General features: G+C 41.8%; 12 protein-coding genes and 1 long non-coding RNA gene across 18 annotated transcripts; 6 read left to right on the forward strand and 7 right to left on the reverse strand.

The window, feature by feature from the left end:
* Positions 1 to 16926: 16926 nt before the first annotated feature.
* LOC129586077 (serine protease inhibitor 2.1-like) lies at positions 16927 to 18704 on the reverse strand. Its single transcript, XM_055479078.1, has 2 exons — positions 17452 to 18704; positions 16927 to 17361 (listed from the first exon to the last, which is right to left on the reverse strand). The coding sequence occupies exons 1-2, from the start codon at positions 18437 to 18439 to the stop codon at positions 17177 to 17179; spliced, it is 1173 nt and encodes a 390-aa protein (XP_055335053.1). The 5' UTR covers positions 18440 to 18704; the 3' UTR covers positions 16927 to 17176.
* Positions 18705 to 24099: 5395 nt separating this feature from the next.
* On the forward strand, positions 24100 to 26019 carry LOC129586097 (granzyme G-like). The gene is made up of 4 exons (XM_055479105.1): positions 24100 to 24389; positions 24605 to 24820; positions 25025 to 25323; positions 25647 to 26019. The coding sequence occupies exons 1-4, from the start codon at positions 24192 to 24194 to the stop codon at positions 25789 to 25791; spliced, it is 858 nt and encodes a 285-aa protein (XP_055335080.1). The 5' UTR covers positions 24100 to 24191; the 3' UTR covers positions 25792 to 26019.
* Positions 26020 to 28275: 2256 nt separating this feature from the next.
* LOC129586091 (GTPase-activating protein skywalker-like) lies at positions 28276 to 40255 on the forward strand. Its single transcript, XM_055479098.1, has 8 exons — positions 28276 to 29904; positions 31525 to 31640; positions 34101 to 34307; positions 35063 to 35170; positions 37305 to 37395; positions 37458 to 37774; positions 38483 to 38689; positions 39012 to 40255. The coding sequence occupies exons 1-8, from the start codon at positions 29526 to 29528 to the stop codon at positions 39318 to 39320; spliced, it is 1734 nt and encodes a 577-aa protein (XP_055335073.1). The 5' UTR covers positions 28276 to 29525; the 3' UTR covers positions 39321 to 40255.
* A 2267-nt stretch (positions 40256 to 42522) lies between these two features.
* LOC129586092 (uncharacterized) lies at positions 42523 to 47285 on the reverse strand. Of its 2 annotated transcripts, XM_055479099.1 has the most exons (8): positions 47146 to 47285; positions 46947 to 47065; positions 46327 to 46417; positions 46136 to 46261; positions 45315 to 45493; positions 44841 to 45077; positions 44622 to 44732; positions 42523 to 43677 (listed from the first exon to the last, which is right to left on the reverse strand). In XM_055479099.1, the coding sequence occupies exons 4-8, from the start codon at positions 46225 to 46227 to the stop codon at positions 42671 to 42673; spliced, it is 1626 nt and encodes a 541-aa protein (XP_055335074.1). In that variant the 5' UTR covers positions 46228 to 46261; positions 46327 to 46417; positions 46947 to 47065; positions 47146 to 47285; the 3' UTR covers positions 42523 to 42670. The 2 variants fall into 2 exon arrangements, with proteins under 2 accessions (XP_055335074.1, XP_055335075.1); XM_055479100.1 differs by lacking the exon at positions 46327 to 46417.
* A 4267-nt stretch (positions 47286 to 51552) lies between these two features.
* Positions 51553 to 58594, reverse strand: LOC129586034 (uncharacterized). Its single transcript, XM_055479015.1, has 2 exons — positions 57182 to 58594; positions 51553 to 51579 (listed from the first exon to the last, which is right to left on the reverse strand). Exons 1-2 carry the CDS (start codon positions 58592 to 58594, stop codon positions 51553 to 51555), a joined length of 1440 nt encoding a protein of 479 aa, XP_055334990.1.
* A 7964-nt stretch (positions 58595 to 66558) lies between these two features.
* LOC129586090 (zinc metalloproteinase nas-14-like) lies at positions 66559 to 70092 on the forward strand. Of its 2 annotated transcripts, XM_055479096.1 has the most exons (5): positions 66559 to 66837; positions 66910 to 67062; positions 67405 to 67543; positions 67608 to 68071; positions 68357 to 70092. In XM_055479096.1, the coding sequence occupies exons 1-5, from the start codon at positions 66768 to 66770 to the stop codon at positions 69358 to 69360; spliced, it is 1830 nt and encodes a 609-aa protein (XP_055335071.1). In that variant the 5' UTR covers positions 66559 to 66767; the 3' UTR covers positions 69361 to 70092. The 2 variants fall into 2 exon arrangements, with proteins under 2 accessions (XP_055335071.1, XP_055335072.1); XM_055479097.1 differs by lacking the exon at positions 68357 to 70092 and having other exon boundaries at positions 67608 to 68338.
* A 12339-nt stretch (positions 70093 to 82431) lies between these two features.
* LOC129586094 (uncharacterized) lies at positions 82432 to 85775 on the forward strand. Its single transcript, XR_008690101.1, has 3 exons — positions 82432 to 83309; positions 83517 to 83582; positions 85142 to 85775. It is a non-coding gene; the product is annotated as an uncharacterized LOC129586094 (long non-coding RNA).
* LOC129586093 (astacin-like metalloendopeptidase) lies at positions 83842 to 84543 on the reverse strand. The gene has a single exon (XM_055479101.1). It carries the CDS (start codon positions 84522 to 84524, stop codon positions 84102 to 84104), a length of 423 nt encoding a protein of 140 aa, XP_055335076.1. The 5' UTR covers positions 84525 to 84543; the 3' UTR covers positions 83842 to 84101.
* An 8945-nt stretch (positions 85776 to 94720) lies between the features above and the next one.
* Positions 94721 to 96191, reverse strand: LOC129586103 (uncharacterized). The gene is made up of 3 exons (XM_055479109.1): positions 96064 to 96191; positions 95353 to 96002; positions 94721 to 95002 (listed from the first exon to the last, which is right to left on the reverse strand). The coding sequence occupies exons 2-3, from the start codon at positions 95801 to 95803 to the stop codon at positions 94893 to 94895; spliced, it is 561 nt and encodes a 186-aa protein (XP_055335084.1). The 5' UTR covers positions 95804 to 96002; positions 96064 to 96191; the 3' UTR covers positions 94721 to 94892.
* Positions 96192 to 96544: 353 nt separating this feature from the next.
* On the forward strand, positions 96545 to 97480 carry LOC129586108 (uncharacterized). The gene is made up of 2 exons (XM_055479116.1): positions 96545 to 97053; positions 97247 to 97480. The coding sequence occupies exons 1-2, from the start codon at positions 96789 to 96791 to the stop codon at positions 97357 to 97359; spliced, it is 378 nt and encodes a 125-aa protein (XP_055335091.1). The 5' UTR covers positions 96545 to 96788; the 3' UTR covers positions 97360 to 97480.
* Positions 97481 to 100707: 3227 nt separating this feature from the next.
* On the forward strand, positions 100708 to 103924 carry LOC129586063 (uncharacterized). 3 transcript variants are annotated; one of them, XM_055479056.1, is made up of 3 exons: positions 100708 to 101308; positions 102009 to 102734; positions 103246 to 103924. In XM_055479056.1, exons 1-2 carry the CDS (start codon positions 100963 to 100965, stop codon positions 102341 to 102343), a joined length of 681 nt encoding a protein of 226 aa, XP_055335031.1. In that variant the 5' UTR covers positions 100708 to 100962; the 3' UTR covers positions 102344 to 102734; positions 103246 to 103924. The 3 variants fall into 3 exon arrangements, with proteins under 3 accessions (XP_055335031.1, XP_055335033.1, XP_055335034.1); XM_055479058.1 differs by having other exon boundaries at positions 102009 to 102696; XM_055479059.1 differs by having other exon boundaries at positions 102009 to 102579.
* A 4309-nt stretch (positions 103925 to 108233) lies between these two features.
* Positions 108234 to 110554, reverse strand: LOC129586048 (uncharacterized). The gene is made up of 2 exons (XM_055479035.1): positions 110429 to 110554; positions 108234 to 109390 (listed from the first exon to the last, which is right to left on the reverse strand). Exons 1-2 carry the CDS (start codon positions 110487 to 110489, stop codon positions 108381 to 108383), a joined length of 1071 nt encoding a protein of 356 aa, XP_055335010.1. The 5' UTR covers positions 110490 to 110554; the 3' UTR covers positions 108234 to 108380.
* A 23675-nt stretch (positions 110555 to 134229) lies between these two features.
* On the reverse strand, positions 134230 to 137159 carry LOC129586046 (leukocyte elastase inhibitor-like). Of its 2 annotated transcripts, XM_055479033.1 has the most exons (4): positions 137064 to 137159; positions 136572 to 137005; positions 134782 to 135495; positions 134230 to 134661 (listed from the first exon to the last, which is right to left on the reverse strand). In XM_055479033.1, exons 2-4 carry the CDS (start codon positions 136864 to 136866, stop codon positions 134468 to 134470), a joined length of 1203 nt encoding a protein of 400 aa, XP_055335008.1. In that variant the 5' UTR covers positions 136867 to 137005; positions 137064 to 137159; the 3' UTR covers positions 134230 to 134467. The 2 variants fall into 2 exon arrangements, with proteins under 2 accessions (XP_055335008.1, XP_055335007.1); XM_055479032.1 differs by having other exon boundaries at positions 136572 to 137137.
* Positions 137160 to 142142: the final 4983 nt, after the last annotated feature.

Raw genomic sequence — 142142 nt, forward strand, 5'->3', positions numbered from 1 at the left:
TTGACAAACACAATTCGGACTTTTGAAAAAAATGACGGCATTTTCTTCTAGCCAGTGATTTTCAAGATTCAATTGGTGTTTCATTAACGTTTGACAGCAAAATCAGTTCAGCAGGCTTTCGAGATCATACAACTATAGGAAACATAGCTAAAAATCACATGCTGGATTTCGCAAAAAAATCACGGCATTTTTTTCTAGCAAGTGAATTTCAAAATTCAAGTGTTGTTTCATTAACTTTCGACAGCAAAATCAGTCCAGCAAGCTTCCGAGATCATACAACAATAGGAAACATAGTTAAAAATCACATGCTGGAGTTCTCAAAAAATGACGGCATTTTTTCTCCGACCTGACAGTTTAAGACTATGGCTAGTAGACGATAGTTGTTCAATTCCTTTTTTCATATCCAGGAATGAATCGTTTTCCATCACTTTCCGGTTGCGAAGGAACCGCTGATAATTTCTAAAATCAATAACAAAAGCAAACAACGTTATCGAAGATATCACATCCTTCTTTAAAAAATGACGGCATTTTTTGTATCACATAACTTTCTAGTTCTGCATGGTTTTTTGTTGACGATTGTGTGCAAATGGAAACCCTGTGAGCTTCGGAGACCATTCAACTGCAGGTAAAACCGTTGACAAACACAATTCGGACTTTTGAAAAAAATGACGGCATTTTCTTCTAGTCAGTGATTTTCAAGATTCAATTGGTGTTTCATTGACGTTTGACAGCAAAATCAGTTCAGCAAGCTTTCGAGATCATACAACAACAGGCAACATAGTTAAAACTCACATGCTGGAGTTCTCAAAACAATGACGGCATTTTTTTCTAGCAAGTGAATTTCAAAATTCAAGTGTTGTTTCATTAATTTTCGACAGCAAAAACAGTCCAGCAAGCTTCTGAGATCATACAACAATAGGAAACATAGCTAAAAATCACATGCTGGAGTTCTCAAAAAAATGACGGCATTTTTTTCTCCGACCTGACAGTTTAAGACTATGGCTAGTAGACGATAGTTGTTCAATTCCTTTTTTCATATCCAGGAATGAATCGTTTTCCATCACTTTCCGGTTGCGAGGGAACCGCTGATAATTTCTAAAATCAATAACAAAAGCAAACAACGTTATCGAAGATATCACATGCTTCTTTGAAAAATGACGGCATTTTTTGTATCACATAACTTTCTAGTTCCGCATGGTTTTTTGTTGACGATTGTGTGCAAATGGAAACCCTGTGAGCTTCCGAGACCATTCAACTGCAGGTAACAACGTTGACAAACACAATTCGGACTTTTGAAAAAAATAACGGCATTTTCGTCTAGCCAGTGATTTTCAAGATTGAATTGGTGTTTCATTGACGTTTGACAGCAAAATCAGTTTAGCAAGCTTTCGAGATCATACAACAACAGGCAACATAGTTAAAACTCACATGCTGGAGTTCTCAAAACAATGACGGCATTTTTTTCTAGCAAGTGAATATCAAAATTCAAGTGTTGTTTCACTAACTTTCGACAGCAAAATCAGTCCAGCAAGCTTCCAAGATCATACAACAATAGGAAACATAGTTAAAAATCACATGCTGGAGTTCTCAAAAAAATGACGGCATTTTATTCTCCGACCTGACATTTTAAGACTATGGCTAGTAGACGATAGTTGTTCAATTCCTTTTTTCATATCCAAGTATAAATCGTTCTCCATCACTTTCCGTTTGCGAGGGAACCGCTGATAATTTCTAAAATCAATAACAAAAGCAAACAACGTTATCGAAGATATCACATGCTTATTTAAAAAATGACGGCATTTTTTGTATCACATAACTTTCTAGTTCCGCATGGGTTTTGTTGACGATTGTGTGCAAAAGCAACCCTGTGAGCTTCCGAGACCATTCAACTGCAGGTAACAACGTTGACAAACACAATTCGGACTTTTGAATAAAAACACGGCATTTTTTCTAGCCAGTGATTTTCAAGATTCAAATGGTGTTTCATTGACGTTTGACAGCAAAATCAGTTTAGCAAGCTTTCGAGATCATACAACAATAGAAAACATAGTTAGAAATCACATGCTGGAGTTTTCAAAAAAATGACGGCATTTTTTTCTCCGACCTGACAGTTTAAGACTATGGCAAGTAGATGATAGTTGTTCAATTCCTTTTTTCATATCCAGGTATGAATCGTTTTCCATCACTTTCCGTTTGCGAGGGAACCGCTGATAATTTCTAAAATCAATAACAAAAGCAAGCAACGTTATCGAAGATATGACATGCTTCTTTAAAAAATGACGGCATTTTTTTGTATTACATAACTTTCTAGTTCTTTATGGTTTTTTGTTGACGATTGTGTGCGAATGGAAACCCTACGAGCTTCGGAGACCATTCAACTGCAGGTAAAACCGTTGACAAACACAATTCGGACTTTTGAAAAAAATGACGGCATTTTCTTCTAGCCAGTGATTTTCAAGATTCAATTGGTGTTTCATTGACGTTTGATAGCAAAATCAGTTCAGTAAGCTTTCGAGATCATACAACTATAGGAAACATAGGTAAAAATCACATGCTGGATTTCGCAAAAAAATCACGGCATTTTTTTCTAGCAAGTGAATTTCAAAATTAAAGTGTTGTTTCATTAACTTTCGACAGCAAAATCAGTCCAGCAAGCTTCTGAGATCATACAACAATAGGAAACATAGCTAAAAATCACATGCTGGATTTCGCAAAAAAATCACGGCATTTTTTTCTAGCAAGTGAATTTCAAAATTCAAGTGTTGTTTCATTAATTTTCGACAGCAAAAACAGTCCAGCAAGCTTCTGAGATCATACAACAATAGGAAACATAGCTAAAAATCACATGCTGGAGTTCTCAAAAAAATGACGGAATTTTTTTCTCCGACCTGACAGTTTAAGACTATGGCTAGTAGACGATAGTTGTTCAATTCCTTTTTTCATATCCAATAATGAATCGTTTTCCATCACTTTCCGGTTGCGAGGGAACCGCTGATAATTTCTAAAATCAATAACAAAAGCAAACAACGTTATCGAAGATATCACATGCTTCTTTAAAAAATGACGGCATTTTTTGTATCACATAACTTTCTAGTTCCGCATGGTTTTTTGTTGACGATTGTGTGCAAATGGAAACCCTGTGAGCTTCGGAGACCATTCAACTGCAGGTAAAACCGTTGACAAACACAATTCGGACTTTTGAAAAAAATGACGACATTTTCTTCTAGCCAGTGATTTTCAAGATTCAATTGGTGTTTCATTGACGTTTGACAGCAAAATCAGTTCAGCAAGCTTTCGAGATCATACAACAATAGAAAACATAGTTAGAAATCACATGCTGGAGTTCTCAAAAAAATGACGGCATTTTTTTCTCCGACCTGACATTTTAAGACTATGGCTAGTAGACGATAGTTGTTCAATTCCTTTTTTCATATCCAGGAATGAATCGTTTTCCATCACTTTCCGGTTGCGAGGGAACCGCTTATAATTTTTAAAATCAATAACAAAAGCAAACAACGTTATCGAAGATATCACATGCTTCTTTGAAAAATGACGGCATTTTTTGTATCACATAACTTTCTAGTTCACCATGGTTTTTTGTTGACGATTGTGTGCAAATGGAAACCCTGTGAGCCTCCGAGACCATTCAACTGCAGGTAACAACGTTGACAAACACAATTCGAACTTTTGAAAAAAATGACGGCATTTTCTTCTAGCCAGTGATTTTCAAGATTCAATTGGTGTTTCATTAACGTTTGACAGCAAAATCAGTTCAGCAGGCTTTCGAGATCATACAACTATAGGAAACATAGCTAAAAATCACATGCTGGATTTCGCAAAAAAATCACGGCATTTTTTTCTAGCAAGTGAATTTCAAAATTCAAGTGTTGTTTCATTAACTTTCGACAGCAAAATCAGTCCAGCAAGCTTCCGAGATCATACAACAATAGGAAACATAGTTAAAAATCACATGCTGGAGTTCTCAAAAAAATGACGGCATTTTTTTCTCCGACCTGACAGTTTATGACTATGGCTAGTAGACGATAGTTGTTCAATTCCTTTTTTCATATCCAGGAATGAATCGTTTTCCATCACTTTCCGGTTGCGAAGGAACCGCTGATAATTTCTAAAATCAATAACAAAAGCAAACAACGTTATCGAAGATATCACATGCTTCTTTAAAAAATGACGGCATTTTTTGTATCACATAATTTTCTAGTTCTGCATGGTTTTTTGTTGACGATTGTGTGCAAATGGAAACCCTGTGAGCTTCGGAGACCATTCAACTGCAGGTAAAACCGTTGACAAACACAATTCGGACTTTTGAAAAAAATGACAGCATTTTCTTCTAGCCAGTGATTTTCAAGATTCAATTGGTGTTTCATTGACGTTTGATAGCAAAATCAGTTCAGCAAGCTTTCGAGATCATACAACTATAGGAAACATAGGTAAAAATCACATGCTGGATTTCGCAAAAAAATCACGGCATTTTTTTCTAGCAAGTGAATTTCAAAATTAAAGTGTTGTTTCATTAACTTTCGACAGCAAAATCAGTCCAGCAAGCTTCTGAGATCATACAACAATAGGAAACATAGCTAAAAATCACATGCTGGATTTCGCAAAAAAATCACGGCATTTTTTTCTAGCAAGTGAATTTCAAAATTCAAGTGTTGTTTCATTAACTTTCGACAGCAAAATCAGTCCAGCAAGCTTCCGAGATCATACAACAATAGGAAACATAGTTAAAAATCACATGCTGGAGTTCTCAAAAAAATGACGGCATTTTTTTCTCCGACCTGACAGTTTAAGACTATGGCTAGTAGACGATAGTTGTTCAATTCCTTTTTTCATATCCAGGAATGAATCGTTTTCCATCACTTTCCGGTTGCGAGGGAACCGCTGATAATTTCTAAAATCAATAACAAATGCAAACAGCGTTATCGAAGATATCACATGCTTCTTTAAAAAATGACGGAATTTTTTGTATCACATAATTTTCTAGTTCTGCATGGTTTTTTGTTGACGATTGTGTGCAAATGGAAACCCTGTGAGCTTCGGAGACCATTCAACTGCAGGTAAAACCGTTGACAAACACAATTCGGACTTTTGAAAAAAATGACAGCATTTTCTTCTAGCCAGTGATTTCAAGATTGAATTGGTGTTTCATTGACGTTTGATAGCAAAATCAGTTCAGCAAGCTTTCGAGATCATACAACTATAGGAAACATAGGTAAAAATCACATGCTGGATTTCGCAAAAAAATCACGGCATTTTTTTCTAGCAAGTGAATTTAAAAATTAAGTGTTGTTTCATTAACTTTCGACAGCAAAATCAGTCCAGCAAGCTTCTGAGATCATACAACAATAGGAAACATAGCTAAAAAATCACATGCTGGATTTCGCAAAAAATCACGGCATTTTTTCTAGCAAGTGAATTTCAAAATTCAAGTGTTGTTTCATTAACTTTCGACAGCAAAATCAGTCCAGCAAGCTTCTGAGATCATACAACAATAGGAAACATAGCTAAAAATCACATGCTGGAGTTCTCAAAAAAATGACGGAATTTTTTTCTCCGACCTGACATTTTAAGACTATGGCTAGTAGACGATAGTTGGTCAATTCCTTTTTTCATATCCAGGTATGAATCGTTTTCCATCACTTTCCGTTTGCGAGGGAACCGCTGATAATTTCTAAAATCAATTACAAAAGCAAATAACATTGTCGAAGATATCACATGCTTCTTTAAAAAATGACGGCATTTTTTGTATCACATAACTTTCTAGTTCTGCATGGTTTTTTGTTGACGATTGTGTGCAAATGGAAACCCTGTGAGCTTCGGAGACCATTCAACTGCAGGTAAAACCGTTGACAAACACAATTCGGACTTTTGAAAAAAATGACGGCATTTTCTTCTAGTCAGTGATTTTCAAGATTCAATTGGAGTTTCATTGACGTTTGACAGCAAAATCAGTTCAGCAAGCTTTCGAGATCATACAACAACAGGCAACATAGTTAAAACTCACATGCTGGACTTCTCAAAACAATGACGGCATTTTTTTCTAGCAAGTGAATTTCAAAATTCAAGTGTTGTGTCATTAACTTTCGACAGCAAAATCAGTTCAGCAAGCTTTCGAGATCATACAACTATAGGAAACATAGTTAGAAATCACATGCTGGAGTTCTCAAAAAAATGACGGCATTTTTTTCTCCGACCTGACAGTTTAAGACTATGGCTAGTAGACGATAGTTGTTCAATTCCTTTTTTCATATCCAGGAATGAATCGTTTACCATCACTTTCCGGTTGCGAGGGAACCGCTGATAATTTCTAAAATCAATAACAAAAGCAAACAGCGTTATCGCAGATATCACATGCTTCTTTGAAAAATGATGGCATTTTTTGTATCACATAAATTTCTAGTTTCGCATGGTTTTTTGTTGACGATTGTGTGCAAAAGCAACCCTGTGAGCTTCCGAGACCATTCAACTGCAGGTAACAACGTTGACAAACACAATTCGGACTTTTGAAAAAAATGACGGCATTTTTTCTAGCCAGTGATTTTCAAGATTCAAATGGTGTTTCATTGACGTTTGACAGCAAAATCAGTTCAGCAAGCTTTCGAGATCATACAACTATAGGAAACATAGTTAGAAATCACATGCTGGAGTTCTCAAAAAAATGACGGCATTTTTTTCTCCGACCTGACAGTTTAAGACTATGGCTAGTAGACGATAGTTGTTCAATTCCTTTTTCATATCCAGGAATGAATCGTTTTCCATCACTTTCCGGTTGCGAAGGAACCGCTGATAATTTCTAAAATCAATAACAAAAGCAAACAACGTTATCGAAGATATCACATCCTTCTTTAAAAAATGACGGCATTTTTTGTATCACATAACTTTCTAGTTCTGCATGGTTTGTTGTTGACGATTGTGTGCAAATGGAAACCCTGTGAGCTTCGGAGACCATTCAACTGCAGGTAAAACCGTTGACAAACACAATTCGGACTTTTGAAAAAAATGACGGCATTTTCTTCTAGTCAGTGATTTTCAAGATTCAATTGGAGTTTCATTGACGTTTGACAGCAAAATCAGTTCAGCAAGCTTTCGAGATCATACAACAACAGGCAACATACTTAAAACTCACATGCTGGACTTCTCAAAACAATGACGGCATTTTTTTCTAGCAAGTGAATGTCAAAATTCAAGTGTTGTTTCACTAACTTTCGACAGCAAAATCAGTCCATCAAGCTTCCGAGATCATACAACAATAGGAAACATAGTTAAAAATCACATGCTGGAGTTCTCAAAAAAATGACGGCATTTTTTTCTCCGACCTGACAGTTTAAGACTATGGCTAGTAGACGATAGTTGTTCAATTCCTTTTTTCATATCCAGGAATGAATCGTTTACCATCACTTTCCGGTTGCGAGGGAACCGCTGATAATTTCTAAAATCAATAACAAAAGCAAACAACGTTATCGCAGATATCACATGCTTCTTTGAAAAATGATGGCATTTTTTGTATCACATAACTTTCAAGTTCCGCATGGTTTTTTATTGACGATTGTGTGCAAATGGAAACCCTGTGAACTTCCGAGACCATTCAACTGCAGGAAACAACGTTGACAAACACAATTCGGACTTTTGAAAAAAATAACGGCATTTTCGTCTAGCCAGTGATTTTCAAGATTCAATTGGTGTTCCATTGACGTTTGACAGCAAAATCAGTTTAGCAAGCTTTCGAGATCATACAACAACAGGCAACATAGTTAAAACTCACATGCTGGAGTTCTCAAAACAATGACGGCATTTTTTTCTAGCAAGTGAATATCAAAATTCAAGTGTTGTTTCACTAACTTTCGAATGCAAAATCAGTCCAGCAAGCTTCCGAGATCATACAACAATAGGAAACATAGTTAAAAATCACATGCTGGAGTTCTCAAAAAAATGACGGCATTTTATTCTCCGACCTGACATTTTAAGACTATGGCTAGTAGACGATAGTTGTTCAATTCCTTTTTTCATATCCAAGTATAAATCGTTCTCCATCACTTTCCGTTTGCGAGGGAACCGCTGATAATTTCTAAAATCAATAACAAAAGCAAACAACGTTATCGAAGATATCACATGCTTATTTAAAAAATGACGGCATTTTTTGTATCACATAACTTTCTAGTTCCGCATGGGTTTTGTTGACGATTGTGTGCAAAAGCAACCCTGTGAGCTTCCGAGACCATTCAACTGCAGGTAAAACCGTTGACAAACACAATTCGGACTTTTGAAAAAAATGACGGCATTTACTTCTAGCCAGTGATTTTCAAGATTCAATTGGTGTTTCATTGACGTTTGACAGCAAAATCAGTTCAGCAAGCTTTCGAGATCATACAACAATAGGTAACATAGTTAAAAATCACATGCTGGAGTTCTCAAAAAAATGACGGCATTTTTTTCTAGCAAGTGAATATCAAAATTCAAGTGTTGTTTCACTAACTTTCGACAGCAAAATCAGTTCAGCAAGCTTCCGAGATCATACAACAATAGGAAACATAGTTAAAAATCACATGCTGGAGATCTCAAAAAAATGACGGCATTTTTTTCTCCGACCTGACATTTTAAGACTATGGCTAGTAGATGATAGTTGTTCAATTCCTTTTTTCATATCCAGGTATGAATCGTTTTCCATCACTTTCCGTTTGCGAGGGAACCGCTGATAATTTCTAAAATCAATAACACAAGCAAGCAACGTTATCGAAGATATGACATGCTTCTTTAAAAAATGACGGCATTTTTTTGTATTACATAACTTTCTAGTTCTTTATGGTTTTTTGTTGACGATTGTGTGCAAATGGAAACCCTGTGAGCTTCGGAGACCATTCAACTGCAGGTAAAACCGTTGACAAACACAATTCGGACTTTTGAAAAAAATGACGGCATTTACTTCTAGCCAGTGATTTTCAAGATTCAAATGGTGTTTCATTGACGTTTGACAGCAAAATCAGTTCAGCAAGCTTCCGAGATCATACAACAATAGGAAAAATCACATGTTGGATAACGTTGTTTGCTTTTGTTACTGACTTTAGAATTTCTCAGCGGTTCCCTCGCAAACGGAAAGTGATGGAAAACGATTCATCCTGGATATGAAAAAAGGAATTAAAATAACTAACGTCTACTAGCCATAGTTTGAAAATGTCAAGTCGTAGAAAAAAATGCCACAACTTCCAGCATGTGATTTTTAATTATGTTTCCTATAGTTGTATGATCTCGGACGCTTGCTGGACTGATTTTGCTGTCAAACGTCAATGAAACACCATTTGAATTTTGAAATTTATTTGCTAGAAAAAAAGACGTCATTTTTTTGATTAAGCGAAACTAGAACTGTATGTGATACAAAAAAATGCCGTGATTTATTAAAGAAGCATGAGATATCTTCGATAACGTTGTTTGCATTTGTTACAGATTTTAGAAATTATCAGCGGTTCCCTCGCAAACGGAAAGTGAAGGAAAACGACCCATCCTGGATTTGAAAAAAGGAATTAAAATAACTAACGTCTACTAGCCATAGTTTGAAAATGTCAAGTCGTAGAAAAAAACGCCATGACCTTTTTGGGATTTCCTGCATGTGATTTTTAATTATGTTTCCTATGGTTGTATGATCTCGGAAGCTTGCTAGACTGATTTTGCTGTCAAACTTCAATGAAACGCCGTTTGAATTTTGAAATTCATTGGCTAGAAAAAATGCATTCATTTTTTCAAAAGACCGAATTGTGTTTGTCAACGTTGTCACCTGCAGTTGAATGGTCTCGGAAGCTCACAGGGTTGCTTTTGCACACATTCGTCAACAAAGAACCATGCGAAACTGGGAATTTATGTGATACAATAATGCCGTCATTTTTTAAAGATGCATGTGATATCTTCGACAATGTTATTTGCTTTTGTAATTGATTTTAGAAATTATCAGCGGTTCCCTCGCAAACGGAAAGTGATGGAAAACGATTCATACCTGGATATGAAAAAAGGAATTGAAAAACTATCGTCTACTAGCCATATTCTTAAAATGTCAGGTCGGAGAAAAAAAAATGCCGTCATTTTTTTGATTTAGCGAAACTAATTTTGCATGTGATACAAAAAATGCCGTCATTTATTAAAGAAGCATTCGTTTGCGAAAAAACAGATGATAATTTCTAAAATCATTAACAAAAGCAAACAACGTTACCGAAGATATCAAATGCTTCTTTAAAAAATGACGGCATTTTTTGTACCACAATAATTTCTAGTTTCGCATGGTTTTTCGTTGACGATTGGGTGCAAAACCAGCCCTGTGAGCTTCCGAGACCATTCAACTGCATGTTACAACGTTGACAAACACAATTCGGACTTTTGAAAAAAATGACGGCATTTTTTTCTAGCCAGAGATTTTCAAGATTCAAATGTTGTTTCATTGACGTTTGACAGCAAAATCAGTTCCGAAAGCTTCCGAGATCACACAACAATGGGAAACATAGTTATAACTCACATGCTGGAGTTCTCAAAAAAACGACGGCAATTTTTTCTACGACCTGAAATTTTAAGACTATGGCTAGTAGACGATAGTTGTTCAATTCCTTTTTTCATATCCAGGAATGAATCGTTTTCCATCACTTTCCGGTTGCGAGGGAACCGCTGATAATTTCTAAAATCAATAACAAAAGCAAGCAACGTTATCGAAGATATCACATGCTTCTTTAAAAAATGACGGCATTTTTTTGTATCACATAACTTTCTAGTTCCGCATGGTTTTTTGTTGACGATTGTGTGCAAATGGAAACCCTGTGAGCTTCCGAGACCATTCAACTGCAGGTAACAACGTTGACAAACACAATTCGGACATTGAAAAAAATAACGGCATTTTTTCTAGCCAGTGATTTTCAAGATTCAAATGGTGTTTCATTGACGTTTGACAGCAAAATCAGTTCAGCAAGCTTCCGAGATCATACAACAATAGGAAAAATCACATGTTGGATAACTTTGTTTGCTTTTGTTACTGACTTTAGAATTTCTCAGCGGTTCCCTCGCAAACGGAAAGTGATGGAAAACGATTCATCCTGGATATGAAAAAAATTAAAACATAATAACGTCTACTAGCCATGGTCGAAAATGTCAAGTCGTGAAAAAAAATACACAACTTCCAGCATGTGATTTTTAATTATGTTTCCCTATGGTTGTATGATCTCGGAAGCTTGCTAGACTGATTTTGCTGTCAAACTTCAACAAAACATATTTGAATTTTGAAATTCATTGGCTAGAAAAATGCATCCATTTTCAAAAGACCGAATTATGTTGTCAACGATTTTCTGCAAACTCTGAGACACTTGCACACATTCGTCAACAAACCATGCGAAAACTGGGAATTTATGATACAATAATAAAGCCATTTTTTAAAGAAGCATGTGATATCTTCGACAATGTTATTGCTTTTTTGTAATTGATTTAGAAATTATCAGCGGTTCCTGGAAACGGAAAGTGATGGAAAACGATTCATACCTGGATATGAAAATTGAACAACTATCGTCTACTAACATATTCTTAAAATGTCAGGTGGAGAAAAAAATGCCGTCATTTTTTTTATGGCTAGTAGACGAACTAATTTTTTATATCCAGGAATGAATCGTTTTCCATCACTTTCCGGTTGCGAGGGAACCGCTGATAATTTCTAAAATCAATAACAAAAGCAAACAACGTTACCGAAGATATCACATGCTTCTTTAAAAAATGACGGCATTTTTTGTACCACAATAATTTCTAGTTTCGCATGGATTTTCGTTGACAATTGTGTGCAAAAGCAACCCTGTGAGCTTCCGATACCATTCAACTGCAGGAAGCAACGTTGACAAACACAACCCGGACTTTTGCAAAAAATGACGGCATTTTTTTCTAGCCAGTGAATTTCAAAATTCAAACGGTGTTTCATTGAAGTTTGAGAGTGAAATCAGTCCAGCGAGCTTTCGAGATTATATTACAATAGGAAACATAGTTAAAAATCACATGCCGGAAATCTCGAAAAAGTTATGGCATTTTTTTCTACGATTTGACATTTTAAAACTATAGCTAGTAGACGATAGTCGTTCAATTCCTTTTGTAATATCCAGGTATGAATCGATTTCCAACACCTTTCGTTTGCGAGGGAACCGCTGATAATTTCTAAAATAGATAACAAAAGCAAACAACGTTATATAATATATCACAAGCTTCTTTAAAAACTGACGGCCTTTTTTTGTATCACATACAGTCCTAGTTTCGCTTAATCAAAAAAATGCCGGCATTTTTTCCGCGACTTGACATTTTAAGACTATGTCTGCCATACGATAGGTGTTTGATTCCCCTTCTCATATCCAAGTTTGATTTTTTTTCCATCACTTTCCGTTTGCGAGGGCACCGCTGATAATTGGACGACTTGACATATTAAGACTATGGCTAGTAGACGTTAGTTGTTCAGTTCCTTTCTTCATATCCAAGTTTGAATCGTTTTCCAACACATTCCGTTTGCGAGGGCAACGCTGATTATTTCTAAAATCATTAACAAAAGTAACTAACGTTATCGAAGGTATCACACGCTTCTAAAAAACGACGGCACTTTTTTCATTAACATGAATATCTAAATTCGAATGGTGTTTCATTGACGTTTGAGAGCAAAATCAGTCCAGCAAACTTCCGAGATCATATTACTATAGGAAACATAGTTAAAAATCACATGCTGGAGTTCTCAAAAAAATGACGGCATTTTTTTCTTCGACCTGACATTTTCAAACTATGGCTAGCAGACGCTAGTTGTTTTAATTCCTATTTTCATATCCAGGGATGAATCGTTTTCCATCACTTTCCGTTTGCGAGGGAACCGCTGATAATTTCTAAAATCGTTAACAAAAGCAAACAACGTTAGCGAAGATATCACATGCTTCTTTTAAAAAAGACGACATTTTTTGTATCACATAAATTTCTAGTTTCGCATGGTCTTTCATTGACGGTTGTGTGCAAATGCAATCCTGTAAGCTTCCGAGATCATTCAACTGAAGGTAACATCGTTGACAAACACAACCCGGACTTTTGGAAAAAATGACAGCATTTTTTTCTAGCAAGTAAATTTCAAAATTCAAATGCATTTTTATTGACGTCTGAGAGCAACATTTGTCCAGTAAGCTTCCAAAATCATACAACTATAAGAAACATAGTTAAAAATCACATGCTGGTGTTCTCAAAAAAATGACGGCATTTTTTCCGCGACTTGAAATTTTAAGACTATGTCTGCCATACGATAGGTGTTTGATTCCTCTTCTCATATCCAAGTTTGATTTTTTTTCCATCACTTTTCGTTTGCGAGGGCAAGGCTGATAATTGGACGTCTTGACATATTAAGACTATGGCTAGTAGACGTTAGTTGTTCAGTTTCTTTCTTCATATCCAAGTTTGAATCGTTTTCCAAAACAATCCGTTTGCGAGGGCAACGCTGATAATTTCTAAAATCATTAACAAAAGTAACTAACGCTATCGAAGGTATCGCACGCTTCTAAAAAACGACGGCACTTTTTTCATTAACATGAATATCTAAATTCGAATGGTGTTTCATTGACGTTTGAGAGCAAAATCAGTCCAGCAAGCTTCCGAGATCATACAACTATAGGAAACATAGTTAAAAATCCACATGCTGGAGTTCTTAAAAACATAACGGCATTTTTTTCTTCGACCTGACATTTTAAGACTATGGCTAGTAGACGATAGTTGTTCAATTCCTTTTTTCATATCCAGGTATGAATCGAGTTCCATCACTTTTCGTTTGCGAGGGAACCGCTGATAATTTCTAAAATAGATAACAAAAGCAAACAACGTTATCGAAGATATCGCATGCTTCTTTAAAAAATGACGGCACTTTTCTGTATCACTTACAGTTCTAGTTTCGCTTAATCAAAAAAATCACGGCATTTTTTTTAGCAGATGAATTTCAATATTCAAGTGTTGTTTCATTGACGTTTGACAGCAAATCAGTCCAGCAAGCTTCCGAAATCATACAACAATAGGAAACATAGTTAAAAATCACATGCTGGAGTTCTCAAAAAAATGACCGCATTTTTTTCTACGACTTGACATTTTCAAACTATGGCTAGTAGACGCTAGTTGTTTTAATTCCTTTTTTCATATCCAGGGATGAATCGTTTTCCATCACTTTCCGTTTGCGAGGGCACCGCTGATAATTTCTAAAATCATTAACAAAGGGAAATAACGTTATCGAAGGTTTCACACGCTTCTCTAAAAAATGACGGCATTTTTTTCTTTAACGTGAGTATCTAAATTGGAATGGTTTTTCGTTTACGGTTAAGAGCAAAATCAGTCCAGGGAGCTTTCGAGTCAAACAACAAAAGGAAACATAGTTAACAAGCGCATTCTGCACTTCTTTAACAGATGACGGCATTTGTTTCTACAACTTGACACTTTAAGACTATGCCTGCCAGAGCTATGTTTTCAGTTCCTTTTTTATTATATAAGCTTGAATCGTTTCTCATAAATTTTTGTTTGCGATGGCACCACTAAATCGCTAGGTTTTTCCGCCTTCTTGGCATCGGCGTACTCAGTTGTGTCTTTGGTTTCTGGCAATCACCAAATCGCGAAAGTAGCGCTCCTTGATCCGGTGATAGACCAGTGGCCAAGGGCCCAAGATGAACTAAGTTCGAGCCTTCACGCGAAGAAAATAGGTAGCTTCAGTGGCCTTGGGATAAATTCTGTCGTGTCTTCGCTGAAGTCGGGCGCAACGAGTAAAACTAAAGAGGCAGTTTTACTGGCTGCTTTTCATCATGTCTCCAGCGCATGGTAAAGCACTCTTCCAGCACTAAACCTGCGTACATTTCTCCGCGATGAGGAGGTCAGAATCGGCGTCGCTCTTCGATTTGGCCTTCCCGTAATGGAGGAGCACGAGTGAGTGAATTGCGGAAGCCGAGTGGAAATAGAAGGTCATCACGTTTGTCCAGCGTAAGCACCAAGGGGAAGCGTTCGCGACATGTACAGATCTAAACAGTGAAGTAAAGCGGTGCTTCGAGATTACGGGCTATTCCTGCCAAGCCGAACTGTCAGGTCTTTCAGACAAGGTCAGTAAACGCCCGGATGGTATGACCTTGATTCCCGTGCGGGACGGCGGAGCAGTTGTGTGGGACGCAACGTGGTGGGACACGGTTGGCGTGTCGCACGAGCGCGGTAGCTCGATGAAAGGTGGAAGAGTAACACAATCGGCCGAAGACAATAAACGCCGTAGTATCCGTACGCTTTCTTCGGAAGTTTGGGTTATCTTTTCTACCCCTTGGTGGTAGAAACGCTGGGGACTTTTGTAACGGCTTTTGGTGGTCTGATTTGGCCAGAAGATCCGAGAAGTTTCTGGGGAGTCTCGGTCTTCAACCTTTTTGAGACAAAGTTTAAGTTTAGCGACAGTCAAAGACTCAGAGGAACAGCAGCGGCTGTTTTAGGCACACTGAACGCACGTTCGAATACTACAAAAAGATTCGGTTGTTTTTTTAAAGTTTAAAATTTCATCATTTTAATGTTTGTAAGTCTGCGCTGGCGTACTGATACGTGTGATGGCTGATGTCGAATACAAACACCAGTGCACTAGAATCGATCGACAGAAGTACTGTACAAATAATTTTTGGCTATTTTAAAAGCTGTTGCATATAATCATCAATTTGAAATTGTTTATTATTTTATCACTTTAAAAATGGATTTTTATTGGGTTACACAAATGAACAATGGTTAAACGCTACATCACGCAGTACATTATTTCAGCATATATACTGTATTTAAAAAATTAGCTTTATTGTTGAATTACAGTATTTAGACTGATTTTTACGAGGACGAATAATCGATTATCATCATGTTGACATTGCAACAAATTATATTGCTTACTGTAGTACTTTTTATAAAAATGTTTCACGATCGAGCGCTGCGCAATCTTTGCAACAATTCTCTGCTTTAACGCAAAATGTGCTTTAGCGTACGTTATCGCCTATTGAAAATTATTTCTGGTACCTTTAAGTGAAAATTATTTCTAGTGCCTGTTTTATTTTTATGCCTCCGTGCTGTATTGCCATTATAATGTCGGAGTTGTATATCATTAGAATGCATGCCAAATTACAGTTTGCAATATTTGTATACTGTATGCCCGGCATACAGTTAGTGTATGGATACCTGCATGCAGTGAGTCACCAAGCTCTTGTTTTGAAATAATTATTCGCCATAATTAAGATACACTGTGCACACGGACCGGTACGACTGTGTACTTGACTAGTTGTATCAGTATGCGAGAATAGTTAAATACACAACTAAAGTAATCAGATATCGGCGGTAGAAAACACTTGCCATGTTTCACATGTTTCCTTTCCCTCGTTTGTACGTATTGTACATGTGTTATGCACTTGCTGAAAAACACAGACGGTATAATAATATTATTATTATATAAATAATAGCAATACGTACGAGTGAACGATCGAGTTGATAAAGCACAGCACAAAATAATATAAGTATATACAGTAATAAAACCATGAAATTTATTGTATGCGCTAATGCGCCTGACGAAGAAATTTTTCAAAGAGATGTCTAGAAAGATTGTCGATCGTTCTGGAGAATTATCTTCTGCTCCAGAGAATGACTATTGAGATGCAACGGGGGAATGTGGTTTTCGTTTTTGGAACATTTCGTAATTTGGTCGAGAACGAAGATGTGAATCATGCTTTTAAACAAGCTGGACGGGAATATTGATATGTATCTGTTTTTCTTGTAGCTACCTTCAGCAATGTACTTACTGTAAGTGTGACCACCGTAGGCAGTTCATATCTGTTTTTTTTTGTTGTAGATACGTAATTGAACCCAAGAACAGGAATCGTATCTACATACAGTAAATGAAAGAACAGGACAGGAAGTTGCTATGAATAGCAGGAACTGAAAAACAGGAGAAACACAAAGGCAATATTATTGTATCGTACACCGTGTTGTGCGTACAATTACATACGTACGAACGTACGTTACAAAATAGTAAATTAGACAACAAAACACTAATAATTTTATAGTCATTAACTGCTTAACATAACCAGTTTGTTTTTGCTAAACGTACGTATTACTTCATCTAAAAACCTACGTTTATTTTGTTAATTGAGCAATCAGTCAGTCAGTCATTCGACACTGTCGGACTGGGATTAGTAATTCTTGCGATGAACAAAGGAAAGTCAGCGTTATTGTCCCAGATGATCAGCATAAAGGGCCGATTTGCTTCAAACTCGGGTGAGAAGTTGGATGTATACATTGGTCGCATCATTGTGACAGTTGATGCCGTAATTCCGTGTTCGTCGACATCTACGATGTTAAATTTCGTATAAGTTACGGACATTATGGTATCCGTAAGTCATAAGCTAAATATTTTTTTGCAAAAACTACAGCACGCACCAAGCATAGTGTTTTGCGCAAAATCAGCAACCTTTGTTCGCGCTCTGTTTCCGAACATTTTCGACATACTGCTCGAGGGTTGGTACATTTCCGTTAGACCCAAAGCTTTCGTACACGGTATTAAATCAGTATTGGTGGAAATCCGAAATTTCGGCAATGCCACCTTAATTTCGGAAATGAGGCTTCTCTTCCGCCACTCTACCAGCACACTGGCAGTGGCCGCTAAGCGCCTTTCCAGCTGTCCAAGACTGCCGGGAGTGTCTTCCGGCAATAAGAACATGACACTGTATTTTTTCCCGCGAATGTCCAGTATCAACACTTTGGGATCGTGTGGAGATAACTCGTTCTTCTCGGCATCCACATTGTACGAGCGGAATTCATCAAGCTCCTCTGAATTAAGAAAAGGGATGAACAGTTCGGTGCCATCCGCACAATGAAACACCCTGTTGAATGTGGAGAGCGGCTGAAACGGAAGGTCCCACGCTCCAGAAAAGTTGATCGTCGATAGCACAATTAAAGCGCTTTCCTGAACTTCGTCTGAATGTAAATGCGGCAAAACATCATGAACAGTCCATGGCGAATGACGATGCAAAAAGCTGTTGACAGCATCGATGGCTTGTTGCGGACCTGTTGCGAAAGCTACGCTGACAAAGTGAATATCCTGGCAGCTCTTCAATGCATCGCGGTATGCTTCCGTCAATGCTGCATTCTGGTCGTAGAACACTGCGTTCGCTTGGGCAAAACCGTTAGCTTTTTTGGATAACAGCGTCTCACATAATTTCTTTACTGATCGGCCATTCGGGCATAATAGTCGCAGCAGGTTCGCATGAATTTCGCCCTCCGTGCCAGGTAAGAAGCATGCCAAAACGCTTTCGACGGAATACGGGCAAATGATCAAATTGGAAGTCGATGGTAACGTATCAGCAGTGGCTTTGTACAGCGCAACAGCGAACGCCAATTCACAATTCAAACTACATTTCTTATTCATTTCTAATGGCAGGTAAGACGCAGTGCGAGTCGATTTTAAAACTGCGTTACCAAAAAATAACTTCGAAGACAAATAATACAGGGTAAGTGCGTCGGTGAAGGATGCGGAATTAGCCCTTTACAATATTGTACAGATAGAAATATGCATTTTATTCGGCAATGGCCACCTCTTGGATTAAAAAGCTAGCGCTGGTACACACTAATTAAAATTATAGAAATCAGTATTATTCATTCATGATATTCATTCATGATAGAAATATTATTCATTAATTTTATTGCTGACTGAAAAGCGAAAAGCGCAGACCCGCATCGTATGCTGTCTATCGCCTGAAGGTCTCAGTGCGTAGCTGCGTGCTGAGTGTGTACAGTAGATTCGATCGATATAAATAATTTTGGACTTGCAGTACGTAAAGCGGCAGACGTGTTTACCAGACCGAAGCAAAGCATGCCATGCTGCAAGTGCAGACTGCAGCAGCATTCAGTTGATGCAGCTTCTATGACACTGCGTTTCGTATATTAAATTATTAATAAGCCCTTTGCGTTGCTACATGTATGTATACAAATGGCTGAAAGATACAGAGTACAAGCAGGCTGAAGCAGCTGCTCCGCTTACTCGTGCGGTCGTTCAAAGTACTGTATGATATGCGTGATGGTCGTTCAAAGTGGCCATCATTATTTTTCATCTATAAAAAGTGGCCACCACCGTGGCCATTCATTTAAATTCCACAAACCAGTTTCCTTCCTGTTCTTTTCTTTATCCAATTCAACACAGTGTACCCTATGCCTGAAATACAATACCTGCAATTTTTACAAAATCTTGAACCGATTTCTTGCAGGTGCGTTTCGGAAAAAAACGGTGACGAAACACTTTAGCTACGACATCCGAGCCACTGCACCAAGGGCACTACAGTTAACACCACGCAAATACGTAAATTATGAAAACGTAAATTATAAAATTCAACCTTTTATCAGAACGAAAAATGTACCTTAGCGGTATCGGAGGTTTAGCCGTTAAGAAATGACCTCGCGAAAACAATTGTATTAAGTTGTATAATAATATGCATGTAGGGAAGTGGTTACGAAATGCTTATATCCACGTATAAAAGAATCTGGGAATGCACTTTTGACACCGGCGTCACACACTCCCACAGTACCAACGCACTTCCCGAAAGTTCCCGTAAGAGTGTATTCCGGTAACAGGCATGTCGCGTGTGTGCGATGGCGTACGCCTTGTACGAGTACTATTATTATTATTATTTTAATGTTTACCATCGTACGGTATGTACGGCTCATACAGATTCGGTATACATAATATGGCTCGATAGCACTCTATAATAATAACGGCTGCGAATGCATGGATACAAGGTATGCCGCAAACAGGTCCGGACCGGTTTGCGGCATATCTTATTGCTGTAAGTATTCGTCCACCACTGCAGTATATCTATGGAAAAGTTCCTCTAGTGGGAAAATTTATTAACTGGAGAAAGTTGAATTCTTTCAAAGAATCAAGCAACAACTGAGATGCAGTGTAAGTATTATCAATAATCTTACGCGGCTGTTTATCTCAAAACATTTTAATTTATTGGGAAGTCATCTGTTCTGAACATGAAGCGCGCTGCGTCAGCGTCAATCCGGATCCTATTCAAGTGCTCCGGACGTTTTGGCCTATGAATTTAACGCGTAACGCGTTCGGCCTATGTAGATTTAATTCATATATAGTTAAGAAAATTTAATAACATTGCTTCCATGTTCATTTCCAACTATCCAACTACATTTTTAATGGTTTTCGATTGTGTTGACTATCGAATCTGCCTTCCGTACTTCCATAATTTAAATTGCTTTCCGCACTTCCATAATTTAAACTTGCCTTCCATCACTTAATTTTGTCTAATATTTAATGATGGCAGATCTTATTTTCACTAATATGTTCCGGTGCAGGGTCGCGAAGTGCCCATGGCCAGATAAGGTTACCACTTACCAGACAGTTCCTCGAGTTTCAGGAGTTTGTTACGTTATAAGTACTAGATAATCGTTTTATAATTATGTTAGAAGTAGCAGATTAATATAAACTTGTTACGAAATGTGATTAGGCCGAATCCCCCGTGCTACACCATAGGCCGAATCCCCCATGTTCCATTGCAGGCCAAAACGTCCGGTGGAACAATAGGTTATTGTACGACAAATACAATGGTAGGCCGAAACCCCCTCTGAACCGGTAGGCCGAATCCCCCATGATACCTTTTCGCACGTTATCAGCAATTTCAAATAAATCTGGCACCAAATATGATTAACGCAGACATGTTCAGAACAGATGATCTTTCCAATAAATTAAAATGTTATGAGATAAACAGTCGCACTACAACTAAATTAATCTAAAACAACAAGATACTGGAAATAAACAAATATGTGCGAGTACTCGTACTCGCACTGGTACTCGCACTGGATGCTGTGCGTTTTAAACCTGGATTTAATTTTAAAATTTCGACCGTGATGCCAGTAGCGTTGCGAGCTGCAGAGCAGTCGGGTGTTCATCGCACCCTAATCGTGAAGGGTATGTTCACAGCACCCAAATGTCCTCGTATACTATAAAGAGATTCATTTTTGTTGACTTATCGCAAGTCAGACTTACCAAAAGCCATGTGGCAGTGAGTAACAACAAATGACGCGTAAAAAACTACCCAATAATGCGATAACATACCAACTGTTACTGCCGCGATAAGTGAATGACCGAACTTACACTAAGTCAGCCTGTTGATAAACAACCGAGTACATGCACTTTATGCATCTTTACATCGCACATGCAAAAAAAGAGCGCGCAAATGTTACTCTTAATGTCCAATTATTTTCAATACATCGCAACATCGGTAAAGCTAATTACTGCCGTCTTGAATGACTATCTAGTTAGCCTTAATATTGCTTAATTAATAATTATTGCCCGAAATTACCACTGATTAGTAATGAATGCCATCTCGAAGTCATTAAATTAATTGTAGCATATGCTTCTCTCTGCGTTCGTAATTATGTTAAATCTATAACTTGTTAATACCAAATTTGTTAATAACAGAATTATTAGCGTCGATAACACAGTATTAACAGCATTAACGTGCAATGCAGTGCAGTTGCACTGCAGACTGCACTCACCGTGTACTGTACACCGGTAACGTGTACCACGCACAGTGCATGGATAAGTCAACGATGCCCAACGCAAAATCTAGTCGAGACTAGATTTTCCGTTTGGCAATGTTGCCTTAAAGTGGGCATGTGTTGACTGTTGCAACAAACCAATGCACAACGCTTGCGTTATCTCTGAATGAGACATAGCAGCATGACGCACTGTCCGTTGGGCAGCATTATCATAAGTCAGTCACTGCTGAAGGTACCTTATGTCAGGCCCACAAGCCTGTACTTGTCTCGTATCTATAAGAGGGCAAAGTAAACGTGCTCCGCTGTTCCCCTGTACTGCTGCCGTCACCCGCCTGGAGTGTGACGTTATGGCTGAACATGGCGCTTACGTACTGCGCCAGATTTAACCATATGTATTGCCGTAACGTCACACTCCAGCCGGGTGACGGAAGCATTACACGGGAACGGTGGAACACGTCTACTTTTTCCCCCTACATACAGTACTCCGTAGACAGCTTGCAAAAACCCAAAGAGAATACCAAAGCCGATCAAAAGCGACAAAGCAAGATGTAATCAATGGCACTTCGGCAATCACCTAAAACTGACACTTTCGCTTATTTTTACTAGCTGTGCACATCCATTCATGATGGAGATATTACGCTACATATTGATCACTAAAAATTAATCTTGTTGATGCTATAAATTGCAATAATTTTCTAGCTTTGGCACACTGGTACAGAGAGCGAGCCCCGTACCCAGCTAGGTTGTTACACTTTAGCCGAAAATAATTTTTTTGTTTTTCGGCTGCACTTAGCAGAATCTCCCTGATGCAGTTTTGTAACTCATCTGTGCCCCGTGTTATTTTACGCCATTCTTTGAGTGCGGCAGCTGCGCTCCCCACTTTCCCGAAAAAAAAACCTTTTATAAAAAATTTTCCCAAAGAAAATTCCGCCGACGTTTTGACCGCAAGAATTCAGTCGGCGCTTTGACCATACTCCGCCAGCAGAAAAATCCGCCGGCGTTTTAACACAAAAAATTCTGTCTACGTTCTGACATGGCGTTTTTCTGCCGGCCGATTTTTTCTGTGGCCAAATGGCGGCAGAATTTCCTGCTCGTAAATTTTTTTACGAAAACGCAAAAATACCCGTACTCAGAATTGGTCCTTTCTAACGGGTATTCAAGCCGAGCGCATTTGCATATAAGCTTTTGTGCTATTTTGCTTAATATCTTTATGATATACATAATTTTGTAGATATAGTACATAACATTTTTAGTTTTGGAGCACTTAAGTAAATCATACAGTACAGTATAATTATGACATAAATACATAGTTCGATCCGTCGACCATATATCCTTGTCATACAACTGCGCGTATCGAATAAGCTTTAAAACGTTAACAGTGCTTTATTTTGCCGTTTGGAGCATAGTTAGACTTTTTATACGTGCATTTCCACGTCTGCGAGACTGGCCACTGGATCAAACTATACGGTGCCGTGTTCGTAGATGAAAACAACTGAAAAAAATAGATGAAAACTAACATGTAATATGTTATGACGATATGTATTTCGGCCGAACGCGGCTTGTGGAAATCATGAGCTACCGCTTTCTCGCGAAGAGTATAAGCACAGATAGTTGAAGTTCTATACTCATATCATGTATGTAATCAATTTCGTATGGGGTGTTTTCGTTCTTTTGAAAACTAGGGTACATATTTCCTTATTAGCTCTCCTGGGCCCCCGGCAACAGATAAGCCTCAGATCTTGAATAAACGGTCACCAATCACCATGATATCGAACAAACCTGCAACAATGTCTGCGATAGTAAAAAGGCTAGAAATACAGTAATTGTATACAGTTAATATTACAGTTCGTGGTATAGAGCTGCGGGCCGATGAAGATACTTACGGAAGTGTAGAATGTCCACTCTATATAATACATAGCGTGGCAGGTATAGGTACCTTGAGGCAGGCAATATTCTTTTATTATTTTTTATTACGATTTTATTTAAAATTTAAATCAGTTAAACAATCTTGCTGGCATTTAGACTACCGGAAATTCTACCGGCGTTTTGACCACACGAAAATTTGGTCGGCAGAAAATCCTGCCGGCGTTTTGACTTTGGTCATTTGGCCAAAACACGTCAGTTGCACTGACTGAACATAACAACCTGACCAAATTCCCAAGAATTTCATAACAATGTCATATGCAAAGCATAAATCTAGCGTAGTACTAGCAACTACATACTGAATCAACGCTTTTTCATGGGTTCTGTCCCCTTTCTTTCTTATTTATGCCGATTATCAGTTAGGTAATGCTCTTTTTTATTCAATAGGACAAAAAGCAGCGCTGTCATGAATGAAATGGCATAGGAAACGCTTCGCACCACAAAGCAAATCCAGAAGCGTTACTCAATAAACATGTTACATGCCGATCAGTAGTTACATCATATTTTATTTTCTAACGTTGCGTAAGCCCTCTGCCCAGCCTAAATATCAAACAACTACCATTGTAGCTAACAACATATTAAAAGTTACTTTGCAGGACTTAGATTTCGCTTTTACCATATTCGTACTTCGTAATACCTTATTACCATAGTGCGAGTTATTTCCTTTTGTATTGTTGGGAACAATCATGGACGTTATTGCAACCAGTTTTTCCATGGCATTTTTAGTTACTTTCGTCCATCCCATTACTGTATTACCGGATCATCCAAACTCTCTGCAGATTCGGAACGGTCATGAAGCGACACCTCATCACTATACGTGGATGGTCACCATCCAGGCAGAGTACTCGCCTAATGATTTTGAGCACGTGTCCGGTGGCACTTTGGTAAGCTAGTACGAGTAATATGTCAAACAAATTACCTAGAGTAGACTTTTTGCGTAATTGATCCACTAATTTGTAAATCTTTGACTCGGTTTAGAATTACACAGTCATAATAATTGTAAACTTACGTACAATCAATTAGTAATTTTTCGTAACAACGTGCTTTTTTGCGGTTTCTAAATTTTCGTCGCCTAACCTGACCTTCAGCATTGCTCTAGCTTAACGCACACCAGGTGCTTACTGCGGCACACGTGTGCCGGAAATTCAAATTCCTGAAAACGAAATCCAGGAGAATGCGGTGTGTGTTTGGTAAACACGACGTTTCGCAGCAGGAGGTTGGTCAAGTGGCCATTAGAGTCAAAGATGTTTCCTGTTTTCCACAAGTGCACTACAAAAAACACCTTCATGACATATGTATAATGGAGCTGGAGTCCGTACGTACTAAAATAATAATTAATTAATTAATTAATTAATTAATTTATTTATTTATTTATTTATTTATTTATTTATTTATTTATTTATTTATTTATTTATTTATTTATTTATTTATTTGTTTATTTATGTATTTATATTTATTTAATTATTATCTTTGTTCATTCATTTTAATACATTATTATAAAAAAATGATCTCTCTCCAGGGTGTGCCCTTTACGATGCAGATAACTCCGGCCATTCTGGCGGCACCAGGATCGTCTATGGCAGGCCCCTGTTTGCTGATTGGCTGGGGATCCGATGGCTACTTGAGGGTGAAACCGAGACTCCAGCAGATGACCGTAACGCCGCAAGAAATATCCCTGTGCCAGGAACTGGAGCCCAAGTTCTCGTTGAAGAATATTTGCAGCCAGGATGCCGCCAGTCCAGACCATGGAGACAGTGGCGGCCCCGTGATGTGTGATGTTAATGGCGAGTTGCGGGTATTTGGTGTACACTCTTATAAGTAAGTACCAGTAGGCGGGAAACAGCTAAGCCGCTTACAGATTGGGGTGAAAAGATAAATAGTTTTGCAACAGTCAGGTGTCATGTTGTAAGAGCAGATACCAGTAGAGCTGGTGATATAATTATGATGTTTATGTCTGGACGCTTTGAGCTACATACGGTGACTACAGAAAATGTAAAAGTTGGGCAGGTACCGGCACGAGCAACCGCCCTGACCAGTGTACAGTATATTGTGCTAGTGTTGGAATGTTTAATGCGTTTTATTATTTCTTTAATGTGATCAATATAAACGTTTGTAAAACATATGCCAATATTAATTTTTAGTGTTGGATTAAGGAACAACCAGGTGGTAGCTGCGCATGTCGACGTTAGAGAGTACGCTGAATTTATTGCTGATCCACTGAGAAATCCAAACTCTTGCTCAATCACCATGTGCACCGGATTCAACTGCCTTTATAACAGCTTTTAAGCAACCTTCCTGTTGCTGCAAAACTTACAGATTTTGAACCAAATATTAAAGCAACGCAATCACTTATTTTCTTATTTTCGTATTATAAAGTTCATGTAGTTTTGCACGCACTCATTCGTAGCTTTACTATGCAATATTGAAATTTGCCGTTTCAGCTATCAGAATACGTAATTTTATCTGTTGTCTGCGTGCGCTGCGAAAAAAGCTTAAAGAACGAATGCAACTCTGTACGTCGAAGAGTTCGTTACTGTACTGTACGTAAAGCAAACTGAAATGGCATAAACTCTGGAATATGATTGAGCGCTTAATTGCGTTGGTTGTTCCTCCTCGCGTTGTTAGCATTCGGATTCCTTCGGTGCTTTTCAGTATGTAGTATGTACTTTTAACTGGGTACGCTACAGGTGCCATTGCGCAACACTATCATGTATAAATTCGCTTCGTTTACTCCCTTGCAAATTATTCCACCATTGACTCTGTGCGCTACGTTTTTCCTGTTTTCTTCAAAACCGGAAAAAATTTCCAGGAGCTTTTTGCAGTACATATAACTCTGCAAACAAAACGGCTGAATAATATTATTGTCAACATACCCTAGTTTTTCGAGTCTATATCCGCGGAAATTAATAATTTCGAAGGCAATCTATAATTGCGTTATGCGGACTATAGAAGTGAAAGCACTAATAATTAAAATTATTTGCAGAAATTTAGATAGGAGTTTTAACCAAGTCGGTGTGGCTTAACGAGTCGCCGTAATCGAAGTTATAATACTTAGTAAAAAAGCATACTCGACTACGGCTAGCTGGAGCAGCAATGTAGCGATAGGAACGAAAAGTAGTGCCGGGAAAAGTCGTGCACAGGACGTATGGTAGTGCCAAAATGTAACGCACTGAATGCTGCTTATACCGTTTATGGCCTTATACAGTAATTGTCAATCTGAATTAATAATTTTTTACCCCTTTAGAAATTAGCTTTTATCGGTAAGCAATTAAGATTGAATTTTACGAGCACATTCATCAAATTATCATTATTTTAATTTTGCGACAACTTATTGATTCCTGTAGTACTTTGTGTTTAAAATTGTTTTCATAATCGAGCGATGTGCAATCCTTGCAACACATAAACATTTATTATATGACATACTCTCTAATTTACGTCTCTAATTTACACGGCCGGGACGTATATAACGTATACACAATCGACGTGTGCAATATATACGAGTGCTGGTAAATAGGTGACCACCTACACTTTCTTAATGAAGAACGTGCACGTACTACGTACCCTACGGTAGCGAAAGGGACGATCGAAGGCCGTCTTCCACGACATGATCGGCAACAGTCACGTGGCGGCCGAGAGCTACCGACAGGCGGCCGACGCCTGCCAACGCGTAGCGCCCTCTTTCCAGGACATCTTCGTCAACTAGCACAAGACCCCCATCCCCGTCCAGCCGCCCACCCAGCCCAGACCCGCCTGGGAAGCCCACTAGTCGACCATATGCAGCCAATCAATACCGTCGTGCTTCCTTTTTTGCTTAATAAAATATGTACTAGATGTCTGCTTTAGCGTACGTTATAGCCTATTGGAAATTATTTCCACTACCTTTAAGGTCACGGTATTTTATCAAGCTTTCCGTTCAGTACCGCCATCATAATGTCGGAGTTGTATATCACGCAGAAGGTGCCGCATTAAAATTTAGAATGCATGCCACATTACAATGTAAACGGATACGTGCACGCAGTTAATGAATCTTGTTATCCACTAATTGTTCCCGGCCCATATTAATGATACAGTATTATGATACTGTACACTCACGACCGTGTAATTGTATTTTAATACGTGAAAGGGTTAACATTCACAAATCACTTAATTAGAATGGCGGTACAAAACATTCACAAAGTTTTCTTTTTCTCGGCCGGTTGTACATGTATTATGCACGCGCTGAAAAACACGAACGGTTTATGAGCACTAGCAATACGTACGAGTATACGATCGAATTGCAATTGATCTTTATCATGATAAAGCAGCAAATATCGTAATTATGTAATAAAGCCAGGAAATTTAATTGTTGCAGGCGCTATAATGCGCGTTAGGCATATTTAATAACGTTGAAAGCTGTTTTGAATATAAAACATCATACTTTATAAAAAATCGTAACATATTTTAATTTGTTTACTACTTAAGACATTCTTAACGATATGGTACGTACCTAACATCTAATCGTATATTTGTAAGACTGTATGTACGTATCTGAAGCAATGACCTTTGCCCGCGGTCAAGTATTTCTACGTAACTTCTAAATACGGACGATAACTGCGAGTTTACTCTCAAATGCTTCCATACAAATTTTAGGCACAAAACGATAAGATAATTCAAACTGCACTTCCAAAATAAATAGCTAAGTTTTTGGGGAAACCGTAGTAAGCACTAAGCACTCCATGGCTTATCTTCGAACGAACAACAATAGCGTTATTACTGCATTTATTTCACTGCAGCTGATCACTGCATCGCATGATAATAAATCCCAAATTCATAACCACAGACGGAAAAGCGTCAGCATACTCCAGCAATTCGTCATGCAGCAATAATTACCAAGTAGCATCCGCAGCAAAAATAAGTAAATCATCATCCCGCTCCTGTTTTTCCACGGAGGATTAAAAGCGGAGGAAATGCGCAGATGCCGGTACGCAGTAAAATAAAAAGACCAGCATCGCGGATCCGCAAGACGCTGAGTAATCCGCTCCCGCCCATCTCTGACGCATCCGTTAATTATGCATCCGCCGCTGTAGTACTTTAATACTTGTGTATTTACCCATGCAGCGCGCGTCACGCTCCACTTGCTACAGTGAAAACCAGAGCACAAGCCCATTAAGCCCCTATTTATAGCCGATATCCTGCAAACACTCCAGTCTCCTCCACGACTCTCGACAAGCCGATTTATTTGGACACAATCCAAAGTACCTGACTCCGCAAAAACACAATAATCTCGCCTCGCTCAGCAACCGCAAAACCGGGGCGGTGTTTCACAGCGCAAGTGTACAACTTCCCTGTAGCTGCTCGTCCATCACATGCTGTGCAATTGCCCGTTTTCGACGCGTCAGTTATTGATCAATTTTTGGCGCTTGTCGCGTCTTAGAAATCCCTTCATCGTTTTTTTCCACCCTGTTTTTTTCTGTTGATCTGTTTCTGGAATTTTCTCCAGTGTTGGGTTGATATTTTCACCTGAGCGGTTGATACGCGACAGGTTCGGTGTGTTGTGGTTTTGGCGTTTTAGTGGCGTTGATCATAATGCGGAATTATTCCCGCCGCGGGCGATATTTACTACAGGCGTTTAATCGTCGCGGTTAACGTCGGTTTCTCTTCACGCTTGAGGAGAACAAAATGTTTCTGTGTAGTATGACGCGATAATGACCGTTTCTGTCAAGAAAACCTCGGTGACCAGGCGCTGGCCGCGCGGGGTGCATTGTCCCCCCTGACAAGACACCCCTCTCTGGGGGCGACGCTGTACGCGCCGGTGCAACACTTATCCCGGATTATTTTTCTGAATCTTATTCATCCTTCATCACTCTAATTTTCTGGATAAAAACTCTCCCATTGATCGTCAACACCGGTGCAAAAATCCTCGCCCCAAATTGGGGGACTGAATTTTCCTTTGATTTTTGTTGGAATTTTGCTGATTTATTTTCCATTTTATTCCCCACCGAATTTCTCGGGGTTTATTTTTTGTTATAATTTTTTTTCCGATGCCGGAATCACCGTTGGACGGGGCGGCGGCCCGCGCGCTCTTCAGTAACGGGGAGGTGCCGAATAAATCGACGTTATCGCTGGGGTACGGGACGGTGGAGAAGGATTACCAGCGGAAATTCCTGCAGGGTAATGGCGCGGTCGCCGGGGGCGGGGGCGGCGGCGACACGGACAAGGGGCAGTTGGAGCGCCTGCTGAAGAACAGCAACGTCAATCCGGCCAAGAAGTTCATTCGCGACGCTAATTGGGGCCCGAATCATATTATCCGCGCGCATCTGTGGATGCAGTTGGCTAAGCGGCTGACGTCGGACAGTGACTGGCAGCATTCGGTGCAGTTTTATCGGGATAATCTCCCCGATGCCTACCGTAAACAGGAAGGTGAGTCAGAGTGGAAATTTATTTTAAAATTTTCCTGTAAATTTTTTTGTGGATCTATCCACCTTTTTCCCATATTTAAAGTCGTAAGGTTTATTAAAAAAAAATGTATTTTAAAATTGTCATGTTTTAAAATGATTTGTCCAGTAATTTTGTGAAAATTGTAGCTATGACTGCTGTTTTCTTACGTAGAATGTTTAAATTTTTATTTATTTTTTTTCCACTTTTTTTAAAATTCTTTTTCGACTTTTCGAATTTTTTAAAGTTAATTTTTTTTTAAAAGTCGTGAAATAATTCGGAATTGTATCGTCGAATTTTGGATATGCTTTCGGTTTTTTAGAAATTGGTTTCCGACCATTTTAGAAGGATTTGTTTTTAAAGGGTATTTCTGAATTAATTTTCGAGGAATTGTTATTTTTATTTTTTTCTCGAATGTTTGAGGTATTTTTCGAATTTATTTTTTTAAAGAGACAGTGAGATTATTTAGAATTGTGTCGTCAGAATTTTTTGACCGTCTAGACGGTTCGGAAAATTGACATACGGCAACGAAGCGTGTAAAAAATTATTTAACTTAGAGTTTGCGGCGGCATCTCGGTGTTTGCACTGAAATTTCCGGTTTTCCGACTCACGCTAACACACTGACCAGTCGATTGAATTTCCGCTGTTGGGCGCGCGCAACCGCAGGTGAAAGTGTTGTTGGCGCGCGGAATTACGGTGTCAGTGTCATCATCGCCGATTTCATCCTACTTCGATAACACACATAAAGAGCCTTTTTACAGTGTCAGCGCGATAACGCGCGATGTGTGTCCACATCAATAAAAACAATCAGCGACCATCGTATTTACCGTTGACTGTCGAGTGTGTATGTGTGTAAATGTAAAATGTGCCACCTTGAACGCATCCGTGCAATCATGACACACTGTTACAAGGACAATTAAATTTTTATTTCCCCGCTGATACACTTGCCGATGGTTTATTTAGCGGGGTATGATCAATATTTACGCGCGTTAAAAACGGATTTTTCACGATTCATCGATCGTGAAATTTTTATGATTTTCTTTTCGAGTTTCCAATAGAAATTTGGGGGAATAAAAATATAAATATGCAGAACAAATTGAGGACAATAAAATTAAAAACGCCGTTTTCAGAAGAAATTTTTTTAAAATAAACAAATTAATTAAACCGTAACAATTCTGAATTCATGAATTTTTAAATGTCAATAAAGGCACGTCGAGATGTGCTTGCCTAGTTGCCAGTAGATTTTATGATTTTTGCAAGAATTAAAGATTGAACTGCGAAGTAAAATTGTAAAAAAAATAATATGTAAACATTTAAAATAAATCGACAAATCAAACAGTAAAAACTGATCGTAAAAAGTAACTGAATTTTTTTGCTATAATTTGTGTTCGAATAATTCTGTCGATCGACACTTATAAAAAATTTATTTTTACAAATTAGATTAAAGACTTACATTTTTTAAATTAAAAAAAAAATATGGATATAATTGGAAGACTGTTGCATTATTTCATTTAGTGCACTGAATTATTATTAAAATAGAAATTTATTTTTAATTTTTGTTTATTGAATAGATAATTGTAATAAAATGTGTGAGTGGTTGTGCAGGTAGTGGACAGCGCACCATTCCGCTGCCGGTGTTCTGCGACGCGGCCATGACCAACACGTACCACCTGAACGACGAAGGACGCTACCGCTGCCAGAAAGTGCTGACAATGATCGAGGTAAGTGCTCCCGCTGAATGCCAGCGGAGTCTGACCGCGTCGGCATTTTTTGCCGCTGACGCTGCGCCGTGGCGCACTTGACAATTCATTTACATTGCTAATCGTACCTAAACATTTGCCATTCACACCTCATTCACCGACTCCGCCATAAATCCACTGCTTTTTCTTGGAATTCCGTAAATAGTTCTTAAGTTTTTACTCTCAATATTTTTTGAAATCAAATTGCAGAAAATAGCTGGAATTAATAAATTTGTATTAGCGAATAAAAGTGCTGAAATATTTTGCTGTTAATTTTTAAAATAGCTAAAACTATTTAGAAATTTAATGCCAGTTTAAATAGGTTCATCAAATATTTTTCAGTCAATAAAAATAAAATACCGTCTTGCTGCAATTTATTTTTCAATAATCGAAAAAAAATATGCCTTAAACAATTATTATACAGAAATTATTTGGACAATAATCAATTAAAATGCTGGCTAGCGGGATTTATTTTCTTTAATGGGACACTTTTATTTGAACCAGAACAATTTATGTCATTTAATTTAATAATTGTTAAATATTCTTGTTGGAAATGACCTACATATTAAATACGGTAGAACGAGCAGCGAATTTTCTCTTGCATTCACCCGTAATGCACGCGTAATTGTTTGTGAATCTGCCAAACCGGATGAAAATGATGAACCGTTAAAATCCGCTCTTTTAATTCTCCTTTTTGCGCCTATTATTAATTTTCGTGCGGCTGGAAAAACGGCACAGAAAAATGATAGCCGGCAGAAAAAAGCCGCCAAAAATACACCTTTAATTGCTGGCCGTCCCATATTTTTCCCGTCAACAGGATGACAGAGCATTTCTCCTTTTCTAACCATTGTTGAGGGATAAGGTTTATGTCCTGGCCTTATTTGGCGTTTAAGACAGCCGGCGTTGAGTGCGTCAGGAGAGCGGTTTGGTTGAATTTCTTCACTTTGACATTCAGAGCACTGGTTAATCCGACTGCGAGCGGCCGGAAACGATGCTGGCGCCCGAAAAACACTGCGTTTATTTTGGGCGCCTATTGATTTACGCGTGCGCGCTCGTTGAATACATTGGGGTCGGTAACGATTGCTCTCCAGTGGCGCCCGGGCGCTCCGGGGGGAGACGTTGCAGATGTGTGGCTGACAAGTGTAAATAATCCCCGAGAAAAATGTGGGTGCGGAGAAGAGAGTGCGCGATTGAATGGGACGGGATGAAAACGGAATAATGCTTCCTTCGCGTGTTGCTCCGATTCCGCGGGATGTGTGCAAATAATAGCGTAGAAGGACAAAAGGCGCACCGGTTGAGGAATAACGGTTTCGGGAAGAAAAGTGGGTTATCTTGAGCTGTTCCACGCCACCTGAACGATTTTAGAAAATGCTTTTTGTAAATCGAAAAAATAAAATCGCGGGACGTCTGATAATTCCTTTGAATAGGTGGAAATGTTTTTAAATGGTGAATAAAAAAGAAATCGAATAATACAAATGTAAATTAATTTCAAATAAAAAGTAAATAAAAATATTAAATATATAGTGTGGGGAATGTGTGAGTTATATGTAATACATTGCTGTAATTAATAATTTAAGGATAAGGTCATTTAAAACCTAAAAAAAAATGCGGGGAAAAATTCGAATACATTAGAGCGATCGAAGATGACCGAATAATGCTTCTTCTGCGTGTTGCTCCGATTTCGCCGGTAATGTAAATAATATCGTAAAGGACAAAAATAGCACCGTTGGGGAATATCAGTTTCTGGGAAGAAAACGGGTTATTTTCACTTGTCCACGTCACCTGAACGATTTTGAAAACACGTCACCTGAACGATTTTGAAAAATATCCTTTTAAACATCGAAAATAAATCAACGAATTGTCAGCGCAAAAAAAGAAAACCGATTATCTTAAAATTCAAAATAAATTTCTGTGAATTTTTAATTTGTTTTTTAACTGGTCATTTTAATTTATGAAGCCAGCGATTTCTTGATTTCTTTTGCTTTTTTATTTACTGCTATCAAGATTTTATTGTTTTTTCCTTGCCACATTTGTTAGGTTTCTTCGGTTTCTAAGAAACCTGAGAATAATAACCTTCTAAATATTTCGAGATTCCTGAGCAAACGTAGTGCGATGGCGCAGTGCGGTGACAGATATCATTAGTATTTCTAAGCGGCGACTACTAAATGAGCGTAACAAATATTCATTAATCTATCCGTTTTTATTAATAATCATCGCATAGTTATGGTAATAAAGAAAGGAACACGCTATATTAATCACAACAGCAAAACTTCATTTAAACTATCCACTCCGTTAAACAAATATTTGATTTCCTCGAGACATGGTTTTTTATACGTTAAAGGTATTGTTGAACAGAATTTTGTATAGAATTATTAATTAATAGAATTATTAATGTGTTCTTATTAATATGTTGCTTAATAGAATTAATATTTAATTTGACAGGCTAACCAGCCGGCGATCACGTTCGCCCCGGTGCTGTACCCGGTGACGGCGCTTCTCCTGCACTTTATCGAGGACGAGGCGCAGGTGTTCGCCTGCGTGGACGCCCTGCTGCGGCCGCGCACTGTCCCGCGCCGCTTCACCGGCGAATCATTACACGCCAGCCGCTCCGCCTCCCACACCGTCGCCGAGCTGGTGCGCCGTCGCATGGTGAGTTTTCAGTAACCCGGGCGGTTGCCCTTCACGCAGCCACTCCAGAGTTGACCTTGCGCTTTTAATCTTTTGTAAACGGCTGTTGGTTTAACACTCTGGCTGGCTTTGGAGTAAAATGGAATTGGCACAATGTTAGTATTTTTTTGAATTGGTAATTTCAGGGTTTAACCTAAATTTTTTTGTGGTTACGAATTCGCTTAAAATTGAGATAAAATATAAAATGATTCAGATTGGATTTATTTACAAATTAGAATAAATATTTATGGAAGATCGTGACATTTTGTATTGGGAATTTTGCTGTAACAAGCAGTATCTATAACGTTAATTTATTTTTTATGCATTTATGGGGGAAATATTTTCATCAGTTTAATAAAAATTATTCCCGTTGGAAATTAATTTCCGTCATCAGTTTTGTCGACTTTTAACGATTAAAGTTAAAAAACTTTTTTTAATAAAATATTTTATTTGCGTATCAGATTAAATAGAATATTCTAAATTCTAAACATTTGTACCGGAAATGCGTGCCTGTTATTAAATCAGCGGTGGTTGTTTTTAATTTTTATTTTAATATTTTAATTAATTAATATGCTAACAATTTCGGTGATTGTTTTGATCACAACGATCACAGACAACTTGCTATGTTTTGTGACCGTAGAGGACGGTCACATTGAACGGGGATGTAATTAACGGAAATTTTATCGGCAGCATAAATCAACGATAAATCTATAAAAATATGGGTGTGTGCTTTGCAGAAAAAAGTGTACAATTTCATCCTGCATTCCATCGGATCCACACCCATCGATGATTTCTTCGATAACTGGCTCAGATGGATATTCGTCGATCTCCCCTTCGAAGTCGTGGTAAGCCGGTCTCTTGCAGCATTTTTTGAGCGAAATAAATTATTGTCTTTTTTAATTTTCTGTTTCTTTTTGATTTTATATTCTCTGAAAGTCTTTTCTTTAATGTAAATTATTTAATTCCTTTATTTCAGTAATATTTGCCTTTATTTTTAATTTTAAGTTCCTATTTATCTGTATTTATTTGTGCAATTAATTGGATTTATTTTGATTTTTGGAATTTTTCTGTAGATTTCGGTGATTGTTTACACAGCTAAATTTCTGCGTGCCTGTTCGATTTTCTGTTCGTTGATTTGTGTTGTGCTTCGTTGAGGAATGCGGCAGCCTTTAAGTGAAGCTGATTATTAATTCATGACGTGAGTACTTGACTGGCTAATGAGCACCGGCATCGTGGCATCACTGGCATGTAAAATGCGGTTAGAGATTCCGGCTGCCAAGATGTCAGTCACGTCGTTCGGCTTTAAGCTCTTGTCATGTTCCACATCACGCGCGTTTTTCCCTTTTTAATTAATCATTATCAGCAGACAAACCGCCATTTTTTTCCCCTTTAAATGATCTTGGCATTACTACAAAATCGTGCCGGAATTTCCACATTGAAAATCTTCTGGAAGTCGTGATAAATTAACTGATTGCTTTTTTTCTGGCAGATATTTTTGCTTGATTTATCTTGACAAATTTTTATTGAAATAAAATTTGTTACTTAATCAATATTACTAATCTAATAAACAATAAGCATTTATGTAATGCATTAATAATATTTTTGCTATACATAAATGATTTTTTCCTGAGATGATAATATTTTCTAAAATTAAATTAATTTTATTTATTAGTTTTGTTCATTTCTTTATATATAAACTGCATCGGCATCTCCTAAAATAATATTTTAATGCTTTTATTCCTGATAAAATATCTTTTGTAATTAATATTATAAAATTCTTCGGCTTCGTTTATAATGGCTTTTTTTTACAAGTTAGAAAAGCTTCAATAAAATCTGCAAAATAAAATTGAGTGCTATATAATAATTTTCGGAAAGATTTTACAGTTTTCGGAAATTTTCACTCTCGGTTGGGGAAATTCAGTTGACATTTATGCATCAGCGTTCGTTGTGTTGTTGATTCGTGGGAAAATTTGAAAACGCGATTTATCGGCAAATATTATACGAAATTCCATTGACGCCGCAGTACTATGCTATCGATGACGGATTTGTCACATGTCGGCGCGATATTCAGCGCTTTGCATTATAATAAAACGCTGGCGTCAGTAGAAAAACAGATACTTTTGCTTGGATTAAATCCATTATTTGGCCGAAATACAAAATGTAAATTGAGCGCAAATGTTTGGCTTATGTTTGCCAAAGCGGATGTGATGCTGTTCTCCATTGCACAAATGTTGCCATAAATTAAAGCGGACTGGTGCGGCAACATTGTGTTCCCGCGTGCCGCTTGGTTTAACGGCGTGTGTAATGTATTGATCCTAAACGCTTAATTGATCACGTTTTTTTATGTTTAATTAATTCAGCACGTCAAGTCTTCCTCGCGTTCAGTGACACAGCAGTGTCGAATTTTTTTTCAATAAGCATTCGCTTCAATATTGTGGCTGCCAAATTTAACAGAAAATGAAGAAAAAAATTCTTGTGAAAATTTGTATCAATAAAAGCATAGAAAATCTTTGGTAGCCAAAATGGCAAAATTAACAGAAAATTATCGGCAGATTATGTAAAAATGTTTAGAAAATAATCGCACGGAAGACAATTAAAATTTAGAAGGATGGAATAATGAGAAGAGTTTTTGAAAAAATATTACTCGAATCGCTAGCATTGCTGGTGGAACAGTATGCACAAACAGGAGTTGAATTATTTTTGTGACCAGATGCGTGTGTTTTCACAAGCCAGAATGTAGTTCAAGGGCTTTAAAGATTCGACTTCTGATGGGTTTGTCTGCTCTGGTCTTAAAAACTTTCGTGTCTAATAATAATTCGTTGCAATACTATTTTCTGGCCGCATCGTTTTTTTTCACTCTTACTTGATCTTGTTTTAATTTTATACATTTATTTATCGGTGATTTTTGTAAATTTTATTTTTGTAAATTTATTTATACATATGTGTGGCATAAATTATTAAAGAATTTATCTTCTGTAGATTCGGATCGTGGACTGTTACCTATACGAAGGCATGAAAGTGCTCTTCCGCAGCGCCTTGGCAATACTGAAAATATTCCACCGAAACTCGGGTAAATAATTGTCGGTTTTAATTTCATCCGGATTTTTTCTAACAGCTTGGAAATTTTTTTAGGCCAACCGGCATCGCTGCCGAATCTGTCGGCGTCTATCTCCCGTTACTGCCGCGAATGGCCGTCGCACAGCAGCAGCACGGAGCTGTTGAAAGTCGGCTTCGCCTTCTCGCGGCTGTCGCAGGAACAGATCCTGCTGATGATCCGCGACTACGAGCAGGTTATTAAATCTGCACCGGCCGCCGATCTCCTCAACCAGAACAGCGCCACCGACCTCCGTCCGCGGGGGCTGGAGCACCACCGGCGCAGTCTCAGCGTCCCGCTGCCTTTCGTCCCCGCCGAATTATTACAGCGCAGCCGTATCCTCAATCAAGACCAGGTAACGCGCTAAAAAATGTTGTTTTTCACTTTTTGAATAATAATTATATTGTATAAAGTTTTCCGGATTTTCTATCAGTTTTTAAAATACATTTTGCGGGAAATAGAAATTGGGATAGATTTTTTTGTATGTAAAATAAATTCGGTTAATCATTTTTAAATTAGGTGAGCTCAAGAACAGTTGATATTGTTGGTTTGATCTAATAAAATTGATAAAATAATATATGTCTCTAAGGACAATTTTTTGTGGTCATTTTTTAATATGATTTTGTCAGTAATTTTCTGAATAATACTGGTAAAAAGAACACGTTTATAATAATAATTTTCTGAATTCATATTTTGCGTCTTATTATGTTTGTCATAGATTATTATGTACTCAGAACTGTTCTTATTTAAGTTTTATGTCTTTGTAGCCACTGTACTGCGATTTACTGTGTAGAATACCGATAATAAGTTTTCTTCATGAAGTTGTTTTTTGATTATTTTTCACAATGATTTGCAAAGATGCACGCATGCTGGATAACAAATAAACCGGGAAATTCTTCGATTATTATTACTGCCTGTTTTGCAGTTATTTTTGAATTTTTTCTTCACATACTCGCTAAAGTTTGCGGTGAGTTTTAGCGGGTATTCTGAACGGTAAAAAATTGTAAAATGTATTAAGGTATTGAATGCGGGTATTGACATGCGGCATGCCTATGATTTGCAGCTGTACTGTCTGTGGCAGTGGTTGCCGTTGCGGCACCGCATCTGCCAGCCGACACTGCTGTACACGTCGGAGGAACACGGCGTCAGTCTGGTGACCTTTTTCCAGCAATGCGGGAATAACGAGCCGACCCTCCTCATCGTTAAGACCAAAACCGGCGACGTCTTCGGGGCCTTCTGCAGTCACAGCTGGGAGAACCGCCACCTGGGGGTCAGTCTGCTATCTGCAGCAGCAGTTTGTTTCCTTCCGAAAATTTATAATTAAAAATTATGGATAGATATAATCAGCAAACGAGCATAATAAATATTATAATTATGTTACTTGTAAAATTCATAATTATGCGCACATGAAGCTTGTTGATTGCAGTTGGTAATTGCAGTGTAAAATGGTTAAATATAAATGACACAGACTAGAACACACACTGCAATATCGTAGTGCATTGGCTAAAATCTTGCGGGTGTCATTTCGTTTTGATATCGTTTAATAAGATAAGAATTTTCATGCTTTGAGTGAAAACCGTGTATTTTTTCAGGGTAAAAATCTGAGTTATTTTGGAACGGGTGAATCATTTTTATTCGCGCTATTCCCCGAGCAGAAGATTTACCAGTGGGTGGGGCTCGGAAAGGAGGTGACGCCCAGTCCGAGTAGCTGCCTGTTCATGGCGGCCGATTCGAATTGTCTGATTATCGGCGGCGGCGGCGGATTCGGCATCCGCTTCGACTCCACGTTGGCCATGGGCCGCACCGAGACCTGCACCACCTTCGCCAGTCCGCCGCTGTCCGATGCGCCGTCGGGCGATTTCCAGTGCACCGTCGTCGAGGTCTTCGGATTCGCCAATTAATTCCCCGAATTTATCCTGAATTTAATCCGAAAAATCACAGAAGTTATCCAAGTAATTTCTGAATTTATCAGGATTTATTCGGAAAATTGGCCAATAATTGGCGAATTTATCAGGAATTGTCTGGCAAATATCGGAAGAAATTGTTCAGTAACTTTGGGATTGATCGGGCTCGCGGGAAAATTTACAGAAATCATCCAAATAATTTCGGATTTTGTTTTTCAAAAAAAAAATCCGGAATAATCCAGCATATATTCTGCATCAGAATTACGACTGCGGAGAAACTGAAAGAAATTTCGAAGCTTTGAAATTGTTCTTTATTTTGAATGTCTGGAGATCTCTCTTCATTTGTGGCAGACAGCTTTCCCGGAATTTATGATTATTTTTGGGTGGAAAAATCGCTACGAAATGTTGGAAAAATTCCGGGAAAACATATGATTACTATTTTTCTCTTGGATTTGGGAGAAATTGGAGAAGTCGACATGTGATTCGTCTGTGCAGATTTTTGATTAATCTACCGTTGAAACCAAAGCCGTTTCCCTCATTTATGCACACACAATTCAAGACAGTTCCTATTTCACAAAAATGCGATTGATGAATTTGACGCTGCGCTTTCGTGTTGCCGTTGGTGGATTGTCGTTGGCCCGATTTTGCTTCTTGTGTGCGTTCACTAACATTCCACGGTGGTTGTTGAATTTTGTTTTGTACATAAACCATAGTCAAAGTGTGTCGCCACAATAACGGTTGAAATGTGATGATTTAATTACTTTGTCTATTCGTGCGCTCCGCATTGGCCGCTTACAGGATCCCGCCGGTTCCTGTTGTACCGTTTCTCTTCGTTTGTGCCAATGTTTTCCTAATGGTTTCTAGTCATTTTGTGCGATACGTTATGGTGCCCATGTAATAAGCGGACTGCGATGTGGAATAAACAACTCTCTTATGAAGAATACATTTTTTTAAAATGTGCAATAAATTATGCCGATACTTCAAAAGATATAAGATGTACGAACAGCTCTTATTGAAACGATATAATGATAATAATAACGGAAAATAAAAATGTCGATCACGCTTACCAATAAAGACTAAGTAAAACTTCCAGCGGGTTGTTGCCGTTAAACTATAAAAAACCTTTGTCACGAACCATCAAACGAATACGTACTGTACACATTCTCCGCTGTGTATTTCATCGGCACACAAGTGAAGAAACGCTTGCATGCGCCTTTCAGCTGTTTGCTATTAAGTACATTTTGCCAAAATCTATCATCCGGATTGACCGGGTCCATCACAATACGCTTTCATAATGATATTATAACATTGTACATGTATTGTACATCAGCGGCGTCAATAGCAAACACAGGCACCGATGCGGCTGTACCATGCACGATATCAGACACTATAATACGAGTAAAAATGAGGTTACCGGTAAGCGCAGAAGGACTGAGGTTTGGCTCAGTTGTTGTAGTGTTCTGTCGTAATTTCGTTGATTGTCGTTAGATTTACTCCGTTAAACTCCTGGGCGTTCCACGTGTTGCCCATACGATTAGGGACATATTCAGATTCGTACCGCGATACGTTCGACAACCGAGTGGGAATTGGCCATGTCCCAGCTTTAGACACCTTTGCGGTCATTCCATCGGTACACGCTGATACGGTACGTGCCGGGCAGTTGCTTCTTGATGAGGGTACTGTCGGCCCACGCTGAAGCGTAGTCGTTATGAATCAGATTATCAGCACTCAGTCTCGCTCCCTAACATTCCACACGAGTACGCTGTTGGCTATATTGCAGTGGTCCTTCGACCACCAGCACCATAAGGGAATATCTGATATTGAAGAGAAATATACGAATGGCATCGTAAGACACGTCCGGCATCAGTGACTGGGCGGTGCCTAAACCGTCTCCACTGAAAACGACCACTGGGAAAGATTTCGGTATGTATCCTACCGCGCTGACAGTTGCCGTATCCTGCGGGTAGACTTTGCACCCACATACCATATTGAACCGATGTCGTTGTCGCGAGAATAGGCCCGGAAACATTGTTCAGGCCGTTACGAATGTTAATATTTACCGAGATGGCATGCACACCATGCAGATGGCCGTCACAGCCATCAGGTGTCATATATCGGAGCTGGCCAAAGCCAGTCCCGTTTCCGGCCAAGGTTTCGTTGATCCACAACAAGGGGTCCATTGACACCTTGGCGTCCAGGCTGAGATCGCGATGGAGGTCTTGTAGACGAATCGGAAAGAAGCCAGGCATCTCGAATGTTATGGTGTAGGTGCTCGTCACTGGTAAGGACAACGTCAGTTCACCGATAGCATTTGTTGTTGCAGTTTGACTGTCGAACAGCAGATCGTTTGCATCTCTCAGAGTGGCATACACCGTTGAACCGTTCCGTTATTGATTGACTCAAAAGTCTTTGCATTCCTGGAGTGCCAAACGGCTGTTACTCTTCGCTCTGCAAACAGCCAGTTGGTTTATGCTCAAGAACCAACCCGGAACGTCACAGCATTGTGTCATAGCACCAGTATGCTTTGCCAAAACTGCTGAACATCCATTGATAAATCTTTCTTACGCTCTTAACTGTCTCGGAGAATGGAATTTGTGACACTTTCGTCACCAGTTGTTGCACCGTGTCCCAAAAATTTTTTATCCCTAAAGTTCCCGTGCATGTAAATACATCCGACATCAATTTGGTTCCATGTAGCGGCACACTTCTCCTCTTCCGGGCGATAAAACTTTGCGAAATTTAATGCTTTCGCTACTACACACAATCATTGAAAAGGTCGGTGTACAACAAATTAAATATCTTCAGTTTTTCGTTTCTGTTAATAACAGTTTTTGGAGCTAGTCGAACGATTTTCTTCATTTTGATAGTGTTTTGTAAGAAAAGACAAAGTAATCTTTTTGTCGAAGTCTGCGTTAAAAAATTTGGTTTTCTTACACAGTTGCACTACACTATTTTCGAATATTAACTGCTCCACGTAACAGTTTTAAAGGATCTTTCAAGGTCACCTTGAACTCATGCCTGTACCGGTACGGCATTCGAGCGATGGTCCCAGGGTAGATATTTTCGAAAACAAAATGCATATGGGACCCTTTCGCAACATGCTGAGTTTAGTGGTGAAATCGGTTTTTTAATCTGTTTAGTGGTTTTTTCAAGCCACGTTCCACGGGGCGGCCGAGCATAAAACAGATCTATTTCCTTGATAATTTTATACTCGTAACATTCCTATTTGCTTTTTTCAGTCGTTACCCGCGTCCGTTGCAAACATAGGCCCGAATGTGTGAAGCAGTAGCAGGCAAGATAGAGGACAACACAATGCAAATTATGGTTAAACATAGAAGCAACTCTGGTTAGCCATAAATGTTGTGCTCCAATGTCGTAATTTCATTTATTGTTGTAATATTTAGCCCGTTAAACTCCGCCACGTTCCACGTGTCGCCAGGACGATTGGGGACATAATACCTTGCCCATAGATTTTTACCACGATGGAGTTCGACAACAGAAAGGGAGTTAGCCAAACGCCAGCTCGTTACTCCGTAGCGGTCATAATAGTATACGCTGATCCGGTACGTGCCTGGCAGCTGCTTCGAGATGACGGTGCTGTCGGCCCACTGCCCACAATAGTCGTTACGAATCAGCTTATCAGCGCTCGATTTCGTTCCCTGACATTCAACACGTGTACGCTGTTGGCTGTCTTGCAGAGGCCCTTCGACCACCAGTTGCATATAGTTATGCCGAGCACTGAAGAGGATTATCCGAATGTCATCGTAAGACACGTCAGGCATCAGTGACTGAAGGGTGCCTAAGCCGCCTCCACCCCAAACGACGACCGGGAAAACTTTCGGCATGTGTCCTGTCGCGCTGACACTTGCCGTGTAATACCCCGATGGTAGATCCTGACTCCAGTGACCAATCGAATCCGTTCTGGCTGTCGCGAGAATGGGCCCGGAAACATTGTTCAGGCCGTTGCGAATGTTAACAATTACCGAAGGGGCGTATGTGAAATCATCGTAGCTATCAGACTGCATGTATCTGAGATTTCCTTGGGCTGTCCCATTTCCGGCAAATGTGTTGTTGATCCACAACAATGGCTCCATTGTGCTCTTACCGTCCAGCTGGAGATCGCTTTGGAAACCTTGTAGGAAAATCGGAAAAAACCCATGCATCTCGAATGTTATAGTGTAGGAGCCGCCTACTGGTAAGGACAGCGTGAATTCTCCGAAAGAATTTGTAATTGCAGTTTGACTGTCAAATGGGAGATGGCTTGCATCTCTCAGAGTAGCATACACCGTTGCGCTGTTGATTGGCTTCCAAGTCCGTGCATTCCTGGATAGCCAGACGGCTGCTATTCTGCGCTCTGCAACCAATCAGTTACTTTTTGCTCGCTAACGATGCTGGGCACCACCATCTGCACGCTTAGAATAAGCCATTTCCCAAATTCATAATACAGCCATACCGGGCGAACATGCATATTTTCCATGTTCGGTACCGTACTTCGATTGTAACTTGTAGGCAGCGCTCGGCCCTTGCTACTGACAACCCGACGCTGTTCAATGTTTAGCAAGGGGCAGACCCATTATACAGCTGTAAGATGCCAGGTTTCACTACTTTAACATCCGCAGCCTCCTGTGGAAAAAGTTCCCGGCGTTTTTGCTCATTGCGAATGTTAAAAAGCTGCTAAGAGGCGCGAGTACAACTTAGAAAAAGATATATTCCTAACCATGGCATGGGCACCGCCTTTTCCGTCAGAAAACTTTCGTTTTTTTGTATGAAGACAGTTATCGAGCTTTGGATTACGTACCTGAGGCTGGAGTTAGCGCACAAAACAGCATTAAACAGCAGCAACCGAATCAATTCTGAATAATAAGCTAATAAGTAACAACATGAAATAAAAATATTTCAAACTGCTAAGGGAGTTACACAAAACGAAAAAAGTGAGGAGGCAAATCTTATTGGGTAACATCATGCTAAAAAAGATTTTTAACGGCGAGACTAGAACAATATGGCAAGCAATGCAATGCCAATGCATAGGATACCGGTATCCTCAAAACTGCTTTTTCGCCACGCCCACTAGATCATTGTCGATGAAGCTATTTTTTTAAGTATTACCATCGCCCTACTCAAGGGGCTTCACTGTATTGCATACAGTGAAGATTGTATGAAATACAATACAGCCCCTAGAGAACCGCGTTGATATTCCGTAACATATAGTGTTTTCAAACAAAAAACGACATTTTTCTGAGGGAGAAGGTGATGACTATGCCCCGGTGAGTGAAATATTTAAGAGGGCAGGTACATTACCAGATCTCTCTGTCGCTGTGTAGGTCAATGTGGTTATGCTTGAATCTGTTGACGATGTTTCTGTTGTAGCAGGCAGCGGGCTAACTGATGGAATCTGAATGTTGAGTAGCCCTAGAAATTAAAGAATGAAAATCGATGTTTTATTTTACGTAGGCGCAGTTATGAGGTTGCCAAAAAAGCACAATGCTGCTGTACCGCACAATGCTGCTGTATGCTCACCTGTGAAACTGCTTGCTGCGGCAGCCCGGCACCCGAAACGTCGATGGATTCTCGCCACATCAAGCGGACTCAGGTTGTCATGCTGGCCTGTTCGGGATCGGCGGGCTTTCGGCACCACCGTTGGCATTTCATTGTTTTTGGCGAACGCGTTGAAAGGGTAATGCATGATGGATTCATAGTCATAAGGAAGTCCGTACGTGTTACCCGCTTCGTACTTTGCGAACTGGTTCTTAGCGCCTGGACAACCGACACCATTAGGGAAAAACCGCAGCACCAGCGGAGTAGTGATTACATGCAGTACTGGTTACATGCAGTTATTATATGCAGTGATTATATGCAGTGATTATATGCAGTGATTATTAGTATGTACTATGTAGTGATTATATGCAGTACTGGTTAGTAGAGTTACGGTAAGCAATGAAGTAACAGAACTGCAACTGCTGTTGCGGTCGCCGTAACATAGTGATTCCATACCTTCCGCTATATTTTCGTCGATAATAATGACATAATTATCTCTATCCGCTCGCGACTGTTCGTGAAGAAATCCCAAAGCGTGCATTATTTCATGCTGGACATCGCCGTGATGCTTTAAGCAACTGGGCGCCAAGGCTATTTCCTGCCGTTTCCCAATGCGTCCGATACTAGACATACATCTAAAAGAAAAATTTTGAAAGTTTAACTGCTAAACCATTTTATCAGAAGACCACAGGCCCGTAGCGAGTTCCGACGGATGGGGGGTGCGCAAATTGGCTGCGCCAGCTGCGCCCGTTTTGAAGTTCGGCCAGCGCCCACTGCGCTCTTGGGTTTGAAAGCCTGCGCCCGTTGCGCACCCCCTATTCCTCGGGTTTCGCTTCAACCCTGCTCCCTTTGGACAGCAGGTCAAAGTCTACTGTGTGCCTAATTCCCAAATTTACAAAAATTTCTACTTTTTAAGGACATTTTAGTCTGTCATACAATGTGAATTCTCTGACAGCGGCGATAAAAGTGCTATTTTAGCTTCTGTATACCCTTATTGTAGCGTTGAAGTTTGTTTCTTTTTGTAAAATTGTAAATAAAATTTACAAAAATTTTATTCAAATTTGACACGGCATTGCGCATGCGCCACGGGCGCACTTGTACCGGCGCCCGTTGCGCCCTTAAAAAATCTCTTGAATTTTGCGCCATCGCGCCCGTGCACAAGTTTCGGGCGCAAAATAAATTCACAAGTTAGCCGATGAGGGGGGTGCGTGCGCCCGTGCGCACCCCCCCTCGCTACGGCCCTGGAAGACCATGAATCAATCTTAATTTTTACTTACTGAATGCCTCTCACAAACATAATATAATCGTCTTCGGTAGTCCGCGGAACAAATTTCACACACTTTCCAGTCATGAGACTGATAATGCTCATGGATTCCAAAATAATGAATCTCTCTCTGCAGGAGCTAGCAAATTTGGCATTAAATAAGCACTTTAGTTATTGCCAATCAAGCAGTCAACAAAAGCCTACTAAATGAGGCAAACTGCTTCCGGGTAAATTCGTAGGGGACGGTGTTATTCGGCCATAAAAGACCAACATCATTCATAGCGTTGGCAGCACCCTACAGAACAAGCACACGCACGCTACGTTGTACGGCACGAGTTCGGTACGGCCCGCGCTCAAGCTCTGACTCAGACTCTGACTCTGACTACTCAAAGTCTGACTCTGACTGTTCAAACTCTGACTCTGACTGAATTACTGTACCTAAGAAACCTAAGAAACCCAGGAATCATAAGAAACCTAAGAAAGCTAAGAAACCTAAGAAACCTAAGAAACCTAAAAAACCTAAAAAACCTAAGAAACCTAAGAAACCTATTAAGAAACCTAACAAACTTTCAGAGTCAGAGTCAGACTTTGAGCGGTCAGAGTCAACTTTGAGTAGTCAGAGTCAGAGTTTGAGTGGTCAGAATCAGAGTCAGAGTCAGAGTTGGAGTCTGGCCGTTCGGTGGGTATTGCACAAGCTGTTCTGGTGAAAAACATGGTTCAGTATGCGGATTCGATCACCCTGACTGGATTAATACACAAAAATAAGGATATTCTTAACAATTAGAAAATGAGCATGTGACAGAAACTGGCGCTATTCGTCGTACTTGCGTCTGGATTGTCTCGATCCCTACAATGTCTCCTTCCGCTAAGTCAATGTGAAAACGATCAGGGTTTGCGTCGCCATTTGCTGATATCATCTCGGGATGGATAAAATCGCGCCAGTCTAAAAAGAACAACTTTAGAAATAGCGTTATAAAGGGCTCCAAGAGGACAAATTTATGGCAACCGAGCTGAGGATCGTACTTGGGGGCAACGTGCTGGCCGTTGCCAGCGTCCAGACAATAGAAATTGCAGCCGTAATCAACCGTATCATGTTGCTAAGACTAATGAGTTTGACTGCATTTGCCTAGAAAAGCGCTGCTTTGTTTCGTAGTAGTTCGCGTTTGGAATATACTTGGTTATTAAATGCACAGCCTATGCTCAAGCTTCTTGCGAGACCCTAGCGCCTGGGGCCGTGTTGCAAAGCAGGTTTGGTCTTTTGCTGCGGGCCACACAACCGGTATTTTATGCGTTAAGCGCCAATGCGTTACTATATGACCGTGCATAAACTTGCGTCTGTGAGGCCGATATAAACGATATTTCGTTATTTCCCCGCGAAATATTGAAACTTGTTTCCAGCATTTTTTCAGATGTCTGACGAAGATTTTTTGACGATGTAACATGATATGGTCAGGCATTCACACGAAAAGGTGTACTATGTATTCCATCCGACAATGAGCCGGTTTTGCTGATTGGCCAGCATTGATGGAATGCCTTCCCCGCGCACGACAATATCGCCCTTCCGGGTAGTTTGCTCGTTCGCTGGTCTGCGTCCGGTGCATTTTGGGCATCTGAACTAGATTTCAGTTGCTACAACCTTTTTCTATGTTGCCAGCCAGGCACATTGGGTGGGAGCTTGGGCGAATATTGCGTTTTCTGGCGTGTACCCTTGCACAATTTCTCACTGCCAAGCGCAGACCATCGACCTGCATCGATTCCATTGATTCCTGCCAGGTAACTGTCCCTGCACAACCGGAAACCTAGAGCATGGATAACCGAAGGAGGATGTGCTCCGGATGCGTGTGTATTGGTGACCAGATGTGTATCTGCACCTAAAACGTAGTGCAACGGCTCTGGGCGCCAAAATTCGGACCACTGCCAGTCTGTCCGTGATGAGTCTGGCTGTCTGCTCTAGTGTTTAATGATTATAACATTTTCCGGTTGATTCTTTTTTTTTATATTTTCACTCTGACTTGTTTTATTTTTTTTATCTATTTCTTAAAACATACTTTGTATATATTTCTTATAAACTTTATTTAATGTAGGTTCGAATCGTGGACTGGTATTTAGACGAAAGTTTGAAAATGCCGAAATCTAAAACGCGCACCGAGGCGCAGCAAACACCAGACTGACAAGTAAGGATTCTGCAGCCAGTGCAACTGTGCTGCAGATCCGTAAAAAAACCGAAGAAATAATATATGGGGTGGAAATTCCCAGAACAGCAAAACACAACGGCAAATGGCCTATCAAGAGGGCGGAGCTATCGACCCTCACATTCGGGTAATTCTAATTTTATCATAATGTTTTACAGAAGCCCGATATTGTTTTTCCCAGGCCAACCGGCATCCCTGGCGAATTTATCAGTGGCCATCTCGCGTTACTGCCGCGAATGGCCATCGCACAGCCGCAGCATCGAACTGTTGAGAGTGGGCTTCGCGCTCTAGCGGCTGTCGCACAAGCCGATCCTGCTGTTGATCCGCGACTACCTGCAGGTCATTAAATCCGCGTCCGCCGCCGATCTCCTAAACCAGCACAGCGCCACCGCCCTCCGCCCGCGAGGGCTAGAGCACCACCGGCGCAGTCAAAGCGTCCCGCTGCCTTTCGTCCCCGCCGAATTGTTACAGCGCAGTTGCATCCTCAATCAAGACCAGGTAACGCGCTAAAAATATAATATACCTAACCTACAGATAGTTCGTAATTTTGGGGGTGAGAATTTTTAATTTGATAAAGTTTCCTGAATTTTCGGGAAATTTTTAATATACATTTTGTGGGATAAATGAGGGAGGGAATTTTTTTATGTTTAGGCAAAGAATGCATAAAATTTAAGTAAGTTAAATCAGCTCAGAACAATCTTGAGGTCATTGTTTTGATTTAATAAAATTCATAAAATAATTTTATTCGACTAAAATTTTGCGCCCATTTTTAATGTGATTCTATCAATAATTTTCTGATAGTACTTGCAAAAATTATCCATTTCTCAATTCACTTTTCGTCTTTTCTGTACTTCTGAGCATACTGCGTATCCAGCACGTACTGGCTCATTTGTGTAGCCACTGTACTGCGATTTTCTATGCGTGTAAATATAACAGCTTTTGATCTTGAAGCTTTTTTAAGGGTTTTTGTCACAAAAATGCAGGATTGCTGAATAATAGTTTTTAGGCTGGAAAATTCTTCGATTACTATTACTGTATTTTCACAAGTTTAAGGAACATGGTGGGGTCGTGGCCAGTGTGGCCGGACCGTCGGTTACTTTGATTTCAAAGGGGCCGACAACCCGTGCGCACGGCCCGGCCCCTGGAGCGTTCCTTAAACTTGTGAAAATACAGTAGTTCCTTGCTGCGTGTTTACAATTATTTGTGAAATTTTTCCCAACGTTTCCAACAATTTTTCGGTGAGTTTTATCGGGTGTTCTGAGTCAGAACTAAATTTGCTAATATGCCAGCGGAGTCCATGGTTCTGACCATTAAAAATTTGTACAGCTATGGAAATTGATAAAAATAAGTAAGTCATTAATATGGAAATTAGCAGGCTTTATGTTGCAGTTGTACTTTCTGTGGCAATTGCAGCAGAAAGTGCATTTTCGAAATATTTTTGAAATTCCTCAGACCTGACCTTTCACGGTTCAGGTATCAGAACGGTTGATTTTTCAATTTTTTGCCTTGCGGCACCGCATCTGCCAGCCGACTCTGCTGTACACTTCGGAGGAGCACGGCGTCAGTCTGGTGATTTTTTTTTCAGCAGTGCGCCAACAACGAGCCGACGCGCCTCATCTTCAAGACCAAGCAGGGCGACGTCTTCGGGGCCTTCTGCAACCACAGCTTGGAGAAGCGCCACCTGGGGATCAGTTACTTGTCTTCATCAGCAGTTTGTTCTTCTGGAAAAATCCGTCACGCAGCAGTGTATAAATCATAGGTAATAATGGTCAAAATCTCCGCTTTTATGTACGATGAGCAATTTTGTAGTGGACTGGCTAAAAACTTCCGTGCCTTCGCTTTCCGTACTCTGTGGTCATGACGTAATCAGTCGTTCATTCTAAATGATGAAATCCGCGTTACAATTTTTTATGTTAAAATTGTCAGCTTTCTTAGATTTCTTTATTCTGTGGTCCCAATATTTAGGGTAGATAATTAAAATAAACACTTTTGATATTTTTTCAGGGTAAAAATCCTAGTTATTTCGGAACCGGTGAATCCTTTTTATTTCCGTTGTTCCCCGAGCAGAACATCTACAAGTGGGTGGGGCTGGGAAAGGAGGTGACGCCCTGCCTGTTCATGGCGGCCAATTCAAATTGGCAAATTATCGGCGGCGGCGGTTGATTCGGCATCCGCTTCGATTCCACGCCGGCCATGGGCCGCACCGAGGCCTGCACCACGTTCGCCAGTCCGCCGCTGAGCGACGCCCCGTCGGACGATTTCCAGTGCACCGTCTTCGAGGTCTTCGGGTTTGCCAAATAATTCCCCGAGTTTATCCAGAATTTATTCGGAAATTGTCGGGTAAACAGTCTGTCAGTCAGCAAAATGTCGTCAGCAAATCGTCAGCGAACTGTCGTTCAGCAAAATGTCCTTCAGCGATTTGTTGTTTCAACAAACAAACTGTCGGGTCAACTTTTTGTCGGTCAGCAAATAGTCGTCAGCAAGTTGTCGGTCAGCTAGATGACCGTCAGCGAGCTGTCGGTGTGTCCCTTCGGGCACCCTTCGACCACCCACTCCATATAGTAATAAAGGTGCCTAACGTTAAAGAGATTATCCGAATGTCATCGTAAGACTGTCTTACTAAGACACATCAGGCATCAGTGATTCAACTGTGTACAAGCCGTCTCCACGCCAAGCGATAACCGGGAACGATTTCCGTATGTAGCCTGTCGTGCTGACAGAGTGACAATTGCCGTGTAATATCCCAGTGGTAGACTTTGGCTCCAGTGACCATCTTCATTCGTTGTGGTTGTCGCGAGAATGGGCCCGTAAACATTGTTCAGCCTTTTCGAATGTTAACAGTTAACGAAGGGGCACGTGTGTCGTCGCCATAACTACCAAGTCTCATATAAAGGAGATATTCGTTGGCTGTCCCATTTCCGGCCATGTTGATCCACAACAAGGGTTCCATTGTGACCTTGCCGTCCAGCCTAAGATCGGAACGAAAGTCTTGAAAGAAGAATCGGAAAGAACCCGGGCATCTCGAATGTTATGGTGGAGTTGTTGCTCATTGGTAAGGACAGAGCCAATTCCCCGAAAGCATTGGTTGTTGCAGTTTGGCTGTCCAACATCAAACCGTTTGTATCTCTCAGAGTAGCATAGAGTCATAGACTGGTGCATTAGGTGATCGAATCCCATGTCTGAGCATTCCTGGATAACCAGACAGCTCTTACTCCTCGCTCTGCAAGCAATCAATTGATTACGGATCGGGGAAGAAACCGGATGCCTACAACGGCACCACAGCACGTTTATTTCAACGCTAAAACAGCTGTAAAATTTGGGCACTGCTTCGCTATAGGAGGATACTTGAAAGTACACACCAAAACCTGGCAATACCATGGGCGACGTCGTAGCAGTAACCTTTCTGATCTCCCTAACATGATATCTCTTCAACCATAGATTGACCATTTCTCCCGGAATTTACAGTAAAGCACTCACCTTCGTTACAAGTGTCAGGGCAGACTAGCCTCGGGCAATGCTGTGGCACAACAGAGACATCTTTTTGATTGCATTTGTAAGCAGCCTTCACCCTGGCGACATCCAACAGACAGAGGCCATATTGTTGGCCCATCCAACGAGGCGGTGTATTGACTCTTGGCGCAATGGCCGGTTTGTCGGGGCTTTTGGATAATTCCTCACCGTAATGCAGCAGCGACTCTAAATCATAAGTAAGGCCGAAGCCCGAAGGTGGCCATTCGAGGCAAGTTTGTGGAAGTTCCTTTCGTGGATATCGGTCACCATGTTACCGGGCACTATGTTGACGTAATCGTCCCGATCCGGTCGCCTGTGTTCATGGAGGAATCCCAGCGCGTGCATAATCTCGTGCTGGATGGTTCCGAGTGATAAACAGTGGGCATGTAGTTTCATTTTGGTGGGATGGCCGACAATGCGGCGGCATTGCGGGCAGTGTTTGCCTTACATCTGGTAACAACGGTTACTCGAGGAGGTTCCAAAGGAAGCTGCGATTACAGAGACGCAACGTGAACAGGTTGCACTGGCGTGAATCCCGTGTGAAGCTCGATTAGGATGTACTGTTTCTGGGTTGCGGCGCGTTTCTTGAATGTTACGCAGCCGCTGACCCGCCATTCCAGGATTCGCACTGCACTTTCGATTAGAGTTCTTGGTTCGTCGTCTGGAAGTTTAAACAAGGATAGCACCTCAATCGTAATGCGGAAATAAGAAAATGTTCGCGAAAAGTTTAAACTGATTCGCCACGATTTTTTTGTTTATATGGAAACAGTACCGTAACGGGAACGATGGGCTTTGGCAAATATATGACACTCCAGTAAAGTATGCAACAAAACCTATTCACACACAAGAACTGTTTAATATTTACTACCTTGTAAAACGGGCGCAGTTGGGGTAGCAGTATCACGCTTACATCTGTTTTGCGTCCCAACAAGTTGTGACCGACATATTGCTGATTAGCAACCCAAGCCGCTAGCCTTGTATCCTACCAGGCAGCAACGGCAAACGGGATCGCCGTCAACGAGGAACCTCTTCCCGCCGGCTTCAGGAAACTATTTAAGAGGTAAGCGCACCCGCTTTACAATTAGTCTAGCAATAAAGGACCGAAGTAAAACCAGAAGCGTAGTGTACTGCATAAGACTCAAAATTAATAAAACCTCATTCAGCTGCAGCACGGAAAACAGTTTCCTGAACGTGTAAATAAAAGGTGAGCATAGTGCAACATAGTCAGCAGACCAAAGGGCATGATTTGGAATCGGTCTGCCTGAATCAGCCTCCACGTTTCCTTTTAAAGCGATTACATTCCTAAACATTACTTACTGAAGGCTGATGGGGAGTGAAGCAAAGAGACGAGAATTTTGTCAGAAATTTGAAATCAAAGGAGCCTTGTAAAACTCCAAGTTCGAAGACTTTATTGACACATGGACATATAGATTCAGCAGCGAATTCCATTATAAGCGATTGCAATAAACAATAAAGCTTGTCTAAAACGTTACTAGAAGTCAAATCTTTTTTCCCTGTTTTTCTGTGGACCCGACTTTCAAGCAAGTACATAATTATTAAAAGTTAACCTTAATAGTTCTTCATTTGTCGTATTCTTCTAAATTTTCGGTACCAGCAGGGTAAATATTATAGTTTTTCTGTTAACGGTTTTCAACAAAAATATTTTTACGTGTGCTGATGTTTTATTGGGTGAGTCTACAGGTACAGTACCCCCTTTTGCGCCCTGTTCTGCTATAGGCACCCCTTATCTATCAGATAATTCTTGCACCCCGGTTTTTTTCCGCGGACTATTTACACCTGTTTCTAGTTTTTTCCCAGATGGCTGACGAAGACTTGACATGGGCAAACATTCACACAAAAAGGTATACTATGCATTCCATCCGACAATGGGCCGGTTTTTGCTGATTGGCCGGCACTGATGGAATGCGTACGGTATCTTCCACGCGTACGACAATATCGCCCTTCCGTGTAGTTTACTGCATCTGGTGCGTTTTGGGAATCTGAACTAAATTTCAGTTTCTAAAACCTCTGCCAGCCAGGCACGTTGGGTGCAAGCTTGGGCGAATATTGCGTTTTCTGCCATGTACCCTTCCTGGGCCTTCCACAATTTAACACTGCCAAGCGCAGACCATCGACCTGCATTGATTCGTGCCGAGCAACTACCTCTGCACAACCGGAAACGTAGAGCATGGATAACTGAAGGAGGATGTGCTCCGGTAATAAATTATTTGACTTCTTTAAAATTCTCTAAAGTCATGAAAATTTGCCCTTAAAATATAGCAACGGTGAACAGGGAATGCCTGTAGCTTTCCCACGCGACAAATTGCAAAGATTAACTAATTGAAAAGGGGTGCTAATCCGTGTTATAGCCTAACTTGGTGCAAAAGGGGGAGCCTATAGCGATGGAACTATACACATATGACTGTAATTGTAGCTCTCCTGCCTGTGGCAATGGCTGCCGCTGCGGCACCACATCTGCCAGCCGACGCTGCTGTACAGCGCGGCGTCAGTCTGGTGACCTTTTTCCAGCAGTGCGCCAACCACGAGCCCACCTCCTCATCGTCAAGACCAAGCAAGGAGACGTTTTCGGGGCTTCTTGCAGTCACTGCTGGAAGAACCTCCTCCTGTTGGTCAGTTACGCATATTCATCATCCATTTTTTTTTCTTACAAATTCACATTTAGCAACGAGTCAACCATAATTTTTAATAGTGGTCAATAAATTTTGAAGTGTATTGGCTAAATGTCATGCAGGAGGATATTCACCGAAATTTAGTAGTGGAACGGCTAAAAATTCTTATGGATTTCCCTGCAAGTTAAGACGTAATCCTAACACATTTAACGTCTCTTTGGCTATGAATCTATGATCAATAAAGTTCGTGTTACATGTTTTTTCTCTTTAGGTTACATATTAGCGTAAAATGTCTTGATGTTATGCAGTTTTTAATTTCGAAGTTTTATAGGTATACGAACTGTAACTTAAAACTGGGTATAAAACTTTGCTTTGCAGATGTTTATACTGGCCAGATTTTTTAAGGAAGCAGCACTTCAGTTAAATCTGAAAATTAAAACGGAGTGCGAGAAATTTTGGAAAAATTGTGCAATTTTCGGAATTTTTTATTCTCGTTTGGTGAACTTTAATCGCAATTTGTGCACCAGTGTTTGTTGTGTTTCTGATTCGTGGGAAAAATTAAAACGCGATTTCCCGGCAAATACATATAAATGATATAATACGAAATTCCATTGACGCCGCAGTATTATGCTATCAATGACGAATTCAGCTATCGATGATGTCACATTTGTCGGCGCGATATTCAGCGCTTTGCATTATAATCAAACGCTGGCGTCAGAAAAAAAAACAGATACTTTTGCTTGGATTAACTCCATTATTCGACCGAAATACAAAATGTTAATTGAGCGCACATGTTTGGCTTATGTTTGCCAAAGCGGATGTGATGCTATTCTCCATTGCAAAAATGTTGCCATAAATTAAAGCGGACTGGTGCGGCAACATTGTTGTCCCGTTTAACGGCGTGTGTAATATATTGATCCTGAACGCTTAATTAATCACGTTTTTCCATGTTTTATTAATTCGTCACATCACTTCTCCATTCGCGATCAGTGACACAGCAGTGCTGATGCAGTGCTGATTCCGATTAAAATTCGCTAGAATATTTAACTGTTATTTTGAAAAACAAACAGAAAAATAAATAAGTAATAATTTCGAACAAAAATCTAAAATATCCTTGGAATCCTATAAATGGCAAAATTAGCAGGAAATTATGAAAAATGGCTTGTATGAATCAGAATTAATTAAAGCACAGAAAACCTTTGAAATCCAGAACAGCAAAGTTTACCAGAAAATTATGTAAAGCAAAGTTTATCAGTAAATTATGTAAAAATCATTTAGGTAAGTATAAATAATAGCACAAAGTGAAAACCTTTAGAACTCAGAAATGTACGTTTATTACCTGTGGTACAACGGTTATGCAACAGCTTAAAACAACATAATTTTACAACATGAAAATTTCATTTAACTTTTCTGCTCCTTCCATCGTTCCCAAAACTGATGCAGCGTTTCCTCGTTGTATCACTAGTGACAGTCTTTGACGTAGAAATTCATGGGAACGTCTTTCGCCTGTGTGTTGCTCCAGTCGTTTGCCCAATTCTTTAATGATGGCAATGGCTGACGGTCCCCATGGGCCCATTGTTTCGAAAGCAATTGGAGAAAAGTGTATCTGCCGTTTAAGTACGAGTACAACTGAGACTTCTTCTGTTCTGCTTCCACCGCAGCCGCACTTGCGTGAGTTGCTGTTTTCTTGATGTGAGAAGGGGCAACAGTGTCTACGCAAGTGACATCCCACGCTAAACACAACCCTCTCTGCCAGGCAAAAGTTGTGCATCCGTCAGGGCGTCGTTCAGACGTATGCGACGTGCCACGTGGCTCCAGTTTTGCCGGAATCCCAGCTGAAACACACGCGCGACAAACGATGTCGTTTAATCCACCATGTCGTGGGAGTCTACCAGCAGAGAACGCGCAAGACAGACCATGGTGTCCGTATTTGTCTACATGCTTTTGGCACTTCATGCATTCGTGGGGTTCACATATTGCAACTCCAAGTCTCAGACCGACGGAGATTTTCAGAGTATCGTCATCAAGGAGGTTGCCAATATGGGCAGAAGGCAATGCATTTAACCAGATGCCGGCTTCCGGTGTTGACTGGGCAAGAAGGCGGGCTTTATTAATTTCGTCGTCGCGGTAAATCTCCAGCAGCGTGGACAAAGATATGTTACACATTGGGATGTCCCAGGTCCTCTGTTGCTTACGGAAATTAGGTTCAGGCAGTTCAGGTTGTCGGGCGTTTTTCTTCCACAACTCGAGAGCGCCTGTGAGGTCGACGGCCGCATGTCCAGGTAGTAATAAGGATACCATATCGGATACGGAGAAAATCGAAGCCAGAAAGGCTGGAAGTGCTAATTCCTCCGACCGACGTATCCCAATACCGCCTCTGCAAACGGGAAGGCTAGCCTGTCGCCAACACGGGTAGTCATCATGAGCGGTTCTTACGTTGCACAGCGTCTGGAAACAGGAGCGTAACTTTTCATCTATCTCGTACAGTTTCTCTGGATACTTCCACGCATTACAACATCGTAACATGTATATGACTTTTGGCGCGCCAAGACAAAACCTGAGAAGGTACAACGCATGGTGACGTGGAAGCAGTTGAAGTCGCTCGCACATTCTTGTCAGTGTTGCAGCTTTTTCAATGAGCGATGGCCCAATCGCGTCATCCAACACGGGGGCTCCGAGCAGCGTCAAAGTGGAGCTTGATACAACACGCAGCTGGGGGTGTCGTACATTAAACTCAGCAGTCACATGCTGTTGGTTGCTTTCTGTCCCTCCGCAGACAAATAATTCACACTTGGCAATGTTGACATCCAGCCCGATGGAGTGTGCCTCTGCAATAATCCGATCAAAGTTGGCCAGCACACTAGCAGGAGAACCGCCTAACGTCCCGTCATCCAAAAACCATGCGTTGAGCTCCGTGGTAAGAGTGATCACTAAAAGGTGCAGAACTAGACAAAATAGTAATGGTCCCAATGGATCTCCCTGCTGTACACCGGATTCAGATGACAAATTATACTGGTCCAGGAACAGAGACGAATGATATCCGTATGCTGACTGTAGGAATGCACTGTATTCCGGGAAATGTGCATGAGCGGCGTTCAGCACGGCTTCTCTGGAAACTGTGTTAAACGCATTCCTAAAATCTATCTTCAAAATAGCTTTTACAGTCTCAGGATCAGACTCGGCGAATTTTCGGGTTCCGTGGACAATGGCCTCTGCTCCACCACGAATGTTGAATCCTAGCTGCAGTGGACAGAGGGTGGCGGTTACACGGTCGGCCACTTTAGTGCACACAATTTTTGCAACTATACGGCGCAGCGTCAATCCAACCGCAATGGGACGTAGGCCACCGTCTTTCTTGCGCAGGGCAATCAGTTTTCCCCCAAAAAAGGTCGGACGGATATCGGACGGTATCTTCCCGTTAACAACTATATTTAGCACAGATGCCAGAGCTTCACAGAATTGACTGCTGTGGACATCCATTTTTGGGCCTACAATGTCCAGAAGATGTTGCGGCCGCAGACCGTCTGGCCCAGCGGCAGAACCTCGTGGGAAGCTGTGAATTGCTGCAAAAACGTCTGCGGCAGATATAGGTGGCGCTGCAGATCCAGGGTCGAGCGGAGCCATAATGGGGGGCGTACATTTAGGGTGTTTCGTCCTGAGCTCATCGAGAACATCCGCATTAACAGCTGCGACCGAATCCGTAGACGAAATAACACGCATTGCGCCAGAGACAGATCCGTCGTCAATTTTGAGACCGACTTGACGAACGAGATCATCCTGACTGTTCCGCTTCTTCTTGGGGTTCAGGGGTGGCGGGGGTGGTGAAGCAGGGATCTCGATGTCGCGGTCGAAAAGATCCAGATTTTTCTTCACTGCTGTTGCCAAGGAAACAGCGCGCTCGGATTTCGTTTTAGCAGGAAGCCGAAGAGCGTTAGGGGCAAACGCTAGCAACTTTAGCCAGGAACTGCTGTCGTTCTGGCTCGCCACTCGTAAAAGGGTCCTCTGCAGTGAAGCTCTGGCGGTCGGTCTTGCGCCGTGTGGGATACGCCGCATGATTCTCTCTTTGGTGGGACGAAAATCTGGAGCTGCTTTGGGCGGTGCAGGCGGCGTAGGCGCAGCTCCGTTAGAGTTGTTACCCATGGCGGAGGGAGCAGATCCAGTTGGTCGTGATTTGCAGGCACGCATGTGGCTTGCAAGGCCAGCTCCCCTACAATACAATTTCTGACAAAAGGGGCAAGGTTCCTTGTCGGCGGCCATGAGGAATCAAGGATCTAAAGGAAAGCGACTGACCTGGAGTGATTGTATGGACGCTGGATACCTAGGAGGATCAGGCCCGCCGGACCCGTAATGAGGCACGGTCTCGCCAGTGAGAATCCGCACCACGTTTAGATCCTCCTGGCCACCCTTTCAACCAAGAGGGATCTATCCCCGATTTGGTGAACTGGGAAATTTAGTCACTTGCAAGTTAATCCACAGAAGGGGAACGCGACACAACACTGGTTGATATCAGCGCGTATAATCGATAGGAAAACAGGCTTTGCCGATTTTATAAAAATTTTATATAAAATCAGAATGAAGAAATAACGAGAAAATGTTTTGAATAAAATGGTGTCCCAAATCACCAGCATTACTGCTGGAAAAAAACATTGAACGAACCGAAGTTGAATTATTGCTGACCAGTGGCTGCTATTTGTACATGCTGGAATGTAGTGCAAGGGCTCTAATAAATGAACAAGGTTGTCGCTCGATGTCACTTACGGGTTTCTTCTTAGTTTGCCTGCTGTTGTCTCTAATAATAATATTATTTTCTGACTGGTTTGTTTTTTTTTGTAATTTTACTAGATTTTATTTTAATTTTGTAGATTTATTTTAAATTGTTTTATATAAATTGTGTCTATTATAGATTCGCATCGTGGACTGTTATTTATACGTAGGCATGAAAGTGCTCTTCCGCAGCGCCTTGGCAATTATCAAGATATTCCACCGCAATTCGGGTAAATTAATTTAAACTTTTCCAAAATTTATCAGAATTTTATTCAACAGCCGGCAAATTTTTATAGGCCAACCGGCATCACCTCCGAATTTATCGGCGGCCATCTCCTGTTTACTGCCGCGAATGGCCGCCGCACAGCAACAGCACGGAGCTGTTGAAAGTCGGCTTCGCGCTCTCGCGGCTGTCGCAGGAGCAGATCCTGCTGATTATTATTATTATTATTATTATTATTATTATTATTATTATTATGTATTGTTATTATTATTGTATTATTATTATTGTTATTGTTATTATTATTATTATTATTATTGGCTATTATTATTATTATTATTATTATTATTATTGTTATTGTTTTATTATTATTATTGTATTATTATTATTATTATTATTATTATTATTATTATTTATTGTTATTATTATTATTATTATTGTATTATTATTATTATTGTTATTATTGTTATTATTATTATTATTATTATTATTATTATTATTATTATTATTATTATTATTATTGTTATTATTATTGGTATTATTATTATTGTATTATTATTGTTATTATTATTATTATTATTGTATTATTATTATTATTATTGTATTATTGTATTATTATTATTATTATTATTATTATTATTATTATTATTATTATTATTATTATTATTATTATTATTATTATTATTATTATTATTATTATTATTATTATTATTATTATTATTATTATTATTATTATTATTATTATTATTATTATTATTATTACATCAAGAGCAGACAGCCCGTTTAACGGGACTTCAACATCTGGTCGGTAAAAGTAAAAACAGCATTAAGGCTACGACAGATCAACCATTCGGAGAGCAAACTTAAAAAAACCCACACCATCAACACTGAGTATCTGCATGTTAAATTTTTGTATGCGCTCAAAAATTTCCTTTAAACGCATGGCCAACGTCCCTTCTCCGATCTTCTTCTTCGCTTTGGCTTCGATTCTCTTTGGCTTCCGTAGATTGTACCGCGCTGTGATATCCGTGAAGTCAATCATGTCGACCAAGTAGTGCGGCGGACGGAACGCTTCGTGGTTGTAGATCTTGTACAACCATACTGCCTCGGACTGCTTCCAACGGTCGTACACCGGCAGGACGCGCAGTTTCTGGTACAGCTCGGGTGTTACCCGCTCTTTGTAATCAGAAATCGCCCGCAATGCTTTCCGCTGTGCTTTAGCCAGTTTGCCGCGCAAAGCCAAAGATGCCGGTGACCACGTGTCCGACCCGTAGTCGAAGTGTGGCTGCACACAGGCATGGTAAAGGCTCCTACGCTGGAACAGATCCAGGCCGTTTTTTGCGCAGTTAATCAATGCGATGCCGTAGTTAACTTTTCGCAGCACGTGATCGATATGCGTTCCCCATTTCAGGTTGCGGTCTATGTAGATCCCCAGGTATTTCACGTGCTTTTCTTCTTCTATCTGGTGGCCGTTGATTGTCACCACCGGAGAAGGCTGGCTGGATGATCCGCGACTACGAGCAGGTCATCAAATCTGCACCGGCCGCTGATCTCCTCAGTCAGAACAGCGCCACCGACCACCGCCCGCGGTGGCTAAAGCACCACCGGCGCAGTCTCAGTGTCCCGCTGCCTTTCGTCCCCGCCGAGTTGTTGCAGCGCAGCCGCATACTCAATCAAGACCAGGTAAAACGCGAAAAATGATTTAACCTAGTTTCTTTAATATTGGAATGATAATTATAATATTATTCAGTCGGAGGAGCACGGCGTCACGGCGTCAGTGGTGACCTTTTTCCAGCAGTGCGGGAATAACGAGCCGACCATCCTCATCGTTAAGACCAAAACCGACGACGTCTTCGGCGCCTTCTGCAGTCACAGTTGGGAGAACCGCCACCTGGGGGTCAGTCACCTGTGCTGAGCAGAAATTTATTCCTCTGAAAAAATCCTTAATTATCAGCGATCCTTCAGTAGTAGCTATAGATCGTAAATCATGAAAAATAATCGTTACAATTAACATTTAATCAGATATACGAGTAGCAGTTTTGTAGTGGACTGGCTTAAAAACTTCCATGCGTATGCCTTTGCTTTCCAGACTATGTGGTCATTGCGTAATTGCGTAATGAGTCGTTCAATGTAAATGATAAAATCCGCGTTACACTTTTTTTTTATTTTAAAATTGTCCATTTTCATTAGATTTCCTCATTCTGTGGTCCCCATATTTAGATAGTTTAAATAAACACTTTTGATATTTTTTCAAGGTAAAAATCTTAGTAACTTCGGAACCGGAGAATCCTTTTTATTCACGCTCGCTGTTCTCCGAGCAGAAGATCTACCAATGGGTGGGGCTCGGCATGGAGGTTACGCCCAGTCCCAGTAGCTGCCTGTTCATGGCGGCCGACTCCAACTGTCTGATTGTCGGCGGCGGCGGCGGATTCGGCATCCGCTTCGACTCCACGCTGGCCATGGGCCGCACCGAGGCCTGCACCACCTTCGGCAGTCCCGCGTTGTGCGACGCGCCCTCGGGCGACTTCCATGCACCGTCGTCGAGGTCTTCGGATTCGCCAATTAAATTCCCGAATTTGTCTGGAATTTATTTGGAAGTTACCCAATTAAATTTCCGAATTCATAAGGAATTTATCCGGAAAATTGTCCAATAATTTTGGGGGTTATCCGGAATTGTCTGGCCAATATCGAAAGAAATTGTCCAGTAAACTGGGGATTTGTCAGGATCGCGGAAAAATTCACAGCAATCGTCCAATTAATTTCGGATTTTTTTACAAAAAGATCCGGTATAATTCATAAATTATTCTGCATCAGAATGGCGACTGCGGAGAAATTGAAATAATTGGAATTGTTCTTTATTTCGAAGCGATGGAATTGTTCTTTATTTCGAATGTCAGGAGAACTCTCTCAGTTATGACAGACAGTTTTCCCGGAATTTATGATTATTTTTGGGTGGAAAAATCGCTGCGGAAATTTTTTCTGGAAAAATTCCGGGAAAAAAATTACTATTTTTCTCTTGGATTCGGGAGAAATTGGAAAAGTCGACATGTGATTAATATGTGCAGATTTTTGATTAATCTACCGTTGAAACCAAAGCAGTGTCCCTCATTCATACACACACAATTCAAGACAGTTCCTATTTCACAAAAACGAGACTGATGAATTTGACGCTGCGCTTTCGTGTTTCCGTTGGTGGATTGTCATTGGCCCGATTTTTGCTTCTTGTGTGCGTTATAATCCGCGCAAACATTCCACGGTGGATGTTGAGTTTTTTTGTACACAAACATTAGTCAAAGTGTGTCGCCACAATAACGGGTTGAAATGTGATGATTTAATTAGTTTTTGTCTGTTTGTGCGCTCCGCATTGGCCGCTGTAAAGGATCGCGCCGGTTCCTGTAACCTGTTGTACTGCTTTCTTCGCGTCTGTGCCAATGTTTTCCTACGGATTCTAGTCATTTTGTGCGATACGTTATGGTGCCCATGTAATGAAATAAACAGTGGGATATCGAATAAAATTATAAAGCCACTTATAAAGGTCATCCGCATTGAGCAGGTCCACCAAAGCACGGCTGCATTTACAGTAACATGGTTAGTTGGTTACTTCTTTTCTTTTCAAAGTTATGGCCACGTGCGTTGCACACATAAGCACGGATGTGTAAAGCAATAAGCGGCATGATATCAGACAATATAATATGAAATTTATATGGTTAAACACCGAAGTAATTATGCTTTGGTCTAAATGTTTGCGGTACTCGGTCGTCATTTCGTTGATGGCCGATAGATTAACTCCGTTAAACTCCGCCACGGTCCACGGGTTGCCCATATATACGATTGGCGGCATAATATCTCGCCCAGAGATTCTGACCGCGAATCCGCGATACAGTTCAACAACAGAATGGGAGTGGGCTAAGGCCCGGCTTGGTTCTCCCTTGCGGCGCCGCCGATCGTGTACACGGATCCGATAGGTGCCGGGCAGTTGCTTCTTGATGACGAAACTATCGGCATGCAATCCAGCATAATCGTTGTGAATCAGATTATCACCGCTCAGGCTCTCTCCCCGACATTCCACGCGTGTCCGCCGTGGGCTATCCTTCAGCGGCACTTCGACCACCAGCTCCGTATATCCCATCCTAAGACCAAAGAGAATGATCCGAATGTCATCGGACCGGAGCGTGACTTGAAGGCTTTAATTATTATTATTTATTATTATTATTACATTAAGAGCCAAATCAGCTCTAGAGCTGATTTGGCCCACCTTTCAGCTTCGAGATCTTTGAGTTACTGTAGTTTGGCTACTTTGAGGTACAAGAACGTTTCCGGCCGTTGCTCCAAAACGTTGCTCAAAAACGCTAATTCTTAGCCCTACTCACAGTCGCGTCGTAAACTGCTGTACGCCTGAACGTAAACCGCTTTGATTAAAGTTCGTGGTCCGTGTGGGTGGCAGGAGCGCTTTCCTCTGGGTCAGGTATGGTTAAACTCATTCATGTAAGAAGGTTCTTTCATTCATTGTGTGGTCCAGATGACGCACTGCTGTTACATAACGACATCATTTGGGATGTCGACACGGATGGGTTCAAGAATTTCCTCCCTTTAACGGGATTTCTCGGACCAGAAGGCTACTGGCCAAACAGTGGGCAAGGTATCCCCTATGAAATACACGGATTCGGTGAGAATTTATTATACTGTATTAATTTATTATACTTTATTATATAAGTAAAGTTTAGAAGTTTGCCAATGCACGCAAAAGTGCATTTTCCTAGTGTGAAAGGCGGCATTGGCATTGTACGTAAAGATGTACAGTAATCTGCTTCCGTTACAACAGCGGAGCTGATTATATCGAGTAACTGCGGATATTGCGCAAACTGATTTTGCACACTCGCGTAAACACGCTTCGGCCTTTGGCTTTCGGCAGCCACTACTGCTTTACGTTTGCCGACACTTGCTCGTTTTTTTTCGTTTTATTTCGGGGCGGCGTTAACTGCGCGGTAAAGGCCTAAAACGATCAGTGTGGTAAGGCACACCGCCATCGTGATCGGAAGACCTGTTGCCACAGCATCAAATAAAGTCGTATATAAGTGGAAAATGCCTTCATATGATCCTACAGCGAAGCAAGTTCAAGGTATTCTTAGAGAAGAAATCCCCGGCTTTTGCGATCTCAGCTACGGAGTGTGAAAAAGATAGTTTGTTTGTTGTTTGCTGAAGAATGTTGTTGTAAGCTGTGTATGTTAGTCTAATAAAAACAGCAACAGCATAGCAGCAGACAGAACACTCGTATTTTCGCACCGAAGACGGCTGAGGTATGCGTAAGACCATTATTTTGGGTCGTCGCTGAATTACATCCGATAAATCTTGGTGCATGTTTATTAGCAAGAAAGTACCGACAAAATGTCAAAAAATCAATACTGCATCTGAGCAGCAAATTCCTTAATCCAAATAATGCGCTCTTTTAACCCGGTCCATATGTAGAGACTCTGTTGTCGATATTCTCAAGCGTAGGGTGGTTGTCAGATTCGAAGCGAATCTCGCTGTGGTACGGTTGCTGAATACAGGGGCCACGTCTACAGATACGGTCGGCTGCAAAACGAAAGCACTGAACGCCGGTGCTAAAACGTAATTTACGTGGCGACGCCGCCGGCGATATTCTACTTACTGATAGTCCACAGGCAAATCGCCCGTTGTAATAAGCACCAGCCTATTTCAGACTGCACGGTTTGTGTTAGTTTCGGCTCCGGTTCCATGTGGAACCTTTGGTTCCGGGTTGTTTTACGTCCGCTCGCGACGTTAGCAGCTGTAACCTAGCGTCGTGCGGTGACGCGTAAAACCTATCTGCCTTCCGCGGATGCTTGCAACGGCTCAGACACATGAGTGAATGGCAGGCCAGCGTATGCTGCCCGTGGATCTTTTTTGAGCACTCAGACCGCCGACCGTTAGCAGGGTGGTCACGTCCTCGCGCGCACTCGCACTCGACCCGATTAATTTTTTCGTTGCTGTACGTGACCAAAGTGTAGGATGAAAACGGCTTCAGATCTTTGTGAGGTCCGCACAAAGATCTGAAGCAGTTTTCATCCTGCCAACGTACTGCATGTCTGACGCCGTGCGATTCTATGTACGGAGCCTCTACCGTATGCAATCTGAAATAGGCTACTGACTATGCTTATCCGTTGTATGGAGGTCAGTCCTTTAGTGGACTTTCTTTCGATCGTCATTCTTTCAGCCAAACCCCACGTCTCTGTCCAGCAGTTATAGTATGACCCTTGAGATGATTTCCTAAGAAACAGCTGCAGCTCTACAACACGAAGACTGAGTATGTCTGGCTAGCCAGACGATTGTTATTTTTGCTCTACAAACCATCAGTTGGTTTTTTATTAAAGAACGAAGTTGGAAAGTTACTTGCTTACCCTTGCTGGAAGCACCAAAGCGTTACCATGTGGCCGTGCATAACTGTTTGGCAACTTCCTGCTGGCCGACGTGGATGATTACAATGATATTGATGTGGAAATTAGCGTGTTTGTGACTCAGACATTAGCCTGTGGGTCGGCAGAATGGCGGATGCGATTTCATTGAACATCCACCATCCACCCGTCCACCTTTCTACCGGCTACAAACGTCTCATACACCGATAAGGTCGACGCCTGGAAACGAGCCCCATGTTGAGCTTAGTACCGATCACGCTAGACAGTACCAGTAGTCGATTGTGGACGGAGAGGCATGGCTTAGATGATCTACCGTTTTATGTATCTCGCGTAGAAGTTGTCCTTTAAAAACCAAAATGTTCTTTGTTATGCCGATGGTTATCGCTCGAGGAATATGGCAACTGCGCTAAAAAGGACGCAAACACTGCATTCCAATTTCCAAATGTATCCCTTTTATGTGAACAGATAGATTTTGTTGCTTACTTCTACTCGTATATAATTTTTTAATTCAACAATCTAACTCTTTTATCGAAGCGGCTTCCGGAGCCAAAGGTCGAAACCTCTCAAGCAGAAACGATTTCCGCATATATCCGATATGATCACCACTGCTGCTCATATTTCTTAGCTGTTCTTGATTATATCGGCGTTATACACAACTGTCGCTCTCGTGCGGCGGACACAGTTAAGTGTCGTGCAGATTCAGCATGATGTGTCAATTGTAGATGCATGGCTGCCGCGAACTAGAACTAACGTAAACTGCTCTTGTAAAGTCTTTGCCAAACATTCGCCGGCTTTCTCTTTCTGTTTGCATTAGGATACACTGTATTCTAAAGCGAACCTAGTGCTGAGTCCTATATTGTTAGCATTCGTACAAACCAGTGAGTGAAGGCAAAGACTTCTCGTTCAGGCAGGAGTGATGCATTCTCCATCTGCTCTGCTTATTTCGGGGTTTCTGTGGATCGCTGGATCAATGTCCTCTCCGGCTGGTAAAGTATTCCTGTTTCCTCTCGCCACATTCAAATCTAGAATTTTAAGCATTTCCCTATTTTTTGAGACAGATGACAAACGTCTGTTGATCAACGATATCTGGGACGACGACGACGAGGGCAGCACCGGATACAATAGCTTCGTTTCCGGATCGGGCTATCTTGCACCAAGTGGCTACTGGCCCAACAACGGACATCAAATTCCTTACGAACTAGCAGGATTCGGTGAGCGGATCACTTAATAAAGTGGCAACATATTACATCAAATATCGTGATATTTGTGATTGGTATAATTCTGATCAGGTTGCATAGAGGAAATAGTTTTGTTGGGATTCATATTTTAGCTTTGTTTGCGCCTACTTCTGTCACACTGAAAATAGGTACCCAAATCAGCGCAGGGTACCTTTTGCCTAAAAGCCTACTTTTGCAAAACAGCGTAGAATTCACAATTGAACCACTCGTCCCCTGTGATAAGAGCGATCGTGAAGGCTGCCCGCAAAAATGACTTTGCATAAATTTGCTTGTTCTCGCATCCCGGTTACGCTGCTATGTTTCTGCTAATTTCAGACACCGAACAAATAGATGTGATTGAAAGTGCGATGCAAACTCTAGAATTTCGAATCAGCGGCTGCGTAACATTCACGAAACGCATCTCAACTCAGAAAGAATATATTCTGATCCAGCATCACACGGGATTCACGCCAGTGTAACCAATGTCGCTGCTTCACTGTACCCGTTATGAACCTCCCCGATTAACTGTTGTTTAATAGATGTAAGGCAGACATTGGTCGAAGTAGTGGTCGTCCAACCAGAGTCAAACTGCATTCCCGCTGCTTGTCACCCGGGACCATCCAACACGAGATCTTGCACGCTCTAGGATTCCTACACGAACACAATCGCCCGGATCGGGACGATTACATCAGCATAGTACCCGGTAACATGGTGACCGATATCCCGGAGAGGAACTTCCGCAAAATGCCTCGAATGGCCACTTTCGGCCTTCCTTATGATTTAGAGTCGCTGTTGCATTACGGCCCTGAATTATCCAAGAGCCCCGACAAACCGGCCATTGTGTCCAAAGTTAGCAAACCGCCGCGATGGATGGGTCAAAAATACGGGCTCAGTCTACTGGATGTGGCCAGGGTGAAGGCTGCTTACAACTGCATCCAGAAAGACGTTACTGCTGTGCCACAGCATTGCCCGAGGCCAGTCTGCTCTGACTCCTCTAAAGAAGGCGAGTACAGTAATTTTCAGTGACTTTCAGGAAATTTGGTAAGTTCCTGGTTGTACAGTATCTCGTCAGAAAGCTTTTTGCTACGATATCGCCATAGCAGTGCCAAGTTTTGATGTTTTCGTTTCAAGGATCCTAAGTTGCGGGCGAGCGTATGCTTACAGCGGAACAGTTGGGTAGTTCAACGTATGTTGCAATTCGGCAACCGTTCTACCGTTAAAAAGAAAGTGTTGCTGTACAGATAGGCATCGGTTTCTTCCCGATTATTAATCGACGTACTGCTTGCAGAGCATAGAATAACAGCCGTTTGGTTATCCAGGAATGCTCAGACTTGGGATTCACTTAATAACGCAACGGTGTATGGCACTTTGAGAGATTCAAACGATCTGTTGTTTGACAGTCAAACCGCAACAACAAATGCTTTCGGTGAATTCACGTTGTCCTTACCAGTGAGGAGCATCTACACCATAACATTCGAGATGCACGGGTTCTTTCCGATTCATCTACATACTTTTCATCGCAATCTCAGGCTGGACGGTAAGGTAACCATGGAACCTTTGTTGTGGATCGACAAAACCTTGGCCGGAAACGGGACTGCCCATGGAGGCCTGAGATACATGGAATTTGGTAGCCATGATTTAGGTGTATATGCCCCTTTCGTAAATATCGCCATTCGTAACGGCCTGAACAATGTCTCTGGGTCTATTCTTGCGACAACCACCGCAAATGAAGATGGTTACTGGAGACAAAGTTTACCATCGGGATATTACACGGCGACTGTCACCGCTACAGGACACCTACCGAAACATTTCCCAGTCGTCGTTTGGAGTGGAGGCGGCTTTAATTCCGTTCAGTCCCTGATGCCTGACGTGTCTTACGATGACATTCGAATAATTCTCTTTAGTGAAAGACATCACACTTTGGAGCTTGTGGTGGAAGGGCCACTCCAAGACAGCCGGCAGCGGACACGTGTTGAATCTATCGGAGCGAGAATGAGCGCTGATAACTTGATTCACAACGACTATGCTGGAGCCTGGGCCGATAGTACCGTGATAAAGAAGCAACTGCCCGGCACGTACCGGATCAGCGTGTACGATTGGCATCATCGCAAAGGAGTACAGAACTGGCGTTTGGCCAATTCCCACTCTGTTGTCGAAGTCTATCGCGGTAAAATTTTGTGGACAAAATATTATGTCCCCAATCGTATTGGCAACACGTGGAACGTGGTGGAGTTTGACGGAGTAAATCTGACGACCATCAATGAAATTACAACATTGTACCACAACACTTAACTCGTTTTTAACCCAATCCTGGATCCTTATGGGTTTAAGATCTTCTTAATTGTATTGCACAATACCAAGCGTAGTACAGCTTACAAATCCGAGCCTATGTTTGCAACTGATGCGGGTAATATTATGAATTACTGTAAACTGAAAAAAGCAATGTTAAATGAAATTCGGTTGTGGTGGAACTGGTAAATCCAGATGACATAGTAGATTTTGTCAATACATGGAGCATTTTGCTAGCATTTTTATACAAAGAAGGTGCATTCTTTGCGCTTTTTTATCTGTGAGCCGATGAAATACGCAAGGGAAATGTGTTACGTAGTATTTGATACTTCACGGCACAAGTTTTTTTTGAAGTTTAGCATTACTGACCTACCGGAAGTTGTACTCTGCGAGATGCAACTTCCGTCGTTCTTCTTAACCGACACCTAGATTTCAGTGCTCATTATGTCCTGTGCATTGTCGGCATGCACTACCTCTTGCAGCTGTCTGCAGTGTAAGCCTTCCTGTTTTTCAAGTATCAAAGAAAGAAAGATCAGGAATGCGTTTTTGACACGAAAGGTCAACTAATAATAACTGTTTCGCTGATACTGATAGTGTTCCTGCTACGCGGGTGTGCTAATTGTCAATAAAATTAGCATTTTTGCAAATTGAAACAGAATGCTGCTATACAGTGTCGGCTTATAAGTACAATCACCACTGTACTATAATTTTTTGCTAAGGGCTTTATAATAAATATCAGTACAATAAAGAAAGTCTTTGTAAGGGCGGGACGCCCCGCCCTCCTGAGTAGCTATTCGCTGTTTCTGGGGATTTCCACCCCGCACATTGCTGCACTGTTTTGACGGATCTGAGCACAGTTGCACTGGCTGCAGAATCCTTCCTTGTTAGTCTGGTGTTGCTGCGCCACGGTGCGCATTAGATTCGGCATTAAAGCTTCATCCGCGTTCACCGCTGTTCGCTGTCGAGGACACGCGTGGCGCCCATACGGCCCCGCGTTATATCTTTGTTCGATAATGTTGCGAAAGTTTTACAGTTCGGGCATAATCGAAAATGCTTGTGTTATCAATCTGTTGCGAAAGCAGAAAATACCAATCCCGATAGTAATACGTGCTGATATTCCAATAACAAAAATTGCAATATTACGGCATTCTGATGATATAAATTACGAAAACAATGAATTCGGAAACTTTAAATTTTATGCAAAGCAGACTTGTGGCGCCTGCCGCCTGGTAAAGTGCAAAACAACGGGCGCTAATACTGGCAGCTTTTCTCAGGGCTACGAATGCACAGAACGGGAATTATATTTGCTTAGTATAGCAAAAAGTATCAATTACGACCGAAGAGAAGCAGCATCTGCTGCTTCAGTTTCCTTCAATCAGAGAAAAAAAAGGCCAGAGGCAGCCGGTCAAACACAGCAACAAAATATTGAACATTTTGCTTAGAACCAACTTACTATAGTGTGAGAAGGACTGGTCACCTACCGTTTGACGTTATCACTCTCGCATACACGGGATGGCGGCTGACATGGCGACAGATGCGCGTTTTTCACGATTTTTCGTAGTTTTTTCAGAATATTTCCTTTCTCTTCTATTTCTAGCCCTTCATGTTTGGGTTTTTTAATTCAATTATGATCTGTTAAAATATCAGAAAGCTTTAGAGGAGAAAGGAACTGAGAATATCTTTTAAAAAGGACAAGAAAATCTGTGGTCCTATGGTAAGCAATGGCACAGCAGTGCATTCTGTATGCGACAGTGGTGACGTAGTCGACCGTTGCCCAGTCGGTTCCCAGTCCTTCTACCTATAGCAAGTTCTTGTTAGAACAATCAATTCTTGAAGTTTAACTAAATCCGGCTATGGAACGCAATGTTGGAGCATGCAAAGAATATCTGTGCCTTTTATGGCTGGCTGGTGTTGTGCTTTCGCCAACCTTTACCGCGAACCCGCCTCTATTTCAATTGGCACTGCCGCTTACCCAGAAAACTATCTGATAACACTGCAAATTCAATGCGATTTTCCTAATACTACGTCCGTAATGTTACGTCCGTAATATTATGCTCGTATTATTCCGTACGTTTCCGTGCGATGAACACCCGGCTAATTTTAAGCCGTTTGCATTTAAACTGTGATGTTAGTAGCGTCGCGACCTACGGCTAACCGGCTGTTCATCGCAGCTCAGTCATGCAGGGGGTGTTAACAGCACCCAATGGTCCTCGTATTATAAATTTTTCTTGACATTTTCCATAGATTTTGCGGTGAGTTTTAGCGGTTATTCTGAACGGTGAAAACTTGTGCAGCTATGGAAAATGCTAAAATTAATCAAGGTATTTAATGTGGGAATTGACATGCCGGTCATTTGCAGTTGTACTGTCTGTGGCAGTGGCTGCCGTTGCGGCACCGCATGCCAGCCGACGCTGCTGTACGCGTCGGAAGAGCACAACGTCAGTCTGGTGACCTTTTTTCAGCAATGCGGGAATACCGAGCCCACTCTCCTCATCGCCAAGACCAAAACCAGCGACGTCTTCGGCGCCTTCTGCAGTCACAGCTGGGAGAACCGGCACCTGGGGTTCAGTCACCTGTAGTCATCATCCATTTATTCCTCCAAATATCATCATCACATAAATTTAAATAGATATAATTCACAAGTAAATGCAACAAGTATAATTACTTCACTAGTAAAACTGAGAATTGACTAAAACGACGCTTACTTTTTGAAAGTGGTAGAATGCGATATTTGCAGCAATACTGTAGTGCACTGGCCGAAAGAAAGTCTCGCATTTTCACTCGTTTTCGGTAGCGTTCAATCGTAACAAAATCTGCTACTCATTGTCAACGATGGACTTCGTGACTCGGGTTAGGCTTTTTTATTTTTTTACTGTGCAATTTAAAGCCTTTTTTATGCCAAAAACTGCGAATAATTTATGTGTATGATGAAACATTCATCATGGGATATTCTGATGAATTCCTTAACATAGATTTACTTACTAGCGCAGAATACTAAGGGATTTAACTATGTACATTAAACTATCGTAAATTATCAGCGGAAAATGTTTTGGATAATTTAATATAGTGAATTGTTTTAATGAGTTAATTATCATAAAAAAATCAATGTAGGCTATGAGGATAAAAATTAAAAATGGACGCTTATCCAGATATTTTAATGGTTTGCGTGAAAACTGGATATTTTTTTCGGGGAACAATTTTGAATCATTTTGAAACCGGTTAGTCCTTTTTATTTACGCTATTCCCCAAACATGAGATGCTTCAGAATTACGACTGTCGAAAAACTGAAACAATGAAATTGTTCCATGTTTTGGATGTCTGGAGATCTCTCTTTTAATGGCAGAAAATTTTCCAGGGAATTCTGATTGTTTCTCTGCATGCAAAAATTGCTGTTTTTGTGTATTTTCTGACAAATTTCGGGAAGAAATTTATTGATTATTATCTCTTGGATGTCCTGGAGAATTGTGGAGAAATCGAGTTGTGATTCGTCTGTGCAGATTTTTAATTAATCTACCTAAGAAACTAAAGCAGTTTCCCTCATTCATACACACACAATTCAAGACAGTTTCTATTTCAGAAAAATGCGTTTGATGAAGCTAACGCTGCGCTTTCGTGTTTCCGTTCGGGGATTGTCGTTGGCCCGATTTTGCTTCTTTTGTGAGCGTTTGAATCCGCGCAAACATTCCACTGAGGTTGTTGAGTTCTGTTGTACATAAGCATTAGTCAAAGTCTGTCGCCACAATAACGGTCTCAATGTGATGATTTAATCGACCGGAGCTCAGCGAAGGTCCTCTAATTCAACAAAAAGGGAAAGCTGTCTGTCTGTCCGTTACGGAAGAGTGGAAGATCACTTCCTTATTACGCAATCACTTCCTTACTGCGTCACTTCCTTATTACGTCATCACTTACCTATCCCGTAATTTCCGCATTAGCTTTACCATATAAAGTACTCGGTGCGGGGATGGTAAGTCATCAGACCTAGCAAGTAAGTGAACAGAGTCCCAACTGTCCCGAGGATGTTAAGACAATCGCGCCCGAAGAGCAGAGACGGAAATGAGAGGCGAGCAAAGAAAGGTCACGCAGCCACAGGCAGAAAATAAACACACGTCCAAAAGCGGTTAAAAAATTCCAAGTGACGCACAGTGGAGCTATGTAGCTTGCATACTGCTATTACGGCTCCAAAGAGCGGCAACAGCCGCAGATTTTCCAGTTCCGCTTTGGAACGGAAGATAAATGCTCTGAAATGCCTCTCTTGTACTGGAATTCGACTTGTCGCAGATTTTGATCACTCTGGATGTGGGTTTCCATCGGTAATAGGGTGTTAAAATTTCTTCACCAAACGAAAATATATGAACAACTTTCTTAATGTACAACACCTGCTACGCCAAGTTCGGACAGTAACATATATTTCTCATCTGCGACCGTTGATATCTAAACTTCTGATTTGATTTTTTTATGACAGATTACAATCAATAGCAACTTTCGAAATTATGTTTCTATGCAAAAAGCTACCATGCCGGAAACGGGAGCAAAAGTTTTACTAGAACTTTTTTTCAAAAAAACGCACTGCTTACGAAAAAATCACCATGTTCAATAGATAGTAGTTTAAAAATTCTGGAAAATTGGAAACTTCCAAGTGGTAATGCGATTTACAAACGGTCCCTTTCTAACATCTATTTAAGTACTAACATCTTCCCAAAAGCGATCAGCGTACTAGGCAGCCACATTCTTGGTAGGTACCTTTTAACATACAAGTCTATGGGTGACAGATCTTCCTTCGAGCTCACCTGGCGCACTAATCGCGTAGTGCTCTTTTGTTAGCCCGTGCTAGAGACCTTGTCGGTCAGTGGTCACTGAAAAGATTTCGATATTGTTCGCACAAAACTATTGGTTGGGAATTTTACGGGAGCTGCCGATATAAGCAGTTCGGTAATGACCCTTACTCCCTAACCCTTTAATTTGCCCCTGTCTCCTCGCTGACAGATAAGAAGATTCCGAATTTAATATTGCCAGATTCGCGATAAAAAGTTATACTAGAAAAAATGAAAGAGCGACACAAAACAGGAAAAACGAATATTTTATAATTTATTTTCAAAAGTGTCCGAAGTTGGCGTAGCAGGGCTGTATTACAAAACTTCGCTCAATAAATTTTATCCAAAACAATTTGTTAAGAGGAAATGGGCTGGGCGCAGTGCAGGAGAATACTTGTACAAATTTCTTTCATCGTTCAACGTAAACAAATTTCAAAAATTTCCCGTTTCTAAAAATTCTGGCTCGTTTTCGGGTCGTTTGGTCAGCGGTCATATATGCAACCCACCATGCACTGGTGTAGTGGTTAGCCGGTCCCGCCTTTTTCACAGGGCCGCGGCCCTCGGCCCTGTGAGATCGAAGGGTCACGGCCCGGGATGTAGCCCGCAGTGAACGACAGATGACAGTGCAGATGACAGCCTGGCGTTCTGGCCAGGCTGGCCTAACAAACTCTAAGCATGAGAAGTGGTAGCCAGCGACCATGCAGTAACAAAAGTATGAAAACGTGAATTTAAAGTAAACAAATATGCAACCAATGTTCGCCAGTGCTGAAACTGGGTTCGCATAATCAATGCGGCCATTGCAACAAGGTTACTCGAAGGACTCAGAAAATTATGAAGTGGATCCCGGATAGGTGTAATATTAAAGCCATAGAGGACCAAATGGTTGTCCGTGTCCATCCACTGATTTCTGTTTATAAGCTCGGGAAGCATTATTGACTTCCGCCAAGGTGCCGGCAGATTTGCCAAGACCTTGTCGCATCATTCTGCAACCCTGACGGAAAATTTTCGTCGAATTTTGTTCTTCTTTTTTACGACATATAGACGAAGAAACGCTTCAGTGGATCATGGGAAAACTTTTGAATATGTTATAATTATGTCTTATCAGTACTGTCGCGTAACTAAAGGTTAGCTGAGACTCGGTGGCTATGACCTTTATCTATTGCTAATTGCTACAACGTGAAAGCGGCGACAACTGATCCGACCCAACGACCTTTTATTCAGATTAGCAGACACAAACAACTCGAATGCTAACAGAACACATGCAATGCTAAAAAGGCAGATATTCCATGGGAAGTTGATCCGAGGCTGGCTGGTGATGTACTAAATCATTTGACAACTTCATCACACACTACGTTTTTAGCCAGGCACTTAATACATGTTACGAGAGATAAAACATTGCAGACAACAAAGACACACTATTGGTTTACACAATGATTCATTCCTTTCTTCACGCTCAATCATTTGCTTGTTATCGTCAAACCACAACCTTTGACTTGCTCACAACAACAAACTATCCTGCACTCAACCACAACAACCAACCGCATTCAACCGCATCCGCAACTGTATACATTTTAAGCACGCCCGTTATGATGATGAATATGTATGTGATTCATGATGCATGCTGCTCATGACCCACAGAACACGCTTGCGCTATATACTCGCGCAACAGTACATTATATTATTAATTTATTATAAAAAACGCAACGACTAGCCAAGTATTGTGTACGCGTCAAAAAATTACTTCCAATCCTTAACGTTGCGCTCGGGTCAACTAATGCACGCAATAGTGCATTTTCCTAGTTATTTTTTGTCCGTTTGTGCGCTCCGCATTGGCCGCTGTACAGGATTGCGCCTGTTCCTGTTGTAACGTTTTTCTTAACCTATGTGCCAATGTGTTTCCTAATGGAATCTACTGAGTAGTCATTTTTTTCGATACGTAATGATACCCCTGTAATAAGCGGCCTAGCTCGCTTGTGGAATAAAACTAGTTGTAAAATTAATTATTAATTACGCTGTTTCTAATAAAAAAATATTTAATATAATAATTAAAAGTAAATAAAAACGTCCCGACAGAAGCTAAAAAATCGGTTTATTGGAAACAAACTAATTAGGATGTCGAAGGGAAACAATCATAAGAAAAACGTTGGAACAGATAAATGTTCAAAATACCGACAATGATAACAGGTAATCAGCGAACATGCAGGACGTCGCAAATGTTGAACTAGTAAAATCGTCCATTCTGAAATACCCAAAATCGAATGAGTCGATAATGTCGTGTTTGGGCAAATTTGCGGCACGCGGAAGCAAAAAATCATTTTCCGTTATGCATTTCTTCAGTTATCAGGCAAACGCGATGAATGCACCATTTTTTTGTGTGGTATGTCTACGGTAGTAAATTAAACCGGGAAGGCGTGGACGGACAAAATTCTTTGTGACCAAACAAAACCTTTTTTTCTACTTCTTTGTTAGTAACCACGTCAGACGCAAACAATCGTACGGATGTGCGAGTATAAAGCAATACCTTGCATGATATCAATTAACACAGAGAAAAGATGGCTAAAGACAAAAGAATCATAGTTTGGCTCAAGTGTTGTGGAACACTGTCGTCATTTCATCGATGGTTGTTAGGTTTACGCCGTTAAACTCCGCCACGATCCACGTGTTGCCAACACGATTGGGGACATAATATCTCGCCCACAGATTCTTACCACGATACAGTTCGACCACTGAAAGGGAATCAGCCAAGAGTCTGCTCTGTTCTATCTTGCGGTGATACCAATCGTACACGCTGATGCGGTACGTGCCAGGCAGTTGCTTCTTGATGACGGTACTGTCGGCCCACACTCCAGCATAGTCGTTATGAATAAGCCCGTCCGTGCTCAGTCTCGATCCCAGACAGTCCACACGTGTGCGCTGTTGGGTGTCTTGCACAGGCCCTTCGACTACCAGCTCCATATATCCCATCCTAACATTAAAGAGAATTATCCGAATGTCGTCGTAAGACATGTCAGGCATCAGTGACTGAACGGCGTGTATGCTGCCTCCGCCCCAAATGACGACCGGGAAAGATTTCGGTATGTATCCAGTCACGCTGACAGTTGCCGTGTAATATCCCACTGGCAGACTTTCGCTCCATTCACCATATTCGTTCGTTGTGGTGGCCACGAGAATAGGCCCGGAAACAATGTTCAGGCCGGAACGGATGTTGACAGTTACCAAAGGCGCAACAGTTTCATCGCCATGGCTGTCAAATCGCATGTATTAGAGATATCCCCAGCCTGTCCCGTTTCCGGTCAATTTTTTGTTGATCCACAACAAGGGCTCCATTGTAATCTTACCGTCCAGCTTGAGATCGCGATGGAACTTTTGCAGAATAATCGGAAAGAATCCAGGAATCTCGAAAGTAATGGTGTAGGCCTTCACCGGTAAGGACAACATAAATTCTCCGAAAGCATTCGTTGTTGCAGTTTGACTGTCAAACAGCAGATCGTTTACATCTCTCAGAGTAGCATACACCGTTGCGTTATTGATTGACTCAGAAGTCTGAGCATTCCTGGATAGCCAGGTGGCTGTTGTTCTTCGGTCTGCAAGCAATCAGTTGGATTTTGCTAAAAACCAAACCGGAAAACTCATCGCAATAACTTGTAGTTAATTTGCTTCCAAATCCCAGTTACTCTGCTGGATCAGTGTTGACAAACTGTGACCGCCAGATGAACCTGCATCACTGTCAGGTCCGGCCGCTGCCCGCCCCCAACCGGGCATCGTGCACGTTACAAAGAACACGGACCACCATGTGCGAATTTGCCGTACACAAAACTCTGCGGCGCCAGTTCATCTAGCAGGCACAGTACGCTGCCCCATACTTACAACCACACGAAAATGAACCGGTCTTATCTGCCTCGCATGACGGCATCTGCGACACTTTCGCCACCAGCTGGTGCAACGTATCAAGTAGTTCGCATTCGGGGTTAGTACGCTGGCCAGATCAGTGGCGGCAGCAGTGCGAGAGTGACGGCTTTTTCTGTCCGCCGGCAGGTGTGGAATTTCGTAGCAAGGGCACGATAATCATTGCCATACCAATGCTGGCCACCCTGTGTTCCAGTTTCATAGAGCTCTGTCTAATAGCATTTCCGCACGACGTCCTCCAGTGACGTCACTGCAAGCCGTATGGATGCTGTGTCGGTGGGGACTTCACTGATCCCTCATTTTGTCCCAGTGGCGAGCGCAGCAATCTGCCTACTAACCAGGGCACAATTTCCGGGTCCAAATTCAGAAAACTCTCATCTTTTCCAGAAAATTATGCTACCCTGGCATAATTAAAAAAAATAATTTCATCTGCTGAGGTCCAAAGGGCGTGGCCAAACAAGTTACGTAAATAGAGTACTCAGTACACCACATAATACTAAATACAGTTAGCATTCTCTGGTGCAGCATTTGTGCCAGCTGTTCTCTTAATGATAATAAAATAATCAGAAAATTCTAATCTTGTGTACGTAGAATAGTAGCACACCGTTATAATATGCTTTAAATAAATTTATGTGGGAAGGCTAGGTCGACGCACGTCAAAACCTATTGGAAATTGCTGCTCAGTGAGGTACGAGTACTGCAACAAAAGATTACATCTTACAGGGGTAGTAGTACGTAGTTCGTGTTACCGGTACTGGTAGTGGTACTATGCAGTTTGCACTGTTACTGGTAGTGGCACTGGTTGTGTTAGCGGTGCCATGCAATGGTACTGGTAATTGTACTGGTAGCCATTACGATACGGTACGTATGCCGGTAGTAGCCGTATGCTGGTAGTGGCATCAGCAGTCAGCACTCGCAACGATGTTTAAAGTGCCGATGTTAAAAGTATTGTTGTTACGAAGCGCGTGTCACTTGTTATCTATTGTACGTAAAAGTCACTGCTGTGTTCAAATTGTTTTATGTTGCTCTCACTTCGGTAAATCGATTACAGTTGTCACTAACTACCTAACGCACTTTTTGAACTGTACTAGGAAATGGAAAAAGTCTTTTTTAACTTCTCTATTCAGAGCCAGTATTGTGGTACTGATACTGTACTATGCAAATCATTTTTATGTGTTTATTTAAATTAAATAATAACGTGACTCTGCGTCGAAAAACTTATACTGTGTTTCAGCAGTATCGGAACAAAGCAATAGTCAAAACGCTTTGACCATTGACGGTTTTATCCATTAAGACGTCATGCTATGCCGATAATACTACCGGCATACGTATCGTAATTGCTACCACTACCAGTACTAGTACCATAACATGGTATCACTAACACAACCCGTAACAATATTGTACCAGTACCAGTAACATGAACTAGTACTACATGTAACCCCTATCACGGAGTAAATACTGCCAGAGTGCCAATGCCACTGTATGCATTTTGCAGATCCCTTTGTATCACCTTCTTCCCTCAAACTCGTGAAATACGAAATGAAGTACGAGGCAAGTGTCCCTTAAATTATGTAATAGACGCGTTATTCACATTATCATAGGTTAAAAGCAAAATTACGCAGTTCATCATTTCAACACATAATACACTTCGTCAAGTCTCTTACCGATACAAAACGTTTCCTGAACACAAGCAGCGTTGCCTTGCATTAAAGCAATACTAATTCTCTGCTTAAGAAACTGAGTGGACCGTTTCTCCTGTGTCTTCACAAAAAGCATCTTACCGAGTGTAGACATCTTACATTTCGATTCTTTACCCCACACACCCATTGTTTCAAAAACCAAAGCAGAGAAATTAAAATTATCGCGTAAATATCCGTGCTTATGGTTTTTCTTCGCCTCCGCCATGGTGGCGGCAGCGCCGGCTTCCTGGGATGTTTTGGCGATGTAGCTGGTAGCCATGGTATCCGTGCAGGTGACATCCCACACCCAGGATTTTCCTTGGCTGAAGGGAACTGAGGTCATGCCATCCGGCCTTTTCTGGGTATCGCGGTAAAGGCCTGGTGGCTCGAGAACGGAAGGGATACTGGCTGACCCACAGGCGCGATGAATCACATCTCTGATTTCGTTATGACGGGAAATTTTCGCTTTCAGACGCTTGCATCCTAATCCGTGATATCCCCATTTGTCAACATTGCTGCCGCATTTGCACCGGTGTTCGATGCATACTGGGGCACCGATGCGCTGCGCAATGGATATCCTAACTTCCGTATTTGACAACATAGTGCCGAGGCTTGCCACTGGGACTGCATTAAGCCACAACCCAGACTCAGGCTGGGACACAGCTAGCAGCCGGGCTTTCTGGTTAACAGAATCGGTTTGGCGAAAAACTGCTTCTTTCTGGTGAAGAACCACCGGGATGTCCCAAGCACGCTGCGAAGCACGCCAATCTTCATCAGGGAGTTCCGCGGGCCCCATTGATTTCCAAGCTTGTTCCGCACATGTTGTATATGCTTCGGTGTACAGGTCAGTCATGTGTGGCACCAGCGAGCGCACCGAATTGACCGAGGCAAGGAATGCCGGAGCTGCTAGACGTTCGGTGCGCCTGATGCCCAAACCGCCCACCCGGACCGGTAAGGACGCTTGTTCCCAGATTTCGTCAGTAATGCTCACGTTGGTAATTTTTTCCAGACGGTTGCGTACAGCAGAATCGAACTTCGTAAGGATTTCCGGAAAACTGAAGGCGTCACTAGCTCGTAGAAGGTGCATCAGTTTAGGAACGGACAGGCAGTTCTTCAGGAGAAAGAGTGCCTGATGGGATGGCAAAAGGGGCAAACGAGATATCATCTTGTTTACCATACCGACTTTCTCTTCCAACAGTGGGCCGACCGATTCACGTGTGATCCCTGCACCAAGGAGGATGACGGCTTGCTCGGTGAGACGCTTCATGCTTGGGTAACGCTGGACGAAAGCTGCTTCGGTCTGCGCGCGCTGTTTCGGGCTTCCTCCACAGATGTAAAACTCACATTTTTCTTCGTTGAGTTGCAGTCCCACTTCAGCTGACATTGCCCGAACCGTGTCGACGTCTTCGCACACTACATCGAACTCTCCTCCGAAAGTAACATCATCAAGAAATGAAACTTTTAATGTGGATTTCAGAGCTTTTGATATGGGCAGCGTAACGAGGCTGTAGAGCAGGGGTGCTGACGGGTCGCCCTGATGAAGTCCTTCTTCGGATTGGATAATATGCTCCCCGAAAGCCAAAGAAGTTGGCTTACCGTAGCCCTGATTAAAAAACTGGAAATATTCTGGCATTTCGGTTTTAACCATCTCTAGGATTTTATGCCGATAAGCACAATTAAAGGCGTTCGCGAAATCCAACTTAACAAGTACACGGCATTCACCGTTCTGACTAATAAACATGCGCGTAGCGTGTACGGCAGCCTCGGCTCCCTCTTTCACACCGAATCCAACTTGAAATGGAAACAGCTTTTCTACCATACGCTCTTTCACTCTGCGACAAATGATTTTTGATGCGATGCGGCGGATCGTATTACCGACAGCAATGGGGCGAATTCCGCCGTTCGGTTTTTGAAGTCCAGTAAGCGTAGCGCCATACAGGGAGGGAAGGATTTCCTCAGGTACATCCCCCGAGATCATCTTCGTCACGGCACCTGCAAGTGCTGAGCAAAGTCTTTTTTCGTGCTCGTTCGTTCCGTGTCCTATCAGTAGTGATGTGCTACTACAGCTTCCTGCTACTTTACTTAATATTTACTAATCTTCCAAAAATTTTACTTATTATTACTTACTATTAACTTCGAAATTTTTCAAATACTTACTATTCCCATTTTCCCAACCAATTACTTACTAATTATACTAAATAAATTATTTAATTTTTAATTCAATGTTATTTTCATATTTGGGACGCTTATGCATTTCATGAAGAAATAAAAAATAATAGACTTTACTCTATGCAAATCTAAGGTGTTAAAGCAAAATCTAGCATCTCAGCTGGACTGCACATTTGGCTTGCCAGGCTGCTGCTACATTGCAGTGTTTCACATCCGTATACTTAATTTTACGAGTACGTAACGTAACCGCAGTTTCGGGTTGGCGGTACGTTGCGTTTACGTGAACAGCAATACCACCGTCTGTTAAGGCACTCACTTTAGTATGCAACATGGTTAACGATAAACCTGCCCCAGTACAGCAATGAGTCTAATCGCTAAAATTCGATTAGCAAATGATTATTAGTATATAACTTTTATTTAGCGAAAGCCAAAATCTTACTATTTACTTACTATTTACTATTGTAGCTGAATATTTATTACTTTTACTAATTTTGTATGGAAAACTTTACTGTTTACTACACATTTAATTTTAGGGAAGCTTTTACTAATTAAATAGCATTTATTTAGTTTTATTTAGTAGCACATCACTGCCTATCAGGTCTTTTACGTGTTGAGGGCGCATACCAAACAGACCTCCTGAGGATCCGTGTGGGAAAGACCGGACGGCGTCGAGTATTTCATCAGCGGTAACGTCAGAGATCAAGAATTGTGCTTGGGGCTTGTCAACCGGTGTCGCATGGGCACACGCCCGAGGATGCTTCTCCTGCAACAACAGCGCCGATTCTGGGGTTGGGCGAATAACATTATCCGTCGAGCATAAGGCTTTAACTGCGGCTGAGATAGCACAGTCCTGGAACTTGCTATTTACTCTTCGTGCAATGGCTTCGTTAGGGTTGGATGCAGCCTGGAGGGGACGGTTGTGGAGAACGGGAGCCGCGCCACCGCCAGTGAGATTTAGACGTAGGGCAGCGGTAACAGATAACTCCGTTTTCTCTGCTGGTAGGCGAAATATTTCAAACGCAAAGGTGCTTAGCTTCGTCCATGCCACAGGTGTGTTGTCTGTACAGCATTCGCTAAGCACCGTGCACAAATCATTAGCAATGGAGGTTCGTAACGCTCGGGGAACCCGGGGAGCCAACGGAGTAGCAGCACGGAGCTTTGCCAGTGTTTGAGCCTGGTTTTCGCACAACACAGTGGCGGGGATCGCAGATTTTGTTGTAGGGAGGATGTTTCGTTCTTTACTTGCTTGGGTTTTCAGACAAGTCGATTTGTTGCGATGTAGATCCAGACGGGTGAAGAGCTCTCCGCAGTCTGGGCAGGCAACTGGCTGTTTCACTGACTGGGATCGTGTAGAAGCCAGGGTTGCGCTCGAAGAGGGAGAAACGATGTTAGTCTCCATAAATCAGCAGAGGAAATATCAGCAGAGAAATGAAGTATTTTAAGCGTTTAACGGACGTAAATTTGGCAAAAGCTGAGATTTCTCTGAAGTATTATTACCACGTAAACTGCATTGTAACAGTATGTAGTAATATGTAATTTGTTTGGCCACGCCCTTTGAGCCACAGCAGATGAAAATATTTTTTTATTATTCCAGATTGGTATATTACTTTTCTGCAAAAGACGAGATTTTTCCGAATGTGGACCCGGAAATTGTGCCCTTGTAAGTTGTGTCGAATTAGACCAGGGACTCGGGGTGTGCGTTTTCACTTGTGTGCCTACAAGTTTAGGTAACATGCAAGCCATACAAGTGCTGCCACTTTTAGATGGGCCAAATTGGCAGATTTGCTGGGTATGGGTGCACGCGACCGCTTAGTCTTAAAATGTAGTACCATGATATGTGAACCAAATTTTTAACGAATATAAAATGTTACGATAGTATGAATAATATGCCCTAGAGCAGATCCTTGTTTACAGTGAAAGTGCTTACATCATGCATTTCCCCAAACCGCCTTAAGCGTCAGAAGTGTAGAACGCTAGAAGCGTAATCACATGCATGCATTGTCGTCTCCTGTACACCGTTTGCTATATAAGAGTTTCTCTTTCACTGGTGCAAAACCATTCTACCGCTGAGCAATACATGGAATAAAGGCTTACGCAAACCACCGTGTATCAAAAACTTAGAAATTTTGATTTAATAGCGTTCAGCGTTCATTTTGCCAATACATATCTGTCCTGAAAGTTACACCAGTGGCTCACCTTCGTTACGAGTGTCAAGAGGAACAACTGCAGCAGCCTTCTGGATGCAGTTGTAAGCTGCCTTCACCCTGGCCACATCTGACTGGCTGAGGCCGTACATCCAACGCGGCGGTGTGCTCGCTTTGGAAGCAATAGCCGGTTTGTCGGGGCTTTTGGATAACTCGGGACCGTAATGCAGCAGCGACTCAACGTCGTATGGAAGGCCGAAGGTGGCCATCTGAGGCATTTTCCGGAAGTTTCCTTCGTGGATGTCGGTCACCATGTTGCTGGGCACTATGTTGATGTAGTCGTCCCGATCCGGGCAACTGTGTTCGTGGAGGAATCCCAGCGCGTGCATCAACTCGTGCTGGATTGTGCCCGGTGACAAACAGCGAGAATGCAGTTTGATTTTGGTGGGATGACCCATAATGCGCCCAGTGTCCGCTTTGCATCTGTTAAACAATGCTTGCTCGAGAAAGTTCAAAAAAGGTACAATGCAATTGCGACGATGGTTACACTGGCGTGAATCCCGTGTGATGCTGGATCAGAATGTATTCTTGCTGGGTTGGAGTGCGCTTTTTGAATGATACGCAGCCGCTGACTCGCCATTCCAGAGTTCTGATCGCACTTTCAATAAGAGCTATTTGTTCGGCGCCTAAAAGTTATAAGAAAATAACATCTCTACTTTAACCATATTACGGAAATAAAGAATTCAAGATTTCGAAACTGATAGTCATCGCCGTCGCTCTTTGCTTACGGTAGAACCACGATGTAATGGAGTACTTTGCGCATGTTGGATAACATGTGGTAAAAAGGTTATATTGCCCCGAACGGAGTCCTAATGAAAAGTTTAGAACTATTATGCAGAATAATAAGCTCGAGAACTTTTGGCTGCTAAATTTTGGAAAGGCATTCTAAGTTTTTTCGAGCAGCTAACGCAGAATACGAAGGAAATTTGTTCGGCGATTTGCAGTCCAGAATATAAGAAACGCGGCGGCGAAGGTGTTTCTTGTATACACGGTAACAATGTTGCTTTTATTTTAGGTTATGTTTACAAGTTCCGCGCTTACTGAACCCTGCCAGTTCGTAAGGAATTTGTTGTCCGTTGTTGGGCCAGTAGCCGCTCGGTGCAAGATAGCCCGTTGCCGGAATGAAACTATCGAACCCGGTGCCGTCGTCGTCATCGTCCCACATGGTATCGTTTAGCAGCAGAAGTTTGTCATCTGCATCAAAAATTCACCGAAAAACTTCGAAGCGCGAACTAAATGTCGCACGAGGAATCAAAAATGCTTTACCAGACGGAGACGATAATGTTCCGGCAATCCTCAACAGCGCCGAAATAAGCAGAACAAGTGGAGAATGCATTCCTCTACCTTGAAGTACTTAAAACAGTCGTTGCGTACACTGCTGCGCAAACAGGCTTGTACACCTGTCTTCTGTCTCAGCGTAAACAGAAAGAGAAAAATCCGGCGGAAGCTTGGTAAAGCGTTCACAAGAGCAGTTTCCAAATTTACGCTATTTTTAGTTCGCGGTAGTACTGATTCAGAAATGAAGCGTCATAATACTTTCTCACGACAGTTAACAGTGTCGGCCGCACCAAAATGAAATGCCGGTACAGCAGCGATATAATCGAGAGCAGCTAACAAGCAGCGGCGATCGTGTCAGATAAAAGCGGAAATCACGCTCAACGTTGTGCCTAATATTCGTGAGGTTTCGACCTTTGCCTTCGTTTGCAGCTTTTATAATGCTTTTATTTTGCTGAAATACAAAATCAGTATGTGCAACAAAAACACGAAATCTACCTTTTTGCACAACAGGAACGTACTGTATCTGCAGAGGAAAACTGGAATGCGATGATTGCACTCGAATTATTTGATGGCTTAACTATATCAGTAGTACTCAATATGATCTTAGCATTGTCAGCACTCAGGTTGCACTATTGCGTACAAGATTTTTTTTACTGCGCGCGGCGTCCCATAGTTTTGAGATCTCTATAACCAAAACGTCTTCCTAAAAACTGGCAAACGCCAATAGATTGTCCTCGATTAAGGACCGGGTCACATGATTTTCGTTTCATTTGTTTAAATTCATTTGACCAGAATCGTGCCGCCACGATGCCGCAAACGATCCTACCCACTTTCAGGATGACCTTAAAAAAATTTGCGTGGATACAATAATTAAACCGAAAAATAAACAAAATGTACTTATTTTCGTGCAACACCAAACACAAAAATTTAGCTTTGTGACTTTCGTAGTACGTTAGGTCACGGTTCTAACAATGCTTGCAATTTACAGATTTCAAGTACTGCAAGTTTATCGGGCTGTTAGATTTTGCTAAAAACACCCTTCAAACACTTGCTACAGCGGCATTTGTAAATGTGTGGTTTCTTACTAGCTCGTCCTCCACAGGAGTCAGTCTGGTCAACGTAACGGCCAGTGTGATGCGCCACTGTTAAGCGCACAACACACAACACCCAGGCCAATTTTGTGATATGCATGCGTTTACGCGAGAGGGGAAAGCGCAACTCCCACAAAGGCTTGCCGGCAATCAGGGAGTGAATCTGCATTGTGCAGCTGGTCCAGAGATAATGCTTCGTTCAACGTTCATCATTCAAGGTCAAAGTTAGGGCACTAAGCGGTTACAGTCAGGTTAGTAGTACGAGAGCCATAGATTAATTAGGCTTTTTACTAGCGCGAAAAGCGGAAAATCAAAATCGTAACTATTGTCAAATAAATATTCAACGTTGTTGAAGTTATGGACTAACGATGATGCACAGACAGTCAGTCTGGCACCGATGAGAATTATATGTACACATAAATAGGTACCTCGCATATAACAGTTCTAAGGAGCAAGGTTGTTACAAAGTAGCGGGTGGATGGATGACACTGTTGTACCAGAAATCTAGTACATAACGGTAAATATTGTCTAACCAGACATGATCTACGACCCAAGAAGGAGTGGCCAAGTTAAAATGAGTGCCGTGACGCAAGCAGGCGCAATTGCAGGAGTTTGGATTTTTTTGGCGTTATCCGCTCGCTTTACACTTTTTAAACGCAAAGCGTAGTCAGGTTTTTTGCTTTGCCGCTTTTTGCGCTTGTCTTCCACTGCACTGGTGTTACCGAATAAGCAAGAGGGAAGAAAAAATGTGTGATGACGCAGTAAAACCACTTTTTGTGTCAGTTTAAGAATGCAACGGTTTATTTTCAGAACGGATCAACGATTGCTAAACTCCTGACAACAGCCTCCTAGAAGGCCTTACTAGTTTTAACTTTTTGTTGCGCCGACAATACAACATAATTTTTTACCGTGCATAAATACACTGGTAAATATTACAACGGTGCTGTTACAGCACCTCAAACCTAATTGCATGCACATGGTTTTGAGGGAGGTTCTGGTTGACCTTCATAGACTGGGAAAGGATACAAGGACACCGACTTAGACATGATTATTGTTATTAGTGTTATTCGAGAAACTCAGGATCTGTGTATGGACAGATCGCCGACCCAACTTATCGGATCATCACGTAAAATACTAAAGATGGAAAGATAGTAAGAACCAAAACCATTGGTTTATTTTAATTACTGCTGGAGGTTGACTATTCCAGAACGGTCAGATCTTCAAGAAGGAGTGGTCTGGCGACAATAAAATCTCCATAGTCGGGCAAGTGCGACGACAATGGCGCGCCGCCGTGATGACGCACTACCTTTTAGCGAGTTCGGCTACTGCGCCGAAGTTCACGGAAGTTCGGTCGATATATGAGGCAGCCAGCGTGTCCACGCCGGTGATATCCACGGCCAGCGGTTTTCCGCGCTTCCACAGTACTACGGGGATCACGTCCGGATTTTATTGTCTTTCACTTTCACGGAAAGACCTTTTGGCTCGATTTTTGCTGGAAAAAAGGCCGTTTTTAGTTCACGAGTAATCTCCCCGCTTAGTCCGTCGTATCGTGGCAGTCTACTTGTTGACCGTTTACATCGGAGCTCATGCCGGCCCAAATCGTCCACAATACCGCGACGTACACACACGTGAGGAGCAGCGATTGGTGCTCCCAGGCGCAAATCGGAATTTCCAAGAATTTACGAGGAATTTCAGGAATTTTCTAATTTCAGGAATTTACGAGAATTTGCAATCGGCCGTCAGTGGAGCACCACTGATATGCACACCACGTTCGAATTCATATCAGCGGTTCTCCCATGTTGGCTGAGAATGGTCCGTTGTTGTAAGGGGGGCCCATGGCGCACGTCGGCGGATCAAGCCGAAAAGAAATACGAGATTAACGGAATCCAACGCTTACCTAATTAAGCCGACAAAGCTGCAGTCGTACGAGTAGACCATGTAAGCACATATAGCGGCGCAGAATTTTTAATGCTTCCTTGTAGATGCAACTTAGGAAAACCACATTAGTGCTGATGATAATGTAATGAAAGCTAATATGTTTAGCTTCCTGTTATTTATACTTCTATAGCCTTCTATATCATGTTTTAGCACTGCAAACTCAACCCGCGCATTATTGTGCCTGCCGGTTGTAATGATAACGTTGCATTATTTTAATTTAAAGAGCTCATTATTCTAATAGTGATAAAGTGATGAACCGTTTAGATGGTATCGTACGTAGCTGTCGATAACAGAAGTAAACCACGATGGATTTTACAGCGGAAAGTTAACAACCAATGTTTGGCCACTAAATTTTTTGACTGTCTGTTGCGAGCGGTATCTGCACGGACCTCGTTGTAATATTTCGACTTGCTGACAATTGTATACTGCACCATTCAGCCGGTTACAGTTCCTCATGCCTTACTCTTTTTGGCGCTGTTTTCTATCGTTATACGTGAGCCTTTAAAACTGATACACTGCACAAATGTTTGTCGGCTTTGGCTTTAGGCAACTGCAACAATTGACAATTTGTAATAGATCTGTATGGCGTAAGCAAACTGGATGTCAAGTAGGAAACATTACGCAGAATAACATTTACAAAATATTTTTCGAAAAGTGCTGTGCGCCCGGAATTTTTTCGGACGAATAGAAACCGGCCAGTATTTTAATATGCTTACCGCAAAATAAAATCAAAAGTCCCAGCTTTTGCCAACACCAGTATTAGCAAAGCAAATAAGTAAACTCGAATAAAGCAAATACTAAAAAAAAATAACATAAATGATTGTAAGAAAAATTATTTTCATAAGAATTGATTATGCCAGCAGCGGAATTATAAAACAAGCTGTGTCGAAGCCAGCTCTGCAATGTCTAAACGCCAGTATACAATCCCATCCAGAGAGATCAACAGCCGTACTGCATATATAGCAGGTACACCAGGCTTTTGTGATATTTTACTGGCAGATACAAGATTAAAATGCCGCCACGGCTGTTTTACAGTATACAGTATTGTACAAGTACAGTGGTTCCGTTGCGTGCTCACTGTAAGTTTCTACTTTCCGTTACTGTACCGTACCATGCGAAAGCGGTTTAACCCAACCAGATCGACCATGGCTGTGCAGGCCGCATGGCTGTAAGCTTCCTGTCTCCTGACGATCGATCGGTCGTTGCGCCGCTCTCCTCTGTAGACTGTAGCGCTGGGCTGGCGCAGGCAGTGTACAACGTTGACTTAAAGAAAGAGCAGTAATATACATGTAGGACACCGTACAAGGCTCCAGGTACATCAATAAAATCATATACATATGCAGCACTGCTATACCTGCAAACATTTCACTGCATTGCTTCATGGCATTTTAAACACAAGTATTCTCTGTGCACTGCTGTGAAAACAACAACGTCCCCTGGAGTACCGATCACAGCATATTCGCTGCGGAGGAAAGGCCATTGCGCTCAATCGCCCGACATACTGATGATTCCAGATAATAGCAAACTGTGATGAAATTTGCCTACCGAATCAACCAAGGAACGAAATACTATTATCTGGCATGAAATAATGCTACATAATATCCATCGCGACTTAGCGGCGAGAAAAGTGTAAACTTTTCGTGCTGCTAAGTCACGATAGATACTGTACTTACCACTTTTCTACTGGCTCTGTGCAAAAGGGAAGATTGCATATTTCGGGATGGCGAAAGATAAGTCGGAATACATAATGGAATAATTTCCATATTATCCCAAACGCAGAAGGCTTTTTTGCCACTCAGCTTTCCAAGAAGCCGTTAACGTACTACCGATCCTGCACACAGCCGCAACTTTCCCTCAAATAACTAGCCGGCGCGTTGGATCAGAATCCTTCGCCAGTAAGCCCGATGGCTCCGGAATCCTTCATCCCTGAGCGCAGTATACACACTCTCTCTCTCTCTCTCTAAACATCGCTATGCTTGTAGAACATATACTTTGTTCACAGATGCGGGATTCAGTGTGGCGCTGTGGGAAACTCAGGCACTCAGGACTCAATCCGAACGCCACCGAGTTTCCCCTAGGGAAGGTCTTTCTTAAGAAGCTAAGAGCAACAGCGTCACTTCTTGAAAGAAGGCTGCTGTCTGGAAACACGAAAGACGTGCTCGGAAAATGTATGAGGGCGTCGACATTACGCGATGTAATGTTGGTGAAATTATTAATACGGTGTCACTCTATAGGGCTTCGTTGACGATTGGCGGGTGGACATTTGAGCCAGTGATGAAATGCCCGCTGCAGCTCGCAACCACCGGGTTGCTGCAGCGCAGATAATGTATTTAATCAAGACCAGGTAACACGGGGAAACGAGATAACGTTTTTCGATGTAGGATAAAATCATTTTAAGTAGATAAATATAAAATTTTTAATGGATCACAAAAGGAAATTAAACTCCTCTATATTATCTGACTTTTAAATGAGTTTCGTATAAAGCAAAAGAATTTTATTGTAAGAATTTAAATAAACATACATAAATTCATAAAATGTAGTTAACTAAAATCAGTTTTGCCCTTTCAACTAATCGAATACGAAACAGGAAATTCAACTCTTCTAAGTCAAATTACGTACTTTTAGTTTCGTATAAAATAAAAGGATGTTAATGCTTCAAATTCAGATTCAAATAAATATATATAAATTCATAACATACGGCTAGCTAGAAGCAATTTTTGCTAACTTTCAGCTAATCGAATAGGAGACAGGAAAATCAACTCATCTAGGTTAAATTGTTTCTAACTAGTAGTTTCGTGTAAAACAAAATAATTTTATAACATTAGTAAACATTGCACACACACTATCAAAATCAGTTTCTGTTTCACAACATTAATGAAGCTGAACACTGCGCTTTTATGTTTCCGTTGGAGAATTGTCGTTGGCCCGAATTCGCTTCTCGTGTGCAATATAATCCGCGCTACCATTCCGGAGTGGTTGTTGAATTTGTTTTTGCACATACATTAGACAAAATGTGTCGCCCCTGATTTCCACTGGCTGTTTGCAATGTTCAATTCCAATTATATTTTGCTGTTCGTGGTTTGTCTGTACATTTTCTCAAAATGAACTGCAGCCTTCGTTGTACATAATACTTCTTGATTTTTATTTTTTATTGCTACATTTCCCGGTGTTTTATAAGGTACTCGTACGTGCGATGCAATGTATTGCCTATATGTATGCACCAACACAATCTAGAAATTACTTTAAATTCTGATTTGGCCACGCCCGTTTCCCATGGCACGTGAAATAATTTTTCAAGCCTCCTATGTAATTTTTCTACCTTTATGCAAAAAATGATTTTTTTGAATTTATAGCCGGAGAATGTGCCCTGGTAAAATAGAATAAAATATACCAGTATTATCGAAGGCGATAAATCAGCTTACCGAATTATCTAAGATGCATGTCGAGCAAACAATTCCATAGGGAAATAAAAATATCATTAATACCGACTATTAAAAACAGAGTAGAATTTCTATTAGGTCATTAACGTTAAACTCTAAAACGTTTACCGTAAAATACCAATTTACGCATTTTCCCTTGTGTATTTCATCGGCACGCAGGAAAAGGGTGAAGAAGCGCAAAGAATGCGCCTTTTTTGTATGGAAATGGTATCAAAATACACCACGTATTTTCAAAATCTAGTAATCCGGGTTGACCAGTTCCACCACAACCAGATTTCATATCACCTGTGGCACGTTTCCGACACTCGCTACTGCAGTAACGTACCAGCGGCTTGTATCCCATGGAATTCGTTGTATCCCGAAAACACAGTAGCCTAGCTACAGAGCACTCCATCGCGCTTTCACACAAAAATTTTGGAGGAAGTTGGATTTTAAATATAGTTTTATGTGGAAGGCATGCGACGGCGCTTCGTTATTTGTTATCGGTACTTCATAGAGCATGTTTCCGTGTAGAAATTCCTCTCCCTCGAAAAACACTTGTCGATTGAAGAAAGTGTGTCACTTTGATGATTAAGAGAAAGGGCTTTCCGACAGATGCTAGAATTAAACTGGTGTGGATAGGATTACAATAAATTTATGAAAAAGTAGGACAATGATGCTGACTCACCCTCTGTACAAAGAAAGCCTGTGTGCGATAACGCTGTGAAAGTTTTCCAGATCAGACATAATCAAAAATTCAAAATGCTTGTGCTTTTATCGATCTGTTGCGAAAGCAGGAAGTGCCAATACCGACAAAACGCATTGATGTTCCAGTAACAAAAATTACAATAACACGGCTTTCTGATTATGAAAACTCCGAAAACAGTGATTTCGGAACGTTTTCTGAAAAGCGAACTTGTGGAGTCTGTTAAAGTGCAAAGCAACGGTCGTTAACTCTTTCAACTTTTCTGGTGGCTACGAACGCACATAACAGGAATTCTCTTTGGAGAAGTAAGAAGCTTTAAGACTGGACAGGAAGCACCACGCCCTGTTCTTTGAGTTTCACTCAGTTAATGAACGGAGATTGACCCACAATAATACACCGATAGCAGGAAAATAATCAGTACACGTACTAGACTGAATGATATCATTCTTTTTGTGAACTTGTTTTATTGATCAGCAAAAAACGAAATTGTTTTTTTTTGCGGGATGAATTTATGTATAAGCTTTCGGTGTTTTTTAAGATTAGGTATGCTTTTATGACCGCCAGAAACTCTGCAAATCAACGACACGTTGCATTTATTCCTTAGCAGCATCTATAGTATAGCCCGAATAGGCAACTAAACACGAGTAACAAAGGATTATTAAAAACAATTACAGCATGCATTAGTGTTTGCTTTCTGACGTTCAGGTACCAAATATGATTTGGCCAGTATTAATCATAATTTTAAAAGTATTAGATTGCTGCCATAAAGTGAATTATACGACACAACGAATATTCCGCCAAAAATTAAGTATAGGCCAACGGACCAAAAATTCCCGGGCAACTCGCACAAATCAAGCTCGCTTTTTATTAAATCAATTAAAACAGCAATTGTAATAAATAACCGTGATGATAAGGAAAAAATCAAGCGACCTTAGCAAAATGAGTGCCAAAATCCGAGCAATGTAACACCGCCTTGTATGGGCAGTTAACTTTGTATGTTGGAAAAGCGTCTTTACATTGCCATATCTCGCTAGCCGTCGAGTAATGATCGGCGTAGGGTTCTCCTTGCATCAGCAGTGCCAGATAGAAGCGGTGCGGCAGAACGTCGCGGATGGTGCGGTTATTCATCCAAGCCCGATGGTGGGCCGGTGTTGAGCTTGTTTCATGGCCGGGGTTGAGCTTTCGCCAACATTTACCGCGAACTAGCCTCTACTGCTTCCAATATGTTCATCCGTTACCAAGAAAATTGGCTTATGGCATTGTAAATTCAAAGCGATCCTATTAATATCACGTCCGTATTCGAACTGCCTTCTTTGAAGACATGTCCATAATTCCGTCAAGTGGGATGTCGGACACTACCAGCGATAAAAGCAAACTTAATTCCCGGATTTCGGTTTTCTGTTCACGTGCCCGTCACTGGGCATCCAAGACGCCAGCCGTATTTCAGAAAACATTTGTCGGCTCACTGAAAACGAATAAAAACTGCACAATTTAGCCGGGTTTTGAGTTCATAGGCATAAATGTTTTTTCGCTGTTTTCTATCGTTACAATGAGTAATCTACTTCTGCAACTGATCAGAAAACACTGAATTTGTAGTTTCTTACACAGTAGAAACACATCTGCAGAGGGAAACTGTAATGAAATTTGTGAAATCTGTTTAGTCGATTGCACTGTTCAGTATGACCTTTGCATGGTCAGACTGCCCTACATGGAACAGTTGGTCGCAGTACAGATATTAGCATTTCCTCCACACAGCGAATAAGGAAAAAACAAACGTTTTCCAGACAAGAAAGACCTTCATAGAAAATTGTTTATTTAATACCGATATTACCCTCCCTATGCGGGCGTGTTAATTATTAAAACTAATTTTTAATTAGTGTAAATCTGCGCTGGCGAATTATACGTATTTGACCATATGCGCCGATGGATGGCGAAGTCATCGCTGAACTTGCATAGAGTGAATAATACCACTTTTTCTGTGTACTTGTTTCGCTGATCAGCAAAAAAAAAAGATTTAATGTACAAGTTGTCGATTACTGCTTTTTAGCAGAAGTATGCATTAATGGCTGCTGTACTCTCTGCACAACAGCGACACTCGCATTTATTCCTTTACAGTAGTACAGGCACCTAAAGATTAAAGAATTAGAAATAAAAACATATATCAACATTTGCAAAACACATACAATGCGTGAAAGATTAGCTCAGACTTGAAAGAAAAAAAAAAGCGTGATAATTAGGGGTGCGTTCGAAAACTACTAGAGCCACCGTCGTAACCTTGTTGTTGCCAAGTCCTCCTATCTGGTAATCGGTTATCGGGTGCCAACGATACCCCCGTTACCAGATGGTTCCGTCTTTTCTAACATCCGGACAGGCGTTGCGCTGGCGGCACGGGATGTAGGGTCCATCAGGAATAGTCGCCTTTGGCTCCTTAGTGCACGGATCCTCTGCATAACACCCAGACTTTACTTGATTGCTTTCGCACTATAAATTGCCGTATACGACACCACCGATGTTCTGCTTTAAATTCGGAATTAAAAAAAGTTCAAGTGGTAGCGCATAAATCACAACTGTATTTTGTTATCATAATGTTGATTACTGTATTAACGGCATCGACCAAAACTCCGCGTATCTGTAAGTCTTTGGATTACGACGAAATTATTAAAAAACCTTAGCCTGTGACGAAAAAAATTGTGATTATGAATGTAATTCAGACTTAGGAGCAACTGGAATGAAAGCTAATTCTACATAGTAGGCCACCTCACAGAGAAAGGCAGTATCGGAGAGATGCGAGTACCTTGCCATATCTCGCCAGCCGTTGCGTAACGATCCGCGTAGGGTTCCGTTTGGTTCACAGGTGACAGATGGAAGCGGTACGGCAGGACGTCGCGGATTGTGCGTTTATTCATCCAGGCCCAGTGGTGGGCGAAGCAGCACTGCGACTGCACGAAGTCGCTGGTCTTGTATCCGGCCACGCAGTCATGACAGTGAGGATCGCCGTCCACGGGGCACCGCTTCTGCCCCGGCAGCAAAGTGTCATCATAGATGGACGGCGAGCCCTTGGAGGTTCTGTAAAGCCAACCACTTGGTTTGTGGTTGCTGCCGCCATTCGGCCAAGGTTGTTCGATGCGGACGTATGGTGTGAAACCGGGAGATTGATTTGCCGGGATGGTGTACTTGATGTCGTCGGCATTGACGGTTGAAAGCCAGAGGCTGCCGGTCATACACAGCAAGAAAACACGAAACATTGTACTTGGAATAAGGTAATATACCGATAAGCTTCCGTTAAAGCACACTGTTTGAGCTGCAACGGATTTCAGCGCTTTTTATATCCGATTTCATGGCTGGTCTTGTGCTTTCGCCAACATGTACCGCGAACTGGCCTCCACTGCTTCTGGCGCTCCTACATACTATGTTCATTCATTCCCAGAAATATATCTGATAGCACTGCAAAATTAAAGCGATTTTTCTCACACCCTGTCTGTGTCTGCACCGCTCTTTGAAGTACCTTCTTCGAAAACTTGTCCGTAATTCCGTGGATTCGTGAAGTGGGAATTTCGGACACTGTCAGTGATAAAAGCAGCCTGAATCGCACAATTCAGTCGCAGTTCATGCGCACGTCGTAGAAAGTCCGGCTGTATTGCAGAGAAATTCTGACCAGATACGTCGAGCACTCACATCTAGAGTGTAAATTCTAAGATTTTCAATATTTTATTGCTGACAGTTTCCTTTGCTCCACCACCCACTTAACAAACCATCAGCAAATCTATCGCCAAGTATTCAATGCTGGCACTTCCCTAGTCAGCATATTGTTAGCCTGCGAAGAAAAACACTTGAATTCAGTGTTATAAAAAATTCCTTGAATAATGTGTGATATATGGTGCCTGGGAATAGAAAGACCGGTGTTCGCTCGCTGTGCTGGCCCAATAACCTGGTATATAACGTGGTATATATATATACCTCACTGCATCTACCTACTTTAACAAAGCGTTACTACTACTACACCATTACGATAAACGTAAGAAGTTATTTATTGTAAAAAATGTTTGGCATTCTGCTGCTGTGTATAACTGGTTTGGCAGTGTCTATGACCGTCAAAGGCGACGACATCGAGTACACCATCCCGGCAGGACAACCGTCCGGCATCACACCATACGTCCTCATCCAAAACCTTGGCCGGCCGGCCTAAGCAACCGCGGCCACGTGGACGAGATTGGTGGGCATGGAGTTAACATGGAGCAGTATTTCGACAACCGTCTCGGACCCGGGGAAGTCAGGTGCCCGGTGGACGGGTATCCTCATTGTCGTGACTGCGTGGCGGGATACAACGACAGCGATTTCGTGCAATCGCAGTGCTGTTTCGCGCACCACTGGGCCTGGCAGCATAACCGCACCCTCCGCGATGTTCTTCCCTACCGCTTCCATTTGTCCCCCGTGAGCCAGACCGAACCCGTCGAGTATCGCGACCGGTACGCGACGGCTGGCGAAATATGGCACGGTACGCGCAACTGGTGCACTGTCTTTGCAGTGCGGTAATATGCACTTTTGTCACTGATAAGTAATTTATTTGTGCGGGTGTAAAGCAAAGTGTTTTTACTTGGTATGCATGGCATTTCCGGCGGAACATCCGTTTTGTCGCGGAATTTAAACTGCACTAGCAATTTGTGCTTACGGTTTGGGTGTTTATGCAGAGGATGTGTGCACGAAGGAGCCTATCGCGACACTTCCTGAAGGAGGCTACATCCCGTGCCGCCTGCGCAACGCTTGCCCGGACGTCAGGAACGAAACAGGAACCATATGGTAATTTCTGTTCGATGGCGCCCGATAATCGCAGACTACTACCGAGTAGTTGGGCAGACTTGGAGACGACGCCGTCATGGCTGTTGTCTCGTTTTAATAACTTTTGCTCTGAGCTTCGTAATGCTTTTTTCTTTCGTATCTTTTCTAACCTTTTTTTTCAATGTACTGTTTTGTTATCGCAAATAAATTTTGATCGTTATTGATGTATGAGATAGCAATAAAAAAAGCATCCGAGAAAGACGATGTGCATTCGTCAGCATTCTTACAGCATTCACCGTAAACTGGCCATCGGGTTCCATATCAGTACACAAGAAAGGCGAAAGGTATGGTATGTCGCACATTGGCGATGAAATTCTCGGATAACAACCGCACGTTTTCCGAACATTTTATCTGCGCTGGAAATTAGCTGAATTTGTAAATACATGTACTAAATACCTTGTCGGAGCACTTATCTACAGACATATGGCAGCGAAAAATCATGGTAAATCATGGAGTTTTGTTCCCTCGTGTACGTTCACAGCCGGCATCTTGGAGTACGACGAAGAGCGCATCGCTCTTACGAAATTCCGGAGTTAGACCAATAAGGTCATCGCTGACAGTGTTCAACAATACATCACCCACTTAAAACTTCTACATTATACGAACAAGAGTTATAATATTAATGATAATATATACTTATATATAGACATTTTCGGCGCAGACGCCGATATAGCATTCGGAAAACACTTCCAATTTACAGTGTTATTAAAGAATTTTCTGGATCATGTGAGGTAAAAAACTGTCTGGCCATGCTGGCCGTTTGCTTCGTACTCGTAGAAACGATTTACGATAGAAGAACTGCGGAAGAAAAAACATTCCCCGCATTTGCACGATCGATAGCGCACTTAAAGAAAAGCAATATCATTTCCAAATAGATGCGGTTGCGTGTTCTAAAAAAATTTTGGGCGTTTTGTTGCTGTGTGTAACAAGGTTCGGTCGTTTTCAGCAGTTAACGGCGACGATCCACCGTTTCGGAAGGTCAGCCGGTCGGCAATCTGCCATACGTTCGTATTGCAGAATCCACCGGAATTGAATAAACAACGTTGACCACCAATTCGAAAACTATTATTTAAACCCTTTGCCGTTTGGAATAGAAGTTACATTTGTTAAACTGCATTATTCCAGCAAATAAAACCTTAACATAATAGTAAGACCATCACCGGAAGATGCCTCTTGACAACTTCAGATTGTTCTACAAAACTGTCCGGCAAAAAAAAGACATTTTTGCCGATTACGAGCGCTGTTTTTCGAGTAAACATATCGTCGGTCAGCAGACGTCGTTAACAAGTTCTCTGCAAGCAAGATAGAGGTTAACAAATTGTTGGTGTGCCATCAGGCAAGGTAGCAAGATAGCAATTAAATAAAATTAATGATGTGCAACGCGTAGCGTATAATGCGTACTTTTAACTGACTTGTAATATTGTTATGCAGTTAGCTTCTGATCAATCTGCAGTCATACCATGCAATATGACTACGGCAGGGTTGGAAGAACTAAGAACATACGTCACGAAGTGCAACCCGAAACCGATCAACACTCGGAGATCTGATTGGAGACAACGGATCGTTTCACGACATAACGTTGCATAGCGTAGCAATCTGCCGCAATATCATCTCCGATCACAGCATTTTAATGTCACAGCGTTCCATTGCGACGAAAATTTAAACTTCTCGGGTGGTTTGTTGCAGCCCGCAGGATTTAGGAATACTTTCCGAAATTTATGAGAATCTGCATTGCGCCATCAGCGGAAGTCCTCTAGCATGTATTGCAGGTTTGAATTCACATCAGAGGTCCTCCGCTGTCGGCTATGTTCTGGGGTTTTCTGGAACTTATGGTGCACCTCGGCGGATTATGCAGTAACGAAAACCGTTCTGTAATAAATATGGATTACGGAAACTTTGTAATACGTATGTTCACCTGCTTTGTAATAAGTATGTTCACCTGCTGGTATTTATACGAGTATGTTTGCGCACTGCAAACTGCCCCAGAACACGAACATTATTGTGTCTGTTGCTGATAACGCAGCTAAGAAATTTATGCAATTCACCAACAAACGACCGTTTAAAGAGCGACTATTTTGATAGTGAAGTAGCGATGAGTCCATTCAGAGGCTATCATAGGCCGTAGATAACAAAAAGAAATACTAGTACCACAATGGATTTCCCAGCGGAAAGTAGACAACCAGTGTTTGGCCGCTTAACCTTTAACCATCCGCTGGGATTGAACTCTGCACGGACCGCTTTGTTCCATTCGTCGGCTCGCTAACAATTACAAATTGCACAATTCAGCCGGGTCATAAATCCTTAAGTCTAATTAATTCTGGCGCTGTTTGCTATCGCTGCACATGAATACTGTCTGTAACTGACAACATGGCATAGACGTTTATCAGCATTGGCTATAAACACTTGCAACGTTCGACAGTTTGTAATTGTTCTACACTTAATGGCGGCAGTGAATTAAGTAAACTGGATGTCGACTTGATAACATTATGCAGAAAAATATTTACAAAACTTTGCGCTACGAAGACCGCTAAAACAAAATCGAAACGGAACGTGTGCATGTACCACGGTTCCGTCGCATACTCCCTGTAAGTTTCAACATTCCACGCACTGTTGTTAAATCTGATAATAATTAAAATCGGATAAAACAACTACAAAGAGGTCGTAAAACCGGCATATGAAAACTTAGTTAAGAAGTTAAACAATAATGCCAATTGTAAGGAAAAACATTTTCCTAAGCATTTATCGTACTCTCGCGTCGGCGTAAGCCACAAGACAAGCTGAGCCGCATCAAGAACGCCCGGTTTTGTGAGCGACGAGCAGTAATTTCATATAAAACATTGTGCAACACCTCTTCGTGCATAAAATAAATCCACGAAATCCTGCACTGCTTTAAACTGCCAAGCGCTTCTTTGCATTGCTTCATGGCATTTTGTGATTAAATATCAGTTTTCTGTGCACTATTGTGAAAACAACAACGTCCGCTCGCGTACGGATATTAGCCAAGGAACGGTGTTGGGCCAGTCGCTATGGCAGCCTACGAGTATGGCAGCTAGCGACAGTCCCGCTTCCGGTGCACGGCTCAGTGGTGCACAATATCGCACACACTCACGCCTGCACGCACTCGCTCAGTCGACGCCGAATCACTGGCCTCGACTCCGCCTTGCCACACCTACGGCTTGAAGTCTTGGCCAATCAGCGTTCGCCATCGCTCGTGTTGGATCTGCCCAGTCCAGCATTAGGCTTTTGTATGTTATGGCTCGATCTGCCATTCTCTTTCATTCATTAGCGTATCATTCACTGGCCCATTAGCGTATCATTCACTGATGTGGCCAGTATCATGTCAGAATCTGACATGATACTGGCCACATCGAGCCTTCATGTGCTTTGTGTTTTGGTTCTTGCATTTATTGATTCCTCAATAAAGCCTTTGCTCACACTCGTGAGCCTTTGTTCGCCAGCTGTCACAACGGGTGGAATCAAGTTTCAGCAGTAAAAACATTTTCGTTATGATTCAACACTCTTTAAGGCATCTTGTAATTTTTACTACGGGTACTTTTCTCATACTGAAATGTTCTGCTGTTGGCAAACTCCCGAACCCCCTCTGGACCGCGAGCGTCAGTATCCCTGGGACCATCACTACAGTCCATACTGTAAAGACCATGCCAAATTATCACATAATCTAAATACGAAGTATCTGTCGCGAAACAGCGGCTTCGCCCGGAATGCGGTGGTGTCCCCATTGTACGCTGAAATTGCGCTGCTGATGCTGCACGCCGGTGTGGACGACAAAGCAAAACAGGAAATTGCCGAACTACTGGGCGTGCATCCGGTGACCCTCACGAAACGACTGCGTTTGGATTTATCCCATCTCAAGTGGAAAGAAGACGAGGACTGCGATCCTGGTCCTCCTGAAGGTGCGTGCATTTTATAACAGTACAGTAAAATCAGCGTGCATTGAACACCTGCGGTTCCAAATTTTTCGTTCAATGTAGACGCCTGTTCAATGTACAGAACAGCTGCCCCCGGGAGGCCGCCCCTGGGTGCAGTGGTTCTGTGCACTAAAACTGCTCTTGAGGGCGAACGGGCGCCGCCTAAAGGGGGATAGCCCCGTTAGTGAGCTTTTATACGCTATTTTCGCGCATAACAAATCAAAAATCGTGTGGTGTTAAAGTGGTAACGAAGCAAATGGCTTGTGAACTTTGGTCATTAAGCGCATTTTTTTGTATTTTTTCGCTCCCGAAACCAGATTCTGGCGCTTTGTTCATTTTGAAAAGGGCTAAACATTAGTAAATAATTAGATCCGTTCCTGCTAATTTGGTCAATGCTCACTTCAGAGAAGTGCTCAATATAAGCGGGGTCCCCCCTATGTTATAGTCTACGAGACGCGCCGGTTCCGTAATGACCGTTCAATGTACGCCAGTGTTCAATCTACGCGAGTGTTCAAAGTCACAGGTTTTACTGTACTAGCAGAACCATCGCAAATTTAGCGTCATAAAAAAGCTACAAATAAGTTCTGTAATTTGAGTAGTCTCGTGAATATGGTCGCCTGCTTTCTAAGCTTTGTACTTTTTCAGGTTCTTAATTAAGGGATACAATATTTTATTAAAATTGTAGGGAAAGATGAAAATTACCGTCTGTATTTGGCAAGTTCTCTTCTGTTGTCGCAATGCAGTCCTTCGGACCAACAGTGTACCAAAGCCTTCAATAAAATAACAATCAGCTCGGATATTTCACCGCTAAAACTCAGCGACAATCTACGGAAAGTGAATGAATTTTTTCGAGAACGCGCAATGAGCCATGTATGCGACATACAGTTGCCGCCTGATTCAACGCGAAATCCGACACTCATCAGCAACCTGCACTTGCGCGCCAACTGGGCGCGTCCCTACTTCCGTGAACACCGCACGTTAACGATGGAGTTTATCACGGCTGACGGTCGCCGTTTGTAAGTCGACACAATGCATGGAATACTCAAGGTCCCCTGCTGGGTCCCCGAAGGAATGGGCGGGGCTAGGTCCCTGGAAATACCATTTGAAGACTATCACTGGAAAGCGATGTTCATAATGCCGGGAGCCGCGCGGAAGACGTGGCGCGGTGAGACGAAACCGCTGACCATGAGCGAACTGATTGTTCTTCTGACACCACGGAGACTGGAGAGGCCATTCGGCAAATGCGCTTTTACAAAGTAAACGAAGCTACGGTACAGATACCAAATTCCGTGTGGAGCGGAATGTGGAACTGCAGGAGATACTGTGCGAACTGGGTTTGCGAAGTCCGCTGATTTGCGGCACGGATCATTCGGGTTCGCGCATAACGGCATTATACAGCACGTTAGTTCCGGTATGGAACTTGCTTAGACTCGGAGTATAGGTTCTTGCTTAACGTCTTATGTAACAAAGGATACCTGTGACACCAGTGTTTGAGTAAAAACCTGTTTAGTGCTTAAGTAACTCAAAACCGGTTCTTGCAATCAGTGTTTCGATTCAAGAAATGTATAAATAAGTTTGGCACGACTTATATACATTATGTTTAGACGTACACGTGGTCTAATAACGCTATCAAAACCGTCTGCTCAACTATACACAAACCAAAAACACATCATCGAGATCAAGCTGCTTCTCAACAGTTCCCAACACACAAGCAGCATAACCGCGCTGAATTTCTATACTAAAACGCTGATTCAAGAAACCTGTTTTGGAATTACTGCGTTAAGAAACTTAGAGGCCAGATTCCAAGAAAAAGAAAATGACGCTATAGAATTTTCTATGATCGCAATTGATTTCTACAATCGCAATTGCTTTCGCAATCATAATTTCCGTCGAAAATTTTAAATTTAATTTGTTTTGTCTAGGCGTAGATGAGCGTGGAGTCGGCAATGCCCTACCCGTCAAGCCTGAACGAGTGTTTCTAGAAACCATGGAACTCTGCTCGCCCTACTACGGAGATTTTGTTGTCAATCGGCCATTCATCTTCCTGGTTTATCAGCGCCTTAGCGGCCACATCGCCTACATGGGACATGTTGCTGATCCGACGGCCAGTTAGTTTAAAAGGCCTTCTCCAATAAAAACAAATTTCGGATTAAACAATGGTTATTTTAAAGCTGAAATAAACAGTGAAAATCTGCTTCGGTGTGGAAACAATGCGCTTTTACATGCGAAATTTGAAGCAAGTCGACTTGTAACGCTATTTTTGGTGCACGTTAATTTATTTGAACTTTCTGGAGTTCTATTTCACCAATGACTCACCCAAACCGGAAGCCGCGCGCGCCGCCCAAACGTTGTAGCGTAGTCAGTCGCTCAGTTTTTATACTACTAAAATAAGCAGATGCAGGGAAATAGATAGTTTTTATACTACCAAAAGAGAACGCAAAAAAGTAGAGTGCAACGTAAACTAAAGCGCCTTCTACAGTCTAATAAAACGGGCGTAGTCAAGAGCGCGCTTTTTACGGGTGTTAATTGCGTAAACAAAACGCCGACGGCACCAGCACCGGTTGAATGGGGACGTCTTTTTGATTTTTTTTTAAAAGTAGTTTTCACGGTAATATTTTTCTCAATATCTAAATCTGTAAATCAATATTATTCGACTATCATAATTTTTGAAATTTCGCTATAATCTAATACAGTTATTGTTGCTTTTCGACTGCCATAATTTCTGCTTTTGCTGTACATTTTGAAATTTTTCTGTAGATTCGGTGATTGTTTACGCATCATCGTTGACTGTTATTTATGTATATACGATGTGATATATTTATTTAAGTATATATTTATTTATGTTGACTGTTATTTTTTCTCTATCGCAGTGCCTTGGCGACACTCAGTAATTATAATCCCCCTAAATTAAGGTGAAAAATTGTACGATCCTAATGATTTTCTTAAATCACCTGATAATTTTTTTCTGGGGCCGACTGGCATTGCTGCCCAATTCATCGGTCGCATTCTACTGCAATTTACTGCATAATGGTTAATCAGTTATGGCCGCAAATAGCCTCGCAGAGAAGCAGCACGAGATAAAGAAAAATCTGCGCTCTTTTTGTGCTGTAAATGGTAATCAATGTGTTTTACTCAATCTCCTGCGTTTTATCTTATACACTGGATACCGAAAAATGTATTGTGCAGCGACTGTTCTGCAACTTATTGCGCAATATAATGTAATCGGCAGTTTCTAAACTTGAAAATTTTTCGATTATTTCATGAATTTTTGTAAAAAGATGGTTGCGTTCTCGCGATGTAAAAAATTTGATTTGAGTTTACAGGCGGTAAAAAATTGTGCAGCTGTGGCTATTCTGTCTGCGGTAGTGGCTGCCGTTGCGGAACCGCCTCTGCCAACCGCTAACACCAAATCCGGTGACGCCTTCTGCAGTCACAGCGGGGAGAGCGGCCTCCTGGGGTCAGTCTGGTGTCTTCATCGTCTATCTATTAATGTTTGAAATTCTTAGTTAACAACAAATAAATTTTTTTTTCATATTGTTACATAAATCGTAGGAAATAAAGGCTAATGTGAATATTTGTACGAGTAGCGATTTTTGTTCGGTTATTTTTCAAGCCTGCCGAATGCGAGTGCGATGTTCGAAGTGTTATAAAATTACTGTGACCATAAATTCTCCTTTATCTTATCTGATAGTTTCACGTTTAAATATTCAGGCAGGGTTGGTGCTCCATGAAATTCTTATCCACTACAGCAAGTTTTAACACTCTCTCTTTATTTACTGGGGACTTTCTCATGGCTATTACAACGCGATATTGAAGTTGGAACCGTGTGTTATTTGAACAAGGCTCTCCTTGTTGTAACCTCAACAGAAGAATCCTATTCAAATATCCTCAAAGCATGCATCGTAATTTGGTAAATACAGATTATCGCAGTAGCTGTGTTGTTCAAGCAGAAGAGGCTTGTTCAAATATACTTCACGCATCCATCGTAGATTAGTAACTCAGAATTCCGAAATATTATAAACACGCAAAGGACTTATGTGAGTTCTTTCCCCGTTTACATCAAAGACCGGCAAGCTCATCCCGACAACTGCAGTAAGAAAGTTTGGGTTATTGTTGAGCCGGCCCGGCTCTTTCGGGAGGGCCGCGCCGGGCCGTGGCCCGCAATGGACGTATAATATGGAACAAGGCATAGCAAAAAGTAAATTTCATTTTGATTTACCGGAAATCAGAACTTTTCGACTAGTTTTTCTTATTTCTCGCAGCATTTAACGTTTCCGAATTGAATATCCGCTTATTTGTTTGTTGACGTGACTGACGTGCTCTGTTTATCGGCTTGCCTAACGACATTCGGGAACGGAACAAATAACAATACTGTGCTGCAAGACGGCCCAAGCCGCGGCACAGGGACATGTCGGGCTAGTCCGGGTCCACCCAGCACCAGTTTGGCCAATTTAAAGTATTTGCGATTTTTAGAAAGGGCCAATACTTCGAGAAATTGCTTATTCCGGCTCATTTTTAAGTTCCAATAATATTACTTAGTATACATTGCGACTCCCTTCTAGTTACAAATTCAGTATGCAGAACCGCCCTTGTTGGCGATAGCCAGTTTATTGGCTGCACTCGTTACAACTGCTTTTCGAATTTTTCTATTGGTCGGCGTAGCATCGTGTACGTATCCGTTCATACGGCACGTATAATATGTTCATACGGCATTCTCAGCTAGCCGGGATTAGCGATATATATTCGAACAAAAAATTAATGGGGGTCGGTTTTACAGTGCTATTTTTCGAAGTAGTTGTGGTACGAGTTTTGGTACCGGCTAACTCGCATTGAAGTTCTCGTTGAAGGAGAACAGATACAACACGATACGTGCAAGTCATTGCAGCGACATTATCTTAAGGTACTATGGAATAATTCCAATCCCCTCTTTTTATGCTGTTAACACAGATGTGACTTCTGATGCAACCAACCTGGCAAAGTGCTGCTAAGTGATGCAGTTGCGAACACTTTCACAATGATCGAGGCGTTCAACTTGTCCGCCATACCGAAATGTGGAAAGGCATAGCATTCCAGTGCCCCGATAACACCGAGATTTTACTGTTGTTCTCTATCGGCCGGCATACAGATTCGGATTTTAGCGAATAGCAAGTTGATGGAGTTTTCTTACTACTGAACCAGCCCAGGAATAGAATATCTGGCATAAAAAATATATTTATCGCAACTTAGCAGCCAGAAAATTTCTACTGGCTCTAAAGAAACGGAGTAAGCTGGGATTTCGGGATGGCCAAAGATCTTTTGCCAATCCAAAATCTGAAGCTTCTCCGCTTCCTGCTGGTCAGTCGGTGTACATAATGGAAGACTTCAAATATTATTCCGAAGACACTTTTGCCATCCAGTTTTCTATGGACGCCTCTAACCCCACGATCATGCCCACGCAGTCGCAATTTTCTCACGAAGAAATTACTTGTCGGCGCATTGCAAAGTGCAGGATCCCTTGCCAGTAAGCTTGATGGCTCCGGAACCCCTCAACCATGACCGTAGTACACTCTACAACCGTCGATATGCTTGAAGAATGTAGGTAACCTTTATTCATGTTTACATCGCGACGTAACAGTTATGACTCGTATCAAAACGGCCGGTATTGCACAATCAAGAATTAAGAAAACAACCAAAACCACTATTATCAACAACTATGGAGTGGTTGAAGTATATACTCTCCAAACATCGCTATGCTTGGGGAATAAATCCCTGCACACAGTTGCGGGATTCAGTGTAGCGTTGTGGGAAATTTAAGCACTTAGGACTCATTCGTGCGCCCCCGAGTTCCCTCGAGGCGTTTTCTATGAGGAATCGCGTAATCTCTTGAACGACGAATGCCGACTGGAGACACAAAAGTTAAGCTCGAAAAATGTGTGAAGGCGTCGTCATTACACAGTGTACATAGGGTTGGTGGAAATAATTACGGTGTTACTCTGTAGCTTTTATTAAGAATATTGTTGGACATTTGCGCTAATTACCAAGTGTCCCGCTGCCTTGCGTCGCCGTCAAATTATTGCAAGCTATGCAGCGCAGCCGTTTATTTAATAAAGACCAGGTAACGCATGGAAACAAGGAGAGTGTTTTCGGATGATGTAGGCCCATAAAGGAATAAATAAATTCATTGTGCACGGGATGATTATTTAAAATTTACATCACAAAAGAAAACGAAACTCCTCTGAATCATTAATTTTAAATCAGTTTCGTATAAAAAAAGCATCTTATTACGATGCATTCGACTGAATTTATATATACTGCAGTATATACATATGTGATGATTTAATTATTTTTTTCCTGTTCGTGCGCTCCGTATTGGTTGCTGTACAGGATCGCGCTTCTTCCTGGTGATTACCGCTTTCTTCACGCCAATGCTCACGTTTTCCTACGGATTCTAGTCATTTTTGTGGGATACGTTATTGAGGACAATGGTCATGTATGCAATAAGTGGACTGAGATGTGGAATAACATCACTTATACAGAAATTCACCTGGAAAAATATTTAGCATGATGCTACCGAAACTAAAAATAAAATAAGATATACCAACAGTATCGTAGCCGATACATCAACTTCCTGAAATATCTAAGATGCACGACGAGCAAACAATCATATAGGAAAACAAAAATGCCGATAATGCAGACCATTAAAAACAGATTAGAACATGGATTCGGTAATTAACGTTAAACTCCAAACAAATTTTATCGTAAGATATTAAATACTGACACACTTGCTCTTCTGTATTTCATCGGCACGCAGGTACAGTAGCGCAAAGAATGCACCTTGTTCGTGTGGACATTGTAGCAAAATGCACAATGTATTGACAAAATCAATTAACATCTGGACCGACCCGTTCCACCTCTACCGGATTTCTTGTAACATTGTCTTTTATTTAATTTAGTCCATATCCCCCGCATCAGTTGCACACATGATTTCGGATGCGTAAAGCTGTACCATGCCTGGTATCAGATGATACAAAGAAAATAAAGTTAAACTCAGAAGAAACCTGGTTTTGGTTAAAACAATTTAGGTGTTGTGGTACACTGTCGTAATTTCATTGATAGTCGTTAGATTTAGTCCGTCCAACTCCGCGACGATCCACGTGTTACCGTAACGATTGGGGGCATAATATCTTGCCCACAGATTTTTACCGCGATACAGTTCGACAACCGAGTGGGACCGGGCCAAACGCCAGTTTTGGACTCCCTTGCGGTGATACCACACGTACACGCTGATACGGTACGTGCCAGGCAGCTGCTTCTTGATGACGGTGCTATCGGCGTTTGCTCCTGCATAGTCGTTGTGAATAAGTTTATCAGCGCTCAGTCTCGTTCCCTGACATTCAACGCGTGTGCGCTGTTGGCTGTCTTGCAGTGGTCCTTCGACCACCACCAACTCCATATCGTAGCCTTTAACATTAAAGAGAATTATCCGAATGTCATCGTAAGACACGTCAGGCATAAATGAATGCACGGTGCTTGAGCCGCCTTTTCTCCAAATGACGACTGGGAAAGATTTTGGCATATATCCTGTCGCGTTGACAGTCGCCGTGTAGTATCCCGATGGTAGTCCTTGACGCCAGTACCCAATGGCATTCGTTGTGGTTGTCGCGAGAATCGGCCCCGAAATATTGTTCAGGCCGTAACGGAAGTTAACAGTTACCGAAGGGGCATACGACATATCATCGTCATGGTTGCCAAATCTCATATATTTCAGATTTCCGTCGGCTGTCCCATTTCCGGCCAAGGTTTCACTGATCCACAACAACGGTTCCATTGTGACCTTGCCGTCCAGCGGAAGATCGGAATAAAAATCTCTTAGAAGGATCGGATTGAAACCAGGCATCTCGAATGTTATGGTGTGGCTGCTCCTCAGTGGTAAGGACAAAGTAAATTCTCCGAAAGCATTCGTTGTTGCTGTTTGATTGTCAAGCAGCAGATTGCCTGCATCTCTCAGAGTGGCGTAGACCGTTGTGTTATTGATTGAATCCCAAGTCAGAGCGTTCCGGGAAAGCCAGACGGCGGTTATTCTTCGCCCTGCAAACTCTCACTTGGTTTTTGCTCGCAAACCAGTTCGGAATCAACACAGCACCCTGGATTAAAGCGCTTTCCGAGGCACGCTGACAATTAGATGACCAGTATCTTTTACACTGTTTCTAGAACAATTATATTTTATGAAATCAAAGAAAAATAATTTTGTAAATATATTTCTTTAGAAAAAATTCAGTAAAATTCATTTTATTTTCATTAAAATTCATTTTATTTTCGTCCCACCGATCCCACGAATCCCATCACTTCACGTTCACATTCCCATCACATCCTACTTCAAAAATCAGGGTGGGATGACAACCCTAAGTACATCCACGGAAACTTTCGCTGTCGCGCTCTCCTAGACACCTTTTTGCATTGCTTGATGACATCCTGTAGCCAAAGGATTTGTATATGTGTACAAGAAATCAGTCTGCACACGCAACATTAGGTCGGAAAGCTATAAGGCAATCAAAATTCCAACAAGTTAAAATGCTTTGTGGTGTACCAAAAGTCTCATCATAAACCAATCTTCAAATTTTGAAAGTAACGCACATACACATGAAGATGGTTTTTATATCGAACCAGATCGAGTTGCACGATTTTGTTTTCAAATTTTAAAGTTATAGAAACTCTGGTTCGATGTAAAAAACATATTTGCTCTAATGTGCAGTTCCCTGCAAAATTTGGAAAAGATCGGTATAAAATGAGACTTTTGGTGCACCAGAACGAATTTCAACTTCTTAGTTCTTGGGATTTCGATTCACCAATAACTTTCAAACCGGAAGCAGCGCCCGTAAACGGATTTCGTGCTTACGTATACAGATCCTTTGCCTACAAAATATCATAAAGCAACGCCAAAAGTTGCAGTGCGTGACAGTGAAAGTCACCTTTGTTGAGCACGAATTGATATTTCTTGGTATGCATGTACCAGACCAAATCTCGTAAAACAAGCGATCAGGAGAATGCGTCTGTGCATGTACTCATCTAACTTTAATTCATCACATTTATCGAATATCGAAGGTATGACGTATTATATTTATTTACCTTTTGCACCGATCACTGCGAAAAACAACACAAGCAAGGACGTTAATGTAGAAGGCGACATTTTGTGAAAAAAATATCAAAATTGCATTTCAACCCTCAGTTAAATTTCGCCTTAGTTGATTTGCTGTATTTCGCGCTGCAACGGCGCATGTTTTATAAGCCAATGGAATTTACTTTGATATTTATCTCAGTTTGCAAACACGCTATCAAAGTTGACGCCAGTTCGATCCAGCAATTAAACTTGAGCATATCGTACATCTATCATATGTATCACGGAAGCCCCGCGTGCTATGCATGGGAAAAAAGCGGAAAATCGGCTAATCTGTCCCGGTTTCAAAAATTTATTAATGCTTCAGTAAACAGTGTACACAAAAAGTAAAAATTCGTAAAATATGTACATTAAAATAAATAAAATAAAATGAAATAAAATAAAAATATACAGTCTGTACATTAACTTTATTAATGCATTAATGAACAGTTTGTACAAGAACACATTCATGATCCAGTGCGTTTAAATTGTCATAATCAGGTTGGAACAGAGAAGCGTTTATCTACGAGTTCGTTAACGAAGCTTCTTTGTCTCATAATTATTCGTTGTGCGGACCACATTATATGTTGTACACAATATTTACAGTTGTTGTACCGGTGTTCGTTATACAGAGTACATGTTATTAATTTTGTAACAACCTGTAATTGACACAACAGATAATCTGAAAATCTTGCTGCATTCTACAACGAAATTTAAACTCTGTAAGAAACTACTGGTGAAAAATTATGTGCAAAGTCCAAAGTTCCACCGCATGCCGAAGCTGTTGCTGTCTAATTATTAATTTCCGGCAGATACACTTTCTGTAGAATCTTAAACCAGATTTGAAAACATCACATGGTAGCTTTCTTGAAGTGACCTAGTAGTGCTTGTGTCCCTGTATTCCGTGCCAATGCCCTGAAATGAACCAATATTTAATTGTTAAGTCCAGGTTTGTTGTTGAGAAATATCGGCGTATAGATACACAACGGGGAAATAAGGAGAAGGCTTTGGTTTCACCGGTACATTAATCAGAATTCTCCACAGACAAATCACATGTCGATTTCTCCACAAAATCTCCAGTAATTTCAACAAAGAGACAACAAAAATGATATTCCCGGAATTTTTCCGAAAATAAAAAGCGAATTTTGCAACCAAAAATAATCAGAGATTCCGGAAAAATTATTTACCAATTAATAAGTGATATCTCCAGTAGTCCACAATAAAGAGCAATATTTCGATTTTCATAAGCTGGATCAAAAACTATTCAAAATTAAATAGGCGCAATTTCTGAACATTTTTGAAAGTCCTGATAAATTCAAAAATTATTGGGCGATTTCGGGCTGGTACACTCAGGAAATTCCTAATAAATTCCAAAATAAACTGGACACAATTCATTATAATTCACGTAGTTCCTAATAAATGCAGAGAATGTCAAAGTTAGTACATTTGTGGATTACTGGTTCCATGCATATAGAACCACCATAGAACTATTATGGAAGCACGCACATAACCATCAGCCGGCATGCTCCCTTACTTACCCCTTCTGATCTGACGCCCCATGAACCACCATAGAACCAGATGAAACCACGCACATAGTCACTAACCGGCATAGAGTCCACTGCCCTGCTCTTCTGAAACCCATAGAACCATATAGAGACGCCATAGATCTTTGCATTGCACCGCCAAGAATCAGAATCGCCATTAGAGACTACAGCTGTACTACCACCACTGCGAATCGTTCCATGTACATGGTTCCACTGTGGCTCTATGGTGGTTTTATGGAGGTTCTCATGTGGTTCTATGGGCGTCAGAAAAGAAGGGGCAGTATTATAGCATGCCGGCAGGTTATGCACGTGGTTCCATGGTGGTTCTATGGCTGTTCTATGGAGGTTCTACGAGGTTCTACGCGTTCAGGACTTAGTGAGGTGCTCGGCTCCTAGTCTAATAATTTAATCCCCATAGAAAGCACTTAGTGTCCTAACTTCTAGTCTTGTACATTCTATGAAGCAATCAAACATAATCAGTGCGCATGCAACACCATCAAGAAAATTAAGCAATCGTCAGCCGGTCAGTGTTTGCTGTGTACATCACTTATCGTAGTCGTCACAACACTTATCGTAGCCGTAGCCATCTGGTGCTTAACCGTTAAAATTTCTTGATGCTATTTTACAGTTGTTCAGCAGTGGTCCATTGGGCGGCGCGCACAGGGAATGAAAGTTCGATATAGACCCGATTTGCAGATGCAAGTGGACTGGCAATTATAACCGCATAACGCCGATGGGTTAGGGTTGGTGCATGATTTCTCATACTCACGACAGCCAGAAGTCATTAATGGGTCGGAACACAAAAATCTTTTTAGGGCGTTGGTATCCAAGGAACTGCAAAAAATGCCAACCACAGATGATCCGTCAACCGTGGATGGCTGCAGTGTGCAACAACCAAACCAACACTGCCACGCTTCAACCGTCCACGGTTGAAGGTTACGAATGTTGATTAAGGTTACCATCCACGGTTGACGGTTAAGTTTAACGGCCAACGCAGTTGGGTTTCAGCTCTTTGTTTCGCGGTAGCTGCGCTTTATCTCAAACTGCCTCGTATCCAAGCAAACACACGCCTGCGCAGTTCAGCATGTGCTGTGTCTGTCTCTGCTGCATTACAGCTTTCACACGGTTGCCTTAATTTCCCGTCGCCGTCTTTGGTAAGCGTGTACCCAAAATCCGTTGCACCTTTTCTTAGCCACATTGTACAAGCCTGTCCGGTAATTTCTGTCGTAAATATACAGCTAGCGCGAAATTTGAGCTTAAAACGATGGCCACTTCACTACGTTTGGCGTAACACGTAAATTAATGTATTTCGCTGAATGAAACAGGAGAAATTACCGGACAGGCTTGTATGTCGCTCAAACTTCCGACTATATATAGTTATATAGGCAGTAAGTGGTAGTTGACATATGAGATGATAACTTGATAATGATTTATCCGACAAAACATAAATTTTGGCAGACTTTTTAAATTGTGTTTACACGACATAAACGACTGTGTGTGAGCAAAATGTCTCACATTAGCAGGTTACCCGACTAAGTTCTGAGAACGTCATTGCACTAAGCCGTGCTTTATCGGGAAAACGCAAGCCGCTAGAATCCTGAAGAGGGCTTACCGACTTTCCCTTGGGTTCTTGTCGGTGGCAATCTCGTTTCGAGCGCTGGCTGTGCCGTGCGCAGATTCGACGGTGTGGATACCAGACTGCGCTGCGCTGCAACGGAGCAGCAGCGTGTTGGCGGCCCACAGCTTGATGATAGCAGCGGTTGACTCCATCGTACACAATTGAACTCTGAGACGATGGGAGAAGAGTGGACAGCAGAGTGCTGTTCCCAGTAAATGTGGTGTAAGTTAGCAGCACTGGTACTTTGCATTTCCTTATATACTAGCTTTTTTTGTCACCTTAATTTTGCTGATGAATGCAGCTTAAGCGCTGCTGCCAATCAGTTGGTCAGTGCCACCAATTAATATTAATAAGACATGCATCTGACGCCACCAGGCACCACGCTTATTATGCTAGCCCATGCATACACTTTGTACGATTGGCAAGTTTCTGTTTATCAAAAACATCGATACAAGCAAAGCATGAGCGCCCCAAGGAAAACGTCTGCTCCATGAAATAAGTGAGAAGTGAAGGGAATTAAGCAGACGTTGCCACTAAATAAATGCAAGACACCGATGCATGCGATGACAACCCAGCCTGCAATTATTATTGTGTGATTGCCGGCATGCTGAGCATAATTACAACGTTGTGTATCCGTTTCACGAATAGATGCGATGCGCGGTATAATAAGCAATATTTACTATTGACAGTACGACACTGACGGGCTAAATGGTCCCAGCAGATAAAATGGGTTCGGCCTATTGTTGTGGTTACTAAATACTCTTTAAAACTGTTTAACGGCAGTAACCTTGGTAAGTCCCGCATTTCCGCTAACAATAAAAGTCTGATATAAAGTAAGATTTTGTTCAGATTAGTTTAGTTAATTCACGGAGCAGACAAACCCTTGAGGCACCCACAAGTCTGGTCGTTATGTAAGAATACACAAGCATTCAAAAACACGAAAAAAATCAGGAGCACTTCAATACTGAAATGATTACAAAATGTTTCTTGTTTTTGGGAATTACAGAATGATAATCTTTCACAGAACCACAGTAAAGCAAATAAATTTGCTGCCGCATTAGTAAAAGTTAAGCAAATACTAGGCTTTAAGCTGTATAAGTAAAAGTCTCTTGCTAAATCACTTACTAATTATCTAACCAGTTTCATCGGATACTAGTAATTACAGCACAGCCTTGCCATATTGTATCCTTGTCGCATTACCTTGCAATTAGTCTAGGCATATAAAAGCAGTCTTTTAACCATTCGTCAGCCGCCGCCGTACGTAGTAAATTGCTCATGTGCGCAGTAATAGAACGCCACCCTTAATGGTAACATATACACTATCGTGATCACAGAATATAGATACCTATACTCTCTACATCCATTTCGTTCTGTACAGAAAATTCATCGGTACTTAAGGTGTTCTGTTGCGCTTTAAAACCAGCGCAGTGCGACGCAAGTTTTCCCGGGATGTAGACGCGACGACAAGCACCAATACGCAAAAAGCATGCAACTGAGCGCGAGAGCCGTGAATTGGTATCACATTTATTTGGTAGAACTTTATTTAAGGGGATCCCTATGAGATGAAAGTGGGTCTGGGAAAACATGAATAAGTTTAAAACAGCTGAAAAAAAAACACTGTTGCCATTGTTCTGACTGCATGCGCAAAAGGTTTGGCCACACAATGGTGTGCTGCGATCTTGTCTGCGCTCTCTCTAGACAGAGCTATTCAAGAAACAAAGAAAAAACTTTGGAATCAAAAGTTGAATGAGAAAGTTTTCTCGAATTAGATGCAATACACATCATTGGATGTGTTTTAGCCTAAAAAGCTTATATTTTCCAACATGCTAATAAAAAATGTTGTCAACTTACAAAAAAATTGAGAAAAACACTTTTTGAAAAGTGTTTTTTTTGAGTTTATTCAAACATGCTTTGTTGGACTACAGCGGAGTGTCGGTATATAAGCTTTCTAGAAAATAACACATTATCTCATGCCCATTTGGAAATTGTAGCAAGTCTTACAATGAAGTTATCGATTTTTAAAGCCCTTTAACTAGTTTTTGGAAAACGGCAGCTGAATGGAGGGCTTGTTGACTGACCGGCAGCAGTGTGTGCCAGAGCCGGCTACCCATGCCCGCGCTTGCAGAAAGAGATCAGACAGGACATAGCTTGAGAGGGAAGAATGTGTTTGCTCCGGCCACAGGACAGCATCAGGTGTTCTGTCCGGGATCTTCTGTGGCATATCTGCCATGTGGCTGGCCATGGCTAGCCGATAACATCACTGCATTTATTACGCCGCTGCTGACCCGGTCTTGTTTTTTTGATAATAACTTATGATGACAGTTTGCGATATCGTATTAGAACACACTCTCTGGAAGCCCGATGTTAAAATTTGAAACGTATTAAACGAAAAATCATCTCATAGTGGTCCCCTTAATAGAATTTATTTGGTTGAAGGAGGGACGTAACAATACACAAATGCTCGTATTTAGCGCACATTACGTAGATCGGTAAGTTCTGTACATCAAATATTGAACATCTCCTAAATTAGGCAAATTTATAAAAATCGACAGAAACATGCGGCTTTTACAACGCCAGGGAAGAAATCATCCAACATGCAGTGCCAGTTTTGTTAGTAATTTGATATTGGTATCAAGAAACATAATTTTTGGCATCAAACATCTATAACTATTGGTACCAAGCGTAATTAATTACCACACCGCAATGGATCTGTTCAAGAAATGGATCCGCAAAGTTTTTATTATGCGCACCACACCCACAATCACACTGTATACGATACCACGGCAGTCACGCTTTTGTTTCAGATTCATCGGTGTCTTGTGTTGTTTATGTGGCGACGTTTCCTAAGCCTCTTGCTACCAGCCTGCAAATGGACAGTATGCGGTGCTTGCAGTGTTGTGGTAATGTTTTGCTAATTTGCAGCTGGTGGAGTAGGGAATGGTTGATGATGGTTGTTGTCAGGAACAGGATTTGCTCTGCAAAATTAACGCGACAAGCGGGCGTATATAAAGAGAATTAGAATGTCGATTTTGTAAGTTATCCCATTTACTGGGTAGCAGTCTGCTCCATTCTTTTCATATCTTTATCGACCTCACTTGTTTACCATGAAGTCAACCGCTGCCAGCATCAATCTGTTGGCCGCTAACTGCGCTACTGCGCAGCGCGGTCTGGTATCAACACCGTTGAAGCTGGTCACGGCACAATCAAATCTGGAAATGCCACAGACCAGGACCCGGCAAAAGCTCGCTAAGTCTGATTTACGATTCACTATTCGCCTCCCATTTTCACAAAAAAGCAGCTTTTAGTGGAATGGCCTCTTCAGAAATTTGTCGCTTAACCGGCTAATCAGAGACACTTTTTCCTCACGTATCTAACGTTTTTTACGTAATTTAAGAACAGCTTAGGACGGGATCGTCCGACTGCTATAATAACTATATTAATTTTTGTATTTATCTTCTTATTTTTACCATTATCTATAATAATATTCTTATACCTTGATACTGCTATAGGTATTGCCGTGATGTACAATGCGAGCAAATACAGAGGGTGCGGAGTTACGTATGCGCTTTTTAGCGAAGATAGCAAGAACCGGTATAAAAACGGTGTGAAAAATTAATGGTGTTACAGCAGATCTTGGCATTTATTACTATTATCACCGAACGGTCGGCGGTTACGTTTGTTGGTAAGAGCTGCTATCCACGGATGGCGGTTAGGGTAACCGGTTAACCTAACCGGTTTTAAGCCGACATGTTAGAGGGCTTCTTCTCTTTCTCTGTTATCCGTTCTTATGGTTGTAGGTTTTTTACGGTTGTTTTTAAAAAGAATTTCAAAGATGTTAGAAGACAATTTAAAATATACAACCGAAAGTTTCACCGCGTCTAGAAGGCCCCGGAAGTGACCTAAACCAGGGTACCTGCCAACAGCTTATTGTTGCTGCCGATGAGTAAAGAAAGAATGCACACGTTACGCTCATTCTCTAATAACATGTATTCGGCACACCAGATTAAAATTCTGAAGCGATTGCTTTGGAGTCGTGATCGTTTGATATCCATGCCGGTTGCTTGAATTGATTGTGGGCCGCTGACCGTGGACGGACGATGCACTGCGATATTTAAACATAAGGTGCGCGCACAATACGGAAACTTGAGTGAAAACACGAGTAAGAATGTTACTTTAACAAAGCTCACAACTATGCGGGAGAATGCAAGGTAGAGTGAAATAAATAGTAGAATAAGAACTTTAGAACTCCAACTAAACGCATGGTCTCAGTGTCACTGCGATAAGTATGCGCAATTCTAATTATGAGTTTGTATGATACATTGCTGTAAAACGCACACCGAAAATTGGGGCAAAATGAAATATAGATGCCTTTAGATTGTGATCTTTACGCCTGCACGCCGGTTTTCCTGGTTAGACATGGGCAGAGCGCTGGCCGCCGACGGTTGCCGTAGTCGCCGTGGAGTACGTTAGAATGGGCTTGGCTAATCTTTTGGTGGACCGAGATACATCCTTTCCACATCTCATGGACAGCTGCCGGCGCACTTGTTGTCGGTACTCATCGCTGTTAGCCAGATATACGAAAAAGTTCAGCGAATAATTCGTTATCAATGAGGTGTCACAAATGAGAGTTAAAGTATCTATGGTATGCTCAAACGTATTAGGTATGTATAGGCAGCCCAAAAATGTATAGGCAGCCCGGGCCAGCATAAGACCGCAGGCGAGGAGACTGGGGCCATTTGTCACAAGGTAGACGGCGACGGTGCCCCACAGCAAAATATGGTAGGAGAGGGTGTGCTTATTGCGAGAGTCGCGGGTTTGATAGGAATGCAGAAGAGCTTGTGTGGCGCGGTATTCTCTGCGAACGGCGCAAATGAGGATGCTGCTAAACAGTAACAAGAGCAGACATTTCCCGAACCTGAGAAATGCCTGTAAAATGCCACACATTCAGAGGCATTCTGAATCGCTGCATGTATGATGCACGTACGTACCATTGTCAAGAAATCCCAGTAACGTTTAAAATTATTTAGCTTAGAAAAATTTTTATAAACCATTTAAGACCACAAACAGCTTGTTTGTACCAAGTAGGTAGTCAAGTTGATAGGTACAGTATTTATAATGGTATGTAAATTAAATACAGTACTTATACCATATCAGTGCAAAATATGTCATTTGTTTATGCGTGCACTCACTTTACATACGAAGAGCGCTGCATTTTTTAAATTTAGAGTAGGATAAAAATGTAATATGAAGCAATTAATTAAGGTGATGAATTAACAGCTACAGCTCAAAACTGTCGTCTTGCCATTTCTGCCAAATATCGATAGCTTATATAATAAACAATGTTATTCTGCTTTGTTTGTGTACTATACAGCACTGAAAAAACAAATTGCAAGCGGTAAAAAAATTATGGTGAGCCGATGGCGAGTGCAGCGCTACCTATGCCGTACGAGTTGGCTTTTAGATTAGCCAGGGCTGCAGCTTGCGCATGTTTCGGTTTTCTATCTTTTCGTCACAATCACTGTCAGTGAGAACCAGGATTTTGCCAGAAATTCTTCAATAGATTCTTTCATCCTTATTATACAAATGCAAGTTATAAAGTAGGTTAAACTTTAGACAAAACGGAATGATTTGCTTTCAAAGCTGACCAAGTTGCAACGGCTGGAGCATGCAGAGCTTTAGCACCGCCCACCGGAAACAGTTTGGCCTGTCATAGGCGGCGCCACCGACGATTTCACAGCCCACAGTAAACAGACCAGTGAGCACTGAAGAAACTTTGAAAATCGCCAATGAAAACTATTTAACTATATCCTATTTCCACCAATCCCGATTGTGAATCTAAATTTAAGCTCTGGCTTCCGTTTGGTGCTTTGCATGTCTTGATATAGTGATTCATTGGCGAGTTACAGCACTTTAATATATTCTTTTCATTGTTTGTTAAGTAAAATTTTTGAAAATCGAAAATCTGCGACCACCAAGCTGAAGTTCATGCTTCTGTTCATCGTTTACAGTGAAACTCCTCTTAACATTCACCTTCCTATAACATTCACCCCTTTACTGCATGCATGAGGCTGGGAACCAAACCGTCCGGTAGACTGTAACACAGGGGCAGTTCTCTTTATAACATTCACCCCTTTACAGCTATAACATACACCTTTTATGGAACCGGAAAATTTTTACCAGCTTATTCAACCCCTGCGTAACATACGGTTGGCTGGGCTGGGGAAAAAAAACCATTTCGGTGTCTCTAAAAGGAAGTCCCGTCTTCTGTTTTTAATCTGTTTAGTACCGGATCTTCCAACTCCAAGCGTGCAAAAGGACAGCAAAACCAACATCCAGACCGAATAATGTCCATACTCTGATATTTTGTTAATTTTTTGGTTAAGGAACACCCCCGGGGGCTGTGCCCCTGAGCCCCTGAGGGCAGTGCCCCTGGGGGCAGTGCTTCTGTATAACATACACCCCTCTGTAACATTCAGAAAGCCGGGAACGGAGGGTGTATGTTGTAGAGAAGTTTCACTGTAACGACAAACTTGTTACACAAAGTTTAGTTATAGAGGTTTTCGTGGCCGTGTGAAAATTTTGGCCAGCTGATGTTGTCAACCACTGTAGGGTCATTGTGCGCGGTGGTCACTGCGGTGAGCGGTTACTTCGGCCATTTTTGAATACGGAAGTCTTATGTTTTGAAACGCTTATACGTATTGCGGTCGGTAATAATTTTTTTAGCAAAGGGACCATAAGCTGTTATTTCGTCACCTTAAAGTTTGCTGGTGTGGTGCGCACTAAACTACTGACCATCAAAATGTCTTGAGCTTTTTCCCACCCCAACATCCAGTGCGGTGGGTCAATTGCCGTTCCGAGTAAAATATTGATCTGGACAGAAATGTTTTCGCTTGACGCGATCAAAGTGGAAAGTTTCCAGTAAAGGTCAGCCAGTCCATACGAAGTCATCATGCCAACGGTAAATATGATACCGCACACCGTGAGCCGGGCTGGCAGCGTGGGGTGCGTCAGGATCACTCCAAACGGATTGGTATAGGATGACAGTCGTCCACCCGCGAATGCAACCACAGTCCTGAAAATATCGTAATGCTTTATCCAACGCTTTCAAAAATCTGGATTTTTTTGCATTTTGTGTACAAATATCTTAAATTACTACAGGTTAATGCATTACGGGTCAATTTCTAAAGGTCACGAGTAGTTATAGCCTACCAATCGCATATTTCCATGCATATGTAGCGCAGGTAATCAGCAATCGCAGTTGTTACCCAAAATCCCACGTCAAGATGGGCTTCCAACCAGAACGCCGGAGAGATGACGGGCAGTCCCCAAATATATGTTGGGAAGTTTGCCCATCTGAAAAAGTACAATTGTGGCCGTTCAGCACATGCATATGTATTTCACCATTGATCTTACAGCGCTATCAAATTGGCGACACTGATAGTTGTCATGAACACCTTGGTGCTGGTACGGTTTTTGGCTGACATCAACACGGCAATGTTGATTGTATTGCCGACGGAGCCACAAGCCAGAAGGAACGGATATGCTATCCACTTAACAATGTTCTGCCAATTAACCATAGTCCTTCTGTAATTAAAAGAGTCTGATACGTAACCAAAGTTCATTGTGTTACTGCAGTTATTCGCCAGTGATTCATTGGTGGTCCAGTTACTGGGAATGTAAAAATCCGTTGTAGCGTTCATTGTGACGCTTGTGGACGTCCTTTACTTAAACTGCCAAATTTTTACACAGGCAACTAAAAAACTGACACAACCAGGTGGCTGTATAGCAATAAATATAGCGCTATCTATAATTCGGCGCATTTTTGAGTACTGTACGTCCTGATGACGGATGAGTAAAGGCAGCACCTATGGACGTCATATCTGTTTACGCTAGCAAATCCCGGTTTTTAAAGCTAGCCGCTTCCACAGTGAAACTGATGCTAAGTCTATCGATCCGCAAGCTGTGGCACTCCACTTGTTGTTTGAATGAGCTAGTTTGTGAAAAGAAGGTTTTTGCAAAAGTAGTGCAAAAAGTGGAACCAGCGTTTACGTTAAGCCATGAAAAGCGATGTTCCCCTTTTTTCATTTGTCTACAATTTCCCTATGACACTGAAGGAAATCTACACGAAATGCCATGCGTTGGTGTTTTGCAATCGCTTTTTACCATACAAAGTCAACAGTTGCGCCAACTAACCCAATCCGTAAAAGCGGAAATGCACAGGAAGTTGGCGAAAACGTATGCAGAGAATATGTTGTTTATTTAAAGATGAATGTTGTGAATTATTTTCTGTACATGGTGTTGATTGATTGGTGGATTGACTGATTGTGTATTAAGTAGCCAGACCGGGTGCATTCGGCAAATATTGCATGTCCTACGTATATTCACGAAGAACATCAGACATGCTACGGCTAGTCAAGTCACAACTCTCCACTAAACAACAGTATTACGTAGTACGAGGACATTTGGGTGCTGTGAACATACCCTGCACGATTAGGCTGCGATGAACAGCTGGTTAGCCGTAGCTGGCAACGCTACTGATATCACAGTCTGAATGCAAACGGCTATAATTTAGCCGGCTGTTCATCGCAGCCTAATCGTGCAGGGTATGTTCACAGCACCCCAATGTCCTCGTACGTACGCTACAAGTACAGAAATTCTGTGACGTGTTACATCCAATATAACATGTCACAGAATTTGCCGTTGTTTGGCATAAAACGCGCCATGCACAAGGCGTGAAGCCGCAGAACAGAAAGATCAGTATCACTCAAAATCGTATCCGTATCAAAGAAGAGAGTCAGAACGGGCCCCTTCGTACATACGTCTTCTGATATTATTATGATTAATTTTAGTACCCACCACATGAATTACATTCAATAAGAAGTTTCTCGTGAATCGTTTTGAAAACCTAACACAAAAATCACAATCATGCCGACTGTCAATATTAGCGCGAGACAGCGTCACTTACTTGATTAGTCTCTTCACAGTTTTCATCTGGTCAGATCGGAAATGAAAATAACTTTGTTGTGTCGCGATATTAACGTTACCTACCGTCTTCTGCCTAAACTGAAGGTGGGTCATCCTCTCGATGTCGTTATCAGTTGTCAAGTTAGAAGACGACGAAATACGACATAGAAAACATTTGAAATCTGCGCGGACTTAGCTTCAGTGTAAACACGGGAATGGTTATAACCACCACATTCACTACTCTACGGAGAATACAGAACAGAATACTAAAGCAAAACCAGCAGCATGAGCACTACAAATGAACGCGTATCGTTCTAGTCGAAACATCGTTTGTTCTCTAAGGCATATCATCAGGCAGGGGGTAAAACGTGGCAGTGGCACTTGCCAGTGGCACTGGCAACGGCATGGCAAGCGATAAAACCTGGAGACTCTGGCAACTGGCAAACGATAAAAGGTGGCAGATGCCGCATAAAATGTGGCACCACGTATATGAGGGCTGAGAGTGTTTGGTGAATTGTATACGGTATCCTTGAAACTCTTGCCAGAACACAGTCAGCTTTCCTGGAAAAGTGTTAACAGCATGTGCCGTGCACGAAGTGCATAAGTGCGACGGTATTTAATGAAATTTAGAAAGGTCAACTTTGCATTTTGCTGTTCGCACGAAGCACCGCAATAAAACGAGTGAAAGTCGCGTTAAAATTAAAAAATACATCCGCAACACATCGTGAAGGTACAAAACTGGAATAGAGATTGCCGGCTTCAATAAAACTGGAACAAAGGCATTTTAACGTGGCGTTTAAACCGGTGATTACGTAAGTGCGGTAGAGTATTGAGTGCAATACTAGCACGATAGGTTATGCGTCAGACGCGCCACTTGAGTTGGAGATGCTATGACCCGGTTCTTCCCTATGTCATAACTTAAGAAACCATGCTTACAGGGTATTATGTGTATTCCATTATGTTTACCGGCGCCGCTGTGACCATAGTTGCAAAAATTAAGTTGTTTGTGGCTCCAAACTTCGAAGTAAGCCACGTAACCTATCGCGGCGTACTTTGCAATTATTTTTAGTATTCGGTCGCAAAACTCTGAAACTACAGGTATACGTGCGATATAAGCACCCAGCTCTCGCTGCTCATGTCAGAACGCCATATTGTTGTGGTGTGCAAGCCCGTCCGGATGATGAGCACGATAGAGAACAGCGACAAATGTAAATTTATGGGTTACGCCAAAAGATACCACGCAACGCCACGCCACACTGTTCAACCACGTAACATGCGTTTGGCTGGCTAGTGGCCTGGTGCACGCCATATATTTCAAAGGGAATAATCGTAGTTGGCTGGCGGAAGGTGATCAGAAAACTGTCGGTGCAGTAAGGGACAATCTAACTGCGGAGGGCATTTACGCATTGTGGCAAACGTAGTGCAGTGGCCATCGTGCTAGGCGCTAACATCGCGCTTGATATGCGTTAGCTGTACCTTTACGTGCTCATCATCCGGATTGGCTTGTACGTGTTATATTCTTCATACGTCTAACTTATTTACGTGTTTAACTGTGTTCCCACGTTTAGACTTCAATATTGCTTACTGTTAATCTGAATTAATACTGTGCAGTACTAAATCAAACTTACAGATACAGTACACGAATGACGTTGATAATTAATTAGCGTAGAAGTAGTCTTTGTAGTCAACTTGCCGCTTACAATATACAAGACTACAAGTACTATCACGCTCGCGGTCCGATTTTGCAAGCATATCTGTACTAAATTTATCGGTAACAGTACCTTTTAAATTAACCTTTGAACCATTTTGAATTCACGGTGTAATACGCATACTAAAAGTACACAGTGTATTGTAGTGTGTTCAGACTTATTAGAAGCTTTAAGGTAAAAATCTGCCGAATGTTATTAATACCAGGTAATTAAAGCTACAAGAGGTGGAACAACAAATTAACTACTAACTACTTACCCAAATTGCCATCGTAGTTGAATACTTTAATACCGCTTACACAGACACAGACTAATACAAATTTATTTTTACGTCGCCCGTCACTATGATCCTATGTTTCGAAGCCAATTTAAAAGAGTCCACATTTCACCAACGGGACAGTAACGGCAGGTGCCGGTAATGTAAGGCACTCTAAAAATAGCGCCACAAATCAGAATAAGAATCACAATCAGTCATGTAAACTTTTCAACGTTGCTCGCACCTGCTTTTCACAGTCGCACACCGCAAAGCAGGATAATATAATTTACGCGTACCGCTTGGGTTCATCTGCTGCTGCTGGTTCACATAATTTTCCCCACTACGTCAGTATATACAACGGGCAAAATAATCAGTAAGCAAAACAACAAGATGAGGTTAGCTGTTTGTGGAGCTACCCTGTGAATATAAAAATGTGCGCATATACAAGGCGCCGGTTTTTTTGGAATAACAGCAAAGTTCACGTGCCACTTGCCAGTATACCGAACAGATGGGACGAGCCGGTACTGAGTACGCTAAATTAAAAATTAAAACGTGACACTGTTTAGTGTTTTACCACCTTGCTGGCTCTTGGCCGTAGTCTGTAGTTGAAACTTTCAAAAACAGGGCTTCACTCATCTGTCTTTTTCTCTGCAGACATGTTCTCGCAATGTTTACAAGCAATTACACTCACTACACCACTATATTTTCCTTTCCAGTCCAAAATGTTTGTCGTCCATAACACAGGCCTGCGGTAGAGTGTTACTGGGTATGTTAATCAGCTTATACTGCTTAGCATTATGAACATCGTTTTGAATTAAATGACTGTAAAAGTATGACCACCAGTACCAAACCATTAATTGTTGTTTTAATATTATGTCGTGTTTCTATCTACAGTATATTTGAAAGCATCCAGTATTGGTATCGCAATACATCATGGTTATCAAACAGCAGAAAGGAGCGGTCTAATAACACAGAATTTAGCCGAAACAGGAATAAGTTATGCTTACAGTGCAAAAATTGATATGGCCATATACATACATGATGTATACGTCATTGCTCTATGTATACAATGCAAAAAACTACTATTGCAGTTTTAATAAGCTTTGATACTTTCCAGTAATACAACGTCATACAGCTTATTTATTTCGGAATTATTAGTTTACAGGAGAGTGGGAATGGTAAAAATTTAAATATGGGATGTGTATATGTGTGCGCTCTATTTCGTCGAAGAACATTCGTCGAGCAGACACGACGTCGGGCTGATGTTTAGCTAAAGGCTGATGAACCGTCCTAGTTCTTTTAAGTTTGTTATGCATTCCTATGTTTTCTTACACTTTCTTAAATTTTTTTATATTCTCTAATCTTGTCCCATATTTTCTTGGTAAGTCGGCCTCGTGACGGTCGACTGTCGACCGTCAGGACTCAGTAGCGTTAGTCGACGAAATGACGGTGAGCCATGTGTGTGAGTGCGCATAATTTTGCTACATATTGTGGTAGTTTATCTGTTGAAGTACGGCTACTCAAAAAATTGCTAAAATAACTTAGAAACTAGTAAAAGTGTTTTGAACTTTTTGAGAAAATTGTGTCAATTTTGCTACGGGTTGGGCAGAAGCTTTAATTATTCGTGGGAGGCCTTAACTTATGGTAACGATCCTCACAAACTAAGCCACCAAAGGGATGTGCTGGCACGCTTAGCTACGATGGTAATGTTGACGCTTGGTACTAACAGTGAAACTTGTCGGTCAGCTGCGCTTTATGGGATAGATTTCACCGACTGGTGAAATCTGGTGATAAACGCCCTCTGAACGTGCAGCCCTCTGCCGCTGCGTAGCGAAAACTGCCTCTTGCCCTTTCGCCTGTTGTCCGCACATCCGCATTCGGGCGCGCGTATATAAACCGGTCACCTTCGCCGGGCCGGCTCATTACTAGCGCGTTCCAGCTGTTTGCCACGTAAAATTTTTTGATTGATTGTCTATCGTTTAGATAGTCGCTCGCTTATATAATCCCTTAACTTGCCTTGGACCATGGTACTTATAGCTTCTGAAATCGGAGCCATGTCCAAATCGGCGTTGAAAAGTGAATGCCACGCCGCCAACTTGCCCGCCACAGGCAGGAACAGCAAGAACACCCTTGCCGACCGCCTGATAGCCCATTTTCAACTGGATCCCCATCCGACCGCCCGCCTGCGCCTAGCCAGCCACAGCCATCCGTACCGACGCTGTCTGACCTCGGCCTAAGCAAGGAAACCATCGAAGCTCTCGAGGAGGAGACATCACGGAAAGACATCACCTGGCTCTCCTTACCCATGCCGAAGTTGACCAAATTGTGCAGAAGATTGGCGACCGCTCCCGTATCAAGCAGTTTCAAGCGTCGTAGAAAGACTCCGCCTCGACCTTAAAGGTCGCCAGCCATGCCGGCCACAAGCGCAACGTGCTACTGGATTCCGGCGCAAAAGAGGTCAAGGCAAAGAAACAACGCCGCTCTCGCTCAGCATCGCGCTCCAGTTCCTCGGGATCGTCGCGTAGTTCGTCCTCCTCCTCGGCCAGCTCCTCTTCCAGCACCACCAGCGGCTCAAGTGGTAACTCCGATAAGATTTTAGAATCGGAAGCCCGCCGCCTGCGCCGCCCGCATACGCATGTTTTCGCCCAAGCCCGCCTTGGAGCCAACGGCAAGTCAAAAAGCAAAATTGGTGCTTTTGACATTAACTTGGACGAGTTCTGGGCCGGAAGTATGGAGACGCTGAAAGCCCTCATGCACTGCCTAAACCCATGCATGCCAAAGTTGCCAAGGAGTACTGCAGCTACCTGGAGTACTTGGCGCAGAAGCGACGCCACTACTTTGCCAAAGCCAACCTTGCCTTTGACCACGACTTCCGCGAGCGAGCGAAGGCTCATAAGTGGGATTTGGACAACGCCATTGAACGCGAAACTATCGACACAAGCCATTTTAACTCCCAAACCGCCTGCCATAGTGGTATGTCTTACGCTGCAGCTAAGCCCGCCGCCACGATCTCCAGCGGTAGCCAGCGCAATACCGGCAACTTGCTGCCAATCTGCGGTCGCTTCAGCAAGGGAGAGTGTGCTGGTTGCAATTACCGCCATCTGTGCTACAAATGCAACCATGTGGGTCATGGCCGCAATAACTGCTCACAGCTGCGTCGCAATAACGGAACTGCTTAACCCCAATCACCAGGCTGCCTCTTAACAGCTCCGAGAAGACATCCTGCATCCGCGTTCGCCTGCCCTTTCATTTCACTCTAGCAGCATGCTGCAAGCATGAGCCCCATTGTTATCTGACATACTTTCTTATTAATGACGTGGTTTTCCTCTCAGCGCAGCTTGTGCCTTTTCATTTTAACTGGGTTTCTTATTTTCGCAAATAAGAATGAATCTTATACACGACAACAGGCATGTCCATAACCTTATATTATGAAGCAAAATGTTGCATGTGGGAGATTTGGAAGTTAATGCTGACCTTTTTCAACGTTGTCCCTTGAGTAGGAAAATAAATAACTGGAGCACAATTTTGGTTTCTGATAACGATAGAGAGGTTATCCTTAACGGCCTGGCCTTCGGTTTTAAACTTGTGGAAGATGCCAGCCAGATAGCCGCAGCAGAATGCCATAATTACGATAGCGCACTATCCGCAAAAGCTAAACCATATCTTGACGCCCTGTTCCGTAATGAAATATCTGAAGGCAAAATTTCCTTTTCTCCGTCGAAACCCACACGCGTGCATCCAATCGGCGCAGTCCAGAAAGCCGGCTCAGACAAGTTTCGCCCAATTACCGATTGCAGTCAACCGATAACCGACAGTCTAAACTCGCATATTTTCCCTGAGAAGTTTTCCCTGCAGTCGATTGATGACGCGCTCGCTGTAAGCACCTGCGCCTGCCACTTCGCCTTAGCCGACATCAAATCCGCCTATCTCCACGTCCCCGTTTCCCGCCGCATCGCCAGCTTCAGGGTTTTGCATGGAGCCTAGACGGCAGCACAGAGGTTTATTTTATCGACAACTTTCTGTGTTTTGGACTCTCTGTAGCGCCATTTATTTTCTTCCGGCTATCCTCCGCAATCGCGCGCTTTGTTCGCCGCAAAGGTCACAAAATAGTTTGCTATCTTGATGACTTTCGGGCGATAAGAGAAACAGCCGACCAATGTAACGCCGCCTTGGAATGTCTCATAAGCACTCTAACGGACCTGGGATTCGCTATAAACTGGGAGAAAGTAATTTCCCCCACTACCCGCATCCGCTTCTTAGGCATCATACTCGACTCCGTGCAGTTGACGATAGAACTGCCACAGGACAAGCTGCAGACCATCAAAAAGGAAACAGATTTACTGCTCAGCCGCAACAAGGTCACCAAAAAAGAATTGCAACAACTGGTGGGCCGCCTGAACTTTGCCGCCAAAGCCATCTACGGCACTCGTCCCTTTACACGAGTGTTTATCGATGCGCTTGCCGCTGTCCCGCCCTAATCATCGTACACGTCTAACCATAAGCCTAAAATTCGAGCTGCAGTGGTGGCACAAGATATCCCCGGCCTTAAGCGGCCTCTGTACATCGCTGAAATCCACCTACCGGAAGTCGGTCTTCATCCGAACGGACGCCTGCCTTACCGGTTTTGGTGCAACTATGGGCCGCCGCGCACTTGCCGGAACATGGTCGCACGCTCTGCCGCCAGCACTCGCCTCCTCCATCTGGGTGGCACCCCCATGATTGGAAACCGCACTCCAAGGAAATATTAATTTCCTCGAACTTGTCGCCGCATGCTTGCCGCTGCTTATATGGGCGCCGCACCTGTCGGGTTTCCGTGTAGTCATAGAGTCTGACAATACGCAAACGTTTCGTTTGTTAATCGCGCTTCCACAAAAAATCCACCTGGTGGCTTAAACTTATATTTTACGCCTCGGTTGCTTTTAAATTCCGCGTATGCGCTTCTTACCTTCCTGGGAAAGAGAACGTTATAGCTGACGCCTTAAGCCGCGCCACAACCGAACCGCACCTTTTAGACAAAGTTTTTGCCGGAAGCCACCACGCCCTTCCTGACTTATCTAGTGCTATAATCTACAGGTATCCAAACGCGGAAACTGGACAAACGGCAGCGGAAATTGTGGAAAACCTCACTTGCACCCTCATCACTGCGAACCAGAAAGAGCCAGTGGAAGATATACCGGCACTTCTGCAAAAGCATTTCAGCCCGCCCATGTCCCGCAAGCACTAAAACGCTCTGCCGCTTTATCGCCCATCTTTCGCAAAAAATGCAGTATTCCTCTATTCGGAACTATCTCGCTAGCGTTGTTTCCCTGTACCATCGCGAAGGGCTGGAAGCTCCAGACCTTTCCCATTTCCGCATACAGCAAACGCTACGCGGTATCAAGCGCAAGAAAGCGCTAACCCCCAACGCCAGACTTCCCATCACGCCCGAAATTCTGTACAAAATCAGAGATCATTTAACCATCTTGCCATAGCGCTTTCGCAAGCCCTTCTGGGCTGCCGCTCTGATTGCCTTTTTCTCTCTTCTTCGAAAAAAGCAAGCTGCTTCCACATTCCAAGAATTCCAAATTCTTACGCGTGAGTGGAATACAGTTCACACCAGGCGGCCTTATTGTAACCGTCCCGGCTATTAAAACAAACGTTCGTGCCGCCACTTTGGTTACGCTACCAATACCGACGATTCGGGATTCGCCGCTGTGCCCAGTCCAGGCGGTCTTAGCTTATTACAGCAAATTAAGCCGGTTTCAGCATGCGTTTTAACGCACGTTAACGCAAACGGGAAATTACATCAGCTTACAGCAGAAAGTTTCAGTACTTCCTGAAACGGACGCTGATAGCCGCCGGATACAACCACACAGGGTACTCGCTACACAGTTTCCGAAGAGGAGGTACCACCTTTGCCGCTGCCGCCGGAGTAACTGCCGAAGAGCTGAAGGCGCAGGGATCATGGGCCAGCAATTGCATTGAACGATACGCCAGTCACGCCTCTGACCTCCGCTCCTGTTTTGCCAAAACTGTCGCGTCCAACTTGGAGGGATTTTGGCGTCGTTAGGGCGCTGCGCACCGTGTTGTTTGTCGGCACTACAGTGCCCTGTTGTACCCCAAGTTGTGTATTTGTTGTATTTCGAATAAAGTTAAGTGGTATGCGTTTATTAATCGAATAAAGCACCATGCACAACCGTCAGGGATAGTCCATCGGTGTGCCTCCTAGATCTCATACTGCCGCGATTGCAATTTGAATGCGCTTTCTGATCTTTTTCTACCGTATTTGTGGTACTTTGGGCAAACGGCAAAATGCAATATGACCTTTTAAAATTTTATATGCCAGAGTTTACTTACGAACTCCGTGCATGGCCAATACTTGCAAACAATTTAAAGGAAATATTAATATCAAGAGTTTCAAAAATATCAGTAATATACAGTGGACACACTCTGGGACCCACAGCGTCACTCGCTTATACGTGGTGCCACATTTTATGCGGCATCTGCCACCTTTTATCGTTTGCCAGTTGCCAGAGTCTCCAGGTTTAATCGCTTGCCATGCCGTTGGCAGTGCCAGTGGCAAGTGCCACTGCCACATTTTAACCTCTGCCATATCATCACGACAGCTTAAACGACGCATTAATTACTACAATGGTCTGGTCGGGGGTAAATGTTTTACTGTATCATATCCACCACATAAATGGCAGACATTGATTGCATGGTACCGTAGTATCAAACTTGCCTAAATTACGAGATTCACAATTAACAGAAAACATTTAAACAATCATTCCGCAACAGATACACGCAAATCACAATAAGAACGCTTCCTCTATGTTGTCACCCTGCTGAGCATTTTAGCGAAGTCCATGCCTACCCAAATCGTCGACTTGCATGCCGCAAACACAGGGGTGAGGAGTCACAATAGGCGCTTCCACGTAAAGCGACACAAAATCGAAAGACCGTGTTGTCCAGTAGGTTTCCAAGACAGGCAGCGGGATGTGCATGAACGAACTACACACCGGTTTCGGGTACCGATACAGCTTCGAGATGAACTACCTGGTCTGTAATCTGCGGGACCAGGTAGCTCATAGCTGCAATGGTTATCTTACTCCGAGTGGTCCATCGACCAGTCTTGGATGAGTTGGATCAGCATCTTCCCAATTACGTTTGAGAACATCGGTCTGAAAACCGCTGTCGTGGAAAGCTCATAAACATCCAGTTTTTTTAAAGGCATAAATGCTCACACAAATTTTTCTCACAGTTAGAGCTGAAAAAAACGTCGAACAAGATGCCACCAATTGGAGACCTATGATAATGTGTTGCTGTATTTGACCGGCTGCCCTTGACTTACAAACGTCAACACCGACGACATCCAGTACACCGTCAACCGGATGGCATCATAGCGGATGTGTGCACGATGGAGCCAGTTGCGACCATTCCGGAGGGAGGCTACATTCCATGCCGCCGACGCAATGCTTGTCCGCAAATTAGGAAGAAAACGGTAACCATATGGTGAGCTGGACGGGGGCGCCCGATAACCACCGGTTACTGGTTAGGCAGATTTGGCATGACACCGTTATGACTCCTGCGTTATGCGTGGCCTGCGGCTCGCTGTATTCATTAACTTTTTAATGTGAGTTCGTGCAAGTTGTTTTCTTTCGCATCAGTTTTTATCTTTTCATCCAGTGTCATGTATTGTTACCGCGAATAAATGTTTTTCGTTAATAATGTATGGAGCAGCAGTAAGGCCACATCTCAGAAATTCGATGTGCATTCCTGATTCCTCAGCATAATTGTATCATTCATCGTAAAATAGCCACCAGCATTTCCATACACGTGACAGGTACAGTATGCCGCACATTGTCGAGGAAATTCTTGGATACAGTACACGTTTTTCTTGTAAACTGTACTTAATGTCTGCGCTGAAAATTAGTTACACTGGAAACAGCTGTTAAGAGTACTTTTCCACATATTATTTCTAGACGCGTTTCTTGGGTGCTAAAATACTGGACATCGCCAGCGATAACCCAAAGTAAATGCGGAATGTTTCACCTACGTGTAGCATAACTATACTTACGTATGCGTACTGGTAATTTGATGTGCACGTACTTGCTTATATCTCGCAGATGTTCTGCTGCTAATAATGCTAAACTTGATCATGTGCATCGTCGCTTTCGAGCTTATATCGCTTACAGTAGGTGATCCGAATCGCATAAATATGCAGTTATGCCAAATAATACCAAAATGGCAGAAGCAGGAACAATTGTGAGAACATAATAAACCCGAAATCGACCCGGACACAACGGATCGTTCTCGCGTACGATAAAACGTTTCACCGCATAACAGTCTGCCGCAGGAAACTTTTAATTTCGCAGCGGCATTTTCGAGGTTGCAACGTCGTATGGCGAATACAATTTGTAATTCTCCAATTTTCCGTTACAGAAGGTAGGAAGGAATATTTGCAGGAATTCAAGTGTTGTGCCTTCAGTGGTGGACCACTTTTATGGATTTCGAGTTTGAATCCACATAAGTGGTCCTCCGCTGTCGGCTGTGAGAGGGCTCGTATTGTCAGGGACTGCTGATGCACTGCAACGGTAATGCCTCAACGCCTCAACGCAATGACAAACGAGAACCAAACCTGTGCTAGTGATTATGCACTAGTGATTATGCACATTAGTGACTTTTGACATTGGCCATGATAGACAGTATAATTCACTTACAGGTACTTATTTATACGCATGCTATGTTGGTTTTAACACTGCAAACTGTCCTTGCACTGTGCACACAAACAATATTTAATCGGAGTGACTATTTTGCCACAGTATCTGCGGCCAGTTAGCTTGTTGGCTATTTTGCCGCACACTGCGGGTGTTCAGCTTGTCAGCTATTTTGCCGCCGTCTGATAGCTGGACTACTATTTTGGCTATTTACATGAAACCAAAACCCACATACATTATTTAGTTACCTAATTTCGAAAAACTTCCAAAATAAAACCGTGGGGGAAAAGGAAAGCAAGGACATCGTAATCGCCTTATTGTAAAGATTTCACCAAGTCACAACCGTAAATAACTACGAGTATAATAAGTACTGTACACAATATCGCGTAACACTGTATACAAGGAACTTGTCAAAAAAGACAAAACGATTCGCACTAAACACACTCAGCGCATGAAGACTTTAACCGAAAGGTAGGAGACAACGACGCGCCCGAGTCAAAATTCGGGAAGAAGAATAAAGACAACGCTATGCGCAGGAGTTTTTCGTTTTTAAGAAAACTCTGTACACCAAAATCGTACTAGAAAAAGTCGTGCAAATTCAGTTTGCAGTGTACTAATGAGTTGTAGTACAATAATTCATGTGTGCGTTGCGTTGTGGTTCGCATGCACATTATTTGGATAAGTACGTGTACAGTACAGGTATTGTTTGTAGGTACTGCACACCACACGTGGGTCAGTACAGCACCTATTCTAAGTGCTCTTGTGTTAAAAGCAATCCCGTATGCCGTCAATTCGCGTTTAAAATTCAGCACTTTATGCAAACTGCTGCACAGTGTGCATCCATCCACATATACCTAATTCCGTGAATCGGTAAAACGTCAGTACTTTATGTAACGTACTGCCAGTACTTTGTATTTCCCACATGCTGTTCATCCGTGAATCGGTGAAAAGTTGGTACAGTACTTCAATTATGCAAAGTACTGCCAGTACTTTTTACTTCCAGATGCCGTGAATCCGTGAAACGCTGTAAAGTCATCACTTTGTGCAAGGTACTGCCAGTACTGTGACGATTAAGTGATCCCGTAAAAGTTCAGTAAAGTTCGAATTATCGACCAAAGGTTTATAGAAATTTTTTAGGCAGCCCAAGGATTTGTTTACGTCGCTTTCACTCATTTCACTGCCAGGTCTTTAGGAATATCGTTCGTGTGCAAGAGCAGTAAGCAAGTCTTACATTAAAACAGCTGGGTCAGTAACATGCCCAATATACAAAATCTGACCATTCAAGTAATGACGAACAAAAAAAGCAAACGGCCGGTTGGCAATGAATTCAGCCTTGTATGGTGGGAAGTAATCCATGTTTTCTAAGATTTTTCTTTCTGGTTTGATCGGCAGCGCGTCTCCAACTCCACGCTCATCCAATGCTGAACGGAACAAAGACAATCATTTGTTACGGCGAAATGCGAAATCGTTTGTAGTGGCCTATCACCCGATTGAACTATACAAAATATACGGTGCAGTGTACGGTCACATCGCCCACTTACAAAAGCTAATTTTCTGCAAAAACGAAGTTACACGCAAAGGTTTGCTCAGTTCATTGAGAGGCATTCTGACTCCAAGCTCACTCAGCACAGTCTCCAACTGTACTTGTTTTGCTATTCGAAATTTTGGAATTTGAACGGTGACTTCTTGAACGGTGTGGTATCTCAACTGTTGACTGATCGTTGTCAATTTTTCTGGTGTCAGCAAATCAGTCAGCTCACTCAGGGTCCTGAAGCGCTTTCCAAAACAAGGGCAGCGCTTTTTTCCGGGCAGTACAAAAATCGCTTTCCACCAGTCGTCTTCGAAGGGCACCTCCAGGAATTTTGCCCCGCCCATGTCGTCCGGTATCCAGCACGGACATTTTAGCTTGCCGTGTAGCGTATCCACTTCCCGACGAAAGCCGTCCGCCGCCGTGAATTCCATTTTGAATGTTCGGTGTAAACCAAATGGCCGGTGCCAGTTGGAGCGAAAATGAAGCGCGTTTACAGCCACCGCATTTCCTGGTGGAGTCGCAGGAAACACTACGTCTCTGACGCTTTCCAAAGTATGTTGTTGGATGAATTCTGTCAGACGATCTATGTTTTCGGAAAAAATCATTGGCAGAATTTCAGGATTCAATATTTTGCTGAACTTGTCTGCATAGGGCTGATGCGCAGGAGCATTTGGTGGCAGCAGTACGGCACAGGCCAAATAAAGACGAAAATTTTCATCTTTCCCTGCAATGCATTTCTTGTACAAAGCAGCGCTTTCCGTAAAAATTACGCCGTAACACTTTAATTTTTCGCGTATTTTGGTAACTTTGCGTACTGTATGTGCTTTGATGTGTGGTTTATTGATTTTCAAATTGCGACATTACAGTCGTAAGTCCATTAAATACGGCCATCATTCACAATTAAGAATTAAAAAATATATGCTTTTATATTTTACTTGTGATTCTTTTGTATTACCCACGGTGTACTCCAGTTACCAGCCTTGTTATTTTTTTTGGAGATTTTATGGAGATTTAATGATGTTTGCGTTTAAAATTCATTAAGCGACGTTTTTGGTATGACTGCTAAAGTGCCAGTACTTATTCATTTTTTTAGCATCGCGTTGTTAGGAAGTGTAACACCTCGTAACCAATAGGAAAACGAACAATTCAAGTTGCGAAAAAATGCGAAGTACAGAAAATAAGTATAGAAAAAAAGTACAGAAAATATTCAAAAGTATAGAAAGTATTTTGGCACATTTTTTGTGCCAAACTAAAGTATGACTCTGTGACATATACTGTATTTCTTTCCACTAACGGAAAGCTCTTATTAATTGTTAATACGCCTAGCTCTACAACTGATAACCTATTTTTATTGAAACATATCGTCGATCACGGTCTGTTAGCCCGCGAGCTGGAACTCAGTGAGACAAGTAATTCGAGTTTTTCTTCAACTTACGAAAGAACGCACGATAATTACCCAACTAATTTTATGTCCGGTTGATCATAAAAGCATGAATAATGTGGCAGTACACCTTCGATCGGAAGCATTAATACCAACCGCAAACAAAATGAAAATGATGCCACGGCACATCAGCAGTTTGCTTCTCTATGTGCAGATGGTGCAACTTGTTTCTATCGCCTAGGATCATACATACGCAGTGATAGGGTTCACACTGCACTGAAGTTGCTGCGGAATCTTTAGTGTGAAAATTGCCCAGTTAAAATTGTACTGCTGAGATTTCATTACAGAACTACAGTATATAAAATAATTTTTTATGAGGGTTAAAACCGCATATATGTAAATATACTGTAAGTATATACCTTCAGGATTGTTAGGTTGACAGTTTTTGTCTTCATCCAGTTTCAGTTGCCGCAGTTCAGTAGATATTCTTTCCGCCATTGCCATGGCGTCCACACCCAACAACTTCTCAATGTCCGCGTTTTTTCTGTCGTCTGCGCCAGTGTACAACGCCAGCAAAGTTATCTCGGCACAGAATGGCGAAATCAAGACATTCCGCCCACAACCAGCATGGTCAAGCAGATATTTGTACAAATTTCTTGATAGTCGGGCATGCTGGCAACAGTACGGGCTGAACGGAAAGTTCTCCAGTACCATGATGCCCTAATACAGGCAAACTGAGGCATTGGGAAACCAAGTCAATTATTATATGAAATCTTCCGCAATAAATTAAATCACATGCTTGATGGATACACTTATCAGGAACTATGCACCCAGCTGTATAATCTTAATAATTCTGCAAAATAAAAAAATCGTGAAATGCCCATAATATTTCAATAATGTTATAAGCGTACGTCAATTCGCTGCCTTGAAAACATGATACTGTTCATGAGTAGTGGTACGGTGGGGGTGCTTGAAATCCGATCGATTGCGGCATAAATAATACGCACGCAAATTGCATGTGGACTATTTCAAGCCGCAGTCAACATCAGACTCGCTTTCTTGCTTGCCCCAGTACACTAGTATTGTAGACTAAAGTTAACAGCAACGGATGAGTCAGTCAGAAACATGTCGATTTGCTCTATTTGTCATCTGCGAATTAAAAACGCAGCTCAGATGAGTGCCGACCCAAAGCCAATATTGCTCAGATTCAGGGCCCACGCTGAAGCGCTGAGCCTGAGTCTGACCCCTAAAGGGCTGAGTCTGACTACTGAAAGGCTGAGTCTGAGTACTAAAAGGCTGAGTCTGACTAGTAAAATGCTGAGCATTCCTAAGACTGCTAAGGTAATATCTCGATCAAGTTAACTCTTGACCGGAAATATGCGACATATGGTCCAGCGAATCCCCGTGTTACTTGCGATGCTAAAACCAAGTAATGTAAAAGTGCAAGTGTTTATTTAGCAACAATTAACCCATGCGGTAATCGAATACGGGATGCGCACCGTGCGTTACTTATACTCATAAAATAAATCTAGTTTTATTTTGGCCGGAAATGTCGACTAGCGGCTACAGTTATGGTTTATTCTTTCTTTTTTGCTCAAAATTCGTGTTGCTGCAGTTATACTCATAACGCGCATCCCGTATTCGATTACCGCATGAGTTAATTGTTGCTAAATAAACACTTGCACTTTTACATTATGTACTTGGTTTTAGCATCGCATGTAACACGGGGATTCGCTGGACCATATGTCGCATATTTCCGGTCAAGAGTTAACTTGATCGAGATATTACCTTAGCAGTCTTAGGAATGCTCAGCCTGTTAGTAGTCAGACTCAGCCTTTTAGGGGTCAGACTCAGACTCAGCGCTTCAGCGCGGGCCGTCTGACTCTTCGTATTAACCGAAAGATGCTTTAACCAGCAATTTAATACTTTAATGGCAGCCCCTGTGCTGACTTCCACTATTGGTTATTCTTGATGCTGCAGATCATATATGCAACCATAGATACTTATGTTAAAAATTGAACGAATCGTTTCAATCGTCTGCAAAATAGGACAACACGTTCCAATGAAAAACCGGGCCGACTTCCAGCTAGCTTTATAATAATTATTAGGGTGACACAATAGCCACCCCAAACAGCCCTTCTTTTTAAAGCATCCCCTTTTCCGCACTCTGTTAATTATAGGCAACCTTTCTAAATTGATTAATTTATTTTTTAGACACCCTGTTTTTGAAGCACCCTTTAAATGAATTTTCGAGATTTTGTGCGAGTGTGTAACAGCTTAAACCGTGACGTTCTTCAGTCTTCCGTGTTAGGCAGGTTGTAAAACGTGGCAGTGGCGCCTGCCAGTGGCGTTGCCAATGGCATGGCAGGCGATAAAACCTGGAAACTCTGGCAACTGGCAAACGCTAAATTCTGGCAGATGCCGCATAAAGTATGGCGACCCGTATACGCGAGTTGGAATGTAGGCTCAACTCTTAGTAATTTTTGCAAATGGAGCCAGTTTACAGTCAGTTTAAAAAAAGGGTCGACATCGCTGGCCATTCACTTAGTGTGTAAAAAAGCGCCGCTATAAAAATTTCTAAAGGTTACATTATATTTTGCCGTCTGCGCAGAAAGTTTCAATTATAAATACTGACAAGGCGCATTGGAAATACAACCGCCACACTTCTTGAAAGCGCGCCTCTGGAATATGCCTTGCGGTTGAATACAAGCTAGGCGCGCTTTGTCGGTAAAATGCTAACATTAGCGTCGTAGCTGAGACATTTTCCAAATACGCACAGACAACACGAATTTGAAAGGTTTTTCGGCAATTCTCTTAACAAAAGAATTTCTCCGCACACAAGTTGTATAGCGCCACATATGAAGTACGGATACAAGCCCGTTTCACATCACATCGCGCTACCGGTTTTGTTTACTCGTTATTGCACGACTACGTCACTACCAAACCATATATGCATACTTACATGAGTGATTCTGAATGAATTTTGCAACACAATTAGCGTGATCTTATAAAAACATTAATTTTGATAACACGAAAGTTTAGAACAGTTTTACTTTTATTGATTTGATTTTGCTAATTATCTTTTTGGATGGCCGCACTGCAGCACAAAAACGCACTGCAATATACACGAAACAGCTTTGCGAACATACAGACACATCGTAATCCCAAATTTAAATGTGTACCATTGCCACTCTACGGTCTACAGTAGAGTTAATTTAGTATTGAATTCGGTTCACAATGTACAACGTTGACTGTTTTAACCTATTTGGCGTATTTACCTAGTGTCTAGTTTGACACAATTGTCAAATGTTGCCTGTGAATGGACCGCTCGCTTCCGCTGTCGGCAAATTCATTAGGGTGAATCACTGATTTTCAGTTTAATTTTTACGAAAACATTATCTACATATCTGTAAAGTCACATTAAGTAAACTTTCTGCGCAGAATTTACATGTAAAGAGTAGTACGTCGAAGCGCTAAAAAATAGCAACCGCAATAACACAGTTTACACTTTAAAGCATGAAATAAATTGAGAGCGTGCGAACTGTGATTAAAAAATCATTCTATGGCGATACCAATACTGCATGTTCACCAATTAAAAATTAATACTGTACTAATTGACCTAACATTAGTGGCACAGGTGCTCTTACCTTTACAGTCAAAAAATTGATTGAATGAAAATATTAAGCACTGTAATGCCAAGGCAATGCTTTAAACTAAACTTTAAACATACCCAGTTGTACTCCACTCCATGCGGTACTATTAACGACATACAGTTTCGAACCAGAGGAATTATATGGTCATAATTGCTTGCAAAGCATTACGAGATCATCTCTGCAACAAAATTGCCGTTATCAAGTGAAACCAAGCTTTTGCAACAAGCTCAACAGTCGTGTTTTGACTGGCGACTACCACATGCAGCTGGGTGGACAACAGTGTCATGTTTTAATTTTTAGTGTCCTCTGGTGCCGGTTCGGTTCAGTGTTTGTTAAGTGTGCATGTGAACTTTGCTACTATTTTTTTTTTAAAAACTGGCGCCTTGTATGTCCGCACTTTTACAGTCACAAGGGTAGCTCCACAAAGTTGCTCAAACAACCAGCCTATCTTCTAATTGTGGTAGCTTATTATTTAGCCCGTTGTGTTTGTAGTTTGTACATAAGGGCGAAAATAAATCATAAGACACAACCAGATAGAAAACTCGAGCGGTACCGCTACAGCGGTATTCTGTTAAGCGCTGAACGATAGTGTGTATATACTTACGTTAAGTCGGTTAAGATCAGCTGCGTTGAAAATTTGAAGCTTTTGATCATCCTGACTCAAAATATTGTAGCCGTACAAATAAGATGTGCAGTGTTACAGTAACCATGATGAGCATTTCATTGGTGCTAGCTGATGCGGAAACATCTGAATTTGTACTTGTACGAATCTTCACTTTTATCGTGGATTTCTAGACTGGTTTGGGAAATGTCTAACTGATCTAAAATCATTCTTGCTCTTGCCCTTGCCCTTGCCCTTCTCCAATGTTTTCAGCTGAATAAAAATGTGTGCGTACGCGTTGACAATGTGTTCCGTTGCCGGCTTTCGTTAAGAGTTAATTACATAAGCGATCTTAAAGTAATTCGTTAACACCACCAGAACTTCCGATCGTGGTACGGGTGGATTAACCCAGTCCACTAGAGATAACTTAGAAGTTGTCACTGCAATATGCTGTTTTCATAGAACCTAATAATTTCGGCACCTACCGTTACCGTCAAGTTTATGAAATAATGCGGACTCCAGCAAGTTTGACAACCGATCATAGTGAGACGGGCTACGCGGAAAAACTATGCATATGTCTTATGCATGCGCTACATATGAAATCTCAGTGTTCGAATATTTTCCCAGTTTGCGGGGTAGGTTACAAGTAGCTTATTTTGGGCTTTCACGTTTCTGGTCTTATTATTGACTTTTGACATTTCACAGTTTTTTAGTTTAAGTTCGATATGTTTGAACGCACTATACTGTATTTTTAATGCACGTATCACCGCTTAAGTCAAAATTTTGTTAAATAACATGATAATTAAAGGATTATATAACCACAAATAATTTTGAAGAGATACTTAGACAGTCGGGAAATTATGCTTAGACGGTTGTGAAAATTATGAATCCATAATAACTCCGTTATTTTTTTTCCTGAGCTGCATTTGCCGCTATTTATAGTAGACAAGCAAATATCACACCGATAATGTTTATGATTTTAGTCGCAGCGCTGCATAGCATTAACGGATTACAAAGAGTTATGCATGTACAGTAATTTGGAGCACTTGTTCGTAATAATTTTTGTATCGAGCGCAGCAAAATGATGTGGTTTGCAACCACTGGTTAGCTATAATATTATTTTCACATTCGTAATACAAGCAAGTATTTAACTAATAGAGCTGGTAACGGAATGCGCAGTAGACCATCTTTGCATTCTGTGGTTACAGCATAGTTAAAGAACACGATATATTGTATGCTGTATGTTAGGCTTGTGAAACGTATAACACGGGCACCGTAACAATAATAATGGGAACGCGCTGTGAACGGTATTCTCCCACGTTTACTGGAATAAACTTTTCATTTGAATTTATTTTTGTAACCGATGTTCCTGTGCAAATGTTGCGAAAGCGTTTTTGCAGGGAAACGACCAGACGCTGAAGTCCGTTAATCGGGTTGTCTGCTCTTGATGTAATAAAAATAATAATAGATAATAATAGAGTTGGACGCTTTGTTCGTACTATCGTACATATACGAGAAGTCCCAGAGTTCTGCTACTTAAATGCCGATACGGCATTACTGTATCCGCCTATGGCAAGTTACGCTGCTTTTAACTCTGGACTAGTCGTAATTATGGCTTCCGACTTTGAAGCAATAATCTTCAATTTGAGTTTTGCTACTAGAGGCCGGAGGGATATTCTACACAGGGTTTAACATTAAACCCGGATGTGACAAAATTTTATTGGTTTAGTTACAGG

The sequence above is a fragment of the Paramacrobiotus metropolitanus genome, unplaced genomic scaffold (assembly GCF_019649055.1).
Source record: "Paramacrobiotus metropolitanus isolate TYO unplaced genomic scaffold, Prichtersi_v1.0 Parri_scaffold0000019, whole genome shotgun sequence".
Classification (NCBI taxonomy): domain Eukaryota; kingdom Metazoa; phylum Tardigrada; class Eutardigrada; order Parachela; family Macrobiotidae; genus Paramacrobiotus; species Paramacrobiotus metropolitanus.

What these genes read in the sequence shown, in the direction of transcription:
- LOC129586097 (XM_055479105.1), top strand. Translation starts at nt 24,192, where the DNA reads ATGGACGTTATTGCAACCAGTTTTTCCATGGCATTTTTAGTTACTTTC. An exon ending in ACGTGTCCGGTGGCACTTTG is followed by an intron (nt 24,390 to 24,604) that starts GTAAGCTAGTAC and finishes GCATTGCTCTAG; the next exon opens with CTTAACGCACACCAGGTGCT. An exon ending in GTATAATGGAGCTGGAGTCC is followed by an intron (nt 24,821 to 25,024) that starts GTACGTACTAAA and finishes ATCTCTCTCCAG; the next exon opens with GGTGTGCCCTTTACGATGCA.
- LOC129586077 (XM_055479078.1), bottom strand. Translation starts at nt 18,439, where the DNA reads ATGAATAAGAAATGTAGTTTGAATTGTGAATTGGCGTTCGCTGTTGCG. An exon ending in TGCGCAAAACACTATGCTTG is followed by an intron (nt 17,362 to 17,451) that starts GTGCGTGCTGTA and finishes TTAACATCGTAG; the next exon opens with ATGTCGACGAACACGGAATT.
- LOC129586046 (XM_055479033.1), bottom strand. Translation starts at nt 136,866, where the DNA reads ATGGTACTGGAGAACTTTCCGTTCAGCCCGTACTGTTGCCAGCATGCC. An exon ending in TCAACCTAACAATCCTGAAG is followed by an intron (nt 135,496 to 136,571) that starts GTATATACTTAC and finishes AATGCATTGCAG; the next exon opens with GGAAAGATGAAAATTTTCGT. An exon ending in TTTGCAGAAAATTAGCTTTT is followed by an intron (nt 134,662 to 134,781) that starts GTAAGTGGGCGA and finishes TGTTCCGTTCAG; the next exon opens with CATTGGATGAGCGTGGAGTT.
- LOC129586048 (XM_055479035.1), bottom strand. Translation starts at nt 110,489, where the DNA reads ATGTCGCCTTCTACATTAACGTCCTTGCTTGTGTTGTTTTTCGCAGTG. An exon ending in CGCAGTGATCGGTGCAAAAG is followed by an intron (nt 109,391 to 110,428) that starts GTAAATAAATAT and finishes GAGAGTTTGCAG; the next exon opens with GGCGAAGAATAACCGCCGTC.
- LOC129586092 (XM_055479100.1), bottom strand. Translation starts at nt 46,227, where the DNA reads ATGAGCATTATCAGTCTCATGACTGGAAAGTGTGTGAAATTTGTTCCG. An exon ending in ATGTTTGTGAGAGGCATTCA is followed by an intron (nt 45,494 to 46,135) that starts GTAAGTAAAAAT and finishes TTTTTCTTTTAG; the next exon opens with ATGTATGTCTAGTATCGGAC. An exon ending in CGCAGCAAGCAGTTTCACAG is followed by an intron (nt 44,733 to 44,840) that starts GTGAGCATACAG and finishes TTTAATTTCTAG; the next exon opens with GGCTACTCAACATTCAGATT.
- LOC129586063 (XM_055479056.1), top strand. Translation starts at nt 100,963, where the DNA reads ATGTTCTGCTGTTGGCAAACTCCCGAACCCCCTCTGGACCGCGAGCGT. An exon ending in CGATCCTGGTCCTCCTGAAG is followed by an intron (nt 101,309 to 102,008) that starts GTGCGTGCATTT and finishes TTAAAATTGTAG; the next exon opens with GGAAAGATGAAAATTACCGT.
- LOC129586108 (XM_055479116.1), top strand. Translation starts at nt 96,789, where the DNA reads ATGGAGCAGTATTTCGACAACCGTCTCGGACCCGGGGAAGTCAGGTGC. An exon ending in GGCTGGCGAAATATGGCACG is followed by an intron (nt 97,054 to 97,246) that starts GTACGCGCAACT and finishes GTGTTTATGCAG; the next exon opens with AGGATGTGTGCACGAAGGAG.
- LOC129586093 (XM_055479101.1), bottom strand. Translation starts at nt 84,524, where the DNA reads ATGGGTCATCCCACCAAAATCAAACTGCATTCTCGCTGTTTGTCACCG.
- LOC129586090 (XM_055479096.1), top strand. Translation starts at nt 66,768, where the DNA reads ATGCATTCTCCATCTGCTCTGCTTATTTCGGGGTTTCTGTGGATCGCT. An exon ending in ATCAATGTCCTCTCCGGCTG is followed by an intron (nt 66,838 to 66,909) that starts GTAAAGTATTCC and finishes TTTTTGAGACAG; the next exon opens with ATGACAAACGTCTGTTGATC. An exon ending in TTACGAACTAGCAGGATTCG is followed by an intron (nt 67,063 to 67,404) that starts GTGAGCGGATCA and finishes TGCTAATTTCAG; the next exon opens with ACACCGAACAAATAGATGTG.
- LOC129586103 (XM_055479109.1), bottom strand. Translation starts at nt 95,803, where the DNA reads ATGTTTCGTGTTTTCTTGCTGTGTATGACCGGCAGCCTCTGGCTTTCA. An exon ending in GGCTGGCGAGATATGGCAAG is followed by an intron (nt 95,003 to 95,352) that starts GTACTCGCATCT and finishes GGTGTTATGCAG; the next exon opens with AGGATCCGTGCACTAAGGAG.
- LOC129586091 (XM_055479098.1), top strand. Translation starts at nt 29,526, where the DNA reads ATGCCGGAATCACCGTTGGACGGGGCGGCGGCCCGCGCGCTCTTCAGT. An exon ending in TGCCTACCGTAAACAGGAAG is followed by an intron (nt 29,905 to 31,524) that starts GTGAGTCAGAGT and finishes GTGGTTGTGCAG; the next exon opens with GTAGTGGACAGCGCACCATT. An exon ending in GTATCCTCAATCAAGACCAG is followed by an intron (nt 37,775 to 38,482) that starts GTAACGCGCTAA and finishes TATGATTTGCAG; the next exon opens with CTGTACTGTCTGTGGCAGTG.
- LOC129586034 (XM_055479015.1), bottom strand. Translation starts at nt 58,594, where the DNA reads ATGGGTAACAACTCTAACGGAGCTGCGCCTACGCCGCCTGCACCGCCC. An exon ending in ATGTGACTGCTGAGTTTAAT is followed by an intron (nt 51,580 to 57,181) that starts GTACGACACCCC and finishes GTGCCGTTGTAG; the next exon opens with GCATCCGGTTTCTTCCCCGA.